Below are 144,179 nucleotides of genomic sequence, written 5' to 3'. Positions count from 1 at the left end.
ACCTCCTGACTACCAGGATATCCTCCTGACTACCAGAAGGTAGTCAGGAGGTTCATGTGAAAATTGAGTTCCTGAAATAAAAATTTGGAAAAGGAGAACTGTAGTCAGACTCTGGGGTGTGTAAAGTCCTGCATTTATCAGCACTGTTTCCTCATGTCTCTTGCCATTCCAGAGTTTGCTGGTGAGGACACACACCGACCTGTTCCTGGAAGAGAGGAGGCATCGCCTCCGGCCCCAGGAGGAGAAACACAAGATCCAGATGTCTGTCCCTGGAATCCTCAACCCCCACGAGATCCCTGAGGAGATGTTGACTGAGGACCTGCTTAACCAAACTGTACAGTACCCCAAGCGAGACACAACAAACAAATAATCAAACTACAGCAGACACAATAAAACCAGAGTCAGGCACGTGAGTGTTGGGAGGCCTTCCAGCCTCTACAGTGGCAGAGCGGGCCTTTCCATTTGATGTTTGTTGACCAAAACAATGCCAATAACATGTAAATGATTGCCGAATCACTCTGTGGCCCTTTTTACTTAGCCTGCATTTTTATGGACTTTTTTGTCTAATATCTATCCAGAGCTGTTAATCTGAACTTACATTTTGTCAGTTTCTGGCCCATCACAAGACCTGCATGATGAGGTTGTAACAATAGGACACGTTATCCATCCTGTTTTTGTTCCCTGTCCTCCTCCACTCTAATCACCATATATTTGTTTATATATACATATGTTGATTGGATAGTCTGGGTGGAGTTCTTCTATCATGTCAGCATAGAAGCTTCTGGACCTGTGACACAAAGTGGTGAGGTCTTCTGGAGGTGCACACGCCTCTTGTTTACCCCACAGCATTGGGAGAATGTGAATCTAAAGGATAATGAATGAAGGCTTGAGATGCTGCTTCATGAATCAGCACCTGTTGCTCGAGTTATGCTTATCCTAAAAAAAAAAAAAAATATAACTTGTTTGGCTGCTCTCTGGAGGTTTTTTTGTTTTGTTTTGTTTTTGTAGGGGAAGCAAAACTGATTCTGTGCATATCATCCCAAATGTATAGCATCTTTAATACCATGGGAACATTTTTTTTCGTTTTCTTTTTTTTTTTTTTTTTCCTTTTATTCTGTTGTTTGTTTTGTTTGGGTGTGTGCGCGTGTGTGCTGTCGCCGAGTCGACATCAGCGTTTTGTTTTCCTCTAAGAGGATTGTTGCTCATTTGTGAGCCTTCATTATTAATGGGATGTTTTAAGGAAGTGGCAGAAGTATTTATGGGTTCTTGGTTGGTTGCATCTTTATAACATCTCCTGTTTAACTCAGATGGCTTTCAAAAATTTTGAATTGTTCTAATTTAGATAGTTTACCACACAGTAGTGCTTCAGAACACTACCTTTAGAGCAAAATGATAATAAAACTGGGTTTACATATGATTTTGGACTTTTGCATTTTTCACTTGTACTTGTTTTAGTTCTGTCAAAATAAACAATTTTCATTGTTTTTTTTTTTTTGTTTGTTTGTTTTTTTTTTTCCAGACAAAATTTAATGCCATTGAGTTTAATTAGCAAAGTAATGTGTAAATCCAAATAATGACCCAGTCTGTAATGGCAAATTTCCCTTCTCAAGGTGTTACATTTGTTGTGAATTTTTGAACTGATTAAAGTTGAGAATTTTATAGCTCTGCCTCTTCTCATATTTCTTTATTCCACATAATTATTAATATTATTTTAATTTCTGTGTAGACCATCCAATGGTTCTCATTCACCGTGTTGTGGGAGCATTCATCCAGTCAAGGACTCGAGGTGGTACCTCAAAAGGGTTAGGTCATTAATTGATTAATCAAAGTGAATTTTTAAGTGATCCCAGAATGTAAAATGTGTAGTTTTTTTTTTTGTTTGTTTTTTTTCTGTTTTCACTGTTTCCTTTGGATTGTTCATGGAACAGAAAATGTGACTCACTGTGATGACATTTACAGTCTAAACAAGAATAATCATAAAAATAAGTGAATAAATTTATTTTTGGCAGCTCTACCTAAATGTTGTTTGCCTGCAATGAAATAAAAATCACAAGTCACTGTACAAATGTGTAAATAACAATGAATACTTAACTGCTATATCATTACAGTAAAATGTACTCCCCCCACCCTGTTTTATATTACACTGAAGCCCACCGTTTAGACTCTTTGGATTATATGAAGTACAACATGTAGGACCTGAGAATGCAAAGTCCTGACTTGAAATGTACAAATGTAACACATTAACAGTGAACAATTTGAAAAGCGTTATTGTAGAACACCTTTTCTCAACAGTTGTACATGAGCGACCCCTAGTCATCCATGAGTATACTGGTAAAATATCACATTTTAAATTAGTATTATATTCCAATTACAAAATGTTTGTCAAACTGTTGAAAAACAACTGCAAAGTCTAAAATCTCAGAATATATGTATTACATTCATTATTAACTTGTGTATAGTTTTTGGAGAGTTAGGTGGTCTGTTTTAGAAAGATTAGATTTTTGCACATTTGCCTTGGGTCAGTTTCTTAGTGCAGATATAGTAGCAGACATTTCAAAGTGGAGAACTTGATCCAAATACAGGCTCACTCACACCTGACAAGTCTGTTAACCACCAGCTGGCCTTGTTCTATCAGATGCAACAACATTCCCTCTGACACCAACACAGTAACACAAATCCTTAGAAAAAAAAAGGTTGAATGACGATGGATGCTGTCTCCAAGCTCTGATGGCACTGGCTGTTCCCCTCAGACATCCTTTGGCAGTGCGTTGTGGGTGGGTAAAACGAGCCTGCCGCTAATCCATGTTAGCACCACTGGTATTACATTAAGGGTGATGATGACGCGCCCTCGGTGAAAGGTGACGCACTCTGTCTGACACAATCCCAACAATCTGATGCGACCACACAAGAAGCTCTCAGCTTCACACATACATTCGGGCATTTAGTTTAGCGCTTAGTCACTAACTGGTTTCTGCATGGCTGGCAGGCTTCAGCTGGTTAATGTGTAACGGTGGGTTTGTTTGGTTTTAACCATAAGTAAGTCTGGCTGTAACGACCTCCTCCTGGCTCTCTGACCCAGATCCACAGACCTTCAGACATTCTCGGTATTTGCTGTTGAGGAAGCAGGAACAGCTGGGGTAACGCACACTACGCTCACTGCTCTGCATATGACAGGAAACTAGGCGTTAATAATACCCATGTGAGTAAATGGCACAGGAAGCCTGGGGTTCACACATCAGCCAATCAGTACCTCTCAAAACAGGCCGTTGACCCCCTAATCTTTTGTTCATTTTTCAGATGGCAGAAACCCACAAAGGATTCAAGTGTAAGTTGATGGAAAAGAGAAAATGTTTTCATTCTGTCACTTTATTTGTTGTCCTGATCACCAGAGCAAAGGTAACATTTGTGGCCCAACTGGGTCAAAGGATACAAACAACTGCCCTCCCCATCTCCATGTGATATGCTGCCACCTACTGGGCCACAACTGTTTGTTTTTGTTGTTGGGCAAAAACAAAAATGCATCAGTAATTTTGAACTTGTTCAAATGCATTGAGAAATTTTTATCTCAGTTGGAGGGGGTTCCATTTTTTCCCCCCGTTTGTTTGTGACAGCCTGGAGCCCACAATTTTCATATATTGTGGAGTTTTTGTTTTTTTTTAACTGAAGATTTATATCCTGATAGGCAAGAACTGATTCAATTTTCAAGGTTAAAGTCAGGCAAAATCTTGGAAAATTGGAAAAATCCCTATCTTTGACATGAATGTATGTTTCAAAATTCCTAACTGTCGAAATGATCAAATTCTTTTCATATTTAAGAGCGTTATGTACTGTAGGATAGTATCCTGATCCGGATCTGATCCGAATACAGATTTTGTGGCCACTTAAATTTAACATTGAATACCCCATTTGTATTTTACATTAAATCTTAAGTGTCCCAATAACTCATATTTGAAATGAGGTGGAGACTGGCACTCACTATCACCAGACAAAGTCTGATCCAGATTGTGGATTTTGTAGACATTTAATTTAATATTGAAAAGCCCGTTTTGATGTTCATTTTGCATTTTATCTCAGTTAAAATGCTGCATTGCTCTCATTTTTCTGTTATGGATTTACTTACCACCAATTGGATGGAGGTTCCAATTTTATGCCTGTTTATCTTCCAGTTATCAGTGCCAAAAGCAATGACAAATTGTGCATTAGCAGAACTTTTGTTTTTATTTTTATGAAAAGCCACTTCTACAGGACTTTGACCTTGAACATTTTTTCCAAGGTAAAATTTTTTGGAATAGGAAACGTGTTGCCACTCTCTCTGCGTGTCATATGTCCTGGTAAAGGTTGTTAATTTACAGTTTTTCCTCAGTTGCTAAAACACTAAACTCCGTTCTCTGAACCAATTCTCAGTGGCCCAAAGTCATTGTTCGAATCAGTCTTTTGGACAAACAAACACTGTTCAGGCACAATTTGCAAACTCATCTCTTTTTTGCTAAACCTTAAACACTTTTACAGTCACTAAACACCTTTCACACTGTGATACACTTGTTGCCAAACTGCAAACACAGGTAACAAAATGTGAGCACAGCTAGTCAGCTTTTGTTTGTTTTAATAAGAATAATAAAGAACTTTATTCATCCCGAAGGAATTTATTTTGTCACACAACTCAACTGAACAACACGTTTCTAATGTTGTGATCAGACAAAATGGGCAGGATAAAAGTTGGTCCAGAGTGCACAGTGTGGGACACGTGCATCCATCTACCATGAACAGAAACATACAGTGAGACAGAGAGGAAGAGTTCAGATGATAGGTGGTGGATGAGGAGGAAGAGGACGAGATGGACCAAGAACAATCATTGATGATGATATTCAGCCAACTGATCAGGCACACTGCATCCTCTATGTCATAGTTTTGGACCACGTGGCCGTTCACCGTGTTGTCCCGATACGTGAGCGGTGTCACAACAACAACCAGCACTTCATGCACATTTGTCATTTTCAACTAGTTTAATGTGTGTGGAATGGACTTTCTTGTGTGTAGATGATGCTTGAAGTAATCAGTTCCTCTATTGATAAATTACCACGAATATTTCAACCAGTAATTTTGATGGTTGATCTGTATAAGCTTTACAGTCACAAAGACACATTTAGAAATTTGATTCATTGGTGAATAGAATGGTCTTTTGTTTCAATACCAAATTTGTAAGTCTGATTTCTGTTGCAGTGTATTCATTGTAAATGTGTAGAAAATTCTCTCATATGCCTGTCTAACTTATTTACTTTGAGCAGCACAGCACAAATGATGTGTACATAATTGCACTTCAGCAAATGTCCACTCTTGTTTTGTATTCGTTGTATTGCTAAACAGTGGTTCATACACACGTAGCGAAAACGTCTTGTGCAAATAATGCTTATGGACTCTTAAGGGATTATGGTGAACTGTCTTTTGGGGGTGCATTTCTGCTCCAATATTTTGATGATAATGATTAGATTTGTGGTGCATTGTAGTTCCAGTATTAACTGTAGATTCCCATGATGTCTTAAAGTTCCTTCACATGTTCCTTCCTTACTTTCTTTCAGCATGTGCAATGAATTTTCCCAGATATTCCAACTTTGCCAGTTTGTTATGGTATGCAGATCCTCTTCTTACTTTTCTCTGCCATTATTATGCACTCTTTCATAGTATGTCACAGACCAGTATTTGGCCTTCAGTTATTTGTCATTTTACTGGGTCCACAATAGGAGAATTCCCAGAATGCCCCACTGGTTCATGCTACCCTGGAGACTCTCCTGCGTTTTCTGAACTGGATTCCTTTGGGATACATCTTTGAAACAAAACTCATCAGCACATTGGTTTTTAAGTGTGTGTGGTTATATAACAAATAGGCATAAATGTTTGGATTCTTGTCAGAGTCCAAAGGAATTGCATGTTAAACATGAATTCCCATATGGATTTGTTAACATGGCAATCTTAAAATGAATCTCTACTTCAGACTAAAACCCATTGTTTAAAAAATTATGCTAATTGTTTTCAGTTTTTGAACGTCCCCATGTTCCGCAATGTGACGCTGAAGTGCCTGACGGAGATTGCTGGTGTAAGTGTTAGCCAGTACGAGGAGCAGTTTGTCAGCCTCTTCACCCTGACAATGTGTCAGCTAAAACAGGTGGGCTTCATAGCTGGCTTCAGTAAGACTTTATTCATTTCTGTCTGTCTACATATAAAAATAATGACTCAGCTTGATCTTTGTCCATTCAGATGCTCCCTCTGAATACCAACATTCGTCTGGCCTACGCTAATGGGAAAGACGATGAGCAAAACTTCATCCAGAATCTCAGTTTGTTCCTCTGCACTTTTCTTAAGGAGCACGGGCAGCTCATTGAGAAGCGACTCAACTTGAGAGAGACATTAATGGAGGCAAGAAAGAACAATGTTAATGATTTAAATTGTGCATGAACACATTTCCTCTTTAGCCTGAATCTTTGCCACATTCATAAATGATAAATTTAAAGCATTTAAAAATATCATGAACTGTATTGAATTACAGTAAGTTGCGTGTGTTGCCCAAGTTATATAAAGTCTAAGCAGTTATTTCCTGTTGTTAATTGTGTTTGGATTGAGTTAATGGCTTCCATGGTATTTATTCTTCAGGGCCCTCCATATATGCTGCTGGTGTCAGAGGTGGAAGAGACTGAGATCTTAAAATTTGTCTGGATTACTGGAACCACCTGGCAGCTGAGCTATACAGAGAAAGCCCCTTCTTCGACGTCCACCCTCCCCTCTCCTGTCTGGCAACCAGCACTTTGACGTACCACCGCGCAGACAGCTCTACCTGCCTGTACTCTCCAAGGTTCTCTACAGAGCTATGTGCCTCTTATTTTATTGACCAATTAAATACTGGTAGTTTACCCTTTCACCACTTAAATTCAGCATCACATTTTGATAAATTATTTTACTGTTGCTGTGGAATGAAATTTTTGTGTATAATGGGAGATGGAACAGCAGGTTTTGAGTTTAGGGTTATTTTAGTGATGTCTGACAAAATAAATAAAATAAATCATTGTTTCATAGTTCTTACAGCAGTCATCCAAGTGTTTACACTCAACTCAAGGAACAAGAATTCCAAATATAAACAAACATACACAGAATTAAATAGGTACATAAAAATAAAACATTTCACAGCACCATAGGTATTAAAAGCCATTTTAAAATAAATAGTCTAAATAAGGCTTTTATGTAAGTGCTAGGGAAAACAGTGTGTAATCAGGAGGTAACTTGTTCCACAGTCTGGGGCTAGCTACCCACAAAAACACCATCACCCCAAACTTTATATTTGACTCAACATCTAAGTAAAGTTGACCGGATGCCTGTAATGCCCTACTGTAAGTGCGGAGAGTTAAAAGTTCTGACAAGTAGGATGGTGCAAGGCCATTGATAGCTTTAAAACAAACATAAATTTTAAATTGATTCTAAACGGACTGGAAGCTCATGTCTGGAAATGTTGGTTAAAAGAGGAGCAGTGGTATTTTGCACAATTTGGGGGCGTGCAAGTGATGACTGGTTAACACTGTCATAAAGTGCATTACAGTAATCAAGTCATGAGCTGATGAAAGCATGAATGGCTGTCTCAAGATCATGTCTACAGAGAAATGGCTTTATGATAGCCAGAAAACATAGCTGGAAAAACCTGCTTTGACAACAGAGTATCTGTTGATCAAACCTCAACAGCTGTCAAATATTCTTGACAGCTGTTTAAATAATTAGCCAGAACACCAAAGTATTAAGGGTACAACATTTGACATGTCAGAATGTCCAAACACCAATGGTTCTCAGTTTTACCATCACTCGGGTAAATTAAGTTTGAGACAGCCACTACTTTACATCGTGAATACAATCAAACAACAAAATCAAAGCATCACTTCCATTAGTCCTCACAGGCAGGTAGATTTGCAGATCTGCATAATGAAAGGACAGGTTGTGCTCAGCTATGAGTTGACCCCCAACGGCAGCATGTACAATGAAAATAGAATAGGGCCAAGCTTAGAACCCTGTGGCACTCCACAACAAAGAGGAGCATTTGATGAGGATAGCAGAGCAGCGGTGTTGCCCTGTTTTTAATATTAATCTGCTGAATAACAGGAAAAAATAGCTGTGCTTGATATATTGTGTGTTGGATCGGCAGTGAGATGCGCACGCATGCACACACACCCAAATAGTGGCTACTGGTGTCAAGTGTGAGTTCAGTGGGGACTGTTACGAGCTATGTGCATTGCTGACAGATGTTCATCCTTTGTGACAGGTGGCGCCGGCTGATGGAAGCCGGATGGCCAAGCCGAGGAGGTATTGGTGGTGGAGAATGACCAAGGGGAGGTTGTTAGAGAGTTCATGAAAGATACAGATTCCTCAACCTCTACAAGAATATGAGAGAAACCCTTGGTAAGGGTCAATGATACATGACCACCCGCTTAGTGGTTAGCACTGGTGCTTCACAGCAAGAAGGTCATAGGATTGATTCCCAGCTTTTGTGTGTGGAGTTTGCATGTTCTCCCTGTGTCTGCGTGGGCTTCCTCAGGGCACTCCGGTTTCCTCCCACAATCAAAAGACATGCTTATTTGGAGTCTGCTCCTTTCTCTGCCCCTGACCAAGGCAGCATCTACATTTGGAGTTAGTCCCCAGGTGCCGAACTGTGGCTGCTGCCCACTGCTCCTAGTGGTTGGATTGTGTCTAACTGTAATTAGGATTGGTTAAATGCAGAGGACAAATTTTGTTGTGTGTGTGTGTGTGTGTGTGTGTGTGTGTGTGTAATAAAATGAGTTCACAGTGAAGTTGCAGTATTAAGTTTCTCAAAACCAGAAACACTTCTGTTTTTTGTGCACTTTGTGTAAAGCTGCAAATTCATGTATTCCATTCAGTCACATTTTCACCAGTATCAAACTTCATCCAATACTTCTCACTCCCCCAACACCCACACACTCACCTGCCTGTTGCTAATGGTTTCGACTTCAGCCCTATACAATCATGACTTGTATATGTTGTTTAGTATGTGGAATGATTGATTGGTGAAAGCTATAATGTAACTTAGTTTTGTTATGTTTTATTCTTCTACTTCTGTTTTTAATTAGGTATTTGAATTTTTTTATTTGTATTTATTTATTTAATTTTTTATGTTGAACTGTTCTGTGTGAGGCACCGTGAGACGGCTTTTGTTGTAATTTGGCGCTTTATAAGATGATTAAATTGAAACTGAACAACATTTTATTGAGTCTTAAAGTAAATAAATATGAAATTGGTTACTGGATCCTTAAACTCTGGACATAATAAACTCTACATGGTGGATCTTGATCTCTGGACATAAACAGAATAAAATCTGTTAGTTTTTGTCAAAAGCATTTCCTTTCAGACATTATTGGCATGAATGTATTTCCATACCTATGAGCTGAGCTCTTGCAGCTGCGCTGCAGGTCAGGTTTATAAGAATGCAGGGCGTCTCATTTTGGGAGGAAAAACATTTTAGTCAGTTTGTAGTTTATTGTCTGTATTCCAACGTTTGTAAGAGGTGTCTTTTCTTTAAAGCGGCGATTCGTTTGAAGTTATTATTCCGAGCGGACTCTGTGTCGGCAGAGAGCCATGCAGCGTTTGGAGCACGGAACGAAGGATGATTCTCGTTTCTGGACTGCAACAAGACAAGAGTTCCAGTTAGTGACTTTAATCCACACAAAAGTGACTCATGATATTTTAATGGCTTTCAGAGGGGTAAGAAGCAGACTTACTGCTTCTGAAGAGCAGCGAATCAAAGAGCTACGAGCCATTGAATCGAAGCATTGCTGCAGAAACGGTTGATTACAGACGCTGTATTGAAAATCGTAACGGTCCAAAATTATAGTGTAACGGGACGTAACGCAGTTTGCGCTAGCTAGAACCCTGCTGGTTTCCTTTCACTTGTTGTTATTCAACAACTTGATGTCATTGAATAAAGTAGGAGCGTTCAAATTTTGGTTTCTCAGTTTTTTCGGAATTTCATTTGAACACTTGGTTCTACTTAAAGATGTTCCTAAATTGCATTTTACAGATTAATATAATGGTTAACAAGTATTTTCTGTGTAAAGAATTAGTTGCCTAATAGCCTCCTGTACAGAGAATGAAGCAGCACTCTTTGTTCTCTGAGCTTTCTGTCCCCTGGTTGCATTCTGGTGTGGCATTCTGCATGCATGTTTAGTGCATTAGATTTCCATGTGTGTATGTTGAATGCATGAGTCCTGATATTGTCAGAATATGAATACAAATAAAATTTGGCAAAAATAAAATCACCAGTCACTCACAAAATCAGTCAGTCACTGATTTTGCTTTAAATGTTATTCTTATTCACTTATATAAATGGGAAAAGCAATAACAGAATTTTCCGCCCAGTGCTGATGTCAGCATTTCACTTTAGATTTATAATTTAGATTTAGTGCAAAATGACATATAAAAGTTTTCACATAAATTCTTGACTTCTGTGAAGTCAAAGTTAAGTTTCTTTTTTTTTCTACATTAATATTTCATGCCCATGTAACAAAAGAAGCCATAAAATCTATATCTGAAATCACCTGTGCAGTAATCATGCTGTCTAATCAACACCTTGACATGTCACACCTGTGAGGTGGGATGGGTTATCTCGGCAAAGGAGAAGTGCTCACTAACAGATTTAGTCAGATTGTGAACAATATTTGAGAGAAATAGGGTTTTTGTGTATATAAAAATATTTAGATCTTTGATTCAGCTCATGATAAATGGGAGCAAAACAAGTATTGCATTTATATTTTTGTTCAGTATATATATGGCTTTTCCCACGGACAGAGCACTGAGGCCTATTAAAAGACAACTGCCATTCATTCTTTTCATTGTGGAGGTGACAGAGGAGTGGCTGATGAGGGAAGCTGTGATTACATCTTGAAGTGTGGCACTGGTCCTTTAAAGGTGACCAGTTTAGTGGCAGAAAAATCATTCATAGCACCTTTAACAAATGATATCTGTCTTGTCTGGCAGTGTACCTGACTCATCTGGACTACGCAGACACAGAACGCATTATGACAGAGAAGCTTCACAACCAGGTGAACGGTACGGAATGGTCATGGAAGAACCTCAATACACTATGTTGGGCTATCGGCTCAATCAGTGGGGCTATGCACGAGGAGGATGAGAAGAGGTTTTCTGGTCACTGTTATCAAGGTATATTAAATTGCTATTTGGATGTCAACAGAGCTAGTCAGTAGGAATCAAAAGAGGAGTACAGTACTTGTATCCGAGTGTGCAAAAGGCACTCTGATGACTTTCATGGCAAAAATTTTATGTTGTATCAATACTGATCCTATACTGTCTTTCTGAGTGGCTGAATTGTTGTCCATTTGTTTCAGGATCTGCTGGGTCTTTGTGAGCAGAAGAGGGGAAAGGACAACAAGGCCATCATAGCATCCAACATCATGTACATTGTTGGACAGTATCCACGGTTTCTCAGAGCACACTGGAAGTTCCTCAAAACTGTGGTCAACAAACTCTTTGAGTTTATGCATGGTGAGAGATCAAGTCAGTGTGTCAACTTTGATATAATGTATTCCAGTAAAACGGCGACAACAAAAACAGTCTAAATTTAAATGGAGCATCTGATCTAACTTTTTTTTTTTTAATGGGTTACATTAAAGAATTTTGGCCTCAAAACTGAAATAGCACAGTATTGCATATCCCTCTGTACTCTACCAAAGTAATTGAAGAACTGATAAAATATGTTGTTGCAAACAGTGTTTATAAAGGACTAATAGAAACATAGCTGTCTACAGAAGAGCTGCTTTCATGTAAAATCTGTCAACATTTGATTTTCTTCATAACCCTCAAAGTTCTTTTCTCCATCAGAACTCATGATGGTGTGCAGGACATGGCTTGTGACACCTTTATCAAAATTGCCCAGAAGTGTCGACGCCATTTTATCCAGGTGCAGGTTGGAGAGGTGATGCCATTCATTGATGAGATTCTCAACAACATCAACACCATCATCTGTGATCTCCAACCTCAACAGGTCTGCACAAAAAAAACACATGAACATATGGATCACTTACAAGTCTATGCTTGTGCAGAGTTGCAGGGAGACACACAGCTAACATTTTTCCAACACAGGAACTAGTATTACCCTTACCCTGTGTATTTCCAGGGCTGAAATGATGCCCTGAAAAGTTTTTTGACTTGTCCAGTGATTCTACATTTTCTGGCCCCATGTCTTTAAGGATTGTAGGTGTGTTCAGTATAAGGTAGCAGTGATTGGGCAGGTACCCGCATTTAAAAATAGGACTCACTTTGTTAATGTAACCAACAATATTTTTCTTCTGAAGAGCTGTAAATTACAGACAGGCACATTACTGAGTTTTCCAAACTATATGTCACACTGGCGTATTTGTTGCATCTGTCCCAAAACCCCGTCGAGAGAGAAAAAGTACCTGTCTATAGGTCACATTTACTTTTGAAATGTGGTTCTATTGCTTTTGCAACAAGAAAGAAAATCAATTTAAACTGCATATTATTTAATTTATTTATAATGCAAATACTGCGTTAGGAGCTAATGCGCAAAATAATGTTACCGTACTGTTAACACACAGCTGCTCTTCCATGCTCACACTTTTTCACTGAAACTCTGCATTGAGATTTACACAGCTATTACTTTAAAAACAATTTACCATAGCAATAAGTCTGTATTTCACATTATAGTGAAAACCTTGTGGGTAATCCTTGTTTTAATATGCATGCCGAACTGTGAAGGACGGACCATACGATTAATGGATCAACTAGTCACACCACTTTTATTAAAGGGGTCGTATTCTGCAAAAATCTCCTTTCATCTACTTCTTTACATCTTCGTGTGTTTGAGGTTTGATGTTAAACATCTCCAAAGTCCCACAATTCCTTGAGGATGCCCACAAAATTTCTCTCTCTAATGTTATTACTGGTCACTGTTTTCCTCAAGGCTCAGTTATATTAAATGTCCAAATTCATTGTGCAACCACTTGCTATGTACAGTAAAATTTGGTGGTGGTTCCATCATGCTGTGTGGCCAGTGCAGGTCCTGTGAATCTTGTTAAAGCTGAGGGTCACATGGATTCCAGTCAATATCAGCAGATTCTTGAGAACAATGTTCTCAAGTTGTGCCGGGGCTGGATCTTTCACCAGCAACCCTAAACACTGCTCAAAATCTACTAAGGCATTCATGCAGAGGAACAAGTACAATGTTCTGGAATGGCCATCTCAGTCCCCACACCTGAATATTATTGAAAATCTGTGGTGTGATTTTAAGCGGGCTGTCGATGCTCAGAAACCAACAAACCTGAGATGTTTTGTAAAGAAGAATGGTCCAAAATACCTTCAACCAGAATCTCTTATTGGAAGCAAAAGTTATTTCTGCAAAAGGAGGATCTACTAGATATTGATGTATTTTTTTTTCTGTTACTTTCTGTAAATCCTATATACTTCATTTCACTTCCCAAATATCACTGCGTTTGTCTGCTGTATGATATATTTAACTGAAATTGCTGATCCAAACAACCAATGATTAATAAAGGAAAATCATGGAAATAATCAGGGGTGCCCAAACTTTTGCATACAACTGTAGATTAATGGAAAAATGTATAAATGGGAATAAGAAGAAATAACTCTTTATAGCTGCATTTACACTTTTTAGATGTGATCATTAATACTAGAATGGGAAATAACAGAGCTGAGATTGCTGTGTCTATTCTCAACCCACATTTACATAAAGACCAGGACCATTTTATTTTATTTTATTTTATTTATTTATTTAGCAGAGTGGTAAAAAAAAATTCTGTTTGTAATTATGGTGATGGAATCAGGAAACCTGATAATACGGGTTTCCGGATTTCTTATTCTTATGTTGTTTGTTTGATGAGGAGTCAAATTATATGGTGATTTGTGTTCAGGTGCACACCTTCTACGAGGCAGTTGGTTATATGATTGGAGCCCAGACAGACCAGGCTGTCCAAGAGCACCTGATAGAGAAATATATGCTGCTACCTAATCAAGTATGGGACAGCATCATCCAGCAGGCCACCAAGGTAAGTCTCTCTCCACCACGTATTCTGTACATATAGTAAAATATACAGTAGTTATACACAGATTCAGAGGTTTCTCTAACTCAGTGGCCCTGCTGTGGTTGGTGTGAGCATTAAATTGTACATTTTTCATGGGATACTATTCTTTGTCTGCTTTGTGAAGAATGTTAATTACTGATACTGACCATCCATGCTTATGGAATGAATTTTGTGCTTTTTAATGCAAGCAAAAAATATCCAAGGACACAACACAGTTTTGAGAACAAAATTCAAGGTATACTATTTAAAAAAAAAAAAAAAAAACATCAGATGGCCCAGTCACCAGCATAGCCCTGCTTTGCTGCTGTCACTGCAACAGCCACAAGTCTGGAACATCTTGTGTTTATGGAGAGGACTGACATCATTATCTCTAGTTTAGCTTGAAGGCAAAACTTTTGCCTCGCAAAAGATTTTGATGCACCTTTTGACATGAAAACTGAACTTTTTTTCTTACAAAATAGTTTATGCACAAGCAAGAGTTTTTGATTTGAAGAGGAATGGATTCACAATCTGTCATTTTTATCTTTATCATTTTTTTTTCTTTTTTTTTTTACTTTAAAATTCTTCCTTGAATTTTGTTCTCAAAACTGTTTTTGGCTCACAAAAGATATTGATGCCCAAAATATTCTTGACAACAGAACTGTGCCACTTGCAAAACGTTCTGATTTGCGAAAAAACTTTAGACTTCAAAACAGAAAGATTTGTAACTTTTTTCTTTAAACAGTCTACCTTGAATTTTGTTCTCAAAAACATATATTTTTTTGGTTTTTAAAATTCTTTTGCTTGCATTAAAAAGACCCAAATTCATTCCATAGCGCTTGACAAAATGTGGATAAACACTCCACAAAATAAATGTTCAGAGTTTGCAGAGTGGAGTTGGTTTGCAAGATTGGTGTGTTGGGCCACCTTCCTTTCACATCAAAAGGAAATACAGTGACTCCGGAAGTATTCATGGTGCTTCACCTTTTACACAGTTTTTGTTCAAAAATAGAGTAAATTCATTTTTTCCCTCAAATTTCTACTCACACACCCCATAATGAAAACATGAACAATGTTTTTTGAAATTTTTGCAAATGTATTAAAAAAATAAAAAAATAAGAAATCACATGTATGTAAGGGAGCTGAGGTGGCTGGACAAACATCAGGCGGACTGACTGCGTGATTGGCATGAAGTTGGATGGACTCTCTGGTGACGGTGGCAGAGAAAAGAACACTGGACAAAGTGCTGGACATTATGGATGATGCCAGTCACCCTCTGCACACAGTCATCAGCAACCAGAGGAGCCTCTTCAGCCACAGATTGCTCCTTCCCAAGTGCAGGACCAACAGACTGGAAAAACTCTTTTGCCCCTCAGTAACAGGAAGACATAGGACGGGAAGGAGAAGAACAGTAGTAGCCAGTTAACTAGTCTGGTATTTATATTTATATTTGCAAATTGTTTCTCTCTCTCTCTCTCTCTCTCTCTCTCTCTCTCTCTCTCTCTCTCTCTCTCTCTCACTTTTGATGCTGTGTGTGCTTCCTACCCTGTATGCTGCTATACAATGCTGCTGGAACCTCAATTTCCCTGAGGGAGTCTTTCCAAGGGATTAATAAAGTTCTGTCTAATAAGAACTCATACCCTTTGCTCAATACTTTGTTGATGCACCTTCGGCAGCAATTACAGCAAGTCGTCTTGAATATGATGCCACAAGCTTGGTGCACCTATTGTTGGGTAGTTTTGCCCATTCCTCTATACAGCACCGCTCAAGCTCCATCAGGTTAGATGGGGAGGGTCTGTGTACAGCCATTTTCAGATCTCTTCAGAGATGTTCAGTGGGATTCAGGTCTGAACGCCGACTGGGCCACTCAAGGACATTCACAGAGTTGTCCTGACTCACTCTGATATCTTGGCTGTGTGCTTAGGGTCATTGTCCTGTTGTAAGATGAACCGTGGCCCCAGTCTGAGGTCAAAAGCACTCTGGAGCAGGTTTTCAACCAGGATGTCTCTAATGCTGCTGGGACACAGAATGGAGTCTGATCAACCCCGGTCGGGTCGCCTGGGCAAGGGTGTCTGATGTTGTAAGACCTGAAACACCCAGTGACCCCAGGTTGCATCACTGATGATGTGTCCCAGTGCATCCACAACATGTATTTTTGACCTAAGAATTTTGTTTCTCATGGTCTGAGAGTCCTTCAGGTGCCTTTTATCAAACTCCAGGTGGACTCCTTTTACTAAGAAGTGGCTTCCTTCTGCCACTCTACCTTACAGACCTGATTGGTGAATTGCTACAGAGATGGTTGTCCTTCTGGAAGGTCCTCCTCTCTCCACAGAGGAATGCTGGAGCTCTGACAGAGTGACCATCAGGTTCTTGGTCACTTCTTTGACCAGGGTCCTTCTCCCCCAATCTCTGTTTAGACAGGCGGCCAGCTCTCGGAGAAGTCTTGGTGGATCCAAATTTCTTCCATTTATGGATGACGGAGGCCACTGTGCTCAATGGGACCTTCAAAGCAGCAGAAATGTTTCTGTACCCTTCCCCAGATTTATGCATCGAGACAATCCTGTTTCAGAGGTCTACAGACAATTGGTTTGACTTCACTCTTGTTTGTGTGCTGACCTGCACTGTCAACTGTGGGATGTTATATGTAGACAGGTGTGTGTCTTTCCAAATCATGTCCAGTCAACTGAATTTACCCAAGGTGGACTCCAGTGAAGCTTTAGAAACATCTCAAGGATGATCAGAGGAAAGAGGATGCATGTGAGCTCAACTTTGAGCTTCATGGCAAAGGCTGCGAATACTTATGTACATGTTATTTCATTGTTTGTTTGTTGTTTGTTTTTTTTTAATAAAAAAAATTGTAAAAATCTAAAAAAAAAAAAAAAAAAAAAAACTTTTTTTCACATTGTCATTGAGTTATTGTGTGTAGAATTTTGAGGGGAAAAAAAATTTATTTCATCCATTTTGGAATAAGGCTGTAACATAAAATGTGGAAAAAGTGAAGCACTGTGAATACTTACCGGATCCACCACATGTCAGTCTGCTGTTGATACTACTTTTGTATGATCATAATGCATTTTACTGGTACAAGTACTGCATATTTTGCAAGAAAACCAGCAAATATTGTGCACGTTGCTGCTCAGTCCAGTTTTGTAGACAAGAACAGTGTGTTAATACTTTGTGTGCTCCTCCTGATTATTTTCCCTTTACCTTCAGAATGTGGACATTTTGAAGGACCCAGAGACTGTGAAGCAGCTTGGCAGCATCCTGAAGACCAATGTCAGGGCCTGCAAGGCTGTAGGACACCCATTTGTCATCCAGCTAGGACGGATTTACCTTGACATGCTCAACGTCTACAAGTGCCTCAGTGAGAATATCTCTGCCGCCATTCAGACAAATGGTGAGGGGTTGGTCTATGCACAGCTGCATGCCTCATGCTGTAGGGGTGTGTGTGTGTGTGTGTGTGTGTACATTAATTTTATTTGAACAAAGTAAATGAAAATTGTGATACTTACTTTAACATAGTAATTCTCAAGTTAAGCACTTGGTTGATGGTGTTGTATTTAAAATTGCTAGGTCATTCACACTGGTGTCTAGGTTCTAATGCAGCAGTGTAGTGAAAAATAATTTTCTCATAGTCTGAAGTGATTTGTGTCTGTGTGTCCATGCCCATCCATGTAGCAGTTCTAAACCCGAAGATACTGTGGCCAGTATAGTTTTTTCTTTTTCTTTTTTTTTTCTCTTTTTTTAATTAATTAATTAATTAAATGTATTTATTTTTGCAAATCTTTTAAACTAATTTCTTTGAGCCTCTCCTGTTTTACTCACTGGGGTTGCCACAGCAGATCTGATATGGAGCTGTATGTTGATTTAGTACAAATTGTAGGCCAGATGCCCTTCCCAAGTAACTCCAGCTGTACAAAGAGAATAGGGCACAGGTGATGACTAATCATCGAAAATCAAATTAGGTGTAGTTGTCTTTTGAGTCTTTGAGGGCATCTGATATTGTCATCAATTCATGAAGGATTTCATATGAAACCACTTTGTCAGTGGCTTAAGGATATCATTATTTTTATCTTTAAGTTAGGTTCTTCTACAGGCTGACTGATAAAGTATTCTGTAGGCTCAAGAGGTTTTATTTTATTCCAACATTTTATTATGTACTTGCCATACAGTAACCTTGGTGTATTTAATTTATAAATAAATGTTTTATTACAAACCTTTTTTTTTTTTGAAACTCTTAATGATATTTTACATATATGCTATCGAGTCCTCATCTATACACTTGATCTGTCAATCAGCTATATCTATGCCTATACATTCATTTAAAAATATGTATCTTGCACATGAAATCAGTTTAATGCAATCAGCTGTGTAGCAGTTCCACATCAGGGTAGCATAGCAGGTATGGTCCATTTATGGGCAAAACCGATGGGAATGTTGATCAAATTGACAGCGCGGTGTTGCAGAGTTCATTTATGTCTTTATTCATGAGACACTGAGATATTCATTCACCGTGAATGAATATAGGCTATCCATGTGAGGGTGGTTGAGATCAATGAAATGATCTATCATGTAGTTTGTAATTCTACTGTTAATTTTAAGTCATTATGTCCACCAAGGACATAATAAAATCATTGGCATTTATTTGTCTGTCTGTTAGCAAACAAAACTACTGTATGGATTTTGATGAAATTTCATCACAGCTAGATATTAGGGCATGGAAGACTCCACTGAATTTTGGTGGTGATCTGGATCCACTTTGGTGGACATCAGAAATCTCTGATTGCTCTTGTTTCTAAATAAACCAGACTTGTAATTTGGCTGACTTTACGACAGTTATTTACAAAGCTTTATATAGTCTCTCTTGCATCATTGTACTGTCATGCAAACTAAAATTTTCATTTCAGTTATATTTCATTTCCCAAAATTCCATAATGGACTTCACATTCTTTCTAATGTGTCACCATCTGTCCCTCAGAAATCACAGGAGGGTGAGGACTCTAAAGGCAGACATCTCATATCTATATCTAGGATCAGTTACAGAGATGTTGAGAATCAGTCACAGAGAAATATATCAATATCATTAAATCCTACTTGCATGTAATCATTGTGTGAACTTGGGATCAGTTTGCTATTTAAGTTGATGAGCGCAAATCCAGGCACATATTCTTCCTCTGGCAAACATTTCACTGTTCAGTCAGTGTCCAGAATTGTTAATTCTGTATTCTTAGATGTGTATTACAGGATTTATACATTAAATGTCCTGGGTTTTGTTTTTCTTTTGTCCTAGGTGAGATGGTGACAAAACAGCCGTTGATCCGGAGTATGAGGACAGTAAAAAGAGAGACACTGAAACTGATCTCAGGCTGGGTCAGCCGATCAAATGATCCACAGATGGTCAGTAATGAGTCTGAATGCCTCACAAGTTGAAGCAAAATACATCATTGATGTTTACTTTTCTGTACGTTTTGAGTTTTCCTCAAAGATTACACTTGTCTGGAGTTTTGTAGTGTGCATTTCACACCTTACGTTTGCATGGGGAATTTATTTGTTAAACAAAAATCTTATAGTTACACAGTTGCTTGTTATCAATAAATGCTCTGCTATCTGACCACTAGTCAAACAGCTGAGTGGAAAAACAGTAAATCCGCTTTATATTTTTAGATCAAACACATTTTATTTCTTTGTAGCATACTTAACCATTTCCTCCCTTAGCTATTCAGTGCGTGTTCTGCCTATACTATAGTTACGTGCTGCGATTTAGCGTTACAGCGGTATACTCCATGGTTAAACTTTTAAAACGTATTGTTTCTACAATAAGAGTAACTCAGCTGCTGTCATCCATCAGAGGATGGTACGCATTACATAGGGGATGGGGGTAAAGCCGATTGGATACTCATCCCCGGCTAAAGAAATAGCAGAGTGCACCAAGAATCTTGCCTCTGGAGGGTTGCAAATTGTGCGGTGATGAAGAGTTGTCCACTACGTGACAATGTCTCTGTCCAAAGTTTTCTGCATTTGGAGTTGTCCAAGACCAAGATCCAGGCATTCAGAGACTTCATGGATTCAGCCATCAGGAGTGTATCTATATTTTTAGAGTCCTGGTGTTTTTGGTCTTCATGTATTCAGGGCTGTGAAAACTCCACGGATTTCATCATGGAGGGGGGAGTGGGGTGTTAGTGATGTACTCTTTAATCGCGAACATCACTGAGTTTTTAAAATGCTTATCGCAAAGCGTTATCTTTTTTATGACATCGTGTAAGCTTTATAAGTCTGCGGACACTGATCTGTGTGTTACAGATACAAATCATTTTCCTCGGATCCGCTGAGTTTCATGGAGGAAAAATGCCACCCAAAGCGTAGCTGTTACAACAGTTGTTGTAAAGCAGGACTGGTTGGTTGCTGCGGCGACGCTGTGTGCCTCCTGTGCGATGCTTAAGCTAAACTTAGCATGTGGATATCCCAAACTTTTAGAGTGTTCAAGTTTTTAAAAGAAGATTTGTGCAGCATGTCTGTGTCACGGACCGACATCACACAGAGAAGATGGCGAGAAAGATTGTGTTGAAAAAGTCTTATAAGGACAAGAATCTGTGGAATTGTCGCTGGCTTCATCAACACACCTGAAAGATAAAAGAAACAGCAAAAGTGAATTGTGCTCTCAGGAAAACACTAAGAATTTTTCTCTCCCTGGAAAATAAACATTCTGCTCTTCAAACAGGATTTTAGACAAGATTGTGACTTTTTTTTTTCCACTAATCTAGACTTTCTTTCATTGTAAAAAAAAAAGACATTGTGGCTTTGAATGGATTTAGGCTGCATGAATTTACACAAGAATATGTGACTTTTTACTATAAGGTAAGTTATTGATATTTTACCATGATTTTCCAAATATTCTACAAGCTTTAGCTGTGGTTTTTGAAATGCTGTAACAGTCTTTTCAGTCTTCATAAATTTCATGTAGTTTAATTGTTCTGAGTTAATGCATAATTTGGTTTACAATTAAAAGGAAAATCATTCCAGGTCCTACTTCCACATCATATTCTGTTATTTCAACATCATCATTGACAGGTTGAATATAGGATCATTTAAATATCCACTAATTTTGAGATTTGTTTTTCCAGGAGATGCTGAAAAAGTATCAAAAAATAAAATTTATTTCTGACCCCGGGGAGCTGTACTGCCCCCCCCCGACCCCCTGCAAATTTTCCTCGGATTTCACAATTTTCATTTCACAGCCCTGTGTGTGGTTGTGAGGGTTTTATCCAAACCACTGGCCAAAGGTGATGACAAAATATCTTTGTACCAGGTCTCTCTGGAAAATCCTAGGGACCAGTGGAATGATTTTGACAAATGATCAATTACTTGGTTGGGGAGATGCAAAGCATGTAGCTCAATGGAAAAAAATTTGGGGTACCTTTATGGAGACCTGGGTTTGATTCTCTGCCATGTTAACAGTCTGTGTACTTGGACAAGTAAAGATTTCCATTGTCTCAATCCACCCGTTAATAGGTCTTGGTACCTTGGTTGGGGAAGTAACCGAAACATGTCTGTTTTGTGTTGACACAGATATGATTAAATGAATGGACATGCTAATTAGGCTACTGACAAGCAAACACTGGATTTTCATAAAAATTTTGTGGTACTTAAAGAACCTTTACCCACTCAGTGTTGTTGTTTTTGTTTTTTTGTCACTCACTTGCTGTTGGTCTGCTCAAGTGTACCAAAATAATTCTTGTTTTTAGGTTGGGGAGAACTTTGTTCCACCACTGCTGGACGCCGTCCTCATTGACTATCAGCGCAACGTCCCAGCTGCCCGTGAGCCTGAGGTCCTCAGTACTATGGCAACCATTGTCAACAAGCTGGGAGGGCACATCACAAGCGAGATTCCCCAGATCTTTGATGCTGTCTTTGAGTGCACCCTGAACATGATCAACAAGGTACTTGCATACTGATCAGAGGCTGTAGATAAAGTTCCACTACTTCATGTTGAGCTGGTCAGCTGTAATTTTTTTTTCAAACTGATTTATTATTCATGTGTGAAGGAAACATGCAACATTTATTGTACAGACCGTGCAGATGTACAGCCAGTATGAATGTCCATAAACACTTTGTGTTTTTCAAGCAATATTTTTGGGGCAAAATTATAACATGTTTGTATTTAGGAAAAATGGCATTGCTTCCTTAACTCTATATCTGAGTTAAATGCAAGAACATGTGTCAGGTGTTGTATTTTGTAACATTAAATATGACTAGCGCGTTGCCCGTGGTGATCCATGGGTTCTAGATTGGGTAGTGTTTATAAAATAGGTAGCTAACATTTTTCAAGGGTGGTAATGAATTGTGCAAAGTTTCTATAATGAGTTGGAATGGTGTGTGAGTCCAGAATGACCTTAGACCTCAACAATTTTGAGAAGAACTCAAACCTTTTATTTCCTGTTAATTTTTTTAATGTTAATTTACTGTTTGTGTATTTATAAATTGTTTAGGTTCTTATCATATACACACTATTATTATTATTATTATTATCAGTATTGTTGTTTCATATTCTTACTTTTGTGTGTCATCCATGTATTTTTAATGTATTTACAATTATATTATGTACTTACATTGAACTTACTAAATAAAATCACACACTCATGCTTGACTCAAAATACATAAGTATACCACACAGAAAATGTTAGCTCTCCCACTTTGTCCGTGATCAAAGTTATACGCACGCACAGCTTTTTGTCTTTTTTGCATTCTGCAGCAAACAGATATCTTTATTTTACCCACCCACAAACAGAGACAGTGGTGGAAGATATCAAACACAGTACAGTTTCACTCATGTAACGGGAACATGACACTTAACTAAGCTGACTAAACTAATTGAACTACTAAAACACAAATCAGTAACATTAACAACATTGTTAAACCCCAAACTCTCATGGTGCATTGCAGTACAATGTCCATTGATCACTGTTGTTAGCTAATATCGCTAATTTCTCCAAAATATTAGTCCTGTCAACTTTCCGTTTTCACAGCATTCATACTTGACCCAAAATACATAAGCATACCAAACGGCAAATGCCAGCTCTCTCCAGTTATTCTGTGATCGAAGCCAAACACGCATGCACACAGAATCCACTTGGCTATTATACTATAGATATGAAATGCTTATTGTTGTGCAGATTATTCTGTAAAAGAAATAAGAAGGATGAGAGGCAGGTTTCAATGAAGATGCAACACAATGTCAATACGTATCACTACAGTCATTCTTTTCCTGTAGATAAAGGTCACAGTTTTAGTCTTGGAACATTAAAAAATTCATTACCTCCTACATGGAAGTAAAATTTAAGTGGGTATCTGTTGGCTACTTGACAGCATTTCTTACAAACTATCTGTTTACATTTCCATAGGGGATAGTTTTTCTAATCAGGTAGTTTGAATTTTTACACATGTACTCGTACTGTTGTGTGACTGTGCAGATGTCACAGTTAGGCACTTCAGTTACTATTTACACTTGATAGCTCAGCACTGCTGGATTGTTGAGTGACTCAAAATATCCCCCCCCCCCCCCCCCCCCCCCCAACAGAACTTTGAAGAGTATCCAGAACACAGAACTCACTTCTTCTACTTACTCCAAGCTGTTAATTCCCACTGCTTCCCTGCATTCCTGGCCATCCCCCCTGCCCAGTTCAAACTGGTGCTGGACTCCATCATTTGGGCCTTCAAGCACACCATGAGGAATGTGGCTGACACAGGTATGGCTGGAACAAACACGCACGCTTAACTGCATTTACAACCACAAAAAACTGCAAAGTAGGAAAAAATGTTAAAAAAAATTTTTTAAAAAGTGCATTACACAAACCATTATATATTTAGAACTTTTGTTTGTTGGGTTTTTGCCATTTGCTTTATAATATCCACTCATTTCAAAATATGACATGACAATGTTTTTGTGGACTGTGAAGCTGAATTTCTGTTTGTGTTGAACCAGGTCTACAGATTCTGTACACAATGCTGCAGAACGTGGCCCAGGAAGAAGCAGCTGCTCAGAGTTTCTACCAGACATATTTCTGTGATATCCTGCAGCACATTTTTTCTGTCGTCACAGACACGTCTCACACTGCTGGTGGGTTCAAACAGATGTCAGTTTTTGGCCTGTCCAGAGTTTGTATAATTATAATTTGTATAATTATTTGTATAATAATTATAATCTGTATAATTTCTACTGAATTACTTAGTAGAAATTATACAGAGAACCATGTATTTAATTTATATTGACTATGCATTAAAGTCAGAGGTGTCAAGTAACGAAGTACAAATACTTCGTTACTGTACTTAAGTACACTTTTTAGGTATCTATACTTTACTCCATTACTTATTTTTCTGCCTACTTCCGACTTCTACTTATTACATTTTCACACAAGTATCTGTACTTTCTATTCCTTACATTTTTAAAACAAACAGCCTCGTTACTCTTGGCTTCAGCGCCGGTGGATGTGCGCTGACGCCTCAGCGCACATCCACCGGAAGCTCGAGGTGCCAGCGCACATCCACCGGCGCGGCTTTACCGAGGTGCCAGCGCGGATTTATCTGACCATGGGTCCAAAGAAGGCACTGACGGCGGAGGAGGGAGACGATATCAAGAAGTCCCTGGACTTTTTGTCTGAGGAAATCTCTGTTGTTAAAATGCAGCAGAAATCCATTATGGAGCTGGTGGAAGAAGTGAAGGCTCTCCGGATCCAGAATGCCGAGAAAGACCGGCGTCTGGTGCACCTGGAGAACCGTGTTGCAGAGTTGGAACAGTACACAAGGATGAACGACGTTATTATTACAGGAATTCATATTAAACCTCGATCCTACGCACGGGCGGTGTCAGAAGACAGCGGAGGGGAGGCCAGTGAGCAGGAGGCCAGCTCAGTGGAACAACAGGTGGCTGACTTCCTGCAATCTAAAGGTATTCAAATGGACTGTAATAACATTGAAGCGTGCCACCCCTGCCCAGGAGAGAGGATGGAGACAAGCGAGCAGTTATAATGAGGTTTGTCAACAGAAAACATAAAATGGCATTGTTAAAACAGGGACGGAAACTCAAAGGAACAAACGTATTCATCAATGAACATCTGACCAAAAGAAACGCAGACATCGCCAGGAAAGCTCGTCTCTTAAAAAAGCAGGGAAAAATTCAACAGACATGGACATCCAACTGCAAAACATTCATCAAACTGAACGGAACACCAGAACAAGCGAAGGTTATGGTAATCAGGAACATCGAGGAACTGGACAAATACGACCAATAAGGTATGAGGACACAAACACATCACAACACCATGATACAGACCAGAGGAACCTATTCATCTACTACATCATCTACATCTGGAGACAAGAAGGATATAACTCACAGGATTGCTGATCATGGAAAACTAGAACTGAGAACATTTAAATACACAGACCACAATGTACTGGACTTGGAGCACGATATAGACCCGGACAATAATTTCTTCTCAAATATTAATGACAGTTGTTGCTATTATACAGATGAACAGTTTAATCGGATCATTAAAACGGATAACAAATTATCAATAATCCATTTCAACAGCAGAAGTCTGTATGCAAACTTTAACAACATTAAAGAATATTTAAGTCAATTTAAAAAAAAAAATTAACATAATTGCTATATCAGAAACATGGATCAATGAAGATAAAGGAATGGATTTTGAATCAGTCGAAGCAGTGGTTTGCAGATTGAAGCAATGCTTCAACCTATTGTTTCGTTTATTCTTTCTTTCTTTCGCTTAATTTTCCCCCGCTAAAACCCTAAAGAGCATACTTCTGTGAGTATTATTTACCTTTTCTATGTTAAACCGACCTGTTATGGTCTTCTGAAACAGTTGATAGATGTATTTTATAACTTAAAAATGGGAGCGACGCTAACACGTTAGCATATCTATGGCATTTTCAATGTTAAAAGTTAGCATGAAGCAGTTCCAGCTGTCTTCACGCTCGGGTGCATTTGTTTTAAAATTGTAATATTTCTTAAATTTATTTTTGTTTATATATTAATAATCTAATGATAATTATTATATACAATTTCAGAGAAAGAGACAAAAAGAACCTGAATAGAAACAACAGAAAATAAAATATAAAAGCAACTAACAATGAACATACATACATACATACAGAAATAAATAAGTGTTTCCTGTGAACACCTAGTGACTCTTACACCTCCATTTCATCCCTGTTTTATTTAAGTTTAATGACAGTTTGTTTCGGTCAAACCATATTGTCAATGTGTTAATTTCTTCAGTGATTTCCTCCAGAACTATCTGCCAAACTAGAAAACTGCTGCATCCTAGTAAGAGCAGAATACTACTGGAATGAATCTGAATAAGGAAAGTTTCTCACTAAATGGATGCTGCACTCACTGCAGTTTATTGTCTGGAATAGTCCCAGATTGCATTTCAGAGCTTCTAGAATTGAAACATTTTCATGCAGGTGGTGTTGGGGGGTAATTTTGGGTTTTGGGTCTTGGGCCACATGTAGAACGAATCAGTTTTTAAATTAAGCTTTCAATTCATATAGTGGCATCTACCTTTTTTTTTTTTTTTTTTTTTTTTTTTTAAGGTTACTTTATACTTTTGTACTTTAAGTAGGTTTTGGAGCACATACTTTTTCACTTTTACTTGAATAAAAAGGTCAAGTTGATACTTCAACTTTTACCAGAGTGTTTTTAAACTGCAGTATCTATACTTCTACTTAAGTAACAAATGTGTGTACTTTTGACACCACTGATTAAAGTCTACAGTGCGACTGTCATTACTTTTTGTCACTCTTTGGTTCTGATCTGGTGTTGCCAGATCTCATCAGATTCTTCTGTATTCTTATTTTATACTGTTAACATTAATCTCACAAAATATTTGACAGTGTGGTGCTGTCATCCCATTCAGGATACAGCAACATGCTAACAGAAACATGCGCTCATTGATGTGATGTGAATTAAGTGTATAATTAAAATATAGACTGTATTACTTTAAAGTCAGTGAAATGAAAAATGTTCAAATTATCTTGTGCAAATTGATGACAAATTGATTACAGTATTCATCTCTTCTCAAAAATGCTGTATATTTTTGTTATTCATTCGTGTGTGTGTGTGTGTGTGTGTGTGTGTGTGTGTGTGTGTGTGTGTGTGGTATATCAGTCAGCTCAGTGATTTTGGTAGTTTTGTTACCTTGTTAGTCATTTGCAAATGATTGCGTGGGTCGGATATGCGTGTGGATGCACAGAGTGCTGTGTTTTGGTCTAAAGGGGCTGATGCTGTTTATTTTGAGAGGACTCGCTTTGTGATCACTGAACGTGGTGTGTTTGGAGGGCAATTTTTCACAGTAGAGAATTGGGTGGTATCCAACTCATAGTCACTGTGACTCTCCAGACATAATACTGACACATGCCCTCTTTCATATTTTTCCTCATCCCAAAATAAAATGTCCTGAAATGATTCCTTTTCCACTTGGATTTGTTCATCACAGGTCAACTTACTCTCTTCTGGTTTATTGTGAACTTGGTGTTTTCCTTTTGTGCAGCGTTTAATTGACATGCGGTAGGAAGCTTGAGCAGAATTCTTTATTTTCCAGCTGGAAGAAAACTTTAAAGTTCAGATGCAGTTTTCAGCCAGTGTGAGTTTACTGTAGAGTCAGTGTCACTGAGACGATGCTTGTGTTACTGTTATTAACCAACACTGGTGACTTGCTAACTGCTAACACATCATATGATGCCCTTACTGTGGGTCAGCTTTCTCCCCATATCTGGTACTGTGCGCTCGTAGTAATACGCTGTGATTGGTCTAGGTCTGACGATGCACGCCTCCATCCTGGCCTACATGTTCAACCTGGTGGAAGAGGGAAAGATCACCACAGCGCTGAACCCAGCCAGCCCTGCCAATAACCAAGTCTTCATCCAGGAGTACGTAGCCAACCTGCTGAAGACGGCCTTTCCTCACCTACAAGAGTGAGTACAAACGCACACTGAAGTGCGCACTCTGACAGGTGCAGTCCATACTGTATTTGTTGTTGTGGAGTAGCTCCCTCACAGTTTGTGTGTGTTTTTTAGTGCTCAGGTGAAGGTGTTTGTGACTGGGCTGTTCAGTTTAAATCAGGACATTCCTGCCTTCAAGGAACACCTTCGGGATTTCCTCGTCCAGATAAAGGTGAGGCTTGTCAAAGTGTACACCTGGGGGGAAAAGCAAAATCTCTAAAGAGTTAGAGCCACTGACTGGCATCTTATCTCTGTATGAACACTGCTTTTGGATTTACATCGGGTGATCACCACTGATGGTAGAGGAGGCTGACACGGGTCATACATTTGTGCTGCAACCAATGCATTATGGGTAACCGCGACATACATCTGTGCTGCTCTTTTAGCACTAAAAAAATTTTCTAAAAGCACCTTAAAGTCAAATTTCTGATGTCATGTGTCTCCATACAGTTCAGTATCTGACAAAATAAAGTTGTCAGGTATCTGTTTGATACTCTAAAGCTTGTTGTAACACCTGTGTTTTTTGTTGTTGGGGTTTTTTTTGTTTGTTTGTTTTTTTGGTTTGTTTCCCTCCCGTGCAGTTATGTGTCACAGCGTCAAAATGGCATGGCAGCTGATAAGTTCAGATTGAACTATATCAGAAAGAGGTTGAATGGTGACAAAGGAAAGAATCAGATTGATCATATTTGATTGAGCGTGGTGTCTCCCTGGAAACACAAGGCAACATGTCAAATAAAGCCTCCAACACTGAAGTCTAAATAATTGATTGTTCAATTCCACTGCAAAGATAAATCATTTCATACTACAATTAAAACAAATACTGATGCGGATCCTTCATGTTCTCTTTTTCTCTTTTTTTAGATATAATACTAACAAACAGGAGCAGTCAGAGATTTCTGATGTCCGCCAATCTGGCTCTGGTGTAACAGTATATCTTACCCCCCTGGATATCCAGGGTGGGGGGGTAAGATATCCTAGGATAATTTCTTCTTGGAAGTTATCCAGGAGGGAAGATAAACTGTTACACCAGATCACCTTCAAAATTTAATGGAGTCTTCCATGCCCTAATATCTATCTTTGGTAAGAATCTGTGAAGTAGTTTTGACATAATCCTTCAAAGCCTATATAAAGGGAAATCTTGATCCAGGATCCAGATCACCTCCAGAATTTAATGGAGTCTTCCATGGCCTAATATGTATCTGTGTTGAAAATTTCATCAAAATCTGTGATGCAGTTTTCACATAATCCTTCAAAGTGTATATAATGTGAAGTGTTCATCCAGAATCCGGATCCGGATCACCTCCAAAAATTTAATGGTGTCTTCTAATATGTATCAATGGTGAAAATTTGGTGAGAATCCATGAAATAGTTTTGATGTTTTTCTTCAAAGCCTATATAAAGTGAATCTTGATCCCGGCTCTGGATCACCTCTAAAATTCAATGGAGTCTTCCAAACCCTGATATCTATCTGTGGTGCAAATTTGGTGATAATCTGTGAAGTCGTTTTGTCATTCCAGATTGCCATTTTTAGTTTCCTCACATTTTTCCTTGCATTGTTTTTGTAATATGTGCTGCTGCTCTGGGTTGGAGCATTACTGAACTGTCCTGGGAGAATGTTGGTCTTATTGGTTGCATTAAGTGTAAATTATTTCTTCTTTGTTCTCCACATTATGATTTGCTGAGTAAATGTTACATTGAGGAGTCATTGGCCCCTCTCACCTTTGACTTTGCCATTTGTTTGTGCTGGCATCGCCTGTTGTTGGAGGTTATCAGGGACTACATAGTTGGCTGCTTAGCTGTTGTTTCCATAAATAACATTTTCCTGCATTGTCCTTTTAAGTATATGGAAGTTTGAAGCTTGGAATAAAGCTGCATGTAGACGGGGGTGGCACTGCGACTTTTGGTCCCCATTGCATGTGTGCAGCCAGCCTGGTCCCACAGCTTTCTTCGGTTCACTGATTGATCCATTTCTCAGGAGTCAATCTCAATTTTTGGCCAAAGTCTTGATCTTAACCTCCTGACTACCAGGTATATCCTCCTGACTACCAGGAAGGTAGTCAGGAGGTTCATGTGAAAATTGAGTTCCTGAAATAAAAATTTGGAAAAGGAGAACTGTAGTCAGACTCTGGGGTTGTGTAAAGTCTGCATTTATCAGCACTGTTTCCTCATGTCTCTTGCCATTCCAGGAGTTTGCTGGTGAGGACACCACCGACCTGTTCCTGGAAGAGAGGGAGGCATCGCTCCGCCAGGCCCAGGAGGAGAAACACAAGATCCAGATGTCTGTCCCTGGAATCCTCAACCCCCACGAGATCCCTGAGGAGATGTGTGACTGAGGACCTGCTTAACCAAACTGTACAGTACCCCAAGCGAGACACAACAAACAAATAATCAAAACTACAGCAGACACAATAAAACCAGAGTCAGGCACGTGAGTGTTGGGAGGCCTTCCAGCCTCTACAGTGGCAGAGCGGGCCTTTCCATTTGATGTTTGTTGACCAAAACAATGCCAATAACATGTAAATGATTGCCGAATCACTCTGTGGCCCTTTTTACTTAGCCTGCATTTTTTATGGAGACTTTTTTGTCTAATATCTATCCAGAGCTGTTAATCTGAACTTACATTTTGTCAGTTTCTGGCCCATCACAAGACCTGCATGATGAGGTTGTAACAAATAGGACACGTTATCCATCCTGTTTTTGTTCCCTGTCCTCCTCCACTCTAATCACCATATATTTGTTTATATATACATATGTTGATTGGATAGTCTGGGTGGAGTTCTTCTATCATGTCAGCATAGAAGCTTCTGGACCTGTGACACAAAGTGGTGAGGTCTTCTGGAGGTGCACACGCCTCTTGTTTACCCCACAGCATTGTGGGAGAATGTGAATCTAAAGGATAATGAATGAAGGCTTGAGATGCTGCTTCATGAATCAGCACCTGTTGCTCGAGTTATGCTTATCCTAAAAAAAAAAAAAAATAATAACTTGTTTGGCTGCTCTCTGGAGGTTTTTTTGTTTTGTTTTGTTTTTGTAGGGGAAGCAAAACTGATTCTGTGCATATCATCCCAAATGTATAGCATCTTTAATACCATGGGAACATTTTTTTTCGTTTTCTTTTTTTTTTTTTTCCTTTTATTCTGTTGTTTGTTTTTGTTGTGGGTGTGTGCGCGTGTGTGCTGTCGCCGAGTCGACATCAGCGTTTTGTTTTCCTCTAAGAGGATTGTTGCTCATTTGTGAGCCTTCATTATTAATGGGATGTTTTAAGGAAGTGGCAGAAGTATTTATGGGTTCTTGGTTGGTTGCATCTTTATAACATCTCCTGTTTAACTCAGATGGCTTTCAAAAATTTTGAATTGTTCTAATTTAGATAGTTTACCACACAGTAGTGCTTCAGAACACTACCTTTAGAGCAAAATGATAATAAAACTGGGTTTACATATGATTTTGGACTTTTGCATTTTTCACTTGTACTTGTTTTAGTTCTGTCAAAATAAACAATTTTCATTTGTTTTTTTTTTTTTTTGTTTGTTTGTTTGTTTTTTCCAGACAAAATTTAATGCCATTGAGTTTAATTAGCAAAGTAATGTGTAAATCCAAATAATGACCCAGTCTGTAATGGCAAATTTCCCTTCTCAAGGTGTTACATTTGTTGTGAACTTTTTGAACTGATTAAAGTTGAGAATTTTATAGCTCTGCCTCTTCTCATATTTCTTTATTCCACATAATTATTAATATTATTTTAATTTCTGTGTAGACCATCCAATGGTTCTCATTCACCGTGTTGTGGGAGCATTCATCCAGTCAAGGACTCGGAGGTGGTACCTCAAAAGGGTTAGGTCATTAATTGATTAATCAAAAGTGAATTTTTAAGTGATCCCAGAATGTAAAATGTGTAGTTTTTTTTTTTGTTTGTTTTTTTTTTTCTGTTTTCACTGTTTCCTTTGGAATTGTTCATGGAACAGCAAATGTGACTCACTGTGATGACATTTTACAGTCTAAACAAGAATAATCATAAAAATAAGTGAATAAATTTATTTTTGGCAGCTCTACCTAAATGTTGTTTGCCTGCAATGAAATAAAAATCACAAGTCACTGTACAAATGTGTAAATAACAATGAATACTTAACTGCTATATCATTACAGTAAAAATGTACTCCCCCCACCCTGTTTTATATTACACTGAAGCCTCACCGTTTAGACTCTTTGGATTATATGAAGTACAACATGTAGGACCTGAGAATGCAAAGTCCTGACTTGAAATGTACAAATGTAACACATTAACAGTGAACAATTTGAAAAGCGTTATTGTAGAACACCTTTTCTCAAACAGTTGTACATGAGCGACCCCTAGTCATCCATGAGTATACTGGTAAAATATCACATTTTAATTAGTATTATATTCCAATTACAAAATGTTGTCAAACTGTTGAAAAAACAACTGCAAAGTCTAAAATCTCAGAATATATGTATTACATTCATTATTAACTTGTGTATAGTTTTTGGAGAGTTAGGTGGTCTGTTTTTAGAAAGATTAGATTTTTGCACATTTGCCTTGGGTCAGTTTCTTAGTGCAGATATAGTAGCAGTACATTTCAAAAGTGGAGAACTTTATCCAAATACAGGCTCACTCACACCTGGACAAGTCTGTTAACCACCAGCTGGCCTTGTTCTATCAGATGCAACAACATTCCCTCTGACACACAAACACAGTAACACAAATCCTTAGAAAAAAAAAAGGTTGAATGACGATGGATGCTGTCTCCAAGCTCTGATGGCACTTGGCTGTTTCCCCTCAGACATCCTTTGGCAGCGTTGGTTGTGGGTAAAACGAGCCTGCCGCTAATCCATGTTAGCACACTGGTATTACATTAAGGGTGATGATGACGCGCCCTCGGTGAAAGGTGACGCACTCTGCTGACACAATCCCAACAATCTGATGCGACCACACAAGAAGCTCTCAGCTTCACACATACATTCGGGCATTTAGTTTAGCGCCTTAGTCACTAACTGGTTTCTGCATGGCTGCAGGCTTCAGCTGGTTAATGTGTAACGGTGGTTTGTTTTGGTTTTAAACCATAAGTAAGGTCTGGCTGTAACGGACCTCCTCCTGGCTCTCTGACCCAGATCCACAGACCTTCAGACATTCTCGGTATTTGCTGTTGAGGAGAAGCAGGAACAGCTGGGGTACGCACACTACGCTCACTGCTCTGCATATGACAGGAAACTAGGCGTTAATAATACCCATGTGAGTAAATGGCACAGGAAGCCTTGGGTTTCACACATCAGCCAATCAGTACCATCTCAAACAGGCCTGTTGACCCCTAATCTTTTGTTCATTTTCAGATGGCAGAAACCCACAAAGGATTCAAGTGTAAGTTGATGGAAAAGAGAAAATGTTTTCATTCTGTCACTTTATTTGTTGTCCTGATCACCAGAGCAAAGGTAACATTTGTGGCCCAACTGGGTCAAAGGATACAAACAACTGCCCTCCCCATCTCCATGTGATATGCTGCCACCTACTGGGCCACAACTGTTTGTTTTTGTTGTTGGGCAAAACAAAAATGCATCAGTAATTTTGAACTTGTTCAAATGCATTGAGAAATTTTTATCTCAGTTGGAGGGGGTTCCATTTTTTCCCCCCGTTTGTTTGTGAACAGCCTGGAGCCCACAATTTTCATATATTGTGAGTTTTTGTTTTTTTTTTTAACTGAAGATTTATATCCTGATAGGCAAGAACTGATTCAATTTTCAAGGTTAAAGGTCAGGCAAAATCTTGGAAAATTGGAAAAATCCCTATCTTTGACATTGAATGTATGTTTCAAAATTCCTAACTGTCGAAATGATCAAATTCTTTTCATATTTAAGAGCGTTATGTACTGTAGGATAGTATCCTTGATCCGGATCTGATCCAGAATACAGATTTTGTGGCCACTTAAATTTAACATTGAATACCCCATTTGTATTTTACATTAAATCTTAAGTGTCCCAATAACTCATATTTGAAAATGAGGTGGAGACTGGCACTCACTATCACCAGACAAAGTCTGATCCAGATTGTGGATTTTGTAGACATTTAAATTTAATATTGAAAAGCCCGTTTGATGTTCATTTTGCATTTTATCTCAGTTAAAAGTGCTGCAATTGCTCTCATTTTTCTGTTATGGATTTACTTACCACCAATTGGATGGAGGTTCCAATTTTATGCCTGTTTATCTTCCAGTTATCAGTGCCAAAAAGCAATGACAAATTGTGCATTAGCAGAACTTTTTGTTTTTATTTTTATGAAAAGCCACTTCTAACAGGACTTTGACCTTGAACATTTTTTCCAAGGTAAAATTTTTTTGGAATAGGAAACGTGTTGCCACATCTCCTGCGTGTCATATGTCCTGGTAAAGGTTGTTAATTTACAGTTTTTCCTCAGTTGCTAAAACACTAAACTCCGTTCTCTGAACCAAATTCTCAGTGGCCCAAAGTCATTGTTCGAATCAGTCTTTTGGACAAACAAACACTGTTCAGGCACAATTTGCAAACTCATCTCTTTTTTGCTAAACCTTAAACACTTTTGCAGTCACTAAACACCTTTCACACTGTGATACACTTGTGTTGCCAAACTGCAAACACAGGTAACAAAATGTGAGCACAGCTGTCAGCTTTTTTTGTTTTAATAAGAATAATAAAGAACTTTATTCATCCCGAAGGAATTTATTTTGTCACACAACTCAACTGAACACACACGTTTCTAATGTTGTGATCAGACAAAATGGGCAGGATAAAAGTTGGTCCAGAGTGCACAGGTGGGACACGTGCATCCATCTACCATGAACAGAAACATACAGTGAGACAGAGGAGGAAGAGTTCAGATGAGAGGTGGTGGATGAGGAGGAAGAGGACGAGATGGACCAAGAACAATCATTGATGATGATATTCAGCCAACTGGATCAGCAGCACTGCATCCTCTATGTCATAGTTTGGGACCACGTGGCCGTTCACCGTGTTGTCCCGATACGTGAGCGGTTTCACCAACAACCAGCACTTCATGCAGGTTTTCCTTCCCCCTTACAGTCCCTTTCTGAATCCTGTCGAGGAGTTTTTCTCTGCATGGGGGTGGAAGGTCTGTGACCTACAACCCCACATCAGGGCACCTTTATTGGAGGCCATGGAACCGGCCTGTGATGATGTGACCAGATCTTGTCCAGGCTGGGATTGGCACACCACAGGAGTGATTCCCACTTTGTCTGGCAAAGGGAAAATGTTCCCTGTGATGTGGATGAAGTCCTCTGGCTGGACCATGCACAAAAACATGATGTTGGAGAATTAATCTCAGTGACTTGGGCAGTAATGTGTTTTTTATTTGTTTTATTATTATTTTGTTGTTGTTGTTGTGACATTGTTGAATGTAGATAACATTTTGGCTATGATAATTTTTTTTGATAAATGCATTTACAGTCAACATTTCCAGTTGCCTACATGTCCTGGATGCTGTGTCCTAAATTATTTTATGTTGTGTCTAAGGAATGCTCTTTGATGCATATCTTTTTACTTGTAGGGCGACCTCTACTGGGGAAAGACAGGTGGAGCTTATGTAAGTTCAAACCATTTTAATTTTTGAATCATCAGTTTGACTCCAAGTAAAAGTGGATGCTTAAGCTTTGCAGAAAGACAGGAATTATTTACATTAAAACAAACAATTTCATAAATTTGATACCATCTCCTCCACATTTTGCTGTCATTGTGTTATTCCCTTTTCAGGCTTACATTTTTTTTTTAAAGTGAAACTATTTTGTCTCGTAACCTGGAAGGGCAGCACAGTGGCTTTGTCATTACTGTTGCATAGCAGCAAGAAGGATGTGCGGTCGCTTCCCACCTGATCCTTTCTATGTGGAGTTTGCATGTTCTCTTTGTATAAGTTTGGGTAATCTATTGTTGTGATTGCCAACTCAAAGGTATTACTTGCTTTAACCTGTGGAGTACCTCAGGGATCCATTTTGTGTCCAAAACTGTTCCTTCTGTACATAAATGACACATGTGAGTGTCCCAAAACGTCAACATTTATTGTTTGCTGATGACAAACATTTTTTTTCGCTCTGGAGAGAATTTTCAGCTGTATTTGAGAGATATCACAACAGAAATGAATACATTAAAAAAGGTGGTTTGAAAAAATAAATTCTTTAAATTTAATGTCATTTGGAAACCGTGATATACTGCAGTACCTGTACTAGTGTCAGGAATTTGGTCGTCAGCACACCTGTGTGCAAATGTGGTTTCCACAGTTACCAGCAGAGGGCGTTTTCCATCCATCGTTTAACCCAAATTTGGGCAGTTTAACAAACTGCCAACTTAAAAGGTCAAGGTCATGAGTCCAAAGCTGAGTGTTGTGTTGCAGCATGCAGACTATTTTATGAACAGATCTGCTGTAAAACAAACAAACAAAAATCTTCATTTTGCTTTTCTGATTTGGTACATTTGTGTGAACACTGTGTTGCTGACACATGCTGCAGATTTTTAATCATCATCCAATCAGTGATGTGTTGCTCTCTGATGAACAGAAATGTCTCAGGTTGTTCACACGAAAAGCATATTCTGTGCTCCCTATATTAGGTATCTTGAATTCTTGTTTGATTCAACCTTAATCAGTCTTCAACTCAGACTGGAATACTTCCAAAAACTTTAGGTACATGCATTTTCCCCAGAACATAGAACTCCACTGACACTACAGAAAACAGCCATCATGGTGTTATCAGTGATTACTATTTACTTGCGTACCTCATTCAGGTGCTGTACTCCTCCATAGTTTCTGCCCTGCTGTCCAGGTGGTCATATGTTTTACAAATGTCTACCTGTCTAGCACCTGTTGTATTCTGTTATGTGAGTCTTGTAGTATTTGTCTTGTCTTTGTGCTATTAGATATTGTTATTTTTTCATATTTGATGTCTGATTTGGGTTTGAAATGTTGTGTTTTGCACTCAGGCTACGTAGAAATGACGTTTTGTTCATCTACACGCCCCCGTATGGAGCAGAATGACAGGAAAGCTGAGTTTACTTTACCTTGAACATTACACCCTGTGATAGACTGGCGTCCTGTCCAGGGTGGATCCTGTCTCTCACTTTATGTCTGCTGGGACCACAGAGTCGTTCCATCTATATGGCATTTATATTCTTCAAAGCAGTGTCTGAATAATAACCAATCAAATTTAGCCCATGGAAAAAATAAAATAAATTAATAATAATAATAAATTAGGAACATTTTCAAGCTTTTAACACCCTTTGTTTATTTACAAGCAATGTGCACATTAAGGATTTAAAGCATTTCCAGACGTCGTCTTCCAAAACAGTTTCTGAAAGGCTGTGATGAATCCAGATAAAAGAATACAACAGGTCAGATTAAGACTTTTTACTGATGTTGTGTGCTGGGGTCAACAGGTCGGCTTCAGGTGATGTAAACGCAGTGTCATCTATTGTCCCTTCAGGATTCTGCCCAAGACAAAAATAAATCCCATCAGTGATCCACCAAGACAAAAAAAGTATGCCAAATTATACTATTAACAACATGTCATTAACTGTGGTGACTGAGGTTACCGAGGCAAGGCTGTGACATTGTTTCACAAACATTCTGTACATTTAGTGTCTTTGTGCTGACGTCACTGAACCCGACCCAACCTGAGTATGACTTTGAAATATTTATCTGAACCCCACCCAACCCTATGGGCCCAGATCGAGTATCCACCCTCTAGTTTACAAGGACATGCAGTCATTTTGACAAGATCTCTATCCTCCTCCCCCTCTGTCAAAATGCACTGCAGACTGTGGAGCGATGCTGTGCGTGCGAGAGACATCAGTTCTTTACTGCTGGACACAGTCCTGGATGTCACAGTCGGTCCATGATGAATGAAAAAACACTTGAAGCCATCAATTTCAGTTTAAACTGATCTAAATCATAGCAATCCATGCTGCTTTCTGGTGTTTCAGCTGTTGTGTTGTATCCCACAATGTAGGGGCGAGTCGCTCTGTGCCAGCCTCATTTCTTCGTACACTTTAATTCTTCCAGGGAGTTTTTTCTCACCACTGTCGCCAGTGTTCTTGCTCAGGGGGTGGGTAAGGTCAGACCTTAGCCTTGTGAAGTGTCTTGGAGGGGCTATAATGCAGAACAGGAAACATACTTACAGGAGACAAAAATCTCTGACATCAGGAGAAACTGGGCTACCGTCTTTTAGGCAGTACACGAGCTCGGCAGATCGCGCAGGTGAGTAAGTAAAAAAGGGAAATATTAATGTATTTTGCCAGTGTTATGAGTGTGTCTGAGGGACCTAAGTTGGGTTATTGATGTGTAGCAGTAGGCCGGGTTTCTGCAGGTTGATAGTAGGGTTGGGGCTGATATAACCTGATGGGGGTGTGGTGGTCTGACTCACCAGCGTCAATGAGTTATACATGTTTGAGAGAGATGTGAGTTTGTTGCGCAGAGACATCACAATGCAACCACCCTCAGAATGTCGCTGTAACGCTACGAGAGGAAGCGTGAGTCGATGCACATGACACTGGGTTGCTTGTACAGTAAAACTCACCTAAACCGTCATCGTATAAACCGGATACTCACACTCACCGGACAAAAGCAAAATTCCCAATTTTTTCTATAGTTTTCCACAGTATATTACAGATTTTGAATAACAAATTTTTGCTCATTGTGATGGGACAGAACATCCCATCGCAATGTATTTCCATTAAGAACCCCTTGCATGTACTGGACAGAGCAGTCTGGGCATGCCCAGTCACAACAGAGGTACGAAATGAAGTTCAGCCCCGACACTATCCGATTTGAGGAAAGTGGGTACTGAATTTCCTTGATTAAAAGCCCAGGCATTTATTTTTTAAAACTGTGCTCAGACCTGGTGCCTAAACAAGCCAGGCCATTATTCAAGACCAGTGATTATTAACAAAATGCTGCTTGCTGCCGGCACTGTAATATGGTGTTATGTTTCGCACATATCCCTGCGTGTGAGGAACCAAAGACAACTTCTTTAGATCAGAGTCCTCTGCGTGGCTGTGAACCCTCTTTGTAGCCTGCCGTGCACCCGCTAAATGACGCAGACCGCAACGGCTGTGATTGGTCATTTTTTCAGTTTCACTCCTTCCTCTCCCATCATATTGTAAACATTTTTTGCAGCACCCACGCCAATTACACTTTGATCATGGATCAAATACATTCGGCAGAAAAGTCTGCAAATATGACCACCTTTACAACATAGAGTCTAAAACTACAAAGACGCCCAAATGACCCACAGTTCATGGAGGGAAATTGTACGTACAATTGATTTGGAGATTGATGATTGTATAAAGAAGTGGAGCTTCTTGAGGGACAAACTGATCCAGAAAAAGCCGCTGTTTCTGCGATAAACTGCATTAAGACACCCACCAACGCGACAGAGAACTTTAAAACGGTAATGTGCACGTTGATGTCATTGCATGGCCACAGAGTTATGGAGTTGTAGAAGCATAAATCAGACTTTAGGATTTTAAGGTATCAGTGTGCAGCAGAATAAGAAAAAAGAGTGACTTGACCAAATGTAATGCACATATTATGCATTACATTTGGTCCTTTATGCATTTATACATTTATGCATTACATATGCACTTATTTAAGGCAGGGGTTAATTTTTTTCAGATGATGTTTTGACCCAGCCATTACACGCGGCAGGCCCCTATTCAAAGTCAGGCATTTAATCAAGGAAATACGGAAGCCTAGTTGGTGCTGGGGATTCCCGAAGATTGTTCGGTGCTGCCTGACTGTAACTAACTTGTTACATACTTATAAAGGATTTCAATTACAACAGACAAAATTCACTGGTCCACCTGAACCCATAATATGTGACACCACATTCACCCACGCATTACATATCTTCTGTCTTGCAAGAATAAATTGCATATGTGCATTAATGTTCATAAATGGTTCTGCCAGTGTGCACATAATGTGCTCATAATGTGTTTAAGGGTTTTATCATGATGTCGAATGAAAATGTGTATGCCTACGCTTTGATGGGTGTTCAATTGATTTATGATGGTTTTGAAATTATACAATATTATACGGTTTGATTAATGATTGAAATATGTGCTTGATTGTATTGAACATGTGGAACTGCTGACAGGTGTGTTGACTCTCAAATCAGTCAAGTGTTTTGGTTTAAAGTTTTCATAAAATAACATATGCTTAGAAGTAAGATGTAACATGTTGGTTTAAAACATGTCAGACATTGACCATTTTTGAATAAAGTCATGACTAATGCCTGACCTGATGTCCCATGATATGTTCAAAGGTCATGAGCTCAAGATGTGTACTGCAAATAATATTGTTGTTGTCTCTATTTATAATCAAATAGTTTATTACATTCATGTTTGAACTATGCTGATCAATAATGTGCAGTTGAATGATTGTACTGTTCAAAATTAATTGCTACTTGCTGTATTGTGTAAAATGTGAGTGATCTCATACTTAGTGTGAAAGAATTTTGCTTCCAGAGGGAAAACAATGACTGGGTTATTTCTTATCTGAAGCTAACCTTGAGAGTGTCTGGAGGAATACAATAACGTCGCTGTGAATTGAACTTGTGGACCTTTCCTCTCATACAGGAGCTGTAGCAACAAGCTGAAGAGAGTGACTCTTTAACACTGATCTACATTAATTAATGAGTTACACGTCGCGAAGACAATGTGAGAACATAAGTGCTGGTAACCTCTGCGCTCAGGGTGATAATCAGATCAGTTGCAATTCAATTTATTTCAATTTATTTTCATTTATATAGCGCCAAATCACAACAGAGTTGCCTCAAAGCGCTTCACACAGGTAAGGTCTAACCTTACCAACCCCCAGAGCTACAGTGGTAAGGAAAAACTCCATCTGAGGAAGAAACCTCAAGCAGACCAGACTCAAAGGGGTGACCCTCTGCTTGGGCCATGCTACAAACATAAATTACAGAACAATTCACGGACAAATATACAAGAAATGCTATTGGCGCACAGGACAGGAGGATCGCCAACACGAATACAACTCCCATCTCTGGATGGAGCTGCACCTTAAACAGAGAGAAAAAACAGAATCAGGCATCAGAAAGACAAGAAATACTGTATAATTTGCCAGCATTAAACAACAAGAAAAACAGAGAAATACTAAGGTGATCGCCGGCCACTAGCCCTAAACTTCACTAAAAGACCCAGAATTTAGGTAAAGTTGAGGCCGCAGCCCGCTCCAATTACTAATAAATGAATTAAAAGAGTAAAAAAGCGTAAAACAAAACTGTACCAGTATGCTAGCCATGAAAGGGAAAATAAGTGTGTCTTAAGTCTGGACTTGAAAATCTCTACAGAATCTGACTTTTATTGACGCAGGGAGATCATTCCACAGAACAGGGGCACGATAAGAGAAAGCTCTGTGACCCGCAGACTTCTTATTCACCTTAGGGACACAAAGTAGTCCTGCACCCTGAGAACGTAAGGCCCGGGCCGGTACGTAAGGTTTAATTAGGTCAGCTAGGCAGGGAGGTGCCAGTCCATGAATAATTTTATAGGTTAGTAGCAGAACCTTAAAATCTGATCTCACTGGGACAGGAAGCCAGTGAAGGGATGCCAAAATGGGTATAATGTAGTCGAACTTTCGGCTTCGTGTCAAAGGTCTGGCTGCAGCATTTTGAACCAATTGGAGACGCCTAATGCTAGACTGCGGTAAACCAGAAAATAGAACATTGCAGTAGTCCAATCTAGAAGAGATAAATGCATGGATCAGGGTCTCAGCATCAGCCATAGACAGGATGGGACGAATATTCGCTATATTTCGCAGGTGGAAGAAAGCAGTCCTAGTAATATTTCTAATGTGGAGGCCAAAGGACAATGAAGGATCAAAAATTACCCCAAGGTTCCTCACTTTGTCAGTGTGATGTATAACACACAAGCCGAGCCTGAGCGTTAACTGGTCAAATTGATGCCGATGTCTCACTGGACCAAGCACCATCATTTCAGTCTTATCAAAGTTTAAAAGTAGGAAGTTTCTAGACATCCAACTTCTCACTGCTGCAAGGCAATCTTCTAAGGATTTTATGTGAACGAGATTACCAGCAGTTACCGGCATGTATAACTGAGTATCATCTGCATAGCAGTGACAGGTAATCCCAAAATGCCGCAATATGTGCCCAAGGGGTGCTATATAAAGGGAGAAAAGCAGGGGGCCTAAAACAGACTCCTGTGAAACCTCAAGTTGCATGTCACTAAGGTTAGAGGTAGTGTTACTGTACAAAACACAGTGAGAACGACTGGTCAAGTATGACGTCAGCCATGCAAGGGCACTCCCAGTAATCCCAAAATGATTTTCCAGCGTATCAAGTAGAATATGATGATCCACTGTATCAAATGCAGCACTGAGATCTAACAGAAACAGAACCGTAGTGGTGTCCGAATCCATTGTAAGCAGAAGATCATTCACCACTTTCGTGAGAGCCGTCTCTGTGGAATGATATTTTCTAAAAGCAGACTGCAGTGGCTCAAAGAGATTATTCTCAGTTTGATAGTCTACGAGCTGCCGTGACACCACTTTTTCCAGAATTTTAGAAAAAAATGATAGATTTGATATCGGCCGATAGTTTGTCAATACACTAGGGTCAAGATTAGGTTTCTTAAGTAATGGTTTAATCACTGCAGATTTGAAACATTTAGGAACAGATCCAGAAGTTAAAGAAAGATTAATAATTTCCAGCACAGTCGGCCCAAGAGTGGGCCACAGGTCCTTAAACAGTTTTGTTGGTATAGGATCAAATAAACAGGTTGTGCTTTTTGTTGACATTATGAGTTTTGTCAGCATGCCTAGTGAGATACTATCAAATTCTGTAAATCTAGGTAATACCTCAGTAGTGGCGCCCACCTCAATAGCAGGGTGTAGTGGCTGGGTTAAGGAATGCCGGGATATGTTTAACCTGATGTCTTCTATTTTCTTCCCAAAGTAAACCAGGAAATCTTGTGCTGTAAAAGGAGAGCAAACTACAGGTGGTTGTCCATGCATAAGTGTTGCCACCGCGTTGAACAAGAACTGAGTTATGCTTGTTTTTGTTGATCAATTCAGAGTAGTAAGTCCGCTTTGTAGCCAATAATGCATGCTTATAGTCTAAGATAGCATCACACCACGCAAGGTGAAATACTTCTAATTTTGAACAACGCCATTTCCGTTCTAGACCTCTTGCTTTATGCTTGAACTCACGCAGATAATCATTGAACTAAGGTGACTGTGATTTGGGGGAGTGTGGTTTTAACACAGGTGGTGCAATCATGTCGAGTGTAGTTTTGAATTGAATTGAATTGAGCTTTATTGTCATTGTATATGATACAACGAAATTCCGTGTGGTACCTCTTAACAAAAGAACACAACATATGACAACAAAAGACAACAGAGGAAAACATACAACAGCATACAATAACATATTACAACAGAAGACAACATACAGCACTTTGGTATAATAAAATAGAAAAATAAGAATAAAAATACAAAATAATAATAATAACGTACAGGTGGTGCAAAATGGCAGACAAAATAGTGCAAAATATGGAGTTAGTGCAAGGTATAAATGAATAAGTTGTTGAATTAAATTGAATTGAATTGAGCTTTTATATTGTCCTTATATATGATGCAACGAAATTCCGATTAGTACCTCTTTAACAAAGGAAGACAACATATGACAGTATTTATTTTAAGTTTTATGTAATACAGAGGGAGTGATGGATGATGCAACTCTGGGAAAGAAACTGTTCCTCAGCCTCCTAGTCCGAGATTTTAGTGTTCGGTATCTCCGTCCAGAAGGAAGAGGAACAAAAGATCATGTCCTGGGTGGGTGGGATCTTTGGTAATGCTGTTGGCTTTCTTGCATAGGCGGTCAGCATACACTGAGCCCAGATATGGGAGTGGACTTCCAATGATCCTCTGCGCTGTTCTCACCACCCAGGTCAGGTCCTTTCTGTCTTGCACTGTACAGCTGGAATACCATACAGTCATGCAGAGACAAAGGATACTTTCGATTGTGCTCTTATAAAAGTTCATAAGTAATTGTGGGGGGAGTCCAGTCTGCTTGAGTTTCCTCAAAAAGAAAAGTCTTTGATGGGCCTTCTTAATGAGGTATGAGGTGTTGAGAGTCCGGGTGAGATCAGCTGTGATGTAGAGTCTGAGGTACTTGATGTCATTCACACCCTCCATTTGAGCACTGAGTTTAAACTATCCACAAGTCTGTCTACTGACTGGGTATTTGTCAAATGTGAAGCTAAGACATCAGGCAGTCTAGCTTCGAGTTCAGTCTTAGTTGAGGAGTTGATGCATCGCCGTAATGATATGAGGTTGTTGTTCCACTAAACACAGCAGCGAAACTGTAAACTTAATAAGTGAGTATCAGACACCACTGATGTAAGAGGCATGATGTCAATATTCATGACACCACGTGTGAGAACCAGATCCAGGGTATTTCCACTAATGTGCATCAAATCCCGAATGCATTGCCGAAATCCTAATGCATTCACAATTTCCATAAAGGATTTGCAGAGGGGATCAGAAGGCTTACGTATTTATATGAATGTTAAAGTCACCAATGATCAGAATGTTATCTACACTAGTTGACAAGTTAGAGATGAACTGTCATCAAAGGCAGTTCATCAAAGTAAAGGCATTAACAATCAAAGTAAAGACAAAGACATTAATATTTGATAATAATATTGATAATATATAGAAAACCCTGTCGTTATTCCCCCCGTTTATCGAATTTAATGTCTACATTCTCAACATCATCATTGTAGAAACATCAATAAACTTACAAACAGTGTACTTAACCATCATTTTGCCCCGTTTGGATGGGGTGACATGATTTAGCATCTGATAGCAATAACGCAATATAGTAACGGGCCATTAATAAGCCATTAACTGTGGTGGAAATCATCCTTTGAGCCATTGATCAAGCAAGAGGACAAATCACAATACTTAGTAAGCTAGTTACCCCAGAACATTCAATAGTAAGAATTTAAAGGAAGCACATTCATCATACAACACAATTCAACGTTTTCCATCAGATACACATCCGTCGATTACCATTTCTTTGTATAAATATTTAAACTGATTGATATTAGGACATCGCTGGAGTTTCTCAGGTAGCTTATTCCAATTTTTTGGCCACAAATAGAGACACAGAAGCATTTCCTGGTCATCCTTACGCCCGCAATTTTTAAAACGATACAAACCCCTTAAATTATATACTCCTTTAGTTGCATAAAATATCCTTGAATTCTGAGAGGTACTTGCTTAATTTTTTTTTTTACTTTATACGTCAATCAAACAGTCTTAAATGAAATCATGTCACAGAGTTTTAAAATCTGTGATGTAATAAACAGTGGATTGGTATGATCCCGATAACCTGCATTATAAATTATTCTTAATGCTCTTTTTTGAAGGTTGAATAATGGTTGTACTGTAGTTTTGTAGTTATTGCCCCATACTTGCACCATAAGTCAGGTAAGGTGCAATCAATGTGCAATACAGAGTATGTAGTGATTTACCATCAAGAATGTGCTTTGCCCTGCTTTAATATTGCCGTACTCTGATACTTTCTTTCGACTATGTTGAATATGTGCTTTCCAGTTGATTCTGTCATCGATGACCACACCTGACGACTTGTTCTCTTTTACAGGTTCCATATTTACCCCCTGTATGTTTAATTGTATTCGTCCATCTTTTTTATGGTTTCCAAATAACATTATTTTAGTTTTTAGACCAATTTAGTGACAGTTTGTTCATATCGAACCATCTCTTCAACTTTATCATTTCTGATCCCAGATCATCTAGTAATTGTTGCAAATTATCCCCTGAACAAAATAAGTTTGTAACATCTGCAAAGAGGACTGCTCTAAACAGATCCGAGACTTTACATAAATCATTGATATACAATATGAATAACTTTGGTGCCAACACAGAACGCTGAGGAACTCCACAACCGATGTCCAGATATGAAGAACAGCAGTCCCCAAGTTTAACAAACTGTTTCCGGTTTTGTAAATAGCTTTTAATCCATTCAAAACCACTTCTCTGATTCCATAAAGCTCCATCTTTTGAAAGAATACGTTGTTATTGATTGTGTCAAAAAGCCTTTTTTTTTCTTTTTCTTTTTTTTGCATTATGTCAACAAATAATCGTATCACTGTGTTCCTTTGGTCCACATGTGTTGTGGGCTGGGGTGTTTGGCTGGTTTGGGTTTTGTTTTCTGTTTCTCCCACCAGGTGGTATGCATTCAGGACTGAGTGGCTGAGCATTAGGACCTCACCCTGAACACCTGAGGCTTGTTTTCACATGCAGGTCATCAGGACTCACAGCTGTGGTGTATTTTGTCTTAATCAGAGATTGCTGCATTTAAACCTTGAATGCACAGTGTGTGATTGCCAGAGACTCGACCTTGTGAGCTCGACGTCAGGAGAACAACGCTCTTCAGCACACTTCCTGAGGTAATTTGGTTTTGGTGACTTTTGTGAAGTAATGACAGTGGATTTGGTGTCCCTCACACCTTGTGTTAGTGAGCTGTCACGTTATGCTAATTGTCTAATAAGCTTCTGCTGCAGTGGAGATTTGAACTGAGTTGTTCCGTGCCTGCAGGGTGAGAAGCTGATGTATAGATTTAAGCCAGGAAGTGTTTGCTGATTGCGTGCGCCTTTTGAGTTGTCTCTCTGTGTGGAGTTGGACTCACCTCCATGTTTTCTTTCTTCACAGACTCGGTTTGTCGCGGCCACCTGGGGGGTGTCGGCGGGGTCCCTGGGTCCGAACTGCTGTGGCTCCGGACCGTTTGCGCTGTTGAGAGCGCGCCGTGTTTCCACCTCACCAGACCGCGGACTTTTTAGTTGTTTAGCACGTCACTCACGGTTATGTTTATTAAATTCTGTTACCTTTTGAACCGTGCTCTGCTTATTTTATGCTGGGTCGGTGCTCCGACCGCGTCCGAAACATAACGGTAGTCTCTGTCCATTTAACAATGGACCAGCGGAAGCAGAGACGGTATTTTTGCCGGGAAGGCTGCAGCAGATGTTGGAGTTGATCCGGGATCAGTTGCGGGTGCTCTCCGCCCGGGTTGTGCGTGTTGGTGCGCGCATGGCGGAGTTTACAGTTTGGGTCGTGTCGCACCCCGCTGTTACGGCTGTAGCCCCGTCTCCTCCCGTGCAGCTGGCTCCGACGCCTGTTGTAGCAGCCCCGGTGGTATTTAGTTTGCACTTTAAGCTGTTTGTTATAACCTGCTGTCGTTTACAGCAGTGTGTATTGGTTTTTACTCTGTTACCACAGGGATTTTCTTATTTGGCACTTTGGCTCCCTCTGTTGGTGACAGAGTCACATTACCGTCTAGGTTAAAAGGATGGAAAATACGTTTTTCCGTTCTTTGCACTTGACGATGTAGGCCAATGTTAGTTTTTTTTATTGGTCTATTATCTGTTTCTTGTTTTAGTATGTGGTGTTTTTATCAGGGGTTAATTTGTTGTTTTTGTGGATTAGACCACTGTCAGTGGTCTGGAGTTGAAATACAGGCTGTCAGAAGCATGGCATGGACCCAGGTGACTTTGTTTGTCTGTTGGTCTTTATTTTTTATTTCTTTTGGTTTTACCTCCCAGGGTTTGATGGGACAGTCCTCTGGGGGGGGGGGGGTAATTGGGTTGGTTTTTTTTTTTGTTCCCTCTTCTCCTCTGGCTCCAGCCGTGTGAGCCGTACGTTGTCGGCGTTGCTTGAGTAGTGCAGTTTGGTTATGCTGGGCATTTCCCAGGTAACCTCTGCACCCAGGAGGGGGGGGGGGGTTTGGGTTATTTTTTATTTTTATTTTCTTTACTTCCCTGTCTTTTCCTCTGGCCCCAGCCGTGTGAGCCGTATGTTGTCGGCGTTGCTGGAGTGGTGCAGTTTGGTTGTGCTGGGCGTTTCCCAGATAACCTCTGCATCCGGGAGGGCGGGGGTTCGGGGTGTTTTTTTTGTTGATTCCCTGTTCCACCTCCGGCTTCAGCGCGTCTTTGAGCCATACGCCATCGGCGTTGCTGAGGTTTGGGGCAGTGGAATATACCCGTGGCTGGTTTAAAAGTCGGAGGGGTGGCGCCGTCTTGTGCCGTACGCCATTACCGCTGTTCCACTCCTCCCGGTTGACTTTTGGGGTATAGTCATGGTTGGTGACAGTGGACGTACTTCCAGTTTCCACTGCGCTGAGGGGGTGGGGTTGGGGTTGTTCTGTTTGTACGTTTTTTGTTTTTGTTTTTTTTTCCCCCAGTTTCCGCCCTCAGGGTGTGACTGTGGTGTCCTCTGGGGGGGAAAGGGCTGTGGGTCCATCTAGCCGTAGACGGCCGGGGCTGGGTCTGTTAGTCATGGGGGGGTGCGTCTCCTGGGGTTTGACGGAACGGTCCTCTGGGAGGCGCTGGGAGTCCCCGTGGGTGACTTTGGATCCCAGAGGGACCTCGGCTGTGGTTATTACTCCTGGAGCTGGCGGGATGTCCTCTGGGGGGTGTTGGTCCCTACATGTCGTCCGGGGGGTGTTTTTTTTTTTTTTTTTTTTTTTTGCAAGCTTAAGTTTGGGTTGTTTTTTCTCTTCTCCTCTTCCCGGGGTTTGATGGGACGGTCCTCTGGGGAGGGGGGGGGGGTTGGTATGGTTGTTTGTGTTTGTCTTTTTTTTGTTATATGACTAAGCAGACTTTAACACACAGTCGGAAGAAGGCTGAGTGCACAGGTTCAAGAACTCCTGGCCAAAATTATGCAAAGTGAACAACTAAAGTAAGAGTCGACAGGAATGAACGCAAAGATGCAGTCAGAGGTGGAGACTCTAACAGGTTTGCTAAATGAAACAGAGGGCAAGACCATTAAAGTCAACAAAGGATATCTCTGCACTGGAGTGTCAGCTGCGGAGCAGTCTACTGCAGACAGGTTCAGGGTGAGAAAGGATGAGCTCCAGGATGAGAGTGATAGTCTCGGCACAAAGTTCCCTGTTGACAGAGAAGAGGCGGCTGGAAGCGTGCATTATCCAGCTGAAGGAAGAACTAGAGAAGCTCAACATTGAGATGATCAATGACTGCATGAAGAAATTAACATTGCAGGTTGAGCAGCTGATGATGGAGCTGTCGTCGGAGCACAGTAACGCACAGCTCCTGGAGACGGGCCTTCCCCAGCTGGATCGTCAGCACAAGGAGCTGAAACTGAAGCTGCAGGAGGTTTTTTGTTCCCAGCCAACATTCCAGCCATGGTCCCTGGAGGGGGGGCTTTGTTTTTTCTGGCCCAGGTCCGTGTGGTCGCCGGGAGGCTTCCCGTGAGGGTGGGGTACTGTTGTGGGCTGGGGTGTTTGGCTGGCTTGGTTTTTGTTTTCTGTTTCTCCCACCAGGTGGTATGCATTCAGGACTGAGTGGCTGAGCATTAGGACCTCACCCTGAACACCTGAGGCTTGTTTTCACATGCAGGTCATCAGGACTCACAGCTGTGGTGTATTTTGTCTTGATCAGAGATTGCTGCATTTAAACCTTGAATGCACAGTGTGTGATTGCCAGAGACTCGACCTTGTGAGCAGACGTGTGAGATCGACGTCAGGAGAACAATCTCACCATCACGGACGCAGAGACCGCTCCAGGTTTGACGCCACAGTCTGTGAAGGAGGATTGGGTGAGGTCTCACGCTCTTCAGCACACTTCCTGAGGTAATTTGGTTTTGGTGACTTTTATGAAGTAATGACAGTGGATTTGGTGTCCCTCACACCTTGTGTTAGTGAGCTGTCACGTTATGCTAATTGTCTAATCAGCTTCTGCTGCAGTGGAGATTTGAACTGAGTTGTCCCGTGCCTGCAGGGTGAGAAGCTGATGTATAGATTTAAGCCAGGAAGTGTTTGCTGATTGCGTGCGCCTTTTGAGTTGTCTGTCTGTGTGGAGTTGGACTCACCTCCATGTTTTCTTTCTTCACAGACTCGGTTTGTCGCGGCCACCTGGGGGGTGTCGGCGGGGTCCCTGGGTCCGAACTGCTGTGGCTCCGGACCGTTTGCACTGTTGAGAGCGCGCTGTGTTTCCACCTCACCAGACCGCGGACTTTTTAGTTGTTTAGCACTTCACTCACTGTTATGTATGTTAAATTCTGTTACCTTTTGAACCGTGCTCTGCTTATTTTATGCTGGGTCCTTTCAAACGCTGGGTCGGTGCTCCGACCGCGTCCGAAACATAACATGTTTATTAGTCTCTTCTATTGCATCTAAACCCATATTGACTATCATTAAGCAAGTTGTGTTGTTCAATAAATTTATCCGATCTGTTATTGTAAAGTTTTTCCAATATCTTTGAAAATTGTGACACTAGAAAGACACAGGCCTATGGTTAGTAAAAAGATGCTTGTCACCAGATTTGAATAAAGGTATCACTTTCTTCTGGTCTGAATTGTAACATAGTTCATATATTTTTTTTCATAATGCCACAATCACAGCAATAATCAATATCAGGGTGTGAAGTTTGCATCCTGCCCTGGCAGCAAAGCTCTCCACGGCTAAAACAGTGTTTTGAACAACCTGTTGATTTCTCTCCCTGTTGCTTTTTTTTTTTTTCCTTCTTCTTTCAAGGGACAGAGAAACTACAGTTCTGATCTTAAAGATGTCTTCTTTCTTTGGTGACAGTTCAAAAGGTGCAGTTTGTCTGGGCTTAGGGGCTGAAGGTGACAGTTCAGTCTCAGTTCAGCAAGGGACTGAGGGAATCTGGAACTTTATGTTATTTCCCTTCAGCTGTAGTGCATAAATCTGTACTATCATCAGTATGTGGAAGGCATGCTGCAAGTGGAATTAAAATAATGTGTCATGTACTTTGTCCTGTGCCCTGTTCTTGACGTTTTCTTCAAACACAGGTGCACAGGAATAGAACAGGATTGTCTTGTCTCCTGTTCTCAAAGATGCAGTTTCGTCTGCTTCTTTCTCGTGGTCTGGTCATGTCAGTGCTGTATTTCAAGCTTGTAGTATGTCTGCTTCTGATCCTGGTTCAAGGTGACAGGCCTCTCTTTGGACACAGCTGGTTACTCATCTGCTTCAGGACCCTGGTATCTGCTTCACCCTCTGGTCTTTCTTTGTTCACTCCTGATCACTCTCTGTGTCTGTTATGACGCGCTTCCAGCTGTTGCTGGGCCTATAGGCCATCAGCCGTCACTGTTACACGTCGCTCCCCTTGTCTTGTTCGGGATCTTTCAGATATCTTTGTCTTTTGCAGTGGGATAGATGCACCCAAGATGACCTCTGCAATTTTCACTGCAGTGGGGGTGGTTAGCAGCACTTGGAATGGACCTTCCCACCTCAGAGATGACCAGTTCTTTCTCTTAATAGTCTTTATCAGTACCCAGTCCCCGATCTGGATCTGATTCTCAGGGCCCTGCACAGAAATAGGAGAGTCTGGTATCTTGTTAGCGTGTATGACATTCTTATGGGATAACACGTCTCATATAATCAACTAATCCCTCATCCTCACTATCAGGCCCAGCTATTTTCTGTAAATCTGGTATTCCGTAGGGCTTGCCGTACAAAATTTCGAATGGCATAAGGCCAGTCTCTGAGCTGGGTGTTACATGCATGTACAGTTTCACCAAATCCAAACAATAAACAGTTTTTTTTTTCATGTTTCTTCCATACATTTTCTGAGCTTATTTTTTAATTGTTCCATTTGTTCTTTCCACTAAACCTGCACTTTGAGGATGATAAACACGTGTTTTTGCATTTATTTTAAAATGTTCTGTCAAATGTTGGATGATTGTATTTACAAAATGTGTACCATTATCACTGTACATTGTTTCAGGTATTCCATGTCTTTTAATTATGTCTCTACAAAGTATATTTGCAACTGTCAGAGCATCTGCATGTTTAACAGGGAACACCTCTACCCATTTGCTATCTGCAGCAATCAATACTAGGCAATATTTCATTCCTTCACATTGGTTCAATTCAATAAAATCCATATGGATTATTTGGAATGGGTATTGAGGTGTTGGAAATTTCCCTCGTATTAGCCTCTCCATACCCTGCGGGTTGTGCTTTGCACAAATTAGACATGCTCTACAGTAATGTTTTGCATATGCCTGAAATCCAAACATTGCAAAATGATTATTAACCAGTCCAACCATCCCAGCCGTAAAAATGTGACATGGTCCATGACTTACGACAGCTGCTCACTTGAAAAGGCAGCGGGGCAGGACTGGTTTGTTTGAGGATCAGCGGTTTGGTGGACATTGTGACGCATTAATTTGCAAAAATTGACTGATTGGATGAATGATAAGCATTGATTAATATTGATTATTACGTGCAGGCCAATCTTAATATGACAAATCAATTCCCGACAATGATCCAATACTCCAATTAGATCAATACACTGCCTACCATGTAGGCATACGGGCAAATTTGACCCCACCACAGTACCCCAGTGCCATATCCTCATGTCCTAGTGAGTCAGAGCATCACAGAGACAAGGTCGAGTAATCGTGACTGGGCCTGCCTTAGGTTGTCCCAGGGTTTAAGATGGGATCTTACCCGTCATGGGCTCGCAGCCTTCCATACTGGGCAGGGGTTCCAAGGGGTGGGGGAACACCCATTAAGAAGTGTCATGTCAAAACAGTTTTGATTGCACAGAACATCAAGCATGCAGGATCACTGAATGTGAATTGAAGTATCTTTTAGCAATTTATCCCAGAATAGAACTGTTGGATCAATCAATGCTTAAACATCAATAATAAATAGAAATAATGACAGAATCAGATACATAAACAATGTTTGGTTCGCAGGAATAACTATGGGTCAGGATGGACAATAATCATGTGAAAAGTTGTCCAACAATCTCTATCCTTTAAGGCCTAACTTAATCTGCATACATCAAATAATTAAGAAGCACTTCATCAGTGGTCATCAATGCTTTATGAAAGCCTGCAGCTTCTTGTTTGATTTGCAGCAGGGGTTAGTTGCATCACTGTGTTTTCAAACAAAACACAGGATGATCAAAATATTGAGTTATTATTTGTTGCTTCTACATTGCTGTCACTTCATCCTCACCAACATTAATGTTTTCAACAGGAGCTCTATAAACATGTTACAATAATCAACATAGTTTTACTGTTCACACACTGTACAACCTTCTGCTCTGCTCTTCGGCTGGAGTGATAAATTACACTTTGTTTCCAAAACAAACTGTGCTTCAAAAAATAGAACACTGAATGTATTTAGTAAAGTCAATGCAACGTAATGGAAAACAACATTAAAGCTGGAATTGAATACATCAAATAAACAATATCCTTCTAAATTTAGCAGTAACAAACACCTTTAAAACACTAGTATCAATTACATGTGAAACCCCTGTATTTCATGTGTTAAAGCACAACAAAACATTGCTGCAGTGTTTCTCAATTTCTCAAGTTGTGGGGGTGTGGAGCGGCAGGGAGAGGAGGAGGAGGAGGGAGGTGAGCATTTAGAGCTTCCCTCAGCAGCTGTGTGTGTACACGCTCCTCCTCCAACACCCCAGACCAGGAACAAAATCCCACAACTGCTACAACAATCAAGCAAAATAACCCAACTCTTCTCAAATAAAAACCCAAAAAACATCCACAGGTCCAAAGAACACCTGTGTTACATTACACACAACATATTATACACACATGTAGACACATAGAACTCAACGGAACTGTTAATTACAGTGGACTGATAGGAGACTTTTTTTTTCCTTTCACCAACCTTCTGTCAGGCTGTTTGGGGCCCGGAGGTCAAGAACCGGGTATGCAATCACAGTCTCACAATCAGTTTTCTTTTTCTTTTTTTTTAATAGTCCTCAGAGAATCTACCACAACCACTGCTCCCTTCTGTCTGTTATGTCATCAAAAATAATTAGTGGATCAGTCAATCAACAATTTTTCAATCTTTTAGCAGTATTTAATATGTATACTGGGGAACCGATTCATAGAAATGTTTTATAACCCAAAGTCTTCATTGCCTAGATGAGCCTGTTTCTGGACAATGAATACCCGCTGGAACTCACTGATCTAAGTGGTCAGTTCCACAGTAGCTCATTCATGATTACTGAGGCAAGATTGGCCAAATACTGCAACGTTCAATTGAAGCAGTCAATCTGAATTTTCTTCTTTTCCCCCAGACAGAAAATAATCAACCCACACAAATTTCAAACCAACACCACACAAAAATATATCACACAACAATAAATCCAGTCATTAATCACTCTACTGAAATATAATCTTGATTAGCTTTACTTAAAATCTGTTAAGTAGGTGAAACTAACCAACTTAACACCTTATCCAGTGTACAAAAATCAACCATATTTTAACCACTTCACCCCAGTTACATGATCATTCAATATGGAAAGTAGGAAGATGATAGTATTTATTGTCTTTGAGTTATCATCTTAACAAGCTGAAAAGTTTTATTTCATCAACAGATCTATTTCAGAATTCTCCCTCAGAATACTCTGTCTTTTACTCTGGACACCAACTCACACTCATATACACGTACAAAATTGATTAATTTGCACTTATTTCTCAGTATCTTAACTCCACACTTTAAAATGTTGAAGAGCCAGCAACTGTGACCTTGACAGTTTTATCTAAAACAATTCACAATAATTACACACAATCTGCCTATATAGCGACAACAGAATAAAAGTAAGGAAAAACTGATAACAGGTATAATCTTCTAGAAAAGAAAGAACTGCAACCTTATGTGTACATAAACAAAATTCATGTTGAAAACGGAGAACTCCTCATCTTTGCGAGTGTGTACATTCACACGCAAAGTGTCCATTCTTCCCACACTTCCAATATGTCAATTTCCTCTTTATCTCACGCCCACAGGCTTTGCCTCTGGCCGCTCTGCGGCGCTGACCTTTGCCCTTTCCTACAAAATACACTTCTTCCTCACACATCATTATGACTGCTCCGGCAGGTTTAAAAACTGCTGTGTTTGGTGCAAAAGCATGGTCTGGTGTATTTTTCAATACACATCTCTCTTGCCTTTTTGTAAAATCACTGGTGTTCTCTTTTATGGTATAAAATGACTTTGCTGTGGAGTTTAACTGTAATTATCCCAAGAAGTTAACTGTCTCTCACCACATTTTTAAGTGTTCAGGTGATGCTGGATCTTGGTCATCATCTGTGGTCTGGTGACTGTAGGGAGGTGAAGGAGGTACACTTGCTGTAGTTTCAGCATTATTTGCGGCTGGGTAAAGGGCTGCGCCTGCATTCTGCGGAGGGGCCTCTGGCTCCCTCCCGGTGTCTTGTTATCAATTTCATTTTATTATAAAAGACGCTCTTAAGATCATCTTGTCCCTGTTTCAGTTTGTTTTTGACTTTATTCTCAGCCTCACGCCGCCTGTAGGCTTCACTTTTCCACTTTAGTGCATTTTCTAACCCACACTTTTTTTTTGCTTTTTTGCAGAGTCCTTAGCTTTCCTCTTTATATTATCCGCTAATTCTGTTGTTGCTTCTGGCTGTAATTTCCCTGAGAAATTGAACTGTTTTTGCCACATGCTTAAATGTTTAGACGACCCGGGATATTTAACCTCCATATACCTGAAATCATTAGACTGTGGCTGTGTGTCATGTTTACTGTGAGAACAACAGCAGTTACCCATTTTAGCTGTTCGTGGGGTTATTTCATAGGGAGATCTAAACAAACAGGCTGTTGTTCTTTTTTCACTGTTTGGTAACCGATCAGTCTGAAAAGTTTCACCACTTTGACCTCTGAGAGGTGGGTACCTTGCTTATGGCTTCTTTCCAGACTCGTAGGTTCACAAACAGGTGTGGTGTGTATAGAACGCTTACAACCTACTTCACAGACAGGGCTTCGTTTCTGCCAGTGGGTTAAAACTGGTGACAGACCCCCGCGATTCAGTTGCGCACATCCTCAGTCATAAAAACACACATTCACACAAACACATTCACACCACTGCGCTTCAGCTGTTATCATGTTTTAGCTCCGCTGTTATCACGCTTCTGCTCCAACCGGTTTTTATATCAGAATTTTACGGCTCGCCCACCGAAGGTTTCACCGACCTAACACTGTACAGTTTTTACGCACTGTTCCGGACCCAAAAGTGGTCTTTCAGTTGTCTCTTGCTTTTTTTAATTGCCAATTGTAACCGCTGCCGGCTCAATCTGGAGCCAACAGCCACATCAGGTGTCTGACACAGCGGGAAAGCAGCGCCACCACCCGGCTCCGTAACAGATGGTCTTTAACCACTGCGCCACCTGACTTTTCTCTTTCTCTCCCAGAGAGTAAAATTTAACGCTTTACAGCCAGGCTTTAGCCTCACACTTTACAGTGTTTAAGCCAAGAGACAAACCAAAAAAGAAATTACGGGGTTTTTTCTCACGGTGGTCCCCGCCACATGCACACACATGCACGTAAAGAAAAGCAGTCTCACCCACGATCACATTCTGTCACCACCACTGAAGTCCGTATGCCTTCACCCCATTAGGCGCCGACCCATTATGGAGGAGACTCATCCCCCCAGAAAAGGGTCTGCAGGAACTAGTCCCGGCCATGGCCATGGTCTTCCAACGGGGTCCTCCAACACGGACTGACCACTGTTCCGGTCTATTGGCATCCGGCTCGAAGGACCAAGATGTCAGAGTTGAAATCTGTAAAAAAGCAACTCAGTTAACTAACACAAAGAATGATCACGCTGGAGACTGAATTTCATTTCCTGATCAGGAGAGAACGAACGACCCTTCTTCAAACCTCGTCCTCGTCCGTTCTGAAGGGCCCCGCCCATCTCCCTCTCATATTTATTGAATAAAAGTTACATACAAGCATATAGGAGTGGCAATATCACAAACATGGAAAAGACACAGAGTCTGGGCTCACATTGATATGAAAACTGTTATGGCTTTAAGCCTTCAGTCTCCTACGCTTCCCATAACAATGTCCAGCCCTGAATTTATTTGCACACAGACATATTACAAAACAATATACAAGGCACAGCTGTGTTTCTTCAGTCAATTCATATTTGTATCACTTTGCACCTGGAAGGCGCCCTGTGGTCTTGCTCAGACAGATAGTAATTGTTCTTCAAATTGAAACATTACAGCGCCAGCCTCAAACTAGTGTACAGGCTGTGTTATTCTCTGCTCAAGGCCAAAATATACATCTGTGCTCAGCAAAAACATAGCTCTAGCAAAACAGTCTGCACATTCACTAAAGCCAAAAATCAAATGTTACATTCTCGTAGGAGCAGTTTTTATATATGACTGCTTTGACAATGAGTGCTTATTTAGAAGAATAATGGTGCATGAACTCTCACACATGCATATATGTATATATGGAAAATAGAGAACAGAATCAAAAACAAGATCAAAGGCAGTTCATCAAAGTAAAGGCATTAACAATCAAAGTAAAGACAAAGACATTAATATTTGATAATAATATTAATAATATATAGAAAACCCTGTCATGAACGCACCAAATTCATCTAAGAATTCAGAATATGGACCAGGAGGCCTATATACAGTGACAAATTAATATGACTGATTTTTATTCTTCTGACCTTGGCAATGTGTAATATCCTGAGCACAGCGGAGAATCAGATGCTCAAACGAGTGATATTTGTAACCCCCAACAGCTAATAAGCCAAACCTAGATTTAGAAATAAGAGCAACACCCCTGCCTTGCTTCGCATCACGAGGGACGTGACTAAATGTATATGCTGGTGGGCAGGCCTCATTTAAGGGGAGGACAGCTGTAGGTTTAAGCCAGGTTTCACATAGCCCAATCATATCTAAGTGATGATCAATAATTAGATCATTGATCAAAATGATTTTGAGGACAGTGATCTTATGTTAATGAGACCCAGTCTAAGGACCTCAGTGGGGTTGACAGTTGAACTGTTTGGGTTTAGGGGTGGTTCCAGAGTAGCATATATTAGATGCCTAGAAGTAGGTTTAGGTTTGAGACATTCCACGTGCATTGTAGGTAGCAGACACGAAATCTTTGCTATTGCTGGAACAACCACTGGGCCATCCTCAATTTCAACATCATCCAATATAGTAATGGGTATTAAGTTTGGAAAGCATATCCCTCTATGATTTTTATGGACACGACTACAGAAGCAGGCCACAGTCTCAACTTGTTGAAATTCCCTCCCTGGCAAATAAACTGCACTATCACCATAGTGGATTTTCTGCACTAAATTCCCCGCTAAGCTAATGGATTCCACACCCACATTTGTCATAAGCCTTGCAGGGTCTCTAATCACCTGCTCCGTGGCCTGCTGTAGATTCCTATCACAGCATTGGACAATTAATGAATAATAACAATGTTCCATGGAGTACATTTTTGTGCTCAGACCATGGACATGTGAGACTGGATACCCCTCTCAAACAGATTTCTGGACTGAAAGCTTAAAAACTTTGTTTTTGAAGAGTGTTCATTTTGCTGCACAATGCGGTGGGTATCGGTTTGTGGTGTTATAAAAAAGATGTGTATGCATTCTGAACCCATTTTTTGCACAAAGATGAGTGATTTTTGATGATTGACCTGCTCTGCTGTTTTAATTACCCCGGTACGTTTACCTTAAATTCAAATTATAGTCTTTGTATTCTATCTGCACTGCCCACGGACTCCCGGGGGGCTGAGATTTTCTGTGTTTTGAGAAAAGGTTATTTTCCCCAACAATTTGGCGCCCAACATGGGGCAGTGGCAAGTAGAATTTATTATACAATTTTACCATATTCTCTGATTGAACCTGCTTTTATCACTGTCAAAACTTTTAAGGAACATTGACGGAGACTTCTCTAGGACTTAAAGGCATCCTAATTTCTCTAAACACCACTTTAACAGGTACCCAACACAAAGGTAAGGACAAACCTTTTAATAAAATTGTCCTATTGGCCATTTCCAAAAATTGTGGTGTTTGAGGAAAGGCAGACATCTCGCTCACGCTTAAAGTATATTTTACAGCAGATCAAATCATAAAAACAAAAAGTTAAAAGTACCAAATTCGAAGCAGGGTGTGTGATCCCTGAAAGCCAGGTGTTCGATCCTGGAAGGTGGGCGTTTTATTCCTCAGTAGAGGTACCTATCGGGTTTCATCCCAAAGCGGACTGTGTGATCTCTGACGCGTCTGCCTTAAATGTTTATATATCTCAAAAACAATACAGGAGTAGAGTAATAAGGTGCAAAATAATTCATTATAATAAAATTACGTTCAGAAAAACTAAAAGAGAACAAGCATCTGTTGAGCCGTTGGTCCTGTGTTACATTGTAATTGCTATTTTGTTTGGGTTTGTATTTTCTGGTGGTATTTTGTGCTGGGCTGGTTTGCTCCTCGGTAATAGGTCCCCTAGGTACCAAAGAGTGTCGTGTTGAGAGGTTCCAGAGAAGAATCAACATTCCTCCACGACTGTAGATTCCTGAAACAATAAAGGGCACACTGAGGAGTTTCTGTGGGTATTTAGTGTGGGTGGTTGAACTGTCAGACTGTTCCCTTTGTTAAAACTAGATCAACATTGTGAAGTAACACCCAGAATTGATCCACTGCAATCAGGGGTTCGCCCCTTGGCACAATTGTAGAAGAAGCTTGATCACTGATCTTGATCTGAGGCCACGTGAGCACAAGGGGGCATTACCGGCAACTGTTAAATTTTTTGCGTGTTTCCGAGAGTAGTTCGTGTGTCAATGGCTGAACCCAGATCATTTATGGACCTTTGGTCCACCTGCAAGACATTCTATTTGAAATCTGTAGAAGAGAAAAATCGTAAACCAGAAGAAAAATTTTTTAGAGACAATTCTCAGTGACATGCAGGGAGGAGAGGAGCTAAAATGGCCTGAATTGAGTGCTCTCAGTACTCGTCAAAAAATGCTGACTTCATTGGAAGACCTGTACATAGTAGTGCTGAGAGAAAAATCAGAAGCACAAAAATTGAAAGCAGAGAATAAGGGCCTGTTTAAAATCAAGACCACCAAATTGTGCAAAACAGCTGAGAAAAATCATATTCATTATCACAATGCTGTAATACAGCTTTGTGCTTGTAAATCCTGGGAAGAAACTGTGGCTCAGAGAAAGATGACCAACACAGAGGGAACTGACACACCAAAATGTGAGAAAATACCGCTGCCTCTAAAGGCTCTAAAGGTGAAGTGGTACCTGTGGTACAGAGAATTTATATTGTGTGGGCCGCCAGAAGAGGAGGTACTGCTGGCCCACCACCAGAGGGCGTCCTGCCTGAAGTGCGGGCTTCAGGCACGAGAGGGCGCTGCCGCCACGGACACAGCCGGGGGTGACAGCTGTCACTCATTATCTCTTGACAGCTGTCACCCATCTACACTTCATCATCCCACTCCATAAAGATCGGACGTCATCTCCACCTCGTTGCCGAGATATCGTCTACCTTAGGAGGTAACTTTCTCTGCCTGCATTGATTGGTTCCAAGTGCTATTGTGTTGCAGCTGTCTAACCAGAGGACCGGCGTGGGTCGCGACTGTTTCATCCTACTTCCCGTCAGATAAGTGGTTAAACAGATGCTGCACGAGTGTGTGTTAGAGGTGGAGGTGGAATTCCCACCGTTGTTGTTACTGGGTGTTGACACACCCACATCTGATTGTCTCTGCTCCTCGCCAGCAGTACCAGATCCGACACGCGGAGACAGTGGCCACCTGGGGTGTTCGGGATTTGGCGGCTCCAGTATTCTCCGGGTTCGGCGGCGGAGGAAATCGTGTGGTTCCGGTTCTTCTCAGGACAGACGTCTTCTATCCTCGAGCCTGCCCACACGTCACCTTTGCTGACTATTGTACTTATTCTGTAATCAGCTGTGTTTGGTTGTGCTTTCACAACAGTAAAGTGTTCATATTTGACTCTTTCATTGTCCGTTCATTTACGCCCCCTGTTGTGGGTCCGTGTCACGACACTTTCCCAACAATTTATCCTACATTGACAGACATCGACCCACCACCTTATAATAATGCTATGGTGATTCAAAATGGCACACTGCCAATGACTCCACAGCCTGTCCAAGCTCCAGTTGTAGTGATTAAGTCTGGACTGATGGACTGTGAGGAGACTCCATGATTGGTCAGCAGTGAGGGTCCTCAGGGTCCTCCACCATCTCCCCAGGGAGATATTGGCAGTGGCCTGAGGGGCACCTCGGGTTCTGCTAGAGGCCCAATAAGATCCTCGTCTCCGCAGGGTCCATCAGCCCAAGGGGAACAGAAAGAAAAAACAAACAGGAAGGAGGATTCAGAAAGTGATAATGACATATGTGACTTGACAGGATGGGAAGGTGGAACTTACTAAGAACGACTGGAGTCTCAAAACATTGATGCTCCATCTCAAATGGCCAACTGCTGCTCCCTAGTGGTAAATAGTGATAAATACACCCATGAGACAGAGTCCTGCAAAAATTTCCATCACAACCTGACAGCCGTAAGCCATCCCATGGTGACTAGACAAAAGACTAAAAACACTGTATTAATTGAATTTGATTTACAAACTCCTCTGAATGCACCATTGTTTGAAAGAGTAGGAGGACGCCAGGTCTATCAAGCCTGGAAAACACGTGACATGTTTGCAATCAAAGATAGGCTACCGCCCCTGTTTGGGGGTGCAGGCCCCTGGGTTAGGCAATTGGAAGACCTCACAGGAAGTATGTATTTAGCATTGGGCGATGTGCGTGCTCTGGTGGCAGCCTGTGCATCCAGAAATGAAATTGTGGTATTGGAAGCAGCAGCTAAAATTACCACATTTCCTGATGATATGTAATTTGGTAATGTAAGGCGCAAGTATTATGCTGCACTCAGAGATAAATACCCTTACAATATAGCATCTGGTACACCCTCTTACTCACCAAAAGAGATGAGTCCCTGAAGGATTCATACAAAGAGCCGTAAATCACTGGATTGACTTAACTGGCCGACATCCGGGTACAGGTGACACTGGTGCACAGATCCTGTTTAAACAGGCTGTGTTTTCTGGTCTCCCTGCTCCTGTAAAGGCTAAATTGGATGACACACCTGAGATTTCTGTCATGCCGATGGATAGGTGGAAGTTACATGTGATACACTTCTTGAAAAAATTTCAATGTAAGGCAAGCAGAGAATCAGAGTGAGAAAACAAAGATGGAACTGAAGTTGCTCAAAATGCAACTCAAAGAAGCTGAAGCCAAAATCAGCAAAAAGGATAAAAATGGCTCAGATCAGCTTCAGATGGCTCAAGTGCCACAACCTGTGGCTGGGGCCTCTGGACAGAACTGGCCATATCCACCTTATGTGCCACCACCTCCATGACCTGGACAACAGCAATGGCCATCAGGCATGAATCAAAATAGGGGTGGAAAAGGTAGAGGCCGTTTCTGCCCGCGAACAGGACATGGGGGTCGAGGAGGTTCTATGAGGGGAAAGGGGACAGGTCAGGGTGAACCACAGCCCGGAGTGTGTTACAACTGTGGTCAACCAGGACACTGGGCTAAGAACTGCCCACAAGCTGCCCAGGATTATGTACAGCAACCCCAACAGGACATGGCACCATCAGCTGGCAATCCCTTCTGGTCACCACAAGGGGGCCAGTTTCCTCAATAGGGAGGCCTAGAGAACCCTACAGGGAGCCTTAGCCCCTCCCATGCTGACTATGTCTGTAAACAACAGGGAAGTGGATTTCATGGTGGACACTGGTGCGACCTACTCCACGCTGACCAAGGCTGACTCCAATATTCCACTATGCTCTACTGCTGTGAGGGTCAAGGGGTTCTCTGGGAAATCTGCGGCTATACCAAAAACTGTGCCAGTTCAAGTGACTATGGGAAGCCAGAGATTCATGCATCAGTTTCTCGCATCAACTGACTGTCCTGTCAATCTTTTGGGAAGAGACATCATGGTAAAGTGTGGTGTGGAAGTGTCCTGTTCAGAGGCTGGAACTATAACTCTGAGAGATGGCAAAGTGTTGCTCTGCCACTCCCAGCTCAATGGAGGAATGATGTTGCTGCAACCTGATACTGCACCCACTATACCCAACAAACATGCTGAGATCTATTGGGGACTTCTTTGTTCAGAAACTGCCACAGCCACAGGCATATTGACTTTCTATCCTAAGTGGGAGCCCTGGATCAAGTCTCTCCAACCTTATGTTCCTCCACCAGACCCTTTTCATGTCACCCTAAATTACACCAGGCAGACCGAGCTTGTGTATGATGAAGCATTTCAAGAGCAGCTTGACCAGACATGTTGGTTCATTGTCTCTGATGTGTTGTTTGTCGGTCCTAAAGGTGTTGTTGCAGTGGTGGAACTAGATGCAGAACAAAATGAGTGGTTTGCACTCTCTGATGTTTCTTACCCTCATGTCTCACTTGCATTGCATTCTGGACACTAAGCAAAAGAATTGGGTCCCATGACTAAGAGGCTAAAAGAAACTATGGACTGGCAGAACTGTCAGTTGCCCCAAGTCAAGTACTCACAGTCCCAGAAAGCCTACTACATTCCTTGGTCCTTACGTGACAGTGTATTTTTGGAGAAACATTTTTTGGAAAGACATCATGGTGCTGAACAAACTGACCATGAAAATACCACACCTCTGTTGGACAGTATGCCCCAGAAATTGTGGGCCACCTCTCCAACAGATGTTGGACACATTGATGTGCCACCTGTTATGTTTGAGGTCCAGCCTGGTCCACTTGTTTGGATTCCACAGTATCCCATTTCAGACACGGCTGCACAAGGCATAAAGACCACCATTGAAGGGCTAATTGACTCTAGTTTTTTGATCGAGACCGAATCTGACTACAACACTCCTATTTTACCTGTTCCAAACCAAACACACACAAATACCGCATAGTGCATGATTTGAGACGTATCCTAATCCATACACAGCTTTGTCATTACTGACACCAAAACATAAATTCTTCACAGTAACTGATCTGGCAAATGCATTCTTTGTGTTACTCTGTCGGTTCAACTCCAAAGATTTTTTGCGTTCACGTTTGGGAAAGCAATACACATACACTCCTGTGCCACAAGGATTTGTATTGTCTTCAGGTTTATTTAATCATGCTCTCAAACAGCTGATTAAAGATGTACAGATGCCCTCTGGAGTGCTCCTTGTCCAGTATGTGGATGACATCCTTATTGCAGCTGAATCAGACAGCTCCTGTTTGGAAGCTACACACATTGTCCTGCAAACATTAGCAGACAAAGGTTTCAAGGTCAGTAAGGCCAAACTACAAGTGACAAAACCTCAGGTTTCATTCCTGGGCAGAGTAATCTCCTGCTGGTGGTAAATCAGTTTCCTCCAGACAGCTGGAAACTATGCTGCATCACAAAAGACCTGAAACAGTGAAAGAGATGCTGTCATTTTTTGGGGTTGACTGGATACAGCAGAAATTACGTACCATCCTATGTGGACAACACTGCACTCCTGAGGGGACTGGTAAAAGAAGAAGGCACAGAAACCTTAAAGCAGCTCTGAACTGGACAACAGAAGCAGAGCAACAGTTTTATTCAGGTGAAACAACATTTGGCAAAAGCACATCGTTGGCTGTACCCAATTATGATGATCCCTTCTTCTTGGATGTTTCTGAAAAAGGGAGAATTGTTAATGCTGCCCTTTTTCAGAAAAAAGGGTGGGTGAGAGAAAGGTACTAATGTACTACAGTTCAAAACTTGACTCAGTGGAACAAGGACAACCTCCATGCACAAAACATGCAGCAGCAGAGGCTAAAGCAATCACAAAATAGCACACATAGTGTCTCTCACCCGTTGACAATAATGATATCACATACGGTCGCATCATTTGTCTCATCCAAGGCTTTCACCATGACTAGCCTAAGACAAACCAGACTGGAAGCCATTTTGTTGCAGCCACACATCACCTACAGCACTGAAGGTGTAAATATGGCCGACACTATGGATCCTCTACCCGCACACAGATGTGAAGAAAAGGTGGAAGCAGATGTGAAATTAAGGCAGGATTTACAAGCAGAACCACTGTTGGGAGCAACAAGGATTCTGTTCACAGATGGATGCTGCTGGAGAAGCCCAATGGAAGGGCTAAAGGCAGGATTCGCTATAGTTGAACTCTACCCAAACTCAGGGACATTCAGGACAGTAGCATCAGGACAGATCCTCAACAAGCTATCTGTGCAAAGAGCAGAATTACATGCATTAGCTGAAGCGCTAAAACATTCAAAAGGTGAAAATGTGACAATCTACACTGACTCTGCCTATGTTTATGGTGTAGTTCACTATGAGTTGGCATGATGGTATAGGACTGACTTTTTGACAGCAGCAGGACAACCTGTAAAACATTATGACATAGTGACTCACCTGGCAGAAGCCATGATGGGACCTAACAAACTGGCTATAGTAAAATGCAGAGGATATTCAAAAGACCCAGCAGTAAATGTCTATGAAGGAAACAATCAGGCAGACGTGGCAGCAAAGGCAGCTGCAGGGTACCAAGGAGAGTTGATTATGTACTCAGAAGAGGAAGAAGCAGAGTTGCAAGGACATACATTAACAAAGTGGGATATGTGTGAAATGCAAGATGATGCAGGAACATATGAGAAATCAGTGTGGAAACAATATGGAGCAATAGAAAGGACAGACCTTTGAAGATTTCTTGATGGGAGAATCTGCTTACCATCAGCATTGGCACATATCATAATTGATGGAGCACATGATATGGCTCATTTGTCAAGAAGGCAGACAAAAAAAGTTGTGTCAGAACACTGGTGGCATCCCAGACTAACTAAACTGATTAAAGATCAATTGAAAAACTTTAAGGTATGTCTGGAGTACAATGCGCGTCTAGGCATGACCCCCACAATGGGGTCATATCCGGTGCCAACTGCTCCATTTCAGGACATAGTAATTGATTACACAGACATGGGCCCAGAAAACCAAACTAAAGGTTACAGGTACTTGCTGGTCATTGTGTATTGCTATACAAAGTGGGTAGAGGCCATCCCCACCAAAAAGGAAGATGCTGCATCAGTTTGCAAATATCTGATCAATCAGTTCATACCTAGACATGGGTTTCTGAGATCAATCAGATCAGACAATGGTTCACATTTCAAAACTGAAGATTTGGCTAGAGTCGAGAAAAGTATGAGCATTAAACAGATTTGGCTGTTTAATGCTCTCCACCAGTCCCAAGGACACTAAAGGAGAAGCTGGCTAAAATTTGTGCTGACTCAAAGCTGACCTGGGTACAGACATTGCCAATTGCCTTGATGGCTATTAGGGCTTCCATTAACTCATCGATAGGATTCTCCCCGCATGAACTTTGCACAGGAAGGGCTTTTCCCAACCCAGATGCCATTGGCATAAGGGGGACGCCCCTAGATGACAGCCAAATACAACACACTACCTATTATTCGCTGCTAACTGCATTGGTAGCCTTGCTCTCGTTCAAGGTGCAGCAACAAGAAGGCAATCCTCCACAGGGACCTGTGGGGAATAAAGTATATCCAGGAGATTGGATCTGGTTGAAGGTCACCAGAGGAAGTGGACAGAAACCAAGGTGGACTGGTTCACACAAAGTGATAAAGGCAACTCACACTCAGTACAGGTGGAAACCAAGGAAGGTACTGGTATCATCTGTCTCGTGCTTCAGCAAGAACACCTGACAGAACAATGAACACAATTAGAAATATTCTAGCTGACCAAAGATTTGATGAACCAATAGATGAGACAATTGAAAGGGAGTTGGACGAGCACCCAATTAAGATTATGACCCAGGAAGATCAGATTAAAAATCCAAAAATGGCGCCCTCATTAAGTTTAAATTTTTAATAAATTGTCCTGCTCAATTGTGGGACTGACTGTTGTACATTCATTCCAGACAATTCAGGTGACAGTGGTGTCATTGCTCAGCCATAGCTGATCTGACTCGAATACGGGATGCAATGAAAAGGGATATGTGCAAGATGAAGGGGGATTTTTTAACAGAGTTATTACCTGGATTTGCCGACAACCTTTAATCTGCTACGCAAAAGAAGGTGAGAACAGAAATGTCTGAATTCTACTGCGAAGCTTTGAACAAAGCCCATAAAGGAAACAACTTAGCTGAAATGCTAGGAAAATTAGCCTTGATGGCTTTTACCAAAATGAAGCATGCTGAATCTCTGTTATCGCAGTCCGTTTCTCAATTCCAGGAACAGAAGGAGGAGAACCAGCGACTGAAACAGAGACTACAGACCAAAAATCTTTGATCCTTGCTGAGCAAAGCATCAAAGACAAAAAGGTAACAGTCACAGTACTCAGTGATGAGGTCCGTGCCCTTTAAGGTGCGTCGTCTTTTGAAATTTTTAAGAGAACTTCTGAGCTGAGCTTTTCAAATTAATAGCGATTTTACAGAAAAGCGATTCTCCTTTTCTGTAGCTATTTTGTTTTTCAATGCTTTTAAAGTTTTAACCTTTTTCTAAATTCACAAAGACTTTTAATCTGGTTCCAACAAACTTTTTAAAATCTACCAGAAACCATTTTCAACAAACACCTTCTACCTCTGGGTTCCTGCAAGCTGACGACGGAGCTGAATTCAAAACTGCAGCCAACCTGTCGGGTAAAGCCGGCCGACACAAGCCATTGGGATCACCAGGGAGACCGCTGAGTTAACCCCTTGACCCAAGTGAGCTCACGCTGCTCAGAGCATGAACATCAATGACGGACGGACGGATCATCTGAACCATCTCTTCAAACGGACCAGCTAAGTGACCCAGTTAAAGGTTCCAGAAAAAGGGTTTGTTGTCTATGGATATCAAGTGGCTAATTTTTAAACATATTCATATGTTTGTTTCATAATTTTTTAAAATTAATTGGCTTCAAGATCATCACTAAATTCCAATCAGATTTATTTACTTAAAAGTTTTAAGCTTTATCTCTCTTTCTTCCAACGTCTCATGAGGGGGTGGGTTAAGCCATAAATTTTTTCCTGGCAAAAATCCATGCAGCAATTTCCTAAAATGTGGCATAGTGGGGCACACACTTTTTTTCGTCAATAAATACAATAAACACATTATACAGTATACAAATCTATTCTAAATAGCCTCTAAGGAGAGACAGACAAGCATAAAAAGAATGCAAAACCTGAACATAAAGGTACATAAATGAGCATGAAGCCCTCTGAAACAACAAAAACTCACTTTAAACTGTTTAAGTAAAAATACAGTATTGAGTATCGGGGGTCTGGGGATCTCCCCCAGAAAATTTTAAAAGAGCAAGTCAAATTTTGTATATTCTGGTGATTGTAATGGGTATGAAGCCCTCTGAAACAAATAAAAGTCACTTCAAACTGTCAAGTTAAAAACAAAGCATTGATTATGGGGGGACTGGGGGTGCTCCCCCAGAACTTTTTTAAAAGAGCAAGTCAAATTTTGTATATTCTAGTGAATTTTAATGGGTTTGAACTCCTCTGAAACAAAGAAAACTCACTTCAAACTGTCAAGTAAAAATTCTTTGTCTTCTGTGATATTTTGATCGGTTCCATTCCGGTAAATGCACCAAAAGGGTGCTGTGTTGCTGGTTGTACAGTCAATAAAATACAAAATTAGGGCCTAAGGCAACTGACAACATTGTTCTGCTGTGCACAAAGTAACACTGTTGTTATGTGCAGACGCGAGTTGAGGAGCGCGACCAGCGTCTGACTGAACCCAGCGCTAAAATAACCAGAAAGCGGTTCCAAAAACAAAATAAATTTATTTTCCTTCTGTGCAATAACTGTGTACAACATAAATGTGCGGTTGTCTGGCGAGGTGAAGGAAGGCGCGCTCTCCAGCACCCAAATGGATCGAAGCCCGACGCTTCTGGACCCAGACTCACCGCCGAACACCCCCCAGGTGGATACGACAAACTGACTCTGTGAAGGATGGAAAAAGTGAGGTAAGTCAACAGCTACAACAAATATCCTTCAAAGGCACACACTATCAGCAACACATTCAGGTCTGAATTTAAGCTTTATGTAAATGAGCAGCTTCTCACAACAGGTGGAGGATCATCATTCTGTATGCCACGGCAGTGAGAAGCGAGCTGCACAATTCTCATCAATGTTCAAATATACTGCATAACAAAATACCAAATTACTGTTAACACTTATTCAGACAATCATCACCTCTGATGTGTGCTGACAGCATGTGTCCCTCACCCGTCCTCCTTCACAGGCACGATGTGTCAAACCCAGGCGCGGTGTTGTGTGGGCCGCTGAAGAGGAGGTACTGCTGGCCCACCACCACCAGAGGGCGCCCTGCCTGGAGTGCGGGCTCCAGGCACTAGAGGGCGCTGCCACCTTATGGGAGCAGCCTGGGTGACAGCTGTCACCATCACTGGACACAGCTTGTTCCACTCAGCACGGAGGTATATCAGTAGGACGGCGTCTCCACCTCAGTGCCGAGATATCGCCTTAAGATAGAGGTAACAATTCTCTGCTATATTATATTGCCTTTCTTGTTGAACATTGCAGGACAGCTGTCTACTCAAAGATAAGTACTCACCTTCCTGCAGTATTGTGACGTGAGGTGGAGACGGCTTCTCCCCTCTCTGTGTTACTGGGTGCAGCCGCATCCACCTGTGTGTTTGTTCTCTTGCCAGCAGTACCGGATCCGACGAGCGGAGGCAGTGGCCACCTGGGAATTCGGGACTTGGCGGTTCCAGTACTTCCAGGGTTCGGTGGCAGAGGAAATCTGGGTGGTTCCGGTTCGACTTGGACGGACGTCTCCTACCTTCGAGCCTGCCCACACGACACCAGTGGAATTCGGCTTAACCCCAAATTGTCAATTGTTGTATTGGTTGTGCACGTTCCACAACAGTAAAACCTTGTTATTTACCTTCTCCATTGTCCGTTCATTTGCGCCCCCTGTTGTGGGTCCGTGTTCCTACACTTTCACAACACGCGGTCCTCAGCGTCTCACAAACGAACGTCACAAGGTCGAGTTCCCGGCAATTCTGCTCGAATCACTCATGGCTTAAATGCAGAACGCCATCTCATTATCTGCTTCAGCTGAAAGTCAAGTTGCACGTGAGCATCATCCACAGGTGCTGCAAGTCATTAGGCCTGCACGTGAACATCCTCCACAAGTGCAGCCAATAATGCTGATGAGGGTGAAGGACTCTTCTGCGTCTCCCACAGACTAAGAACCAGCCTGCATACCACCTGGAGAGCAAAGAAAAGAAAATAACACCAAAATGTCCAGCCAAACCCCCCAACACACAACAACTGTCACCGTTTTGAAAACGAATGCGCACTGAGAAACTCAAAACTTCACATTTCATCGGTAAAATGCTCTGACTCATAAAACAAACTGGGGCTGGAACTAACGATTATTTTAGTAATCGATTAATTGGTTGATTTTTTTTCAATTAATCGTTTTTTATTTTTTGTTTTTTTACTTACATGTGAGTTTGCCATTATTTCTTGAAGTGAGTTATTATTACGTTATTCACGCAACATCAACGTTTGACCTTGTAACAAAGTTATGATGTTATATTCTCGTCAAAAACATACCTGGAGTAGTGTTTTGTTTTATTTTGCACATACATACATCACTGACACGCCACAAAGAGATTTCCACCAGGTTTCATGTTGGGAAAGTGTAGTGACACAGACCCACAATGGGGCGTAAATGAACGGACAATGGATGAACCAAAAGATAACAATTTACTGTTGTGAATGTGCACAATGGAATATAGACAATCATGGATTTAGAATCCCGTCAATATACAAAGGTGACGTGTGGGCAGGCTCGAGGATAGAAGACGTCTGTCCAGAGAAGAGCCGGGTCCCACACGATTTCCACTGCCAACAAATCTGGAGCACACTGGAGCCGCCAAGTCCTGAATCCCCAGGTGGCCACCGTCTCCAGCTGTCAGACCTGGTACTGCTGGCAGGAAGCAGAAACAGTTTATGGTGGGTGAATGCGCACCCAGCAAAACAGTCAGCAAACAGTCAGTTCCTTCTTGTGGGACAATCTCCATCTCCTACACAGGAACACAGTTCGTGCAGAGCCTGAAAGTGCTACTTATCTGGTTTGGAGTGAGGGGTGAAGAACGTCACTCCTCTACAAACCACAAACCCATTTCCCAGCTGAAAGTAGGTAACAGGTACTCCTGCAAAAAAACACGTGCGTTCGGCACAGAAAAACGGGTCAGAGTTTTACCTGACGGGTAGAACGATATCTCGGCAGGGAGGTGGAGTTGCTGCCCGGCTTTTATTGTGGATGGTGAAGTGGTAGTGATGAGTGACAGCTGGTGATGAGGTGGTGATGAGTGACAGCTGTCACTCCACGGCCTGCTCCTGCGAGGCGGCTACGCCCTCTCGTGCCTGAAGCCCGCACTTCAGGTAGGGCGCCCTCTGGTGGTGGGCCAGCAGTACCTCCTCTTCAGCGGCCCACACAACAGGACCCCCCCCCTCAACGGGCGCATCCTGCCGCCCGACCAGGCTTGTCCGGGTGCCGGCGGTAGAAATCGGCCAGGAGGGCTGGATCCAGGATGAAGCTCCTCTTCACCCAGGAGCGTTCTTCAGGTCCATACCCCTCCCAGTCCACCAGATACTGAAACCCCCGGCCCATCCGACGGACGTCCAGGAGCCGGCGCACGGTCCAAGCCGGCTCCCCGTCAACGATGCGGGCAGGAGGCGGCGCCGGACCAGGAGCACAGAGGGGTGAGGTGGGGTGTGGTTTGATCCGGGAAACATGGAACACAGGGTGGATCCGCAGTGAAGCTGGGAGTTGGAGCTTCACTGCGGCCAGGCTGAGGACCTTGAGGATCTTGAAGGGGCCAATGTACCTGTCCTTCAATTTCGGGGGAGTCCACTTGTAAGGAATGTCCTTCGTAGACAACCACACCTCCTGCCCGGGCTGGTATGCAGGGGCCGGGGTTTGCCGGCGGTCTGCATGGGCCTTAGCCCTCATCCGGGCCTTCAACAAGGCAGAACGGGCGGTGCGCCACACCCGACGGCACCTCCGCAGGTGGGCCTGGACCGAGGGCACACCGACCTCTCCCTCCACCACGGGAAACAATGGGGGCTGGTACCCCAAACACACCTCAAATGGGGAGAGGCCGGTGGCAGAAGACACCTGACTGTTATAGGCATACTCAATCCAGGCCAGATGGTTACTCCAGGCCGTCGGATGCGCGGATGTCACACAGCGAAGGGTCTGTTCCAGCTCTTGGTCGGCCCGTTCTACCTGTCCATTCGTCTGTGGGTGGTACCCGGACGAGAGGCTCACGGTGGCCCCCAGTTCTCTGCAGAAACTCCTCCACACTTGAGAGGAAAACTGGGGACCATGATCCGAGACAATGTCAGTTGATATCCCATGCAGACGGACAACGTGGTGGACCAGGAGGTCAGCAGCCTCCTGGGCAGTAGGGAGCTTCGGGAGGGCCATGAAGTGGGCCGCCTTGGAGAATCGGTCCACTATCGTGAGGATGGTGGTGTTACCCTGGGATGGCAGGAGGCCCGTGACGAAATCCAGGCCGATATGGGACCAGGGGCGATGAGGCACTGGCAGCGGCTGGAGAAGCCCTTGGGTCTTCTTGTGCTCGGCTTTGCCCCTGGCACAGGTGGTGCAGGCCTGGATATACTCCCGGACGTCGGCCTCTATGGACGCCCACCAGAAGCGCTGCCGGATAACTGCCACTGTCCTTCGCACCCCCGGATGACAGGAGAGCTTGAAACCGTGACAGAAATCCAGAACTGCAGCTCTAGCCTCTGGTGGGATGTAAAGTCTGTTCCTCGGACCAGTTCCGGGGTCCGGGCTCCGTTTCAGGGCCTCCCGGACGGTCTTCTCAACGTCCCAGGTGAGGGTTGCCACGATAGTGGACTCTGGAATAATGGACTCCGGTGGATCCGACAGCTCAGTTTGGACTTCATCTTCGTGCACCCGGGACAAGGCATCCGATCTCTGGTTCTTGGTCCCGGGGTGGTAAGTGATTTGGAAGTCAAAACGACCGAAGAACAGTGACCAGCAGGCTTGCCTGGGGTTCAGTCGCTTGGCAGTCCTGATATACTCCAGGTTCCGATGGTCAGTGAAAACCGTGAATGGCACAGACGCTCCCTCCAACCGGTGTCTCCACTCCTCAAGAGCCTCCTTCACCGCAAGGAGCTCTCAATTGCCGACGTCATAGTTTCCGTTCCGGCCGGGGTCAACCTGCGGGAAAAATAGGCACAGGGTGAAGAACCTTATCGGTCTCTCCGCTCTGGGAAAGCACGGCTCCTATCCCTGAGTCAGAGGCGTCCACTTCAACCACGAACTGGCGACTAGGGTCGTGCTGCACCAGAACTGGTGCAGTCGAGAACCGTCGTTTCAACTCCTTGAACGCGGCTTCACATCGATCCGACCAGGTGAAGGGGACTTTTGGAGAGGTCAGGGCTGTCAGGGGGCTAACTACCTGACTATAGCCCTTAATGAACCTCCTGTAGAAATTTGCAAAGCCGAGGAACTGTTGCAGCTTCCTGCGGCTTGTTGGTTGGGGCCAATCTCTCACCGCCGCAACCTTGGCCGGATCAGGGGCAACGGAGTTGGAGGAGATGATAAACCCCAGGAAGGACAAAGAGGTGCAGTGGAACTCGCACTTCTCGCCCTTCACAAATAGCCGATTCTCCAACAACCGCTGACGTACATGCTGGACATGAGTCTCAGGGTCTGGAGAGAAGATGAGTATATCGTCCAGATATACGAAGATGAATCGGTGCAGGAAGTCCCACAAGATGTCATTTACCAAAGCTTGGAACGTCGCGGGGGTGTTAGTGAGGCCGAACAGCATGACCAGGTACTCGAAGTGACCTAACGGGGTGTTAAATGCCGTCTTCCACTCGTCTCCCTTCCGGACCCGAACCAGGTGATACGCATTCCTAAGATCCAACTTTGTAAATATTTTGGCTCCATGCAGGGGGGTGAACACGGAATCTAACAATGGCAACGAGTATCGGTTGCAAACCGTAATCTCATTCAGCCCCGTGTAATCAATGCATGGACGGAGTCCGCCATCTTTCTTGCCCACAAAAAAGAAACCTGCACCCATCGGGGAGGTGGAATTCCGGATCAGCCCAGCAGCTAATGAGTCCCGGATGTAGGTCTCCATTGATTCGCGCTCAGGTCGTGAGAGGTTGTACAGCCTGCTGGACGGAAACTCCATGCCTGGAATCAAATCAATGGCACAATCGTACGGACGGTGCGGGAGAAGGGTGAGTGCCAGATCCTTGCTGAAGACGTCAGCAAGATCGTGGTACTCAACCGGCACCGCTGTCAGATTGGGAGGGACTTTGACCTCCTCCTTAGCATGTAAACCGGGAGGAACCGAGGATCCTAAACACACTCGATGGCAGGTTTCGCTCCACTGAACCACCACCCCAGACGGCCAATCAATCCCGGGATTGTGCTTCAACATCCACGGGAAGCCCAAAATCACGCGGGAGGTAGAAGGAGTCACAAACACTCGATCTCCTCCCGATGATTTCCAGACACCACCAGATTTACTGGTTGTGTCTTGTGCGTGATTAAAGGGAGAAGGGTGCCATCTAGTGCCCGCACCTGCAATGGCGAAGGGAGCGCCACCAGAGGGAGCCCTACCTCCCTAGCCCATCTGCTGTCTAGCATATTCGCTTCCGACCCCGTGTCCACCAGTGCTGGGGCTTGAAGGGTTAAATCCCCGCTCAGGATTGTAACTGGGAGTCGTGTGACAATACGTGTGTGTCCCACGGTGAATGTTATGACCCCCCCTTAGCCCAGTCTCCAAGGCGAGTGTTGTCGTTTTGGCCGTTTGGGGCAGTTTTTTCTGTATGTGCTCTTTTGAGCTGAGAGAAAACACTCCCCGCGGACCAGCCTCCTCATTCTGTCATCTGTTCTCATTTTGGCCCTGTGCGTTTCCCTAGCAACGTCAGCAGGGGGAGCTGTTGCCACACGGAGCGCTGCGGCTGTGGAGCGTGGGGGAGGGCGGAACCCTTCGGAACCGGAAGGGAGAGGGACGGCGCGTACCCGGCCACGTCCTTCGTCTCGCTCTTGACGGCGTTCCTCCAACCGATTGTCTAACCGTATAACGAGATTGATAAGCCCATCTAAATCTCGCGGTTCGTCCTTAGCCACCAGGTGCTCCTTCAGGACCGACGACAGTCCGTTTGTGAAGGTGGCGCGGAGCGCAGCGTCATTCCAGCCGGACCTCGCAGCCGCGATGCGGAAGTCGACTGCATAAGCGGCTGCGCTCCAGCGCCCCTGTCTCATTGACAGCAGCACAGTTGAAGCTGTTTCTCCTCTATTAGGGTGATCAAAAACCATTTTGAACTCCCTCACAAACCCAGCATACATGTGAAGGAGCCGTGAATTTTGCTCCCAAAGCGCCGCAGCCCAGGCGCGTGCCTCACCTCGGAGCAAGTAATGACATAAGCCACCTTACTGGTGTCAGACGCGTACATTACAGGACGTTGTGCAAAGACGAGCGAACACTGCATAAGAAAGTCCGTGCACGTCTCCACACAACCCCCGTACGGCTCTGGGGGGCTTATGTATGCTTCAGGGGATGGTGGGGGGGGTCGTTGAACGACCAGTGGAACGTCTGTATTCTGCACTGGGTCGGCAGGAGGAGGAGCTGCAGCAGCGCCCTGAGCGCGCACTTCCACCTGTGCGGTGAGAGCCTCCATCCTGCGATTAAGGATGACGTTTTGCTCGGTCATCTGATCCAACCGAGCAGTAAAGGCTGTGAGGATTTGCTGCAACTCACCAAACACGCTCCTGCAGACGCCCGTGCACCCTGCTCTTCCACTGGCTGTTCAACGGCTGGGTGACGCCCCTCGGGATCCATGATGCTGGCCGAGATATCCTGTTGGGAAAGTGTCGTGACACGGACCCACAACAGGGGGCGTAAATGAACGGACAATGATAGAGTCAAAAATGAACACTTTTACTGTTGTGAATGAGCACAACCACAATACAACAGATTACAGAATGTAAGACAATAGTCAATCACAAAGGTGACGTGTGGGGCAGGCTCGAGGATAGAAGATGTCTGTCCTGAGAAGAACCGGAACCACACGATTTCCTCCGCCACTGAACCTGGAGAATACTGGAGCCGCCAAGTCCCCGAGTCCCCCAGGTGGCCACCGTCTCCGAGCGTCGGATCTGGTACTGCTGGCAAGGAGCAGAAACAATCAAAGGTGGGTGTGTGCACACCCAGTAATAACAAATGGTGGGAATTCCACCTCACATCTCATCCACACGTGCAGCTCCTGTCACAAAAGCACTTACTGGCAGGGTGTGAAGCGAAGCTGTCGCCGTCCCGGCCAATCTCCAGACAATGCACTCCACAGGAAAAACAGCTGCAAAAATGAGTTCAGACTAAACACAGTTAGTTACACGGCTGAGACTATTACCTCTACTGGTAGATGATATCTCGGCAACGAGGTGGAGATGAAGTCCGGTTGTTATGGAGGAGAATGATGAAGTGTAGATGGGTGACAGCTGTCATGAGATGATGAGTAACAGCTGTCACCCCCGGCTGTGTCCGTGGCGGCAGCGCCCTCTCGAGCCTGAAGCCCGCACTCCAGGCAGGGCGCCATCTGGTGGTGGTGGGCCAGCAGTACCTCCTCTTCTGGCGGCCCACACAACATTAACAACCTGACTGTAGCCCTTAATGAACCTCCTGTAGAAATTTGCAAAGCCGAGGACCTGTTGCAGCTTCCTACGGCTTGTCGGTTGGGGCCAATCTCTCACCGCCGCAACCTTGGCCGGATCAGGGGCGACGGAGTTGGAGGAGATTATAAACTCCAGGAAGGACAAAGAAGTGCGGTGGAACTCGCACTTCTCGCCCTTCACAAACAGCCGGTTCTCCAACAACCGCTGCAGGACCTGACGTACATGCTTGACATGAGTCTCAGGATCCGGGGAGAAGATGAGAATATCGTCCAGATATACAAAGACGAACTGATGCAGGAAGTCCCGCAAGATGTCATTTACCAAAGCTTGGAACGTCGCAGGGGCGTTAGTGAGGCCGAACAGCATGACCAGGTACTCAAAGTGACCTAACAGGGTGTTAAATGCCGTCTTCCATTTGTCTCCTTTCGGGATTTGATCCAGGTGGTATGCATTTCTAAGATCCAGCTTTGTGAAGATTTTGGCTCCATGCAGGGGCGTGAACACTGAATCCAACAGGGGCAACGGGTATCGGTTACGAACCGTAATCTCGTTCAGCCCTCTGTAATCAATGCATGGACGGAGTCCGCCGTCTTTCTTGCCCACAAAAAAGAAACCAGCACCCATCGGGGAGGTGGAGTTCCGGATCAGCCCGGCAGCTAAAGAGTCCCAGATGTAGGTCTCCATTGATTCGCGCTCAGGACGTGAGAGGTTGTACAGCCTGCTGGACGGGTACTCAACGCCCAGAATCAAATCAATGGCACAATCGTACGGACGGTGCGGGGGAAGAGTGAGTGCCAGATCTTTGCTGAAGACGTCAGCAAGATCATGGTACTCCACTGGCACCGCCGTCAGATTGGGGGGGACTTTAACCTCCTCTTTAGCGGTCAAACCGGGAGGAACCGAGGATCCTAAACACTGCGGTGGCAGGTTTCGCTCCACTGAGCCACAACCCCAGATGGCCAATCAATCCGGGGATTATGTTTTACCATCCATGGGAAGCCCAAAATAATGCGGGAGGTAGAAGGAGTTACATAAAACTCAATCTCCTCCTGATGATTCCCAGACACAACCAGAGTTACTGGCTGTGTCTTGTGTGTGATTAAAGGGAGAAGGGTGCCATCTAGCGCCCATACCTTCAATGGGGAAGGTAGAGCCACTAGGGGGAGCCCGACCTCCCTTGCCCATCTGTATCCAGCAGATTCCCTTCTGACCACGTGTCCACCAGTGCTGGGGCGTGAAGGGTTGAACCACCACTGTAATATCTGTATTCAGTGCTCGGTCAGCAGGAGGAGATGCTGCAGCAGGGCCCAGTGTGTGCGCTTCCACCTGGGCGGTGAGAGCCTCCATCCTCCGATTGAGTATAACATTCTGCTCGGTTACCAAGTCCAACCGAGCAGTGAAGGCAGTTAAGATTTGCTGCAGCTCACCTAACACGCCTCCTGCCGGCGCCTGTGCACCCTGCATTTCCATTGGCGGTTTATGTTCATTGTTAGTTGGTTTTATCCTTTGTGTTGTTTCTCTTTGTCTGTTTCTCTAAAACTGTATTGTAGCATTATTAGTTATTATTACTATTATTGTTGTTGTTGCTATTAATATATAAATAAAAATAAATAAAATATTACAATTTGTAATACATTTGACTCTTTTACAGTTTAAAGCTAACTTTTACATTGAAAACGCCATAGACAGGCTAACGCGTTAGCATCGGTCCCATTTTTAACTTATAAAATATATCTATCAACTGTTTCAGAAGACCATAACAGGTAGGTAAAGGTAAAGGTAAATATTACTCAGACATATGCTCTTTAGGGTTTTAACGGGGAAAAGGAGTAGAATTGAGATTAGGGATATTACCGCCACCTAGTGTCCAGTGGAACTAGTAATGAAGAAAAAAAACCTGACGCTTTCCAGTTAAACGTGGGTTTGTGTTTGAAACTTCAGATGTTCGGTTACAAAAAACAATTTACAGCAAGAATCTTTCAGGTCTGTTGTAAAATATAAGAAACACTTAACACACACACATTATTTACCACCGTCTCTGTGGCTTTAAGATACCAAAGAGCTCGACTTGATACATGTTTCGAAACTTCAACGCCAGACAGACAGTGTATGAAACACTGAAACACGGTGCGAAGCGCTCGTTGGACTTTTTCCACATTTTGACAATTTTTGAACATATTTTCTGCCATGGGCTCACAGCCTCCACCAAAACCGTGGGAAAGACGTATTCCTGGGGTGATGAGTGCGCCTATAAATTACAGGTATAACAGCTTTAATCATGTTAGCTGGTGTTGCTAGCTAGCATTTGCTAATGCTAAAGTTGTTTGGGTAGCTAAATATTTGTCGGGTTTGTCTGCTATTTAATTCTACGTTTCTTATAAACTAAATAAAGCTATAACTAGCGAACTGACATGTTTTGTGCCCACTGAGGCCTCATAAAGTGACCTTTCCAGTGCACAGTTTTGTTTGTTTTCCCCGTAGACTTTTAACTTTTGTAGGCGCTTCTGTAATTATTAACTGCATTTCTCTGTTACCTGCAAAATGAATTCATATTTAGAAGTCTTCACCGTGGTGTTACCAGTAAGACAATATGTTTGCCACCGATTACTGTTGCTCTTTGTTGGTTTTGGTTTATGTCTACTGGATTTGACAGATTTGGACACCAAATTTAGCAGTAAAGCTTCAAACAATTAATTTTGAGTGCAGTCACAACTTGAGAAACTTCGTCACGCATTGTCAATATGACGTCATCGGTGGATTTCCTTCATGGTCTGAACATGAAAGTTGGCCACTGCCATATCCCAAAAATATTTTTTCTGATAAAGTTACACATGTATCAGGGCTTCTGGACTCTAGTTTCTCAGCTTAGCTGATCACTTTGGCTTCGTGAACTGGAGTAAAAAAGTATCTCTACAATCATTTTCTATTCAAAAACCTCAAAAAGTTAAATCAGAGCAGTGGTACCTGCACACTTCTGTAGTTGAAAAAATTGTGACCTATTACATATCCGTTTTAACTCCTCACCTTCTGAGAAACACACACACACACACACACACATATATATATATATATATATATATATATATATATATATATATATATATATATATATATAATCTGCACTTATTACCTTAACATGCAGTGTTTGTTTTTACACAAAATAGCACAAAACAGACAGAATTATATGGTTGTTTTCCAACGCCAAAATGTGCGCAAGCATTGTGATAAATGTGCGTAGGCAAATCCTTTCGAGAACCGGTTACACCACAAATGCTGAACAAAGTATTAAATATTTTTTATTGTTAAATGTGACGAGACACCCCCCCCCCCCCCCCCCCCCCCCACACACACACACCCGATTTCCTTGTGTGTAAAATTAAGAGCGGCTGTTTATTCTCATTGTGCAAGACATTCAGTTGGTAACATTGTCAGATTTGTCAGTAATGAAACAAGTAGTTGTTGCTCTTATTTTACAACATTGTTAATATGTCTGTAGGTTTTCTCAGATGATAGGTCCTGAAGTAAATTATTTTTTTGCATACTTAGTTTTAATATAATTCAGTTACAGATATTTTGAGTTTTGTGTTCTTTTTGTCAAAACTGTCTCAGATCAACAGATTTCAGACCAACTGTGGGCCCCTCTATTTCTGCTGGTCCTCCTGCCTTGATGAGAGTGGCTCCCCCAGTACCGCCTCGGCCACTCCAGCAGTCCTACCGTCCATCATACAATTCTTTCACCACCTCCTATAGTCCATATGGAAACTCTGTCTACGGGGGATTCAGCCCCTACAGCTATGGCGGTGGCTATGGCCTGGGAGGATATAGCCGTTTCTCCCACACAGAAGATGTTGCCCCCAGCCGGTTTGTGCAGCAAGCAGAGGAGAGCAGCCGTGGCGCTTTCCAGTCTATTGAGAGCATTGTCCACGCCTTTGCCTCTGTTAGTATGATGCTAGATGCTACGTTCTCCGCTGTGTACAACAGTTTCCGTGCTGTGCTGGATGTGGCCAACCATCTAACACGGCTTCGTGCACACCTCACCCGGGTTTTGTCTGCCTTTGCACTGGTACGCACCTTGCGCTACCTCTACCGGCGATTACAAAGGCTGTTGTCTCGAAGGACAGATGATGAAGTGGAGGACTTGTGGGCAGACAGTGCTAGTGATGCCTTGGCTACAAATTCATCCAGAGGGTACGACATGGATGGTCACAGCATTAAGTCCTGGCCAATCTTTCTGTTTTTTGCTGTAGTCTTGGGGGGACCATATCTTATCTGGAAACTTTTAAGCTCCAATCCTGGGACTGAAGAAAGTGGTGAGATTTGAATTTAAGTACTTGTAGATAATATGATGCACTTCACTTTTTACCACACATATCCACCTTCAATTCCTGCTTACTCCAGTTAAAGGTCATGGGGTGCTGGAGCCTATCCCAGCAGTCATAAGGCGTGAGGCGGCGTACACCCTGGACAGGATGCCAGTCTGTCGCAGGTCACATATAGACAGGCAAACATACCTGTACGCACACTTGCGGTCATTTTAAAGTTTAACAATTCACCTAACATGCATGCAGAGTTTGCATGTTGTGTGTTGCTGCATCTGTAGGGAACCCACGCAAACATGGGGAGACCATGCAAAACTCCACACAGAAAGGCCCAGGTGGGAATTGATCCCATGACCTTCTTGCTGTGAGGCAACAGCAGCTGTGAAATACTGTTTAAGACATTAGGTTTTCCTGAAAAAACTAGCTGAGAAAATGTCACTGATAATTGTATGAATACTTAGTACTTGATACTTAATAATTACTAGCACTCCTTTTGTTTTAAGTACACATTTTAAAATATGTACAGAAATAAATGCAAACAAACCAATTTTTGTATAATGAAAATATCTTTGAAAAAACTCCAAAGTTATTAAACAGAGACAACAAAACATATAAAGTGGGAAAAAATATAGATATGAAATGTATGCTGAAATGGTTATTGGCACCCTTTGAATTTACAGTAGATCATAACTTTCATGCCAGGTTTTCTTTACACAGGTCAACGGATGATACATGAACACTTCCAAATCACTGAGTGTGTCTTTTACTTCATTCAGATCAGTAATTAAGAAATATGAACAATATGGTAAATCTGTCTGGAGTAGACAGTTCTCAAAAACAGAGTGACTGTGCAAGAAGGGGACTAGTGAGGGAAGCCATTACCACACCCATGACCAGTCTGTAAGAGTTTGGGGCTTTGGTGGTTGTGCATTAAGCTGCACAGAGGGTTCACAGCCACGCAGAGGGCTCTGATCTAAAGAGGTTGTCTTTGGTTTGCCACACCCAGGCATATGTGTGAAACTTAACACCATATTACAGTGCAGGCAACAAAAGCAGCATTTTGTTAATAATTACCGGTGTCAACGACCGAACAGTCCCCCCTAAAAATCTGTCCCCTCTGCCTTCACTGTGCATGCTTCGTTTTGGAGCGTCGGCAGCAATTTTCCAATTATCACCTTGCTTCTGCTTAAAACTGCACTCCAGTCATCATCTGTCTCAGCAACAGGTATTTGAAGCTTTTGTGCAACAATCATTTCTGCATACAGTGGCGTGCAAAAGTATTCAGCCCCTTGGTATTTCACACATTTTAATTTATGGCATTTTAAATACAAAAAGTAAACCAGGCTTCTCAATATAAAAAAAATTCTAAAATTATCTTCCTTAAACTGAAAGTAAATCTCTACAACCTGATATAAATTAATTACAAATATAAAAGCCAAGATGATGGGTTACATAAGTAATCAGCCCCTATGGTATAATACCTGTAAATAATCAGTTTAATTGCCAGTTTTCTTCAGACAAGTCAGGAGATGGATACATGAACATTTCCAAGTCACTGAATATGTCTTGAACTTTATTTACATCAGTTATGAAGAAATGCAAACAGCATGACATTCTATGGTAAATCTGTGTGGAGGAGACAGTTCTCAAAAACTGAGTGACTGTGCAAGAAGGAGAAGAGTGAGCAAAGACACCCAGACAACCCAGAAAAAGTTTTAGGCTTCTGTGACTGTGATTGAAGAAGTTGTGCACAGTGCAAATTCTGCTTTTTGTATCTCCAGTTACAAAGCTTCATGATGAAGTGGTATAAACGTCAGATCTAGGCTTGCATCTCAGATGTACATTCTGGCAAATAGGTAGGTGAACTTTCAGGTCGTCTTTTTAATAAAATCCTCCTCTGTACCTCTAAAATCAGTTTTAAGCAGAAATGCGGCCTTGAATTATGGCGTGCCTCGTTTAGGCTCCCGGTCTGAGCATGGTTTGAAAAAAATAAACACCCAGTTTTAATCAAGCAAATACAGCCCCCATTTTCCTTGAATTGACAAGTGTCAGAGTTGAACTTCATTTCGTACCTCTGTTGCGACTGGGCACGCCCAGACTGCTGTGTCTGGTACATGCTTGGGGTTTTTATTTTAAAATGTGTAGTTAAAATATAGGGGTGCTGGTAACTTTGACTATGTAGGGCAGCAAACACTGACAGATAACTGATGTTTCTTGACTTAAGGGTGAATAATAATGTTATGATATCTATTATTAGACAAGATGCTGAATATGTTAAAATGTATGCCTGTAGCACTCCTTTTTAATTACATTTATAACAAGTGAGCATGTTTTGTGGCTGTTTAGCTACTAACTGGGCCAGTGGGGAGGACGATCATGTTGTGGCAAGAGCAGAGTATGATTTTACAGCTGCATCTGAGGAGGAGATTTCACTGCGGGCTGGAGACATGCTTAATCTAGCTCCTAAAGGTAAGAAAGTGGGAGTGGAGAAACATTTAATGTACAGTTGTATGCAAAAGTTTGGGCACCCCTGGTAATTTTCAGGGTTTTTCCTTTATAAATCATTGGATGTCTGGATCAGAAATTTCAGTTAAATATATCATATAGCAGATGAACACACTGATATTTGAGAAGTAAAATGAATTTTCTAGCATTTAAAAGTGTGCGATAATTATTTAAACAAAATTAGGCAGGTGTATAAATTTGGGCATCCTTGTCATTTTATTGACTACATTTAGCACTAATTATTGGAACACAAAATTGGTTTGGTCCTTACACATGTGAATCCAATCATGGATGACCTGAAAACAGATTGTTCAACATCTCAGATAAGCTGAAGCGAAGGATGGTGAGAACAGTCATGGTCAACCCACAGACCTGCTGCAAAGACCTACAACATGATCTTGCTGCAGATATTGTCCCTGTGCATCGTTCAACTGTACAGCGCACTTTGCACAAAGAGATGCTGTAATGCAGAAGAAGCCTTTTCTGTGTACATGCCACAAACAATCGCTTGAGGTATGCTAAAGCACATTTGGACAAGCCAGCTTCATTTTGGAATAAGGTGCTGTGGACTGTTGAAACTAAAATTGAGTTATTTGGACATAACAAGGGGCGGTATGCATGGCTGAAAAAGAATACAGCATTTGAAGAAAAACACTTGCTACCTACAGTAAAATTTGGAGGTGGTTCCATCATGCTGTGTGGCCAGTGCAGGTACTGTGAATCTTGTTAAAGTTGAGGGTCACATGGATTCCAGTCGATATCAGCAGATTCTTGAGAACAATGTTCAAGAATCAGTGACAAAGTTGAAGTTGCGCCAGGGCTGGATCTTTCAACAAGACAACGGCCCTAAACACTTCAAATTCTACTAAGGCATTCATGCAGAGTAACAAGTACAACATTCTGGAATGGCCATCTCAGTCCCCAGACCTGAATTATTGAAAGTCTTTGGTGTGATTTTAAGCAGGCTGTCCATGCTCGGAAACCAACAAACCCGAGATGTTTTGTAAAGAATGGTCCAAAATACCTTCAACCAGAATCCAGACTCTCATTGGAAGCTATAGGAAGCATTTAGAGGCTGTTATTTCTGCAAAAGGATGTTCTACTAAATATTGATGTCTTTTTTTCTGTTGGGGTGCCCAAATTTATGCACCTGCCTAATTTTGTTTAAAGAATTATTGCACACTTTCTGTAAATCCTATAAACTTCATTTCACTTCTCAAATATCATGTTTTTGTCTGCTGTATGATATATTTAACTGAAATTGCTGATCCAAACAACCAATGATTCATAAAGGAAAATATGGAAATCATCAGGGGTGCCCAAACTTATACATAATACTGTATATAAAACCCCAGGATAAATATGCAAATAGTTACCGGTACTGCCAAAATGGCCATGATGTATATGGCAATGCAGTTTGTGGATACAGGACAAACCAGGGGTCTCATTTATAGCTGTTGTGCAAGCACAAAATGGACCAAAATGATGTACACAACAATTTTAATGCATATGTTGTGATTTATAAAAACTAACTAAACTACAAAATGTTTTCATATGTATAGTGCATCAGGAAAGTATTTACAGCACTGCACTTTTTCCACATTTTATTATGTTACAACCTTATTCCAAAATGGATGAAATTAATTTTTTTCCTCAAAATTCTACACATAATACCCCATAATAACATTCTATACTGGCACTAAACAAATACAAATCAATCTTAATAAACACAGCAGCATGATTTTCCATGTAATGTGGAGTTGCATCAGGATGGGCTTACAGCATAAAACTTGTGCCAGATAAACATGCAGATACAACTCAGATTTTCTGTGGTGACCCCAAGTTAAACAAGGGAGAAGCTGAAGGTACTTGGTAAAGACAGCAGCACGATAACACCAGATCTGTGCAAGGGATTCTGGGACAACTGTAAATGATAAGTAATTGCTAGAGAGACAGCCCCCATTTTTCCCAAAACAAGTAATTTAACTATTACAGTTACTCACACTGTAGAATTAAGGTCAAAAACGTACTTAGTTCTCCTTTAGCTTGCAGGGCTTAAAATTGTCTGAGTCTATCTTTATTGGGTAAGCTGATGTTCTTTCATACCTTTTCACTTTTTTGTAGAGCAACAGCCCAGGGTGCGTGGCTGGCTGCTTGCCAGCATGGATGGTCAGACCACTGGTCTTGTTCCAGCAAACTACGTGAAAGTTCTTGGAAAGAGGAGAGGCCGTAAGCATGCACAGATGGAGCACCTTGTCCAGACTGAGCAAGAGAACCCACAGTGCTCTTTGACTGCAGACCTGCAACCAAATCCAGCCCAAGGTCCTGTAACGGGCATCAGATCAGCCTCGGGCGCAGTTTGCTCTGACATGCTGCTAGAATCAGTATACAACGAATCACCAGCTTCACAGAGTCTGGAAACCACCAACTCCAGTTTGCCCTCCTTCACAGTGCTGAACATCCCTCAGAAAACTGACCTGTGAGGTTTGTGCACATAATGCCCACATTGTTTTTGGGGAATGTTAAACTCTGAGGCTTGAATAATAATCTGATAATATCTGTCCATCAAAATTGAAGCATGGACCTCACTGAGAGCTGGTCATAAGTTAAAGATCATCTTTGAAATTCAAATAATTGAATCTGGACCTTTTTAATTGGCTTTCTGTTGAAAAATGGTTTCCACACTGAATTTGCATGTTGAACTGGTGTTTTGAACCTGTTTTTGGTTTGGCATTCATTAGTACAAGAAAGTGTTCTGTTCTTATAGTTGTTATGTGGAGGCATTTTTTCATCATGCCAGAAGTAAATGTTGATTGATGTAGACTTGCAGATCATCCAGATTGTTGGTGGCCATAATGGAAGACAAAAACAATGAAGTGGGATTAACTTGAAAAAGATCAGCTCTTGAGTGCTTATATGTGGCAGATAGTCTGGTCAAACAGATGCCATGCGCTGATGCTGCATCCATAATTCCTCAGAACTGCCTTAGCATGCAACTAGTCCATCCCCACCTTTTTGAGAGTAACTATCTGCCACAGCCAGGTGGAACATGAGCATCTCCTTGGTATCCTCCACCTGCTTAGTCCTCACAAACTGAGGCACCTGTGTGCCAGATCATAGCCAAGAATACTCGCCACACAGCCAGTACATCATAGTTTATGCTCCCTCACAATTCAGGTGACATGACTTGTAGTCTTGCAGATGCCAAGACATGGATATAAATGATGTGTGCAGATGTGTCACCATGGCCAGAAGTATTGTTGAATTCACGTTTGAGAAATTGATGTTCATTTTTTTTTTTCAGTGGGTACAAGGGAGACCTCAGATACCAGTGACTGAGTAGCACACCGCAACGTTATGTGTTGTAGAAAAAGTTCTCTGCTTGCAGTAAGGACAAACAAGATGATTTATCTTTAAAGGTGTTTTACGTCAGGTAAAATTTTTACATAGAGGAAATAAACTGTAAAAGAAATTGGCCTTTACATATATATATATATATACACAGTAGTGTTCAGAATAATAGTAGTGCTATGTGACTAAAAAGATTAATCCAGTTTTGAGTATATTTCTTATTGTTACATGGGAAACCAGTCGATTCAGTAGATTCTCACAAATCCAACAAGACCAAGCATTCATGATATGCACACTCTTAAGGCTATGAAATTGGGCTGTTAGTAAAAAAAAAAAAAAAAAAAAAAAAAAGTAGAAGGGTGTTCACAATAAGAAAATGGGACGTTCAAGACATTGTTCAGAAGAACAGGGTAGTTTGATTAAAAAGTTGATTGGAGAGGGGAAAACTTATACGCAGGTGCAAAAAATTATAGGCTGTTCATCTACAATGATCTCCAATGCTTTAAAATGGACAAAAAAAAACCCACCAGAGACGCATGGAAGAAAATGGAAAACAACCATCAAAATGGATAGCAGAATAACCAGAATGGCAAAGACTCACCCATTGATCAGCTCCAGGATGATCAAAGACAGTCTGGAGTTACCTGTAAGTGCTGTGACAGAAGACACCTGTGTGAAGCTAATTTATTTGCAAGAATCCGCCGCAAAGAACCCTGTTAAATAAAAAACATGTGCAGAAGAGGTTACAATTTGTGGACTGATGAGAGTAAAATTGTTCTTTTTGGGTCCAGGGGCTGCAGACAGTTTGTGAGACGACACTGTTATGTTTCGGACGCGGTCGGAGCACCGACCCAGCGTTTGAAAGGACCCAGCATAAAATAAGCAGAGCACGGTTCAAAGGATAACAGAATTTAATAAACATAACAGTGAGTGACGTGCTAAACAACTAAAAAGTCCGCGGTCTGGTGAGGTGGAAACACGGCGCGCTCTCAACAGCGCAAACGGTCCGGAGCCACAGCACTTCGGACCCAGGGACCCCGCCAACACCCCCCAGGTGGCCGCGACAAACCAAGTCTGTGAAGAAAGAAAACATGGAGGTGAGTCCAACTCCACACAAAGAGACACAACTCAAAGTTGCACGCAATCAGCAAACACTTCCTGGCTTAAATCTATACATCAGCTTCTCACCCTGCAGGCACGGAACAACTCAGTTCAAATCTCCACTGCAGCAGAGGCTGATTAGACAATTAGCATAACGTGACAGCTCAATAACACAAGGTGTGAGGGACACCAAATCCACTGTCATTACTTCATAAAAGTCACCAAAACCAAATTACCTCAGGAAGTGTGCTGAAGAGCGTGAGACCTCACCCAATCCTCCTTCACAGACTGTGGCGTCAAACCTGGAGCGGTCTCTGCGTCCGTAATGGTGAGATTGTTCTCCTGACGTCGCTCTCACACGTCTGCTCACAAGGCCGAGTCTCTGGCAATCACACACTGTGCATTCAAGGTTTAAATGCAGCAATCTCTGATCAAGACAAAATACACCACAGCTGTGAGTCCTGATGACAAGCCTCGTGTTCAGGGTGAGGTCCTAATGCTCAGCCACTCAGTCCTGAATGCATACCACCTGGTGGGAGAAACAGAAAACAAAAACCAAGCCAGCCAAACACCCCAGCCCACAACAGACCCCCAAGCTCTGAAGACAGTGAAGCATGGTGGTGCAAGCATCATGATATGAGCATGTTTCTCTTACTATGGTGTTGGGCCTATATATCGCATACCAGGTATCATGGATCAGTTTGGATATGTCAAAAATACTTGAAGAGGTCATGTTGCCTTATGCTGAAGAGGACATGCCCTTGAAATGGGTGTTTCAACAAGACAGTGACCCCAAGCACACTAGTAAACGAGCAAAATCTTGGTTCTAAACCAACAAAATTAATGCCTCGCAGATGTGAAGAAATCATGAAAAACTGTGGTTATACAACTAAATACTAGTTTAGTGATTCACAGGATTGCTAAAAAAGCAGTTTGAACACAATAGTTTTGAGTTTGTAGCATCAACAGCAGATGCTACTATTATTGTGAACACCCCCTTTTCTACTTTTTTTTTTTTTTCTAATAGCCCAATTTCATAGCCTTAAGAGTGTGCATATCATGAATGCTTGGTCTTGTTGAATTTGTGAGGATCTACTGGTACCTTGTTTCCCATGTAACAATAAGAAATATACTCAAAACCTGGATTAATCTTTTTAGTCACATAGCACTACTATTATTCTGAACACCACTACACTACTGTGTGTGTGTGTGTGTGTATAATATAACACTTATTGAAAAGCTGTTGTGTCCAAGTAAAGTATTTCAGGTCTGATAATACTGTAAAATTACAGCATCTCGACTCATTATTTACTGCAGATGATGGGGGGAGGGATTCTGCTGTAATGACTGTTGTGATGTTTTTTTTTTCTTTTTGCTATCTACATGTGAATCCAGGTGAAAGTGAGTTTTTACCTGCAGTATTTAAATGATTGTTTCCAAACTCAGTCTCTGATTCTGGCAGGTCATCCATCTGTGCTTAATGTGCAGCTGCTGGTAGGAGGAAGGAATGTTTTTCTTTATCTTGTCTCTTATTTATTTATTTTTCCTACACTTGCAACTGCACAAAACCTACCAAGTTCAACCCTGTCAAAGACATTAAAAACTCAAACTCTTACAGCTTTATAACACTGTATGTCTTCCAAAATGGCTGTGACCTTTTGATATGGATATCATCCTGGAATGGTCCATACTGATGATGCTGGCACAAAGCCATGATAATTTTCTTGTAAATGAGAAATGGGCTAATTTTGCACATTTTAACAGATTATGAGAGTAAAGAAGTACTTTGTAAATATTTTGAGAATAAATGTCTTAAAAATGCGTTGGTCAGTTTAATGTTGTCGTCAAGCTGCTGACATTAATTCCTAACAAGTGTGTGTTAGCCTTGAGTTTCAGTGTTATGATGGGAGTGTCTCCAAGAACCTTTCAGCCACTGATTCCTAAACGAAACCTCAGATCAGGTGTGGCAGCTTTCATCTTCCCCACCACCCTAGCATGGTCCAGAGCATAGAAACAAATACCACCACCTTATGATTTCTGCACTCTTGATAAGTTATTCAAAGGACTCATTAAAAGCCAGCTCTGTTTTCTAAGTGACTCAAGAACTTGAGTCTGTGAAATGAGAAGAGTTGAGCATCTCTGATAAATACTTCCCCCTTGTTTTTATTTTTGTTTTTTTTACCTTACGGGCCATGCTTCCAGACACATTGCCACTGCAGAGATAAGTGAATCAAGTTCCACGGTTTCACCATGTTGAGGGTGGCTGAGTCCAGGAAGTAATTCAAACAATTTTAGGCTTAATCCAGGACAACCGCAAACCCAGACAGGCAGAGTCCTCAGTCAGCTTCCCAGCTATCCATAGGGCTGCCTGAACATCAGGGGCCTCATGTAACGTTCAGATGTATGAAAAGTGAAATGACCGTGGAAATGTGCAGTGCATCATGTAAAAATTTTGGCTAGCATATGCACATTTCTGCAGTTATTGTTCCACTGTCGATGTGTAAAGGTGATGCTGGGAACTGTGAATGGTGTGAAAGCCATCAGTGATGTGCACATCAGCAACACACTGATGAACAATTAACACACCCACGCGTTTGTGAGTGTATTTACTTGCAAATGACGCTAATTGGCTCATAAGCCAATTTTGATTATCAAGGCCACTGTGGCTAGAGTTGTACGTAGAAGACGCTGGCCCAGAGTGCAGTACAGTGAGGAGCCAGGCCATTGTCTGTGTCCACACAGGTGCTGACCACGCTGGATGTCCTGGCAACAGGGACATTCCAGCGTGAGCTGGCCAATCGGTCAGCAGTGTGCCAGTCAACCTTGAGCTGAGCCATGCCAGCTGTGTGGAACGCAATCATCTGAATGTCATCCAAGTACATCACATTCCAACATTACAGCGCAATTTGCAGTGAGAGCCGGTTTCCCGAGTGTAATCGGAGCTGTTGAATGCACACACATTGCTATAAAGGTGCCATCACATGATGAATTTGTTTTTGTTAATGGGAAACAATTTAATTCCATCAATGTTCAAATCATATGTGATGCGCAAACGCGTTGGATTGTGAACAGCAGGCCCGGCGCCAGAAAAAAAATATTAAGGGGGCGATGAGTTTATCACAGGGGGCGGGGTCGCTTCCCCGAAAAAAAAGTACACACCGGAGGAGACGTGCCTCTGAGCGTGCGTAATGAATTGGGTGCGCTCCTGGAAAGCTCATGTATTTAGGCTACACCGTTGTAAGAGACTGACTAAGAGTAAAGAGTCATGACAGTATTTTTTTAATTATTATTTGAACGTATAGACCCTCGGTCAAGTGATCTCCTGCATACCACACAGAGCCAGTGTTCTGTCGAGATGAGGTGCGCCAACTTTCGACACTGAGCTGTGACGTACCTTCGTGTTGTCCAATAGGAACGATGCGTCGTGCCAAAACACAGAAGACTCGTGGCAGAAACCACTGATCTGTACAAAATGGATCGGACAAATCCGATTGGTGCAGAAACCACTGATCTGTACAAAATGGATTGGACCAATCGGATTGGTGCAGAAACCACTGATCTGTACAAAATGGATTGGACCAATCCGATTGGTGCAGAAACCACTGATTTGTACAAAATGGATTGGACCAATCCGATTGGTGCAGAAACCACTGATCTGTACAAAACATTAACGTGTGACAGGACTGCTCATTTAGAGAGCAGTTTTCTGAAGAAAAATCATTGGAAATGTTTTTTTGTTGTTACCTCAAAATGTCTGATTACTGTTAAAAAAAAAGTTTAGAACACTTGTAATTAAAATAGCTAAATAAATCAATAAATGGTTCTTTAAAAACCTTTCATCTGTAAATTAAAACCACCTGTTATTTCATATTAGATAATTTCTTGTTTAACATAAGGAACCTCAGACATTTATTTTTAGACAAATAAAAAAACATGGAAACTTGTATATTTTTTATGTCTGCAGATTATATCTCATTTCAACCAGAAAAACAAACACTAAATAAATACAAATGTTTATTATAAATGCAAAAGGAAATAATTTAACAATGACTGCAGTGTTATTGTAAAGTAGGATTTCTGTGACATAAACCTCATGATGAATTTTTTATAGTCATTTAAACTTGTAATTTCGTCAAAATATGTAATTGCCTTTAATGTTATCAGGACAGTCATTTCTAAAATATGAATTTGAGCACAATAAGTGGAGAGCTTCTACTTGTGCAAATGTCTTTTGACTTTGATTCGTGGACATTTTTAATGATCCGTTCATTTATTGTTAAAATATAAAATTAAACAGCTTTTTTAAAAATAATAAAATGGTTGCTGTTCAAAGAGCCTTTTATTTATAAGCAGGTGATGTTCTGCTGGATTCTCGGGACCAGATGAAGATCTCTTCTGTAGTTTTTAACTCTGGTGGTGTTGCTGAAAAGCAGAGATGTTTTCTTTCGACTGGACTTCGCGGTGTTCAGCTCATCAATGGAAGTTTGGTTGTCTGCACAGCAAATGTGCCTGATTGGGACAAATAAAAATATTTCTTTAAATATAAAGAAACACTAAACAGTTTATACATTAAAAAAAGGGGAAAACGGCAAAAAAAAAAAAAAACGATGGAAAAAACGCCCCAAAAAATAAGTTATTTAAAGCTGAGCTTTATTTGGTAAAAATAAAAAAGACTGAACCATTTAAATTAAAAGTGTTCACTCAGATCAACTGTGCTAAAAGGCTACGCTAACGTTAGCCGATCATTAAACCTTCACAGTTCAGTAAACTTCACGTTTTATTTTTACATTATTGTCACCTCAGTAAAGCTGCAGAACTAAACTCCGTTGGGCAAACTGGGACTTCGCATATATCCAAAAAGTGGGAGATTTCGGACTGAGTGGGTTTGCTCCATCACCCCGGCGGCCTGGATCGCTCTGCCCAGTGATGATGCCTGAAGGCCGGCTTCTCCGTGCGGGTTGGCCCGCTGTCGCGGTTCGATCGATATCCCACCAAGACGTCAGTCCTCCCTCGGTCGGTGTCACTCCGAAAAGTAGCTGAAAAAAGCTTCTCCCAGCAGGGTGATGGGAGAATCGTTCTACTGCTGTTTTTTAAAGGTTTTTTTGTGGTTCAGGCAACGCAAATTCAAGATTTTGATCGCTGAACTTTATTCAGGTTGTGGAAACAGCCAGAGTGTGACGTAGTAATCTCCCCTTGCCGCTTCCGAAGCGACGCGTCTGACGTCACGACGCGTTGGAAACGCACCGCCCTCTGCCGCACTGACAAGCGCAACCCTCAACCTATCAAATCGCTTGAACACAGACACACACCATATCTGTTTGTTTTAAAATTAATTACTTTAGTTAATTAATTTGGTTTATTTGTTAAATACGTGATATTATTGAATAACTAATATTTTGCTATATTTTCCAGTATTTCTTTTTCTTTCTTTTTTATTTTTTTGATAACTCTAACATCCGAGGGGGCGAGGTTGATGACGTGAGGGGGCATCGCCCCCAAACGCCCCCTCATGGTGCCGGCTATGGGGAACAGGCAGGCTGGGACAAATAGTTTCTTGGTGGTTAGTTTGTGTAATTGTTCTGAGTGAAAACCAGCATGGGCACATTTTGGCATGTGCGCATTCAGATATGTTTTTTGTTATTATTAATGTTTTCTTTTTCTTGATTATGAAACGAGAGCTTCTTAAAAAGCCCCCAACTATCACTCTGTGTCAGTATTTCTCAAATGCATGTGTTAATGTTGTGAATGTCACACACTGTCGGCCACCGCATACCTAATGTTTTTACTTCAGTACGTGTGCGCTGCTCTGGCCTCAGCATTTACACACGTACTCATTTCTTTTTTGTTTTGATATTGCGGCGAGCTGCGTGGGAGAACAGTGACAGAACCACAGCTTTCGTTGTTTTTGCACGCTGCCTCTACTTTATTTTTTTTACCCACGACAACACAGAGACAATGGCAGAAGTCGTCAAGCACACTACACTCCACACTTATGGTACCAGCAAATAACACAACCAAACTATTTAAATAAATTTGCATATTCAGATGGGGGCGTGGACAGGGATGCATTTGGTAGTTCTGCATATGCGCTCAATTCCATGTTGATTAGGATGTACAAAAGGAGCATGTTTGGATCCATGCGTATGCACACTTTGATACCTCTGAATATTTCTGTGCTTATGCCAGTTTCTGGGTTTTGGCGTACGGCATGTTTCAGTAGGAAATCCATGCAAGTCTTTGTACATGAGACCCCTGGGCTACTTAGTGGTGGCACATCATCACCATTTTTGTGGCAGTGCAAACTCATGTTGGATGTGCATTGTTTACATAATCTGCTATTGTTAATCTGCAAGATGTGCATTCATGATGCGCATTGTTGATGATCTTTGAATAAAATAGACTTTGCATATTTCAGTTTCTAGCCACTGGTCCAGAATTTAAATCACTTTAAAATTTCATTTAGTTTGTCAGCACAGTCTAAACTCCTATACATTGAATAAATACAGTTCAGGAAAAGCTTTTAATATTTTCCTCCATGGACTGTACAAATCAGCTGTGCCTGAGTGAGATTAAAATAGATATGAATCAGTTTTAACAGATTAAGGAAATTCTTATTTTATCAAAGGGATTGATCACTAAGAACTGAAAAATGTATACGAGTGTATACATTCCTTCAAAGTTGCTGCTTTCCAGCATTTGATGTCTTCTTGAGGATATTCTCCATCCATTGTATAAGTGATGTTTGACTGTGATCAGTGCAAAATTAAATGAAATGAATAATGCATATGGGTGTTGTTAATTTTTTTTTTTTTTTTATGAGCAGGGATGAGGAATTGGTGTGCAACATCTGGTGGATAAATGAATTTGTAACTACAGTATGCTCTTGAAATGAACCCTTTAAGGAAAGAAAGAATGAAGCTTTGAACTCTCAGTTGTGTATTTTTCTGCAGCACAGCTTTAGTTTTCTGCTATTTTGTGTGCTGGAGGCGCAAGATTTACATAGGCCAGAATGACTAATTAAACAGTTAATAATGCAAGTTTTAATAAGAAATCTGTTACATGCTGAAAATGTTGTCGTGCTTTTGACTAAGGTCCTCACTTACTAAAATCAGGTGAGCGCTAAATTGCAGGCACAATCCAAACCTGCAGGCATGCCAGAGCTGAGGCCAGAATAAATCCAACATCTGGAATTCAAAGACTGAAGTTTGAGCAGTGCCACAAAGATAGACATAGAACCAACTAAAAAAAAATAACCAAAATACAATAAAAAAACCAAACATGCACCAATTGGCACTTGTGTGGAAGAAGAAATACCTTAAACTTCTATTTTCTTCTTGTTCCTCAATTTGGACAAAACATAATTGTAAGGAACAGTTTGGTGCTGCAGTTCCCGTGCTGTCATTGTCGCAAACCTAACACAAATATGCAACACCAGCTGTAAGGTTAAACTATCAAACCGTTAACTTGGTAACAAACTGACATTTCCCAATTAATACAAATCAGAATTATATGCTTTTAACTGAGCTCAACAGACATAACAGCTATTTGTGAAAAGGAAATCACAGAGACAAGCAAAGCTTACAGAAATATGAACTTCATACCTTTTTCAGAATGCGGTAAAGTTTTACACACATACAGAAAGAAGTTAAAATTTGGGTTATTACTCCAGTATTGCCTTATTCATGTTGGACTAATATTAGCATGGTGACTGATTGTTTTACCATGAGCACAGCAGTGCTATGTCAAGATACAATGGTGATGTCATATTTTTCATATATCCATGCAGTTATTTTCATGAATTCATTTTGTTGATTTTTGATGTAGCTGAGCACAGCAGGGTCTTCTCCTGAGACTGTGGCTCGTCTGTAAAAGTACTGTCTATTGCCAGTTATATTTGCTTTCTCTACCATCCTGGCAAGATATGGCACTCGAGATCTGGAAGGTATAGTTTTCCATAAGTGATCATCCTTTTGGGGCGTTTGTAACCAAGCAACATATCTTTGTTGCCCCAGTGAGGTTTGGACACTGGACTTCTGGCTGTCAAGACTAATGCAAAACTTGGTCAGCTATTGAGTTAACTGGTTTAAATATGAGGAACATAACAGAAATACAGTGCGAGAGGAGGACAGATGGTGTCTTACTGTGTTTATTCCCACGATGATTGATCAGAATCTGGATTGAGCTGATCTTGACATTAGGTTTTCAGACACCAAAACCATTGGGGTTCTAGGGATCAGGCTACCGGTATGTGTCGTACATGCCAATTGGTTATCATTGGGTATGTGGAGCAGACAATACCGTTCTCATAAATAATTTGGGGGGTGGGTGAAGAACATCTTCTTGTGTACCTTACAAAACCTTCTAAAGCAATACTGCACAAAATGTGATTTGTATTTGATTATAAATCAGTTGACAAAGAGATCAAAGAAAGTATCCAGACTTGCAGTCTTGGCTTTGAGCATTAAGCTCAACATACTTGGGCCGTCTGTGGGCAGAATGTTGTCTGGACACATTTCTGTGGAAAAACACGACCAGAAAATGACTAAATAACACTAGTATTTTGAAGACAGTATTCATCAATTTCACAGGCATCCACGGGCATTCAGCAGGGAGCAGCATGCTGCTTTACCTACCTGGATATTTAAAAATAAAATAAGGTAATTGTGTGCATGTGTGTGTGTGTATGTATGTGTATATATATATATATATATATACACTGAACAAAAATATAAACGCAACACTTTGGTTTTGCTCCCACTCCCACACCAGCCCAGGACCTCTACATCCAGCATGTTCACCTCCAAGATCGCCTGAGACCTGCCACTCGATCAGCTGCTGAAACAATCGGTTTGCATAACCAAAGAATTTCTGCACAAACTGTCAGAAACCGTCTCAGGAAAGCTCATCTGCATGCTCGTCGTCCTCATCGGGGTCTCGACCTGACTCCAGTTTGTCGTCGTAACCGACTTGAGTGGGCAAATGCTCACATTCACTGGCGTTTGGCACGTTGGAGAGGTGTTCTCTTCATGGATGAATCCCGGTTCACACTGTCCAGGGCAGATGGCAGACAGCGTGTGTGGCGTCGTGTGGGTGAGCGGTTTTCTGATGTCAATGTTGTGGATCGAGTGGCCCATGGTGACGGTGGGGTTATGGTATGGGCAGGCATCTGTTATGGACGAAGAACACAGGTGCATTTTATTGATGGCATTTTGAATGCACAGAGATACCGTGATGAGATCCTGAGGCCCATTGTTGTGCCATACATCCAAGAACATCAACTCATGTTGCAGCAGGATAATGCACGGCCCCATGTTGCAAGGATCTGTACACAATTCTTGGAAGCTGAAAATGTCCCAGTTCTTGCATGGCCGGCATACTTACCGGACATGTCACCCATTGAGCATGTTTGGGATGCTCTGGACCAGCGTATATGACAGCGTGTACCAGTTCCTGCCAATATCCAGCAACTTTGCACAGCCATTGAAGAGGAGTGGACCAACATTCCACAGGCCACAACTGACAACCTGATCAACTCTATGCGAAGGAGATGTGTTGCACTGCATGAGGCAAATGGTGGTCACACCAGATACTGACTGGTATCCCCCCCCCAATAAAACAAAACTGCACCTTTCAGAGTGGCCTTTTATTGTGGGCAGTCTAAGGCACACCTGTGCACTAATCATGGTGTCTAATCAGCATCTTGATATGGCACACCTGTGAGGTGGGATGGATTATCTCAGCAAAGGAGAAGTGCTCACTATCACAGATTTAGACTGGTTTGTGAACAATATTTGAGGGAAATGGTGATATTGTGTATGTGGAAAAAGTTTTAGATCTTTGAGTTCATCTCATACAAAATGGGAGCAAAACCAAAAGTGTTGCGTTTATATTTTTGTTGAGTGTATATATATATATATATATATATATATATATATATAGTGAGGAAAATAAATATTTGATCACCCTGCGATTTTGCAAGTTCTCCCACTTAGAAATCACGGAGAGGTCTGAAATTTTCATCTTAGGTGCATGTCCACTAGGGTTGCCAACCGTCCCTTGAAAAACGGAATCATCCCTTATTTGGAAATAAAAGTGTGCGTTCCGTATTGACCTGAAACGGGACGCAGTTTGTCCCGTATTTCTGTGAGAATCAAAAGTCTGTAAAATGTCAATGGAATTGACTGGCGCTTTATATGGAAACTTACGGTAAATTTGATCCCAGCCTCTCTCCTGCTCTACACCAATGAGCTGACAGACACGAGTTGACAATACAGAATCACTCTTATCTCATTGGTCGAGGGACATCTGCTCGTAAGAAGATACCGACGTCATGAGCCGACGATGGTCGCTGGATGACAATAACAAATCGGCATGGCTGATATCGATACAGACACCGACACTGGCACTGCAGATATGCCTACGGACAGCAATGTCTGTAACGTCGTTACTACTACTCCTAAAAAAAAACAAAAACAAAAAAGAATGCAAAAATACAGGGAGAATGAGAAAAGGAAAATGGCTGGGTGGAAAAGGTGTGCGACAACAGTATTGTTTACTTTTCAGACTTTATTTTTTGCACTTTTTATTACACTAAATGTGTAAATGTGCACTGTTACATTGTTTTGGATGATGCAAATTTTCTATTGTTTTTTTGATAATTTATACAATTTTAAGTTAAGCAATAGCACTACAGAGATTTATTTTTAAAGAAGACAGAATGCTCATATTGAAATTGTGAGTGAAAATTTATTTTGCACTAAAAAGAAATTGCTAAATAATAATTTGTTTTCCACGTGTTCATATCAGAACAAATGCATGTATGCATCTACCTAAATTCAGGGTCAAGTCAACAGTCAAATGGTTAAAAATCATTTCACACAGACGCTGGGAAGGGTGAAGGCAATGGCCAGTCGGCCGGTCGGCCCTGGCGGTGAGGTGTCCCTTATTTATTTTTCAGAGAGTTGTCAACCCTAATGTCCACTGTCCACTTTGTATGTTAGATGGAAAAGCGCTATATAAATGCAGTCCATTTACCATTTAACATACAAATAAATTATTAAAAAATCATACATTGTGATTTCCGTAATTTTTTTTTTTTTAGATTATGTCTCTCACAGTGGACATGCACCTTAGATGAAAATTTCAGACCCCTCCATGGTTTCTAAGTGGGAGAACTTACAAAATCGCAGGGTTTTCAAATACGTATTTTCCTCACTATATATATATATATATATATATATATATATATATATATATATATATATATATATTCTATTTCTCCCTCATTTTCTTATTTTATTGTACTGTTACAAGTATTATTATTGCTTTGCACATGCTGTTGATGAACATTTTCCTCTACTTGCAGCCATCTTGTATGGTTTTTAAGAGCTGACGTAACGTGAATTTCTCCTCTGTGAGAACAATAAAGTTTTATCTTATCTTATCTAATGGTGAATGTTCAGTGTTTTGTAACTCTGATCAGATGATTTTACAGATTGTATTCTCACTGAAAAGCACAAGACTCAAAGCTGTTTTTGCCAAAAATGAGTTGTTCATTGATGACCAGACAGTCTGTGCAGTTTGTCATCAGGAAGAGTTCCTTCAAGGAGTACGACTGCTCTGTGCAAAACACACAAATCCCACGATGGAGCTCAACAAATCACCGTGGTGGTTCTTTTCAATCAATTACAAGTGTGCAATTACAAGTGTTCAAAAGGAAGTTAGGCTGGAACATTTGCCATAGCTGTGAAGAGGAAGAAGAAGAAGAAAAAAACAAAATCCACATGTTTTAAGTGAGTGAGTGTCAAGCTGTGTAACCTTTCACCGTTTGATGCACATTCTGATGAAAGGGGTCCTGTTTGTCACATTAGTCAGCACATTAAATCAAATCAAATCAGTTTTATTTATATAGCGCCAAATCACAACAAACAGTTGCCCCAAGGCACTTTATATTGTAAGGCAAAGCCATACAATAATTACAGAAAAACCCCAACGGTCAAAACGACCCCCTGTGAGCAAGCACTTGGCAACAGTGGGAAGGAAAAACTCCCTTTTAACAGGAAGAAACCTCCAGCAGAACTAGGGTCAGGGAGGGGCAGTCTTCTGCTGGGACTGGTTGGGGCTGAGGGAGAGAACCAGGAAAAAGACATGCTGTGGAGGGGAGCAGAGATCAATCACTAATGATTAAATGCAGAGTGGTGCATACAGAGCAAAAAGAGAAAGAAACACTCAGTGCATCATGGGAAACCCCCAGCAGTCTAAGTCTATAGCAGCATAACTAAGGGATGGTTTAGGGTCACCTGATCCAGCCCTAACTATAAGCTTTAGCAAAAAGGAAAGTTTTAAGCCTAATCTTAAAAGTAGAGAGGGTGTCTGTCTCCCTGATCTGAATTGGGAGCTGGTTCCACAGGAGAGGAGCCTGAAAGCTGAAGGCTCTGCCTCCCATTCTACTCTTACAAACCCTAGGAACTACAAGTAAGCCTGCAGTCTGAGAGCGAAGTGCTCTATTGGGGTGATATGGTACTATGAGGTCCCTAAGACAAGATGGGAACTGATTATTCAAAACCTTATAAGTAAGAAGAAGAAATTTAAATTCTATTCTAGAATTAACAGGAAGCCAATGAAGAGAGGCCAATATGGATGAGATATGCTCTCTCTTTCTAGTCCCTGTCAGTGCTCTAGCTGCAGCATTTTGAATTAACTGAAGGCTTTTCAGGGAACTTTTAGGACAACCTGATAATAATGAATTACAATAGTCCAGCCTAGAGGAAATAAATGCATGAATTAGTTTTTCAGCATCACTCTGAGACAAGACCTTTGTAATTTTAGAGATATTGCGCAAATGCAAAAAAGCAGTCCTACATATTTGTTTAATATGCGCATTGAATGATATATCCTGATCAAAAATGACTCCAAGATTTCTCACAGTATTACTAGAGGTCAGGGTAATGCCATCCAGAGTAAGGATCTGGTTAGACACCATGTTTCTAAGATTTGTGGGGCCAAGTACAATAACTTCAGTTTTATTTGAGTTTAAAAGCAGGAAATTAGAGGTCATCCATGTCTTTATGTCTGTAAGACAATCCTGCAGTTTAGCTAATCGGTGTGTGTCCTCTGGCTTCATGGATAGATAAAGCTGGGTATCATCTGCGTAACAATGAAAATTTAAGCAATGCTGTCTAATAATACTGCCTAAGGGAAGCATGTATAAAGTGAATAAAATTGGTCCTAGCCCAGAACCTTGTGGAACTCCATAATTAACCTTAGTCTGTGAAGAAGATTCCCCATTTACATGAACAAATTGTAATCTATTAGATAAATATGATTCAAACCACCGCAGCGCAGTGCCTTAATACCTATGGCATGCTCTAATCTCTGTAATAAAATTTTATGGTCAACAGTATCAAAAGCAGCACTGAGGTCTAACAGAACAAGCACTGCCTGAGGCCATAAAAACATCATTTGTAACCTTCACTAATGCTGTTTCTGTACTATGAGGAATTCTAAAACCTGACTGAAACTCTTCAAATAGACCATTCCTCTGCAGATGATCAGTTAGCTGTTTTACAACTACCCTTTCAAGAATTTCTGAGAGAAAAGTAAGGTTGGAGATTGGCCTATAATTAGCTAAGATAGCTGGGTCAAGTGATGGCTTTTTAAGTAATGGTTTAATTACTGTCACCTTAAAAGCCTGTGGTACATAGCCAACTAATAAAGATAGATTGATCATATTTAAGATCGAAGCATTAATTAATGGTAGGGCTTCCTTGAGCAGCCTGGTAGGAATGGGGTCTAATAGACATGTTGATGGTTTGGAGGAAGTAACTAATGAAAATAACTCAGACAGAACAATCGGAGAGAAAGAGTCTAACCAAATACCGGCATCACTGAAAGTGTTGGGGAAAGTGTAATGCACGGACCCACAACAGGGAGCGCAAATGAACGGTCAATAGATAATCCAATAAATACAATTTATTGTGGCAAATGTGCACAACAGGTCGAATACTGCTTTTAGACAGTCAATTACAAAATACAACAGGTGACGTGTGGGCAGGCCCGAGGGTAGGAGACGCCTATCCAGAGAAGAGCCGGGGCCCACAAGGTTCCGCCGCCAACGAAGACCTGCAGTACACTGAAGCCGCCAAGTCCCGAGTCCCCAGGTGGCCTCTGCTTCAGCTGTCAGATCCGGTACTGCTGGCAGGAACAAAAACAGGTTAATGGTGGGTGTGTGGACACCCAGTAAGCAGTCAGCAACTCACAATGTTTATCCACTTGGAGGGAACACCTCCACCTCCAACTCTGGAACAAGTTAACGGCAGAGCCTGAACTACTACTTATCGTAAGTGGAATGAGAAGTGAAGATCGTCACTCCCCCACCGTCCACAAACCCAGCTCCAGCTGCGAGTAGAGTTCCAGGTACTCCTGCAAAAGGTTCAGAACAAACAAGGTATGTGCGTTCGGCACAGAAAAACGGCTGAGAGAATTACCTGAGTGGTAAACTGATATCTCGGCAGAGATGTGGTGTCTCCTCCAGGCTTTTATAGTGATGATGATGGTGATTGCTGACAGCTGTCAGTCCTGGCTCCTGGGTAGTAACTGCGCCCTCTGGGGCCTGAAACCCGACTACAGGCAGGGCGCCCTCTGGCGTAGGCCAGCAGTACCTCCTCTTTGGGCGGCCCACACAACAGAAAGCAGCCAAAGATAACGATATGTCTTTGGGATGGTTATGAGTAATTTTTTCTCTAATAGTTAAAATTTTATTAGCAAAGAAAGTCATGAAGTCATTACTAGTTAAAGTTAAAGGAATACTCGGCTCAATAGAGCTCTGACTCTTTGTCAGCCTGGCTACAGTGCTGAAAAGAAACCTGGGGTTGTTCTTATTTTCTTCAATTAGTGATGAGTAGTAAGATGTCCTAGCTTTACGGAGGGCTTTTTATAGAGCAACAGACTCTTTTTCCAGGCTAAGTGAAGATCTTCTAAATTAGTGAGACGCCATTTCCTCTCCAACTTACGGGTTATCTGCTTTAAGCTGCGAGTTTGTGAGTTATACCACGGAGTCAGGCACTTCTGATTTAAGGCTCTCTTTTTCAGAGGAGCTACAGCATCCAAAGTTGTCTTCAATGAGGATGTAAAACTATTGACGAGATACTCTATCTCACTCACAGAGTTTAGGTAGCTACTCTGCACTGTGTTGGTATATGGCATTAGAGAACATAAAGAAGGAATCATATCCTTAAACCTAGTTACAACGCTTTCTGAAAGACTTCTAGTGTAATGAAACTTATTCCCCACTGCTGGGTAGTCCATCAGAGTAAATGTAAATGTTATTAAGAAATGATCAGACAGAAGGGAGTTTTCAGGGAATACTGTTAAATCTTCAATTTCCATACCATAAGTCAGAACAAGATCTAAGATATGATTAAAGTGGTGGGTGGACTCATTTACATTTTGAGCAAAACCAATTGAGTCTAATAATAGATTAAATGCAGTGCTGAGGCTGTCATTCTCAGCATCTGTGTGGATGTTAAAATCGCCCACTATAATTATCTTATCTGAGCTAAGCACTAAGTCAGACAAAAGGTCTGAAAATTCACAGAGAAACTCACAGTAACGACCAGGTGGACGATAGATAACAACAAATAAAACTGGTTTTTGGGACTTCCAATTTGGATGGACAAGACTAAGAGTCAAGCTTTCAAATGAATTAAAGCTCTGTCTGGGTTTTGGATTAATTAATAAGCTGGAATGGAAGATTGCTGCTAATCCTCCGCCTCGGCCCGTGCTACGAGCGTTCTGGCAGTTAGTGTGACTCGGGGGTGTTGACTCATTTAAACTAACATATTCATCCTGCTGTAACCAGGTTTCTGTAAGGCAGAATAAATCAATATGATGATCAGTTATTATATCATTTACTAACAGGGACTTAGAAGAGAGACCTAATGTTTAATAGACCACATTTAACTGTTTTAGTCTGTGGTGCAGTTGAAGGTGCTATATTATTTTTTCTTTTTGAATTTTTATGCTTAAATAGATTTTTACTGGTTATTGGTGGTCTGGGAGCAGGCACCGTCTCTACGGGGATGGGGTAATGAGGGGATGGCAGGGGGAGAGAAGCTGCAGAGAGGTGTGTAAGACTACAGCTCTGCTTCCTGGTCCCAACCCTGGATAGTCACGGTTTGGAGGATTTAAGAAAATTGGCCAGATTTCTAGAAATGAGAGCTGCTCCATCCAAAGTGGGATGGATGCCGTCTCTCCTAACAAGACCAGGTTTTCCCCAGAAGCTTTGCCAATTATCTATGAAGCCCACCTCATTTTTTGGACACCACTCAGACAGCCAGCAATTCAGGGAGAACATGCGGCTACTCGGCACTCCCGGTCCGATTGGGGAGGGGCCCAGAGAAAACTACAGAGTCCGACATTGTTTTTGCAAAGTTACACACCAATTCAATGTTCATTTTAGTGACCTCCGATTGGCGTAACCGGGTGTCATTACTGCCGACGTGAATTACAATCTTACCAAATTTACGCTTAGCCTTAGCCAGCAGTTTCAAATTTCCTTCAATGTCGCCTGCTCTGGCCCCCGGAAGACAATTGACTATGGTTGCTGGTGTCGCTAACTTCACATTTCTCAAAACAGAGTCGCCAATAACCAGAGTTTGATCCTCAGCGGGTGTGTTGCCGAGTGGGGAAAACGGTTAGAAATGTGAACGGGTTGGCGGTGTACACGGGGCTTCTGTTTAGGGCTACGCTTCCTCCTCACAGTCACCCAGTCGGCCTGCTTTCCCGGCTGCTCGGGATCTGCTGGAAGGGAACTAACGGCGGCTAAGCTACCTTGGTCCGCACCGACTACAGGGGCCTGGCTAGCTGTAGAATTTTCCACGGTGCGGAGCCAAGTCTCCAATTCGCCCAGCCATTAATACCAGATGTCTTAATAACAGGTAGAAAAGTTCAGCTCAGACAAATATTACCTTGTAAAGCACTTCCTCAAGAGGTTTAATATACCGTGCATTTGGAAAGTATTCACAGCGCTTCACTTTTTTCACATTTTATGTTGCAGCTTCATTCCAAAATGGATGAAATTAATTTTTTCTCTCAAAATTCTACACACAATACCCCATAGTGACAATGGGCCTCATGTATCAAAGTTGCACACTTGTGGAGTAAATTTACAGTGTAAATTTGAAGTACACCAAAGTTGCCGTGACATGTATCAAGCAGTGCGCACCTGCCCATTTCCAGCGTACGCCTGACGTGACCTTGATAAATGCGGCAGGTGAAAACAATCGTAATTATAATAAACACTCCCATAAATATTCAAACTCTGCTTCAGACACACCCTCATTTTACGACATGGAAGCCAGGAAGACGGCAAAGAAAAAGAACTCCACCAATCACCACGCGTGCCAATAGAGCGTCAAACGCGGCCGTCGTATCAAAGTGGTCCCTAGTTTATCATGGGAGTTACGTTCTAAAAATAGCTCGTAATACGCGAAACTGCGACGTAGCCAGCATTATTTTTTACAATTATTATAGACGTTTCAAAACTGTAAAACCCCTCACTACACAGCTTATACACTTTCTCAATCAGGCAGGAACATTTTCTCGCTTTTCTCTCATGTGGAAACACTCTCAAAGTTCAAACCTTAGTAGAAAAATAAGACCAAACTGTTTTTAGGCCCAAACATTTGTTTGAGAAATAAAAATAGAACATTTTCCTATAAATAATTATGATGGCTTTTAGAACTAACGAATTTAATTTTAACGATCAACATACGAGGTTGGACACATAAGAAATTATTAATAGTGACTGACCAGTATTTCACAGATCGGGCCTCTTCGTCCTGACGCCGGGCCTTTTTCCACTCACACCTGGCTGCAGGTGTCTGTTTCCGAGTGACAAACACAGTTATGAGTACTTGTTGGAGCTCTTTTTTCTTCTGGGCGAGAAGATTCTTATAAACAGACACGCAGAACACAGAACACTGTAAAAAAAAAAAAAAAAGCATGCAAAATTGGACTAAAAACGCCGCGAAACGGCGAGGCCGCGAAAGGTGAACCGCGTTATAGCGAGGGACCACTGTATTCTCTTTTCACATGTCAATAATTCTTGACGTGGATATTTGCTCGCTCAATTAATAAGACACGCCTAATTTTTCAGATTTCTTTATTCTTAAAATGTATTTCATTTATTTTATTGTGACAAACGAATGGAGAAGACAAAACCTGATTGCAGCACGAGTGAAGGGAATGACAACACTACAATTGTAATTATCAATTTATTGTCTAAAACGATCACACCACATAAAGTTAAGCTCAGCGCTGCTCTGGCTCCAGGCTCTGGAGAAAAAGGTGAGCAGCGCTTTCTTTGCAGTCAGTGCTGTGGCCACGGATCGTGCTCGATAGACCAGAAATCCTGCAAAAGCGGGATTTGTATTGATTATTATGTAGTATAATCAGGAAAGTGTTATTTATATAACATATGCATTGATTTGTATAATGGCACTGTTTATCATGTTGATCAGTTTCATTTGCATGTGGATTCTAGTGCTTTTTTCATTTTGGTGTATAATTTACGCCACCTCTCGACCTGGTGTATATTTTCAGCGCAGCGTACGCCAACGACCACATTGATAAATGCCAAGTAGCGCAGCCGTTTTGGCGTACACCCCACATACGCTCAAATATCGCCGTACGCACGTTGATACATGAGGCCCATTGTGAAAAACATTGTTTGTTTCTTTGTTTTGTTTTTTTGTTTTTTGCAAATTTATTAAAAATTAAAAACAAACAAACAAACAAAAAAAACCTGTAAGAAATCTCATGTACGTAAGTATTCACAGCCTTTGCCATGAAGCTCAAAATTGAGCTCAGGTGCATCCTGTTTCCACTGATCATCCTTGAGATGTTTCTACAGCTAAATTGGGAGTCCACTTGGGGTAAATTCAGTTGATTGGACATGACTTGGAAAGGCACATACCTGTCTACATGTAAGGTTCCACAAGTGACAGTGCATGTCAGAGCACAAACCAAGCATGAAGTCAAAGGAATTGTCTGTAGACATCTGAGATAGGATTGCCTCTATGCACCAATCTGAGGAAGGGTACAGAAACATTTCTGCTGCTTTGAAGGTCCCAATGATCACAGTGGCCTCCATTATCTGTAAATGGAAGAAGGTCGGATCCACCAGGACTTGTATTATATATTATAAATCTATTGATTATTTTAGGCAAATTTCATATGCATAGATATAACTTTTCAAACCAAAACCCAGTTTTAATGTCTTTTGTAAATATTTTGCTGATTACTTGAAAACTATTAAATTTTGTAATAGCAAAAATGCTGTTAAAACTGTGAATAAATGTGTCACCTGCAATGTAATCATGTGTGATTCTGCAGTCTGTGCTTTTGATGTATTATTATTATTATTATTATTTTTTTTATATTGTCACAAAGATCACAGCATCATCTGCAAAGTCAAGGTCAGTCAACCTTTCCTCACCAAAGCCGTTACTGTACCTTAATGTAACTCTCAACTCTAATCTATATAAGTTAAGATATTTTGCATTTACTGGTTTCCCCGTTATCAGTGGATCTAAAGATAATTTACGACCGAAAGATTAGATTTGCGGCTTTGTCTCCTAGCAACATGACGCCTTTCCAGGCGTGCTGCACTGCGACAACAGAAGAGTTCACCAAATGCACCATCATATCTATTGTCCTGTCTGAGACTGGATTGTTTTAGGACTTGGTGAGCATTTGATCAACGTAACGAGTTTACCTTATTTTTCTTAAGTGTGACGGCGTTTTTTTTTTTTTTTTTTTTTTTTTTTTAGAAACATGCGAGTAGTTTCCGAAGCTTCGGTGATTTCATTGACGATTGAAAATACTTACGTTTTACAGAACTTCCTTAATTCAGTCGACTGGAGAGGTTGCGTATATATGTAATATATAAAGATATTACAAAGTATCTTCAAATTATAGGCTAAAGTAAGTGGCTGGTACTCAGAATTCCGAGCTTTTGAGGAGCACGTGAAGGCAGCACATCATGTTTCGCATTAGCTGTGGCTGCAGCCGGCAGGAAGCATCAGTATCGTAAAACAATTTACATCAGGGAGGAATTGTGACTGGAGGTGAGTGTATGGACTTTATCTTCACTTTTGAATTGTGCTGACTGGTGGTTGAGCTTTTTAATGAGGCGTAAAAACATCTTTATGCTGGTCTTGAACCAGCTGGAGGACAGATTCGGCCTGTGCTAGCAGACAGCCAGGTCCATAAATATTTGGACAGTGACAGTTTTTACATTTTGCCTCTGAGTTTAAAATGAATCAGTCAAGATGTGTTTGTTGTGTAGAATTTCAGCTTAAATTATAGGGGGTTAACAAAAATGACCCATTTTTATATTTAGCACAAACAGTTTAAATGTTTGCATTATTTTAAATATAAATCATTACTTACACAGCCAGCTTTCTTTAGATGGGTCAGGGGATGGATACATGAGTATCACTGAATCAACCATTAAGAAATACAAACAGTATAATGCTGTATGCTGAATGTGCGATGAGTTGGCCGTTCTCAGCTACTGAGTGACCCTACAAGAAGCAGCTAAGTGAGGGAAGCTACCAAGAATCTGTCAACCCTGAAGTAGTTCTTTACTTCTTTTGTGTGTTACCTCAACAGTCATGATGGAGTGGCATAGAGAAGGATTTTTATTTTATTTTTTTAAATGACAAGAAATTTTAGTTATGGTTTTCCAGAAGGCATATGCAAGAATCAAACCATTTTTGTACACCGTCCCTCTGTTTTCAAATGCCATAAGTAATAGGAAAAAACTAACATAATTCTAAGCTTAAAGGTTAAATCAACACCTTTACAGACAGTTTTCTTTAGCTGTCAGGGGATATACATGAACATTTTCCAAGTCACTGAAGTCTTGGACTTCATTTACATCAAACATTATGAAGTACAGGCTGTATGGTAAATCTGCCTGGAGTATGCAGTTCTCAAATACTGAGTGACCATGCAAGAAAACTCATGAGGGGAGTCATAAAGCACCCGTGACAAGTCTGAAGATGGTATAGGCGTCTTTGGCTGGAACTGGAGAAATTCTGTATGGTGCAATTTGTGTCTGTTGCATGACAACTTCATGGCAGAGTCGAACACAAAAGTTTTTTTCCAAACGATGTGAAATTCAACTCCAGTTTGCCAGAAGGCACATGGGAGATTCAAGTCTAGATGTGATCTATTTTCTTGTATGAAAGTCTGTCTGTGCTCTACTCCACTGTGAAGCTGTGAGTGGTGATGCAACCGACAAGTTGCACTGTGCACAATTTCTCCAATCACAGCCACAGAAGCTCATAACACCTACAGAGTTGGTGGCTTGCACGGTCACTCAATTTTTGATAACTGCGTCCTCCAGACAGATTTACCATAGGCTACTGTTTGAATTCTGTAAAAATTGATGTAAATGAAATTTAAGACCTATTCAGTGACTTAAAAATGTTCATGTATCCATTCTCTGACTTGTCTAAAGAAAATCTTCTGTAAAAGTGATGATGTAGTTATGTTTAACTTTTATATTTTTTATTTCTCTCAAGTTGTAGAGTTTTTGCTGGTTTTAAAAGGCATCATTTTCAAAATTTTAATATAAAGAAGACTGAATTGTTATTTTTGTTTAATTTGACATTCAAAATTCAGACAGCTCAAGGGTTGACAAACCTTTAAGTACCACTGTTTTAAAAATGTATGTATTTATTTATTTGTTTGAAGTAAAACAACAAAGGAATTAGTCACGGATACTAGTGGTATAAAAGAGAAGGAAAAACTTTCAAAAGCTACTTTAAAATGGATGCAGACTTCCCTAATCATGGTAGTGGGGCAGTGATTTTTTTTTTCTTCTCTTCCCCATCCTTCTACCACCACCAGCTTTTAAGTTGGAATATACACTGAACAAAAATATAAATGCAACACTTTTGTTTTGGCTCCCATTTTTCATGTGCTGTACTCAAGATCTAAAACATTTTCTATATACACAAAATAATTATTTTTCTCAAATATTGTTCACAAATCTGACTAATTCTGTGTTAGTGAGCACTTCTCCTTTACTGAGCTAATCCATCCCACCTCACAGGTGTGGCATATCAACAATACTGATTAGACAGCATGATTATTGCACAGGTGTGCCTTAGGCGGGCCACAATAATAGGCCACTCTGAAATGTGCAGTTTTGCTTTATTGGGGGGGGGGGGGGGGGTTCTGGGTGAGTCAGAAAACTAGTCAGTATCTGGTGTGACCACCATTTGCCTCACACAGTGCAACACATCTCCTTCACATAGTTAATCAGCAGCCAGACGCCATTGAATGTGGGCATTTACCCACTCAAGTCGGTTACGACGATGAACTGCATTCAAGTGGAGACCCCGATTAGGATGACGAGCATGCAGATGAGCTTCCCTGAGACAGTTTCTGACAGTTTGTGCAGAAATTCTTTGGTTTTGCAAAGTGATTTTTGCAGCAGCCTTTCTGGGTGCCTGGTTTCAGACCATCTTGGAGGTGAACATGCTGGATGTGGAGGTCCTGGACTGGTGTGGTTACACATGGTGGTTGTGAGGCTGGTTGGATGTACTGCCAAATTCTCTGAAACGCCTTTGGATACGGCTTATGGTAAAGAAATGAACATTCAAATCACGGGCAACAGCTCTGGTGGACATTTCTGCAGTCAGCATGGAAATTGCATGCTTCCTCAAAACTTGTGACATCTGTGGCATTGTGCTATGTGATAAAACTGAACATTTTATAATGGCCTTTTATTGTGGCCAGCCTAAGGCACACCTGTGCAATTATCATGCTATCTAGTCATCATCTTTATGTCACACTTGTGAAGTGGGATGGATTATGTCTTCAAAGGAGAAGTGCTCACTCACACCGATTTAGATAGATTTGTAAACAATATTTTGGAGAAATTGGTCTTTTGTGTATATAGAAAATGTTTTAGATCTTTGTGTTCAGCTCATGAAAACTGGGAGCAAAAACAGGTGTTGCGTTTATATTTTTGTTCAGTGTATTTGTATGTGTGTGTGTATATTAGAGATACAACTTTTTTGCAACCCCATAGTCCTGTATCATATTCTGATAAGTTTTCACTGGAAATCAATTAAAATCAATGTTTTTGTGTATTTGATTGAAAAAGTACACCCATGACTAACTTTTAAATTTTTATACTCTGTTGCATTTGGGTGTGTTTCCAAAAAGTAGAACCCTCGTTGAATAATAAAAAAGGGGAAAAGCACGACCCAATCTAATCTCCATTGAAGTATTTTATACTAATAATTTACTGAAAGCGTGAATGAGATTTTGCATCTCTGCAGCCTTGCCCATGTTCAGACAGGTTTTGCATGAGTACAAACATGGGTTCATGGGTGAACCTTTTAAAGATATCTCAAAAGTGAGTTCACTTTAGTTACTCATGCATAAAATCTCATCAAAATATGATACAGGAAATTGTTTTAGAGAAAAAATAAAAAATAAAAAGTGTATCCCTAGTGTGTGTGTGTGTGTGTGTGTGTGTGTGTGTGTGTGTGTGTGTGTGTGTGTGTGTGTGTGTGTGTGTGTGTGTGTGTGTGTGTGTGTGTGTGTGTGTGTGTATAGATAGATAAAATGGCAAACAGATAGAGGTGCTCATTAGTCATTTTCTGCTTTTTGTCTCTGTTACTGTAGCGATGAGCCGCTTCAGCGTGGACAACAACAACTTTCCCTACAACAACAATGTTCTTGTGTTGGACATGGTGTTGAGCTCACTGTGGCGAGTGCCACAACCCATAAACTGGGACAATGTAGCCAAGCTTGTCCCAGACTTCACTCCAAAGGAGGTAATTATGGGCATTTCACCCACGTATCAGTTAATCCATCCATGATTTTTGTCACACATCAACAAGAAAGGAGGCCATACCATTTAATGTGATGTTACAGTGCGCTCATCGATTTGAGGAGCTGAAAAATTCAGGAGGTTTTCTTCATGTGGATAACCAGTGTAACACCGTGACTGAAGGCAGCAGCTCTCCTTCAGATGCACTGTCCACACTGTTGGACTCTGGGGAGGTGGTGGAAACAGGAAGCACCCAAAGCACCAGCAAAGTGTCAGGTTAGTCAGTGTCAGTCAGACCGGTACAGACAAAAACAATCATTACATCTTAAAATATGTGGATTAGCTTTTATTTTATTTATATGCCATGTTGACAAAATTCATTCCTTGTACACAGCAGTCTACTTAAGATTAGTTCAATTAAGACTTGTTCATTTGGGTCTTAATCAGATATGTAAAATAGCACATATTGTGCATTTTGCCTTTATCAAGGTTTATTGACCTTTATCATGGTCAACAGAAAATTTAGCACAGAGAGCATACAGCTGTCTGTGCTGTGCACGAAGCACACACTACAGACATGCACACCACAGACAGCTGTGTACAGTGGTGGAATGCATAGCTGTGTCTGCTCTGCGCACACTGTTGTCTGTTTGCAGAACACAGTATACTTAATCTCCTGTATGCTTCAATACCATGGATGGAAGAATAATTAAATTTCTGAAATAGGAGATTTCTTTTCTTTTTTTTTATTGCTAGCCTGTGAAAAATTCCCAAGTTATGTTACAGAGTTTGTGTGTAACGAAGCTCAAGGGGCATACTGCCATTACCAGAAGACAACAGAAGGGTTCACAGCAAGAAGTTATTTAAAAGATCACATCTGGATTTGAGGAAATTCTCATTTACAATGAGCATGGTGGATACATGGAACAGCCTGCCTAAGGATGTATAACAGCACAGATTGTAATCAGTATTAAAAATAGATTAGACAAACATCAGAGAAATAATGAAAATCAATATAATATAGACAGCATTAGGTAAATCAAAATCCACTGCTATTCGAGCACTGAGTTGTCTTCCATGTATATTAGATCTAGATAGAGAAGTCTTTCACACCTGCATCCAGTAATTTAACTTACATGGCTGATTTCATTTTATTTTGTGCTTACGGCCATTTACACGAACTAATTCTCATTTACATACTGCTGTCTACGTCACATTACCACCCACTATCAATTGCACTTTTACTCTTAGTAAATCACTAACTGTCCTCACCCCAACGTGAAAAAGATTGGATTGCACATGTAACTTGTTATCTGGGATCTTAGCAAATCATTTCAGGCTCAGTTAGCTTTATTCACCTTCTGAAGTCAATTAACAGGAATTCTGAAATAAGTAAAGTACAATGAATATTGCTGCCAAGAAACTGTTATCTTGTTTTTCACCAGAAGTTAAAAGTTTCCTTTCTAGGCCAGGTGCAACCTTTTTGTTGTGTAAGGTTTGATTCTTTTGTTTATTGGTAGGTTTGCCAACAACCTATGAAACAAATTTCTACCTCAGACTAACAAAATTACAAAATATTTTTTCTTTAGCTGAAGGTTCTGCAGAAAAAAGTGAACATCTTTTGAGGCCTAAATTGTAACCAAAGATAAACTGTAGCATATACCATATTTTCTGGAGTATAAGTCACTTTTTTTGTTTTGTTTTTACTAGTTTGAGAGGTCTCGGGACTTATAGTCTGGTGTGACTTGCATACGGGAAAAAAAAATCACAATTCACGACCACAAATTTTCTTTACACTTGAAATGAGAAACACACCATTAAACTGCCTTTTCATTTTAAAAACAACAGCGCTTGATTACTTTCAGCACACGTTTAAAACAATCAGGTCACTCTTAAAGCTTTCTTTCAACAAGCGATCATCATGACGTTACTGATTTGAGCTTTTCCTCATGTCGGCTCTGGATAAAATACAATTAGCAGTCATGCTCACTTCAAGCAAATATGTATGAATAAATGACTTCATCAAATACCAAAGAGCGCTTTCTAATGACTAAAAGAACTGCACCGTAAAAATGCCAGAGCTCCCAAATAGAGATATGCCCCTGGAGTGAGATTGTTGTTGACGTGTGATCCCGTTGTGATTGACACGATTGTTACATAGACATTCCACCTTGACTAGAGGAGCACCCTCATCATTTACTTTCATAGGTTTTATGTATTTCCCCTCAAATTTTTTCTTGCAGGTTAAATTGGTGAAATGTGGGACAATGTCATGCATTAATGTGAGAGCATGACAACATGTATAAATGCGCGACAAGATTGAAATGCACAGCAACAGACATCCATGTCTGTGTGTGTGCTGTGCTGTTACAGTGCAAACAAACAGATGTTTGTGTCCGTGTGTGTGTGATATTTTGAGAACGGGCAAATCAGTGGCCTCCGCTCACTGGCGCTCCTAGGTCTTGTCAAGAAACAGCTGGAAAATGCTGCAATTTGGTTAGTTTTGCTACTTTTTCCATGACTTTTGGGTGATAGATTGGTGTTTCTTGCAGCGTGTCATACCTGTGCAACGCATGAATATGAAGTTGTATACCATGTTAATACACTATTGCCTGGCAGTGCCTGGAATAAAATTGACTCGTGATTATCTGCAAAAATAATTGATTTTTGGATTTTTACTGTAACTTTGGAAGGGCCTGTACCATCTGGAATGGAATTTTACTCGAAGCTGAATTATTTCAGTACAATACAAAAATGGATTTAATGTGGAATTAATAATGCGTTCTGTGTGCCCAGTCTGGATTGTGTGACATTGTACCTTATGTTGGCAGAATTTGGAAGCTGGAACATATCAGCTCTCTGTAAACTTTCAACACTAAACTGAAGTAAAATAATACTTTTGGAGCCGATGACGCATTTGCTCTCAGAACGTGGCTGATGAAATAATTATCTCATCGCTTACAGAATCACAGAAATAATTTACAGCTGCAGGTTGTCTTGTCTGCATTGTGCGGTGAAACACATTTGGAATCGTCTCAAAGGTAATTATTTATAATATATAGCAGTGTAGCGCACCTGAACAATTATGACGAGATGTTAAATGTATAATTGTAGTGACTGGCATTTAGTCACTCAGCTGGGTGAGGGGAGAAATCCCTTTTCTAACACACTTCAAAATCATTCCAAAAAAATTTTTTAAATTGGTGATGTTCCCGTTTATTTTAGATTTTATGATAATAATTCTACTTAAAATAAAAGGTGTCTATAACAAAAAGTAAAGCCGGTAGCTGTAAAAACTGTTAAAAAAAAAAAAAACCTACAGCAATTTAATCCATTTTGTGTCTTCCTGCATGAAGTGATTTTTTTTTTTCTCATTTATTTAATTTATACAGCGTCAAATCACCACAACACAGTCACCTCAAGGTGCTTCACATGAGTAAGCATGGCATCTTGTGGTCAGTCCAGCGCTCTGTGGTGCGGAGCTGTCAGCCTTGCATGATGTCATCAGTGCCTTGGGACAGAGAGAAAAAAGCAGAATCAGTCAGCCGGAAAAACTGCACCTAGTTATAAGTTCACCAGCAGTAAATCGACAGGGAAGCGGAGAGAATACAAAGGTGATCACTAGCAGCTAGCCCTGAGCTTCATTAACAGACCCTCTTCTATTGCTAATAAGATGAGTTAAAGGGATAGAAACCATAGTTCCATACTATGTCAGTATGCTAGCCATACAAGAGTGAGAATAGATGAGAGGGAGATGATAAATACAACTTGCACACTTTTTTCTCCTAAAGAGGCAGTTTTGGACCAGTGTGACTTATACTCTGGAAAATACGGTAACTTTACAAAGAGCAAAAATATACAGGACAGGTGCTGTCTGTATCTGCTGTCTGTCTGTATTTGCATCTGTATCATCAGGTTCTAGGTCGACACTGTCAGGAAGATTTGGTGTTGTGGACAAGAAAGAGAAAAGACTCTCAGCAGAAGGAATTGACAAGCCTCAGAAGCCACGAGAGTAAGTTTGGAACACTCATCCACTGTGTCTGCAAAGATTGGCACTTTATTTCTCTGAAATACTGCTAAGACATTGTGACTACTTGATACTTGCTATCTTAACATGATTCTTTGCTTTATTCATTTAAACCCCAAAAACCTCCCGCGAATTAGGAATCATCTTTGTGTTTTCAAATTTCTCAGAGTTCTTGAACTAATTGTTCACTCAGCACTTCTATCAGGAAAGTGACCAAATCTAAACTTAAAATAGTGGCATTTCATCTACAGTGAGGCAAATGAGTATTTGATCCACTGTTGATTTTGTGGGTCAAATACTTATTGGCCTCACTGTAAATCACTTTATTGTACACATCTCATTTCAAAATCTTCCAAAAGCAAACTGCTCTATTTAGATTTTGTTAAAAACAAAAGATTAACTTCTCATCAGCACAGTTGTGAAGGTTTAAATAAGTTGACGGCGATAAACAGTCATATGACAAAAAAATCAGGTAATAGAATAAATTGCTGGCTAGTGCAAAGAGGAAACTTTACGGTACATGTATAGCATGTGCAGCCACTTTTTCTTTTCCAATATTGGTAACACTTGTGTACATTTGGGGAAAAAAAATGCTTATATTGACCCCCCCACACTTTTTTTTTAGTTTTGTAAAATATCAAAGAAATTGAACTTGTGTTTATATTATGTTTATCTTATGTTTGTGCATATGTTCTGTGAACTTATAACTGTGTTATACTGGACAAAATACAGTTATTTTTTAACTCTACCTACATGTAGCCATGATGGTACATTTCCATAGAGGTGCAGGACTGGCAGGTGCAGTGAAAAACTGGCATGTGGTAAGTAAAAAAACATGACAGGAAAAAAATGCGCAGAAACTACTTTGGGGTTCAGAAGGCTAATTCAATTTTTGCAGACGTCGCGTAGTGGTTCAGATGAAATATCACATGTTCAAAAGGTGCATGGAAAGGGAGAATGTCATCATTAAGTGCTCGACCTCAAACATCAAGTGCAGGATGGATAAAAGAAAGTCCTCTTTGTTTGCAAACAGAAATAACATCCTTGATTTGGAAAGGAACTTACATCTGTTCATTTTTTTCCTGTACAGTCCTAACATGGTGATCCACGTGTGTGACGAGGCCAAGAACCTGAAGCAGGACTTCACGTGTCCCAGAGACCTTCTCGTGAAAGAGATGCGCTACTTTGCTGAGTATCTGTCTGTGGACACTCAGAGGTGGGAGGAGGTTGACATCTCTGTCCACTGTGACGTGCAAATCTTTGAGTGGCTCATGAACTACGTGAGGAGGAACTCCACAGGAGAGCGAAGCAAAGACAAACCGAGGCTCGGTAAAATCCTGGACAGTCTGCTCAACAGTAACCGTCATCATATTAATACACGTGGAAATGCCTGAGCTGTTACTTAGAGTTCCAGTTTGTGTGACTGTGCTTGATTATCTTGTGATTTGTTTTTGTCGGGTCACTGGCTGTATGTTCTACGTTTGTGTGTTTGTTTATGGTTGGGTTACGGGGTGTTTGTTGGTTACAGAGCCCAGCAATGTGATCTCAATCCTGATCTCCTCCGAGTTCTTGAAGATGGATACATTAGTAAGTGTTGTGATATGGTTCAAGCGCTTGTTTTTCTTGTCTATTGGGGAGACAATACAATTTGACACAGAATTTTAGACATTCTCAAAAGTATAGTGGGTGTTTGAGATATACAGCACTGCCACCTATAGGATATGAAGTGTAATGAAAAGTCCAAAATAGCATAGGTTTGTAATGAAATATTGTCAACAATGGCAGCTGGTGATAGATTTGGATTAGAGTGCCTTTTTACAGGCCTTCAGGGTAGTTTCAACTGCGTGTACATGTGTTAGAAGTGGTCCAAATTTTCCGCTTCATGGTTCAGAGATAATGCAAAAGAGAGATTATACTGGCTGGTCAGGTTCATTATCCTGTGCACCTTTTCCATGTAGGAAAAGCCCAAACTATCTTGATTCTAGTTTGACCACGAGGAAAGTCACCACTCTCCACCATTGTGCACGCACAGTGCTGTGTGTGGTCACGACTGTCTCTTTATAAATGCAGGGAGGCGGGGAGTACCTGCTTTACATAGTGGGATTCGCATTCATTAAATGTGCACGTGTGACTGATCTGGCTATGAAAACAAGGAACAAGGCTCAGATTGCAGCACACACAGAGTCTGTGCTGGATGTCATTAACAACACTAGATCTTTACATTTAAAACAAATATTGGCTGTTATATTAATGTTTAAAATGCTGTTTATAAGGTCTTGAATTTTGGGGAGGTCTTTTTTACGAGTTTAGAATATTTTATGTTGTATCTTTTCACATGGATTGTGTGAGAAGTCACAATAACTACTGGAAATTAAAATGCTTTTTAGCTTCGTAACACTTGTGTTGCCATGGTGTCACCTCTGTGAAGAACATCTTATACTCAGCTGTTAAGAGTTGCAAGAAATCTGGGTCTGTATCCATAAAGCAGCCTAAGGCTATAAACAGCTCCTAGTGACGTTATTCTAAGACAAAATTTTAGAATTCCTTGAATTCTTAGCCATTTCTTAGAATTTTTTCTTGGTAAGATGAAAGTTGTCCGCAAAGCACCTTAGGCCTTAAGAGAACTCCTAGGGTTCCAAACTGGTAAGAGGAGGAAGGAGGACTTTGAAGAAGCCCAAGAGTGTCTTAAGCAGAGAAGATGGCAGAAAAGACAGAGGAAGCAGAGATATTCTCCGTATGTAGGGTGACAGTGATTCAGTAACATGCTACCGGCTTGATCTACGTAATTATTTTATGTTAATGTACTGTCTTAATGTATTTATAGATTGTTTAGATTCTTGTTATCATATACACACTGTTAATATTGTCATTATTTTTTGTTATCGGTATTATTAATAGATATAGATATTTGGATATATTAGATATTTGGCATGTGAATGAGGTATGCTCAAACATTTTCAAGCTGTGTAGCAATTTAATTTGCTGAGTTTCATCATCATAACAAAGTTATCCTCATGATTACACGTCTTAATGCAGTTCAGGTTATATGATTGGTTGATTTCAATGTCCATTCATGATTTGGAGGGTGGAGCACATTTCTTTTCTTTTTATTTCTCCTCCCCTTTAACAACCATAACAACCAATCACAGCTCTTAGAGGACTGCGTCATTCCTAGCAACGGGGTTAACCTCGCCTCCTCACGAAGATAGGAGTTTCTGTCCCCTCATTGCTCTCAGACACCTGCTGGCTCCTTCTTAGGCTAAGATTCCTTGCCAGGAAGTTTTAGGTTAAGTTAGGAGCTCTTTGAGAGGGCTTTGAGTTGCTTCGTGGATACGGACCCGACTGATGTATCAACATTTTAAACATCAGCTGCTTGCAAATGGAAGTTTTGGAGGTTTGAAATCTCTCTGAAAGTAGGGAAAACAAGAGCTGAATGGATAAAGTTCAGTTGCATTTGTGTTGCATGAGTGTTTGTATATGTTTGCCCTCAGAAATTACATTTTCAACAACTGCTCCCAATAAATGGCAAACATCTTCCAGTAATGTCTGGAGGCAGTTGTAATGAAATTTATTTTAACTGAGTGAGCTAAAGAGAGTTGTACATCATTTTGTTGTGCTCAGGTGGAGGAGTGCATTCAGTACTGTCACAAACACATGAGTGTGATTGTGGCCACGCCTTGCAACATGAACTGTATTAACAGCAACCTGGCCACGCGGATCGCTGAGCTCTTCAACCACAATGAGGCAGACGACATCAGGGACAAAAAGGACAAGTTCAAAAGGTAAAAAAACAAAAACAAAACACAGTGAAGGAAAGTTCACTTTAAAGCTTCAGAGTGTTGCTAATGTTTGACACCAGACTTTTATCAAAAGTATTTCACATAAAGCAAGATGGTGTTTAATTTGCTGTGTTTGAGTTTGGTTGTGTAATAAAACCGTTTATTATATGGCTGCAACGCTACGTGCTCTGATTGGCTGATTACCAGTCGGATATTTTCCCCATATTGGACCAGTTACAATGACAGTCGGTCCACAACACGTATTTTCGTTACAAACCATGAAGCTAAAAACACGATTAGAAAAACCAAGTTAGACATGAACATACTCCATAAATATATATTCAGCACTGGAAAAGACACACAGATTGAAAGCTTACCAGCTAACGACCGGACCTGGAGATGAACAAAGCAAAGGAGCCCAACACCGTCAGCAGCATATTTGGGCGATACTGTCAATTTGTGTGTGTGTATATATATGTATATATATATATATATATATATATATATATATATATATATATACACTCAACAAAAATATAAACGCAACACTTTTGGTTTTGCTCCCATTTTGTATGAGATGAACTCAGAGATCTAAAACTTTTTCCACATACACAATATCACCATTTCCCTCAAATATTGTTCACAAACCAGTCTAAATCTGTGATAGTGATCACTTCTCCTTTGCTGAGATAATCCATCCCACCTCACAGGTGTGCCATATCAAGATGCTGATTAGACACCATGATTAGTGCACAGGTGTGCCTTAGACTGCCCACAATAAAAGGCCACTCTGAAAGGTGCAGTTTTATCACACAGCACAATGCCACAGATGTCGCAAGATTTGAGGGAGCGTGCAATTGGCATGCTGACAGCAGGAATGTCAACCAGAGCTGTTGCTCATGTATTGAATGTTCATTTCTCTACCATAAGCCGTCTCCAAAGGCGTTTCAGAGAATTTGGCAATACATCCAACCAGCCTCACAACCACAGACCACGTGTAACCACACCAGCCCAGGACCTCCACATCCAGCATGCTCACCTCCAAGATCGTCTGAGACCAGCCACTCGGACAGCTGCTGAAACAATCGGTTTGCATAACCAAAGAATTTCTGCACAAACTGTCAGAAACCGTCTCAGGGAAGCTCATCTGCATACTCGTCGTCCTCATCGGGGTCTCGACCTGACTCCAGTTCGTCGTCATAACCGACTTGAGTGGGCAAATGCTCACATTCGCTGGCGTTTGGCACGTTGGAGAGGTGTTCTCTTCATGGATGAATCCCGGTTCACACTGTTCAGGGCAGATGACAGACAGCGTGTGTGGCGTCGTGTGGGTGAGCAGTTTTCTGATGTCAGTGTTGTGGATCGAGTGGCCCATGGTGGCGGTGGGGTTATGGTATGGGCAGGCGTCTGTTATGGATGAAGAACACAGGTGCATTTTATTGATGGCATTTTGAATGCACAGAGATACCGTGACGAGATCCTGAGGCCCATTGTTGTGCCATACATCCAGGAACATCACCTCATGTTGCAGCAGGATAATGCATGGCCCCATGTTGCAAGGATCTGTACACAATTCTTGGAAGCTGAAAATGTCCCAGTTCTTGCATGGCCGGCATACTCACCAGACATGTCACCCATTGAGCATGTTTGGGATGCTCTGGACCGGCGTATACAACAGCGTGTACCAGTTCCTGCCAATATCCAGCAACTTCACACAGCCATTGAAGAGGAGTGGACCAACATTCCACAGGCCACAATTGACAACCTGATCAACTCTATGCGAAGGAGATGTGTTGCACTGCATGAGGCAAATGGTGGTCACACCAGATACTGACTGGTATCCCCCGCAATAAAACAAAACTGCACCTTTCAGAGTGGCCTTTTATTGTGGACAGTCTAAGGCACACCTGTGCACTAATCATGGTGTCTAATCAGCATCTTGATGTGGCACACCTGTGAGGTGGGATGGATTATCTCAGCAAAGGAGAAGTGCTCACTATCACAGATTTAGACTGGTTTGTGAACAATATTTGAGGGAAATGGTGATATTGTGTATGTGGAAAAAGTTTTAGATCTTTGAGTTCATCTCATACAAAATGGGAGCAAAACCAAAAGTGTTGCGTTTATATTTTTGTTGAGTGTGTGTGTGTATATATATATATATATATATATATATATATATATATATATATATATATATATATATATATATATATATATATATATATATAATGGGCATATAATAAAGAAATTATTAAAGGACATGTCACACGTTTTGTAACATCCCAGTTAGCAAGACAACATAAAAGTACTCATGATTGTAAGTCTCTCCGCACACGTGCTAAAAATTCGTGATTGCTGATGTATTTTAATTACCCTCACACTGAGTGTTAGCAGGTGCATTTCTGGAAAATGTCTCACTCTGCAAGTCTCTGCATTTTTCGGCACATGACGTACGTTTTAGAATGAGCAGAAACATCCCAATGACAGACAGAGGGAAACAAACCTGCTCCATCTGAAAACAAAGCTTCTGAGCTTTCATTTGAAAGTGATGGCTCAGATTTACAGAGGATTTACAGGCAGAAGAGGACACATTTCACCCTGAAACTATTAACGTTTTCAGAGTGTTGGATTTTGGAACCTGAAGTGTGATCATGTGGTGTTTTTGTGGATGCTGGTTTACTGAAGCTGTGTACATGGACGGGGGACATCTCCATGATGCTGTTTTTAAACAGACTTCCTGACACAGAGATGGATTTGTTACATTGGAAAAACTCAGAAAACATTATTTCCAGGAGTTAATGGACTTTACTTAACGTGCCACAATCGTGAGAGAACTAAAGGTGGAGCTGCAGTCGGCGATCGTGCGCGCATGCGTGGGGGCTTTGATCATGTGGAGTTTACATTTGGAGATAAATCTAAGTCTGGCATTTCCAGGATTTTCCACCTTTTGTGTTTTGCTGCAAGCTTTTTTACTTTGGGAGAGTTTGAATTTGGAGCTGGAGTGTGTGTGTGTGTGCGCGCTGTGCAACTGATGAGATGGGCAGCAGCTCCTGCCGCTGTAGACATGAATGTCTCTGTGAATGTCTTGATAGCAACACTCATAATTAATCGTGCACAAAACTGATCCTGAAGCAGAGACTGTTATTGACAGGCTGCGTTTATGGCTCATGGATGCAGGTGCCCGAAACCTTCTCAGAACTGCTGCTTTTACAGTTTTCACTTAAAAATGAGTCATCATAACATGAAATCACACTTATGTCAACTTTGGAATTAATCTGTGCCTCAGTTCTTAATGTTAACAGCTACATTCCATTGAAGCACACTCTGGGATGCTTCTAATAACTACATCACCTGTCATGTACTCACGAGTACTTTGTTTTTAGAAGTCTCCGTAGTTGTTTGCTGCAAATGCCTTATACTTTGAAACTGGTCACGAAAGTGCACAAAGTAATCTTGGTGGATCTTCGGATGGTCACTAACAGCATAAAGCTAAATTGTTATGATTTGGGTGCGACATGTCCTTTAACCTCACTTGCTCGGTCTGTACGGGGATATCAGACCTCTGTGTTTTTCGCACTGTCAACACCTCGGTCTGATGATTCCTTGTACAGACCTCTTGCTCGGTTAATAATCCTTTATTGTTTCACCCTCAAAGCAAATTGTTCCAGAAGAAAATTGAACATCTTTTCGATCCTGGCTACAAGAGCAAAGATTCACCAGGAAACGCCTCAACTCTCTACAGGTGAGAAGAAAGATTCAGTGTTTCTTTCTTCAGAATGAAATGCTGCCTGATCACAACTGCCTGGAAAAACCTTCCTGCATGACAATTTTATGCATAAAAGAGGCATTCTGGTGAGCAGGCTATGTCTTATCTCCGTACAGGTGTGGTCTGTGCCTTAAGCTGCTGACCACAGACACTGAGAGGAAGATTTCTTGTATTCCAGGAAAAATCAGTGTTGATGCTCGAGGAGAGATAATCTATATGCACATACGGTATTAGAGCAGACATTCAACAAGGCACCACTTCAGAACAATCTGCTGTATAAACCTGTGTTTCTGGTCATATGTGTGTGTGTGTGTGTGTGTGTGTGAGTGATTTCAGACAGAAGAGCTGGGATGTGCACGAGTATCTCGGCAGCCTGTACGAGGAGCTCAAGTCGTGGGTTCTGGTGTACTGGAGAATCTGGGGAACAATCAACTACCTTACCTGCTCCAGATGCCAACAGGTTTGTACTCTCAGCTGTATTAATTATTAAGATCCTGTTGTCTTACATCAATTTGTACATGTTCAATGAAGCCCCTCTGTTAATCAGTCAAGCAAAAACAATGTTTACGTTTTAACACCGTCTGCAGGAGGCTTTGCGTGTGTGTGCACATGAGCTTTTGACAAAAGTAGAAGTTATGCAAATCAAGGAATATTTGTAGATCACCCTCTGTGCATTTGCAGGTATTAATGAGACAAATTATCTTCCACCTGTAACGTCACCATGCTAACGTCCGCAAAATAAGTTCAGAGGTGTTATTAGGTTCCAAAAATGGCGTTTTCGGTTTTAGAAGTGTTTATTAATACCTCTTAAAATATGTCAAGGTTAGCCATCTTCAAACTTGCCCAAGGTCTGTGTCCCAGAAATATTCCCTGTGAATTTGAAGACTGTGGCAGTAATAGAACTGGACTTATGCTGTACACAGACAGACGGACGGACGGACGCCAGGTCTTCACAATATCTGATGGCCATTTGTTGGCCTCGGATAAAAATATAACAATTGTGTTACTGTCAGTAATAGGGGAAAAGGAAAAAAAGGGCTGAGGTGATAAGGATTTTAGATTCAGTTTGAAAATCACTGCTTTAGAAAGATGATACTGAAAATATAAGCTCCAAAGAAAAAACTGAATGCAACAACCAAAAGTCAGTAGAAGTAAGCAAACCCTTTATGATGTTGTCTTTCAACTGTGCATATTAGTTCAACGTCCCCACAGTGGATCCAGTACAGATCCATATTGGTATTTGACACAAGTTTTTTGGTGGATGCTCTTCCTAAGAGGTCTCCCATCTAAGTACTCATTGGGACATGCATTCCTTATCTTCTGAGATCTGATGGGATCAGGCATACATGGAGCCAACAGGCTTCAGGCAAAGCCTTTAATGTATAAATGGTCACTTTTACATCCAGTTTTTTGTGCGTGTATTTGTTTTGTTTAGAGGAGGCTCACATCAAAAACAGTGATGGTGTACAAAGCAGACTACTGAGGAAAGCTTCCATGAGCTTAATGATGGCCAGTGGTGTGTTCAACCAGATGTAAAGAATGGGTTGGTGTGCGTCTCTGTGTAGGTGTTTCTGTGTGCAGAGCTGACACATTGCAAGTACCACCCAGACCGTGTTTTGTACCCTGGCATGGCTGGAGAGAAAGGTTGGCATGGTGGTGGGATGTATCCATGCTGCAAACAGAGGGTTCTTCGATTTGACCCATCTGGTATGCCCAAGGTACATATACACACATACTATCATCTTGAGAGTCATCATGGGCTCTTGATAACATTGATTGGCTTTTTTTTTTTTTTTTTATACCATTTTTTGACATTTTATGGACCGAACAACTAATCTAATAATTAAAATAATTGCCTGATTAATTGATTCTAAAAATAATTATTAGTTGGAGCCCTAAGGTGCTTTTGTTGGCGAGGTTTGCTGACAATGACTTTGCGAACAATGCTGTGATTTTTGTGGAATCAGCAGATAACACTGATGGCAGGACCTGAGAAGCTCATTGAGGAGTGTCTGGTTTTGCCATTGTCCTGGATTAAGATTCAGACTTTTACTTCCTGGAATTGGCCATCAGAAGTGTATTTATATAGCTCCTTTCACACCAGGCTTGTGTACAGTTGTGTTGTGATGCGTATGGCATATGCTGGAAAATTGTGCAGATTTGGCATAGCTCCTGCGTAGGCTGGTGTGTGATGGTGTATGGTTGCATTGCTAATCTTGCTTACAGTTGAGTATGGTTGCTTACTGTATGCTTACAGCCACATATGTAGCCATCGCTGCAATTTTTCTGCCTCTCACAGTCCACTCCTGCCTACTTTTAGGGTTCTTTTGGCATTGTGGAAATGCGCTCCATTCTCTACATGAAAAGCAAATGGCACTCATGTTTTCAGACATACAGCGGGACACAAGCTGCTGCCTTGACATGGCTGCATAGTTGTGTGTGGAGAGAGAGAGAGAACCTTGCATGCAGAGGGTGAGACGTTTGGCTCCATGACTCTACAGACTGTCTGGACACGCAGATGGATCTGATACATTGGAAAAAGTCAGAATACATTATTTCCAGGAGTTAATGGACTTTATTAATGTGCCACAATCGTGAGAGGACTTAAGAAGGTGCAAGTACCACAGAGCGGCAGCTGGCAATCGCGCACAAGTTTCATCCATGAGGAGTGGACGGCGGGCATGTCCTGTCACTGGCCATCCATCAGTGAGGAGCTATATTGGACGTGGACATGTCCTCTCGTTGGCGATCGGTCTGTGAGCAGAAGTTAATGGACTTTATTTAACTTGCCACAATCTTGAGAGAACTTGTAGGTGAAAGAAAGCTGCAGCACGATGGTGCACACAATCCATCCGTGAGGGGTGGATGGTGGACATGGACATGTCCTCTGAACGTGGAAGCTTCGCCCGCCTTTTAGTCTTCCATGGTTTTGAAGCTTCACTGCCAGCAAAGTCCAGCAGGATGGATAAAATCTATCAGTGTGGTATGTACTGTTAAAAAACCTGAAAGGATTTTTCGCCCTGGCGTGTAGAATTGCGGAGGCTTGGTGTACAGTAGTGCAGTGTTGTGTAGATTTACATACAGTAGTGGAATGTTGCGTAGACTTGCTTGAAAACTGAGAACTTTCTGCAGTCAGTGCTCTACGCTGAAAAAATTAAGCATTTAATTTTTTGCCTCCACCTCGCGTACCCCTCAGCATAGTGCTGTGTAGGAGAGCAAAAACTTGGCTTAGAGCTGCTTAAACTCAACGAAGTCGGTACATAGCAGTATACAACTCTACATTGGCCCCGGTGGGAAAGGGGCTTATGTGTTGAAAGTCTTGAACTTGTAGAGACATTCACTTATCTCAACAGTGACATCCATGTCTCTAAGTCCTCGGCCTTTGAGATCAAGAGACACCTGTGCAGCACTTATGGAATCATGAGGTTGCTGGACAGAGATATTTGGAAATGCCAATATCTTTGCAGGAGAACAAAGATCCAAGTCTTTAAGGTCCTGCTTCCCTGGGTCTGCCTGTCTTATTGTATTGTATGCATGTATATATACTCAACAAAAATATAAGCGCAACACTTTTGGTTTTGCTCCCATTTTGTATGAGATGAACTCAAAGATCTAAAACTTTTTCCACATACACAATATCACCATTTCCCTCAAATATTGTTCACAAACCAGTCTAAATCTGTGATAGTGAGCACTTCTCCTTTGCTGAGATAATCCATCCCACCTCACAGGTGTGCCATATCAAGATGCTGATTAGACACCATGATTAGTGCACAGGTGTGCCTTAGACTGTCCACAATAAAAGGCCACTCTGAAAGGTGCAGTTTTGTTTTACTGGGGGGGGGATACCAGCAGTATCTGGTGGGACCACCATTTGCCTCATGCAGTGCAACACATCTCTTTCGCATCATCCGTGAAGAGAACACCTCTCCAACGTGCCAAACGCCAGCGAATGTGAGCATTTGCCCACTCAAGTCGGTTACGACGACGAACTGGAGTCAGGTCGAGACCCCGATGAGGATGACGAGCATGCAGATGCGCTTCCCTGAGACGGTTTCTGACAGTTTGTGCAGAAATTCTTTGGTTATGCAAATCGATTGTTCCAGCAGCTGTCCGAGTGGCTGGTCTCAGACGATCTTGGAGGTGAACATGCTGGATGTGGAGGTCCTGGGCTGGTGTGGTTACACGTGGTCTGCGGTTGTGAGGCTGGTTGGATGTACTGCCAAATTCTCTGAAACGCCTTTGGAGACAGCTTATGGTAGAGACATGAACATTCAATACACGAGCAACAGCTCTGGTTGACATTCCTGCTGTCAGCATGCCAATTGCACGCTCCCTCAAATCTTGCGACATCTGTGGCATTGTGCTGTGTGATAAAACTGCACCTTTCAGAGTGGCCTTTTATTGTGGGCAGTCTAAGGCACACATGTGCACTAATCATGGTGTCTAATCAGCATCTTGGTATGGCACACCTGTGAGGTGGGATGGATTATCTCAGCAAAGGAGAAGTGCTCACTATCACAGATTTCAACTGGTTTGTGAACAATATTTGAGGGAAATGGTGATATTGTGTATGTGGAAAAAGTTTTAGATCTTTGAGTTCATCTCATACAAAATGGGAGCAAAACCAAAAGTGTTGCGTTTATATTTTTGTTGAGTATATGTACAGTCACGATAAAGGCTCTTCTTTTTGAGACTTGGACTCTAACCAGTGACCTAAGGTGACGACTGGATGCCTTTGGTACATGGTCCCTTGTGCGATAAGAAGGTCACATTAACTGTTGCTGCCCTTTAGAAGCACTGATGTAGTCAAGCTACTTTCTTTTGGCTTTTTCCTTTTCTTGGGATTGTCACACAGCAGAGGTTTTACACCAAATGTCCTTCCTGACACAACTTCATATGTACATGGACAATGGGGCATGGCCCTGGACCGTCTTGCTGAGAAGCAAGGCTGCTAACTACTGCTCCACCATACAAGTTGTCCATTGAATTTAGCTACTGAGTGAATTGTAAAAAAAAACAAAAAAAAAAAACAACCCAAAAACCTCTTTCTGCTATAGTGCTTTTATCTGTTCAGGGCTGTAAGATGAGAGACCACATAGTTAGTCTCCCTGATGAGGACAACGGTGATGAGGTGACCTCAGCTCAGACTAGAGTCCTCAATGACCTGTTGCTTCACAGAGACACCGTGTGTTTGTCCAATGTACTGAAAGAAGACCGGTGAGTCTTCGCTCCTCGTTTCACAATTGCTGCCTTTCCTTTGTGTTTTTGAGAGCTGTTTGTTGTGTTTGTGTGTCAGAGCTGCGGAGTGTCGTTCCAGCACTGAGAAGGTTCAGGACTGTGACGTTCTCTTGGAGCCAACTCTGCTGGGGCCTCTGAGAGCAGACACCAGTGCTGTAAGCCTCTCTTTGTTCTCTCTCTGCGTCTGTCTCTTGTTTTCTTCTGGTTTTGACTTCATCTTCTATTTTTGACCAGTTTTCGCTTTTGAAAAATTGGAGTCTACAACTGGTAGGACATTTTCTCTCATTTCCTGCACTGTATCTGCTTATGTTCCACATTATTGACACATGCATGTTGTTGAAGCATTTTTGTGCACATCAGCTGTCAGTGGCGTCGTATTTGTCGGCCAGCTAAGCCGTGCTTGTGTGACCTTTGGCCTTTTTAGAGGCAACAGTCTCTGCTGTCGGAGGACGAGGAGTACACCACGGGCTCAGAGGTGACTGAAGACGAGGTGGGAGATGAAGAGGAGCTGTCCAAGAAACAAGGTAGAGTTTGTCCCGGATCACAGGCAGTCTGTCAGGAATTACAGCAAAGGTTCTGTGTGAGAGGGGCAAATATTGAAAGTGTTATTGTGGTTCATCTGCCCCATTTTAATGTTTGTACTCTTGTTTTTATGCACATGCCGATGATGCAGCTGCACATTTCAGATGTTATCGATAAATTTATTTGTGATGATTCATCAGGCTTTATCAGAATATCCTCAATAAAATGTGACCTTTCAAGCTGCGACTTGCATTACAGGATTCCAGACTAACTTTGTAGAAAATTTAGAGGCTCAAACCATAAATTGTCTCTAACAGTGAGTCTGTCACTGTCAGAGTCTGTTAGAGGATGTGGTGGCCCACATAAAACCATCAGGTTCCCCTCATGATGTGATCCCTCCCCACTTGTTTAAAGGTTTTTCCTACCTTAGGGCAATCCGTTCTGACCATAAATAGCAGCCTGTCCTCTGGTGTTGTCCCTGTAAGCTTCAAACACGCAGTAATGCAACCTCTGCTGCTTGACAGCACAGTATTAACAAATTTCAGGCCAATCTCCAAGCTGTCATTTGTTTCTAAAATTCTGGAAAAAATGTCTGTGCACAACTAGAAACCTTCCTCCATGAACACAACATCATGGAGGTTTTTCAGTCTGGTTTTAAAATGTTGCATAACATGGAAACTGCCCTTTTTAGAATGATAGTGGCAACTATGTTGTTCTTGTCATGCTTGACCTGACTGCTGCCTTTGACACTGTAGACCACAGTATCTTGTTAAATCGTCTGTAGCATCTAGTGGGCATTGGTGGTAGTGCCCTGGACTGGTTCCAGTCCTATTTAGCAGACCGGACTATGAGTATTGGTCTTGGGGTTTGTGAATCCTCCGCTCCACTTTTACACGGGGTCCCACAGGGTTCAGTTTTAGGACCCTTGCTTTTCTCTCTGTATATGCTTCCCCTAGGGCAGGGGTGACCAAGTTCGGTCCTCGAGAGCCACCTTCCTGACACTCTTAGTTGTCTCCTTGCTCCAACACACCTGAATCCAATGAAAGACTCGTTAGCAGACTTTTAATGAGCCTTTCCTTGGATTCAAGTGTGTTGGAGCAGGGAGACAACTAAGAGTGTCAGGAATGTGGCTCTCGAGGACCGAACCTGGCCACCCCTGCCCTAGGGTCTATCCCCAGAAAACATGGTGTCACTTTTCATTGTTATGCTGATGACTTTTCCTGAAGAAAAGTGATGCCTTTTCTCTTAAACCTCTGCTGTCATGTCTTGAGGATATTAAGGCCTGGATGGCCCTAATTTTCCAAAATTTTAATAAGAAAACAGAGGTGATTGTGTTTGGCCCTAGCAGCTCCTGTGTACCCTCCCCTGTTGATTTGGGTCCATTGGCAGCTTATGGAAAGAGTACTGTCACTATTTTGGGTTTTAAGATGGATAGCGACTTTAAATTGGATTGCCAAATTAGTGCAGTAGTTAGGTCTAGTTTCTTTCACCTTAGGCAGCTTGCAAAGGTGAAGCCCTTCATTGCACATCAGCACTTTGAAACAGTAATTCATGCCTTCATTACCTCTCGACTGGATTACTGTAATGCACTTTATTTTGGAGTTAGCCAGATCTTCCTTGCACGTCCCCAGTTAGTTCAGAACGCTGCCACTCATCTACTAACTGGAGTACGAAAGAGGGAGCACATCACACCTATCCTGGCCTCCCTCCACTGGCTGCCTGTACACTTTAGAGTTCATTTCATTTTAAGATTCTTTTATTTGTTTTTAAATCTTTAAATGGCCTTGCCCCGCCCTACCTCACTGAGCTACTTCACCTCTACGCCCCTGCATGTTGCCTCCGGTCAGCTGATCAGGTGCTTCTTGACGTACCAAGGTCCAAGCGAACGCTCAGACGGGATTGATCATTTTCTGTTGCAGCTCCAAAAATTTGGAATGATCTGCCTTTGCACATTGGGCAGACCTCTTCACTGTCTGTTGTTAAAAGCAATCTTAAAGCCCACTTTTATTCACTGGCTTTTAACACAATATGAGACTTGCTCTGTTTTAGTTGTTTTGCTTGTTTATTGTTGTTGGGTTGTTTTGTTGTTTTTATGACCTTCATGTACAGCACTTTGTTTCAGTTTTGGCAATTCGAAAGTGCTCTATAAATAAAGTTGAGTTGAGTGACGTCACTGGCTGGTCTTTCTGCGGCTGATAATTCAACAAGGCAGAATCTGCTCCAGAACTGCTGCTTTTCTGTGTAAATATAACATGTTTCTCACATATTCTGTAAAAGCTAGTGAGAAGTAAACGCGTCTAAAACTGAAAACACTATTTTTATAACCTGATAATATCTCTGGAGTAATTTACAAGACATCTCGCGGACGTCTGCTCCACACAGATTTACCATAGGGCGCCATAGTTTGTATTTCATTCCCTGTCTGTGAACTGTGAATTTTACTGTAGTATGTTTTTCGGCTTGTCATGGTGGGAGAAGATGTCATTAAGCTGGTGTTGTACCTTGAATGATTAAAAAAAATAAATAAAGGGATGAAACGTGACTGTTTATAGCAGCGTCACGCACCAGTTTCATTACATCAGGTTTTTCTTTTTCTTTTTTGTCCAGCCAGCTGAACATTAGTGATGGGAAATGAAACACGTACTGACTTTGGACAGTAGGTGGCAACAGATGTCATCAATACATTCATGATGTTGCTACTTTTGTTTCCAGCTGCTAAAAAGGCCAAGAAAGTTCACAGGCCGCTGAAAAAGCAGGTGTCCTCTCCAAACTTTCAGCGCAAAGACAAAACAGAAAAAGTGAGTTAGTGGTTTCATTCATGCTTGTTGTTTACTTATTTTCATTTAAGGATAAGGACCATTTTAGATAATATTTTATACGGTTTGATACTTGGAGTATTTTTCACTGTAGAGGTCTTTTTTTCTTCTATAAAGTTATTTATTTATTTATTTATTTTAAATTAATACAGATTTTCAATGAGAAACCTGACAGTTTGTTGTAACCACAGTTAATACTAATACCTACCATTGTTGTAGTAATTATGACAGCAGGAGGTGCAAACATACAGCTAACTTTAAACACTAAATGTTGGTGATGTCACTAATGAATCTACAACCCCTGGCAAAAATTATGGAATCACCGGCCTCGGAGGATGTTCATTCAGTTGTTTAATTTTGTAGAAAAAAAGCAGATCACAGACATGAGACAAAACTAAAGTCATTTCAAATGGCAACTTTCTGGCTTTAAGAAACACTATAAGAAATCAGGAAAAAAAAATTGTGGCAGTCAGTAATGGTTACTTTTTTAGACCAAGCAGAGGGAAAAAAAAATATGGAATCACTAAATTCTGAGGAAAAAATTATGGAATCATGAAAAACAAAAGAACGCTCCAACACATCACTAGTATTTTGTTGCACCACCTCTGGCTTTTATAACAGCTTGCAGTCTCTGAGGCATGGACTTAATGAGTGACAAACAGTACTCTTGATCAATCGGGCACCAACTTTCTCTGATTGCTGTTGCCAGATCAGCTTTGCAGGTTGGAGCCTTGTCATGGACAATTTTCTTCAACTGCCACCAAAGATTTTCAATTGGATTAAGATCCGGACTATTTGCAGGCCATGACATTAACCCTATGTGTCTTTTTGCAAGGAATGTTTTCACAGTTTTTGCTCAATGCCAAGATGCATTATCATCTTGAAAAATGATTTCATCATCCCCAAACATCCTTTCAATTGATGGGATAAGAAAAGTGTCCAAAATATCAACGTAAACTTGTGCATTTATTGATGATGTAATGACAGCCATCTCCCCAGTGCCTTTACCTGACATGCAGCCCCATATCATCAATGACTGTGGAAATTTACATGTTCTCTTCAGGCAGTCATCTTTATAAATCTCATTGGAATGGCACCAAACAAAAGTTCCAGCATCATCACCTTGCCCAATGCAGATTCGAGATTCATTACTGAATATGACTTTCATCCAGTCATCCACAGTCCACGATTGCTTTTCCTTAGCCCATTGTAACCTTGTTTTTTTCTGTTTAGGTGTTAATGATGGCTTTCATTTAGCATTTCTGTATGTAAATCCCATTTCCTTTAGGTGGTTTCTTACAGTTCGGTCACAGACGTTGACTCCAGTTTCCTCCCATTCATTCCTCATTTGTTTTGTTGTGCATTTTCGATTTTTGAGACATATTGCTTTAAGTTTTCTGTCTTGATGCTTTGATGTCTTCCTTGGTCTACCAGTATGTTTGCCTTTAACAACCTTCCCATGTTGTTTGTATTTGGTCCAGAGTTTAGACACAGCTGACTGAACAACCAACATCTTTTGCAACATTGCGTGATGATTTACCCTCTTGTAAGAGTTTGATAATCCTCTCCTTTGTTTCAATTGACATCTCTTGTGTTGGAGCCATGATTCATGTCAGTCCACTTGGTGCAACAGCTCTCCAAGGTGTGATCACTCCTTTTTAGATGTAGACTAACGAGCAGATCTGATTTGATGCAGGTGTTAGTTTTGGGGATGAAAATTTACAGGGTGATTCCATAATTTTTTCCTCAGAGTTGAGTGAGTCCATATTTTTTTCCCTCTGCTTGGTCTAAAAAAGTAACCGTTACTGACTGCCCCAATTTTTTTTCCTGATTTCTTATAGTGTTTCTTAAAGCCAGACAGTTGCCATTTGAAATGACTTTAGTTTTGTCATGTCTGTGATCTGCTTTTTTCTACAAAATTAAACAACTGAATGAACATCCTCCGAGGCCGGTGATTCCATAATTATTGCCAGGGGTTGTAAAAGTCTGTCAATGGATTCTGAGTCAGCCAATCACTTCCCGAATAATTATTACAGCAGCAGAAAAAAACTGCACAGGAAACTCAACTTAAGCTTCTGTGCAGTCTGTTCTGCTATTGTACTGATTATCGCAATAGTAACATTTATGATAACGGCTGTAACATTGGTTTGTGATACAAAACAATCACTATCACAACTTTGTGATACTGATTAAAAATGACACACACATTTTTAAAAGTTGTGATTGCATTATGATACATTTAGTTACGATTTCACAGGCAGCAATCATCTCGATGAATCCATGTTTATGTGATGACGTTTGCAAAGAATACCTTTGTTTTTATCTTGTTGCAAAAAACAAAACATACAACAAAACACCTTAATCCAGTAATTACATTCATGCATGTATTACAACCATATTAAATAACCCCCAAAACCAACTCCTCCCAGGCTGAAGAGTACTGGGTTATGGGTACACAGAATTAGTAATCTTACTGCTTTATGTCACAGAACAGTGCACGTTTGACATTTCTGTGTACTGAAGTCTCTTTTTTGTCTTAATCTGATTTTCCTTTCCTCAGTCACAGTCAAGAGACAGCACACCTTTCACGTGAGTTAATGTGTATAAAGTGCACGCTCCTCATGCACATGCTTCCACAGCCGTCACGTGGGTGAATGCCAAATTGAAATAGGCACTAAATAGTTTATTGCATGTGTGGGCTGAGAGTTTATTTAGTTTGTCTCTGCTGTGTGGTTTGTAGTGTGAGCGTTCAGAAAAGTAAGTGGGACAGTTCACGCTCCTTGAGGTACAACCAGGACGCTCAAAGAGAAGAAGGTAAGGTCCACCAATTAAAGAGTTTTGATTTCACAGCAGAGAAAATCTATTCTTGCCATGTTGACATCAATGTTTGTGAAACAGACCAGCGCCGCATGGTGGAGATCATCGGCTACCTGACCAAGATGAGGTTTGGAGATCAGGAACAGAGCAAATCCAAGGAGACAAAGGAGGTCAGTGTCATAAATCTGTCAGTCACAGAGGAAATTGTTTTTGCATTGGGATGTTGGAACTAATAACCCTTTCAGACTGAAAAGGTGTCAAACCCGTGTCTGTGGTCCATTTGAAAGGACCATTATGGGACAGAAGGCCTGTGTTTAGGACACCCTGCTTGACCCGGGTCCGACCAGTGTATCTCCTGTTGAATTTGGCGTGAATGGGTTAAGTGACCTGACTCTTGAAAGTCAGACCTCACTGGTTCATCAGACCCACTTCACACTATCAAGAACATCACGTCTCAAACATGATGTCCTTTATGGTTTTACATGTTTGGAGAGCTACATTGCTCTTTTAAGTCTGCCGGCCCACTCTGTTTGTAAGTAAACATGAACCCCTTATTGAACATATAGTGAACTCCGTTCTAATTACTGAGTAGTCTCATAGTAGAAACTGTGCAGCAGCACAAACTGATCCAGGGTGGCAGAGATTTTGGATGTGTGACCACAGAACTTGTAACCTCTAACTGGGCACATCATAAGGTAACAAAATTTCCAAACACAAAATCACAAGTTCGACCTTTTTGGTACACAAACGAGTGCTTGTTGCACTCTGATGTGGTGATTATTATTGTGCAGTGCTGCCAAAATAATATTTTTGAGCAGCGGCCACCACCCCTGTTCCTGGAGATCACCAGTCCTACATGTTTTCAACTCTACCTATTGCTAATTAATAACTAAGTCAGCCAATGAAGAGCTACAAAATACCAGACATAACTAATCAACTGTGGTTGCAGCAGTTACACTTGGAAAACCTCCAGGGACAGTGATCTCCAGGAGCAGTGTTGGTGACCCCTTCTTTTGAGCAAGCACAGCGCCCTGTAGAGAATATTTCATCATGCGCTCCATCACTTGTGGTCACATTATACTATCACCAGGACACACACACAAATAGAATCAGCTGAAATTGATCATTTATCCAGAAATGCCGTTTATACCCAGTTCACCCAGCGACTTGGCCATTGTCCCACATTCTGATCTCCGTGTTAATAAATATTCAATATATGATCTGTACATGTGTGTCAAACCTGTTGTCATATGAAATTGGTCTACATTTGGTCAGGATATGTAGAGTAAATTCATGTTTTGTTCTTCCAGATTCTGCAGCTGCCTCGTGTCCGGTTGTTTTTGTAGTTAACTCTGCGTGTGTTTATTTGTTTTTCAGCCTGCAGGGGGAATCTATTCAAGGCTGGAAGCACAATTTAAGAATGCAGCTCAACAAAGGCCAAATTTAGAGAAGACACCGAGGTGCTGCCCTCGTCTTTCATACACACAGCCACACACACCTCTCATGTCATGTTACTGACCTTTTTTCTTCTTTTTTTTCCTCTTTTTAATTTCTGATCTTTTAGATCTAAAATGCGCTACACTCAGATCCGGACAACATAGAAACACGATGAAAAAGCTGCAACTACTTGAATGACCATGAGGACCTATGAGGAGAGTCTGGATGAATTAGTGAGACCTCGCTAAGGCGCCACAGTCACAGCCTGACTGACAGCGACGATGCCCATCAGCTCTCTTCCCTATTTTCTGGAATAATTCTTACTCAGCGGCTTCCTGTTCAGTTCCCCATTTACTTATGCAGCTCTTAAACATCAGGGGCCTCATGTACAATCCATGTGTATGCACAAAATGTGGTGTACGTCCGTCTCCACTCCAATGTTCAGATGTATCAAAAGTGAAATGACCGTGGAAATGTGCAGTGCAAAAATCCTGGCTGACGTACACATGCTTTTACAGCTATTGGTCCACTGCTGACACGTAGAGTTGATGCTGACAACTGTTAAGAATGTGAAAACAAGATGTCATCATTGTGATGTGCACATCAGAGGCACACTTATGAACAATTAACATCCACATGTTGGCAATTATACAGGTGGATATAAAAGCATGTGCAGTGATGCGTTAAATGGCATTAACAATGGCCGTGTTAGCGTTGTTAGAGGATAAATAGGTCAGACCTGTCCTAATCAGGCCTATCCACCATTTCCCATCATATTTACAGGCAGTATATTGTCCAATCACATACTCTACTTGAACAGTGGATGCAGGTATGTCTACTGCATTTAATACACGGGCTTCCACAAAGGTTTTGTCAGCTGAAGTGCATCTCATATGTAGAGTTTGTTTGGAGGATGGGATGGAGAAGTGAAAGTCTTTAGTTCCTGGCAAAGTTTTAGCCGCTTGCATGATACACCAGAATGTGAAACTCATGGTGGACGTCTTACCCACTGATATGGAGCTAAATCAAGGCCAAAAGTTTTGTAATCTGAAAATAAAAAAGATTGAAAAAATAAATTTTGAAACTGAAAATTCAGTGTTCTTGAATTTTATAATCATTTAAAAAGTATTATCAAGATAAAAATAAGTGTAAGATATATATTTTTCAGTTTAAATAAAATTTTGATTCAGCTCTAATTTTTTTGATCAAATAATTTATTTTCATTCATATTTCTTTTTTTCACCTTCAGATCTTTTTTTCAGTTTCAGATCTTATTTTTTCAGTTTCAAACTTTTGGCCCCATTCTGGTGTGGGAGGGCGTGGCTTCGATTGAGAGGGGCGTGGAATTGTGAGTGACAGCAGAGCAATCAGTCCTCACATGATGTTGCTTTCAGGATACGTGGGTACTTTGATAAATAATGACTCTGCTCCTGTCTCCATCGTTTATTTACTACGCGGCTGGCGCGTGAAAGAAAATAGAATGAAAGCTTATTACGAGGCTTTAAACCCTCAAGATAAAACTGTTTATTGTGTAAACAGTGATTGATCTGTAGCAGTTGGTTCAGTGGATCTGTATGTTGTACCGGATAGTGAATTTAATGACGATGTAACAAAGTTGACCGCCTGTAAATCCAAATCCACCAAAGCCGCCCGGAAGAGTGCTCCGGCTACCGGCGGTGTGAAGAAGCCTTGCCGTTACAAGCCCGAAACTGAGGCGCTGAGAGAGATCCACTGCTACCAGAAATCCACCGAGCTGCTGATCCACAAGCTGCCGACCAGGTGCCTCGCTGGCCTCCTGCAGAGCATCACAATGGAACTCTGAAAGCGGAGGTCGGCCTTGAAGTCCTGAGCGATTTCTCTCACCAGGTGCTGGAAGGACAGCTTGTGGATCAGCAGCTCAGTGGTTTCTGGTAGCGGCTGAGTGCCACAGTGCCGGGCCTGTAACGGCGAGGCTTCTTCACACCACTGGTAGCCGGCGTGCTCTTCCGGGTGGCTTTGGATTTGGATTTACGGGCGGTCTGTTTGGTTGTGTCCATATTAAAGCTTCCTTCAGATCTGCTGAGCCAGGTCTCACTGTGTGTCACTTAAAAAGCTCATAACACTCCACTTCTTGATGCACAATAACTGCTGGCACCCTGTAAAATGAGCGACCTGCATCATTTTCATGCGGCGATACTGCGATGCGTTCATTGTCTTGTGTGGATTTGGGACACATCGTTTTTTTAGGTATAGGTGATAAACTTTACAATCTTGCATATTTTCCAGTTTTTAAACATTAAAAATGACCAAGAGTGGTCTAGAATTACTTGTAATAGACATCTTTAGCATCACTTTATTTACAGGTATCAAGACAATACAGTGGAGAGAAAGTGTTAAATCATTACTCTTTTAAAAACGCCGGGTACCCACGTGACCTTTCAATAGGTGGCCAAGAAGGGGTCAAAATTTAAAAATTCTCCAATCATATTGAAAGGTATTCCATATTATTTGTCTGATCATAAAGATTCCAAAAAGGTATAGTTTGGACTATCTGTGAATGAATGTTCCAGAGTTATGGGGTAAAAACAGCAAGAACACTGAGAAAGGTCAATTTCAGTTTGAACAGGGGTCAAAAGTTAAAGTTGCTCCAATTTTGGTAAAAAAAAAAGTGGTGCAAATTACTGGTTGAGCTAATAGGATTAATAAATGGAATAGTTTTGACTGTTGCGTGCTTGGTTTGCAAAGTAAAGGTTAAACAATATCAGCATCCATTGGATTCTATGACATGTGACATATGCTACCCTGTAACATGATAACTAAGCATGATACATGATGCAAACTATTCCTTTTTAAAACCGTATTCACCCAACTAATAATTTGCATCACTTTTTACCAAAGTTGGAGCAACTTTAACTTTTGACCCCGTACAAATTGAAATTGACCTTTGTCACTGTTCTTGCTGTTTTTACCCCATAACTCTGGAACATTCATTCACAGATAGTCCAAACTATACTTTTTTGGAATCTTTATCATCAGACAAATAATATGGAATACATTTCAATATGATTGGAGCATTTTTAAATTTTGACCCTGTGTAATACTTCAAATGACCCCTTCTTGGTTGCCTATTGAAAGTTCATGTGGGTACCCGGCATTTTTTAAAGAGTAATGTCTAAGTAGTATGTGTGCCAAATTTGGTGCTTGCATCACCATTTGAAGGATCCCTCAGTAAATAGTCACTTATCTGCTGCACTATGTGTGCATGTGCGCTCATTTCCACACATTAGGAGGTACAAACCGAACGTGCTTGGATCCATACCTACACACGCAGCTGAATATTTTTGTGCTTACGCCAGTTTCTGGGTTTTGGTGTATGCCATGTTTCAGTAGGAAATAGACTCAAGTCTTTGTACATGAGACCCCTTGCAGTAGTCTGTAAAAACAAAACTACAAGACAGAAAGCAACACAGCATCAAAGTATCTGTGACTGTAAGTCTATCTGCACACATGTCTCAATTAGTGGTCGCTGACTTACTTTAGTGCTAATTAAACCTCTCACTCTGCAAGTCAGCAAGTATATTTCTGGAAGCCATTTCACTTGGCAGTTCTTGGTGGGTGACATCAGTCCCAGCAAACATTGAAAAATCTGAGGAGTTGTGAATTCTTTGCAACATGTCCTTTAAGCACTGTTGAATCACACTGAATCAGAAGGTGATAGTAATGCACCATTAAGCTGGATGCCAACTTCTGTAAAGCAAGAAGAAGAAAACCTGAATGAAGACATGCTAAGTCTTACAGAATGAGCAAAATGAATAAATCATGCTCTCAAACTGAAAGACCACCTTCTTGAATAAAGGGAAGAAACAAGCTTCATACTGTATTTTCTGTTGACAAACAGGTGATTAAAAATATGAATTGTGTCAGCTTGAATTGTAAGTTTTATATATTTTGTACATTTGTTTTGGAGTATGTGGACCAGCATAATATAATAACAAAGATGACAATAGTAGTAATTTACATAGCACTTTCAAATCATATGTACAAGGTGTTTGACTAAATAAAATCTAACAAAATCACAATAAAAAAGTTGTTAAAAGAGGAAACAAAATAGAAGTACATTTTAAAAATGACATGAAATTTAATTAAAAAAAAAAAACTGAGCCTGTATCTATGAAACACTCTAGGCTAAAAGTCGCTCCTAGTGATGTTAGTCAAAGAAAAATCTTAGAATTCCTAGACATTTCTTAGAATATTCCCTTTGATAAATGTTCACATATTACCTTAGGCCTTAAGAGAGAGCTCATAATAGAGTAGCAGTCAAGAGCTTGGTTTGGTCAAATGAACTTTGTACTAATTGTGGAGTACAGGATCATGAGAATGATGGAACATATCCGGGGTTTATGTCGCAAACGTTCAGAAAAACACGCAATTTTTGCCCAAAGTCCTTTTTACTTTATATACTAATGAGTGTTCAGCCAAGCACCCTGAGAACTATATTTTTAAATATTCAGACGACTCAGCACTTCTGTGCTTGCTTCAACAGAATGATGATTTGAATATCTGTCATTCAGAAGTAAGGCAGTTTGTTGAGTGGTGTGACTTCAGTTACCTTACTTTAAATGTTAAAAAGACAGAGGAAGTCATTTTTGATCCAAAGTTAGTTGGCAATCACAACCCTGTAATTATACACCAGCAACCAATCACACAGGTGCAATCGTACAAATATCTTGGTGTCTGTATAGACAGCTCCCTTACATGGAACACTCATGTTGACTGGTTATGTTCCCGCTTGAATCAACAACATTTTCTACGACGTTTGCGTTTAATGGAGTCGACCAAAAAATTATGTTACTGTTTTATCAGGCAGTTCTTGAAAGCATTCTAAGATATGGCATAACCACTTGGTTTGGGACCCTTCCTGTGTCCCTAAGATCAAAATTAAACTACCTTGTTCTTACAGCAATGAAAATCATTGGTCTGAAACAGTATAACAATCCTCAGTCAATTTTTGATCATTGCGTGATGAAGCAAGCGGACAGAATTCTTTCTGATCCCTCCCATGTTCTGCACACGCAATATGAGTTGCTACCATCGGGCCGGCGTTTCAGAGTCCCCCATTGCAGACTGAATAGATATAGGAACTCATTTGTTCTTATATCAATCATAGCCCTTAACAAATATCATAGTAAACACCGCTAACAATCAGGCACATTAGGAGGTTTTAGTATTTGTTTTTTATTTACTTATTTTTATTCTTTATTTATTTATTGTTATGAACTGTTTATGTCCTGTTCTGTATTTTTATATGGGTCATGATTTTTGAGAAGTCCAAGACAAATTTCCCCATGGGGACATTAAAAGTATATATCTATCTATCTAAATTCCCATTTTCACTGGATTTTTTGAGTCAAATCAGACATTACTCATGCACTTGGACCGAATGAACACCATTCTGACAAAAAATGGAACAAAAATTTTTTGGGCCAATTTTCATGTGTGGGGCTTACGTCGCAAACGTTCAGAAAAACTCGCAATTTTTGCCAAACTTCCAGTTTTCACTGGATTTTTTCAGTTAAAGCCAACATTACTTATGCCCTTGGACCAAACGAACATCATTCTAACAAAAAATGGAACAAAAATTTTTTTGGCCAATTTTCATGTCCGGGACTTACGTCACAAACGTTCAGAAAAACACAATTTTTGACAAACTTCACGTCTTCACAGGATTTTTTCAGTCAAATCCGACATTACTCATGCCCTGGGAGCAAACGAACACCATTCTGACAAAAAATGGAACAATTTTTTTTTTTTGCTAATTTTCATTTTTTCAGTTAAAGCTGACATTACTCATGCACTTGGACCGAATGAACACCATTCTGACAAAAAATGGAACAAAATTTTTTTGGCCAATTTTCATGTCCGGGCCTTACGTCGCAAACGTTCAGAAAAACTCACAATTTTTGCCAAATTCCTGTTTTCACTTGGTTTTTCAGTGAAATCCAACATTACTTATGCCCTTGGACCAAACAAACACCATTCTGACAAAAAATGGAACAAAACGTTTTTTGGCTGATTTTCATGTCTGGGGCTTACATTGCAAACGTTCATAAAGACTCTCAATTTTTGCCCAAATTCCTGTTTTCACTGGATTTTTTTCAGTCAAATCCAACATTAATCATGCCGTGGGACCAAACGAACACCATTCTGACAAAAAAATGGAACAATTTTTTTTTTTTTTTTGCCAATTTTCATTTTTTCAGTTAAAGCTGACATTACTCATGCCATTGGACCAAACAAACACCATTCTGACAAAAAAATGGAAACAAAACGTTTTTTGGCTGATTTTCATGTCTGGGGCTTACATGGTAAACGTTCAGAAAAACTCACAATTTTTGCCAAATTCCTGTTTTCACTTGGTTTTTCAGTAAAATCCAACATTACTTATGCCCTTGGACCAAACGAACACCATTCTGACAAAAAATGGAACAAAACGTTTTTTGGCCGATTTTCATGTCTGGGGCTTACATTGCAAACGTTCATAAAGACTCTCAATTTTTGCCCAAATTCCTGATTTCACTGGATTTTTTTCAGTCAAATCCAACATTAATCATGCCGTGGGACCAAACGAACACCATTCTGACAAAAAATGGAACAATTTTTTTTTTTTTTTTTGCCAATTTTCATTTTTTCAGTTAAAGCTGACATTACTCATGCCATTGGACCAAACAAACACCATTCTGACAAAAAAATGGAAACAAAACGTTTTTTGGCCGATTTTCATGTCTGGGACTTACATGGCAAACGTTCAGAAAAACTCACAATTTTTGCCAAATTCCTGTTTTCACTTGGTTTTTCAGTGAAATCCAACATTACTTATGCCCTTGGACCAACGAACACCATTCTGACAAAAAATGGAACAAAACGTTTTTTGGCCGATTTTCATGTCTGGGGCTTACATTGCAAACGTTCATAAAGACTCTCAATTTTTGCCCAAATTCCTGTTTTCACTGGATTTTTTTTCAGTCAAATCCAACATTAATCATGCCGTGGGACCAAACGAACACCATTCTGACAAAAAAATGGAACAATTTTTTTTTTTTTTTTGCCAATTTTCATTTTTTCAGTTAAAGCTGACATTACTCATGCCATTGGACCAAACGAACACCATTCTGACAAAAAATGGAACAAAACGTTTTTTGGCCGATTTTCATGTCTGGGACTTACATGGCAAACGTTCAGAAAAACTCACAATTTTTGCCAAATTCCTGTTTTCACTTGGTTTTTCAGTGAAATCCAACATTACTTATGCCCTTGGACCAAACGAACACCATTCTGACAAAAAATGGAACAAAACGTTTTTTTGGCCGATTTTCATGTCTGGGGCTTACATTGCAAACGTTCATAAAGACTCTCAATTTTTGCCCAAATTCCTGTTTTCACTGGATTTTTTTCAGTCAAATCCAACAATAATCATGCCGTGGGACCAAACGAACACCATTCTGACAAAAAATGGAACAATTTTTTTTTTGTTGCCAATTTTCATTTTTTCAGTTAAAGCTGAAAAGACACAATTTTTACCCAAATTCCCATTTTAACTGGATTTTTTCAGTCAAATCCGACATTACTCAGGTACTTGGACCGAATGAACACCATTCTGACAAAAAATGGAACAAAAATTTTTTTGGCCGATTTTCATGTCGCAAACGTTCAGAAAAACTCACAATTTTTGCCAAATTCCTGTTTTCACTTGGTTTTTCAGTGAAATCCAACATTACTTATGCCCTTGGACCAAACGAACACCATTCTGACAAAAAATGGAACAAAACGTTTTTTGGCCGATTTTCATGTCCGGGGCTTACGTTGCAAACGTTCATAAAGACTCGCAATTTTTGCCCAAATTCCCGTTTTCACTGGATTTCTTTCAGTCAAATCCAACATTA

General features: G+C 41.2%; 3 protein-coding genes and 2 long non-coding RNA genes across 8 annotated transcripts; 4 read left to right on the top strand and 1 right to left on the bottom strand.

Annotated features, from left to right (window-relative positions):
- Positions 1-6,026: 6,026 nt before the first annotated feature.
- LOC117522781 (exportin-1-like) lies at positions 6,027-31,804 on the top strand. The gene is given in 21 exon segments (XM_034184168.1): positions 6,027-6,160; positions 6,253-6,411; positions 6,646-6,691; positions 6,694-6,755; positions 6,758-6,844; positions 7,391-7,421; positions 8,327-8,395; positions 8,398-8,430; positions 11,020-11,180; positions 11,182-11,202; positions 11,388-11,560; positions 11,881-12,043; positions 13,950-14,084; positions 17,313-17,496; positions 19,390-19,496; positions 21,842-22,036; positions 23,674-23,842; positions 24,079-24,213; positions 27,929-28,088; positions 28,191-28,287; positions 30,302-31,804. Coding segments are annotated over 21 exon segments (2,448 nt in total). The 5' UTR covers positions 6,027-6,046; the 3' UTR covers positions 30,449-31,804.
- A 6,316-nt stretch (positions 31,805-38,120) lies between these two features.
- LOC117523529 lies at positions 38,121-53,821 on the bottom strand. Its single transcript, XR_004564529.1, has 4 exons — positions 53,811-53,821; positions 48,995-49,003; positions 43,321-43,326; positions 38,121-38,237 (listed from the first exon to the last, which is right to left on the bottom strand). It is a non-coding gene; the product is annotated as an uncharacterized LOC117523529 (long non-coding RNA).
- A 24,979-nt stretch (positions 53,822-78,800) lies between these two features.
- On the top strand, positions 78,801-87,027 carry pex13 (peroxisomal biogenesis factor 13). 2 transcript variants are annotated; one of them, XM_034185129.1, is made up of 4 exons: positions 78,801-78,977; positions 80,326-81,026; positions 83,382-83,504; positions 85,665-87,027. In XM_034185129.1, the coding sequence occupies exons 1-4, from the start codon at positions 78,904-78,906 to the stop codon at positions 86,021-86,023; spliced, it is 1,257 nt and encodes a 418-aa protein (XP_034041020.1). In that variant the 5' UTR covers positions 78,801-78,903; the 3' UTR covers positions 86,024-87,027. The 2 variants fall into 2 exon arrangements, with proteins under 2 accessions (XP_034041020.1, XP_034041022.1); XM_034185131.1 differs by having other exon boundaries at positions 78,810-78,951.
- Positions 87,028-89,221: 2,194 nt separating this feature from the next.
- Positions 89,222-96,184, top strand: LOC117523569. The gene is made up of 3 exons (XR_004564545.1): positions 89,222-89,953; positions 92,065-92,071; positions 96,175-96,184. It is a non-coding gene; the product is annotated as an uncharacterized LOC117523569 (long non-coding RNA).
- An 11,467-nt stretch (positions 96,185-107,651) lies between these two features.
- On the top strand, positions 107,652-136,469 carry kiaa1841 (KIAA1841 ortholog). 3 transcript variants are annotated; one of them, XM_034185141.1, is made up of 21 exons: positions 107,652-107,739; positions 111,705-111,856; positions 111,957-112,128; positions 115,768-115,864; positions 116,970-117,208; positions 117,408-117,466; positions 119,501-119,661; positions 123,317-123,403; positions 123,544-123,654; positions 123,764-123,887; positions 124,993-125,145; positions 128,505-128,647; positions 128,727-128,823; positions 128,903-128,935; positions 129,093-129,192; positions 131,903-131,988; positions 134,567-134,595; positions 134,747-134,820; positions 134,905-134,993; positions 136,201-136,283; positions 136,388-136,469. In XM_034185141.1, the coding sequence occupies exons 2-21, from the start codon at positions 111,707-111,709 to the stop codon at positions 136,422-136,424; spliced, it is 2,124 nt and encodes a 707-aa protein (XP_034041032.1). In that variant the 5' UTR covers positions 107,652-107,739; positions 111,705-111,706; the 3' UTR covers positions 136,425-136,469. The 3 variants fall into 3 exon arrangements, with proteins under 3 accessions (XP_034041032.1, XP_034041034.1, XP_034041033.1); XM_034185142.1 differs by lacking the exon at positions 107,652-107,739 and adding an exon at positions 108,021-108,097 and having other exon boundaries at positions 111,700-111,856; XM_034185143.1 differs by lacking the exon at positions 128,903-128,935.
- The last annotated feature ends 7,710 nt before the right edge of the window (positions 136,470-144,179 follow it).

This window comes from Thalassophryne amazonica, chromosome 13 (genome assembly GCF_902500255.1).
Source record: "Thalassophryne amazonica chromosome 13, fThaAma1.1, whole genome shotgun sequence".
Classification (NCBI taxonomy): Eukaryota; Metazoa; Chordata; class Actinopteri; order Batrachoidiformes; family Batrachoididae; genus Thalassophryne; species Thalassophryne amazonica.
Note: the sequence above shows the minus strand (reverse complement) of the source record. Positions and strands in the feature narration are given on the sequence as shown.

Bases quoted from the DNA above. Each gene is read 5' to 3' on its own strand.
- pex13 (XM_034185129.1), top strand. From the start codon at position 78,904: ATGGGCTCACAGCCTCCACCAAAACCGTGGGAAAGACGTATTCCTGGG. The intron at 78,978-80,325 runs GTATAACAGCTT...AAACTGTCTCAG, and splicing joins AGTGCGCCTATAAATTACAG to ATCAACAGATTTCAGACCAA. The intron at 83,505-85,664 runs GTAAGAAAGTGG...ACTTTTTTGTAG, and splicing joins GCTTAATCTAGCTCCTAAAG to AGCAACAGCCCAGGGTGCGT.
- kiaa1841 (XM_034185141.1), top strand. From the start codon at position 111,707: ATGAGCCGCTTCAGCGTGGACAACAACAACTTTCCCTACAACAACAAT. The intron at 111,857-111,956 runs GTAATTATGGGC...GTGATGTTACAG, and splicing joins CAGACTTCACTCCAAAGGAG to TGCGCTCATCGATTTGAGGA. The intron at 128,824-128,902 runs GTAAGCCTCTCT...ATTTTTGACCAG, and splicing joins TGAGAGCAGACACCAGTGCT to TTTTCGCTTTTGAAAAATTG.